General features: G+C 40.4%; 1 protein-coding gene across 1 annotated transcript; it reads right to left on the bottom strand.

Moving 5' to 3' along the window:
- Positions 1–4,647: 4,647 nt before the first annotated feature.
- Positions 4,648–75,520, bottom strand: ENTREP1 (endosomal transmembrane epsin interactor 1). Its single transcript, XM_075210961.1, has 11 exons — positions 74,800–75,520; positions 60,010–60,066; positions 53,371–53,481; positions 42,012–42,140; positions 28,625–28,732; positions 22,145–22,278; positions 19,987–20,116; positions 19,475–19,547; positions 13,977–14,114; positions 7,299–7,588; positions 4,648–5,309 (listed from the first exon to the last, which is right to left on the bottom strand). The coding sequence occupies exons 1-11, from the start codon at positions 75,166–75,168 to the stop codon at positions 5,109–5,111; spliced, it is 1,740 nt and encodes a 579-aa protein (XP_075067062.1). The 5' UTR covers positions 75,169–75,520; the 3' UTR covers positions 4,648–5,108.
- Between the last annotated feature and the right edge of the window lie 47,496 nt (positions 75,521–123,016).

The raw sequence follows: 123,016 nt of genomic DNA, 5'->3' as shown, positions 1-123,016 counted from the left end.
CTGATTGGTTGCTATAGGCAACATCCCCACATTTCAAACCCGCCGGAAAACTTTCAGCTTGATACATTTACCCCCTGATGTTCCATAGTGCTCAGGAGAAGGGAAGAGAGGAAAGTGGAGATATGTGGATAAGGTTGCTGGGATTGCAAAGGTATGGGATGAAGAGAGGAGCATGAGCAAAAAGGAATTGTACGGGGTCCAGTTATTATTGGTGTAATTCTTTCTTTGCACTAGTATTTCATGCTGGTAACCCAGGATAACCTGTTACATGGATGATAACCTATTATGAATTGCTGCGTTCAGCACCTGGAGGTTTGTTAGAATTTAATCATCAGCCGAGATTTTCTTAATTACTTTTCTGAATAGTCCACATTTACATTTTTTGCCCATTCACTAGATTAAATAAAGGAGTGAATACGGATGCAGATATTATATATTATTATTATATTATATGCAACTTTTGTTCTAGTCCTTGCAACACATGAACTATTCTATAACTGAATTCTAATGTTGGCAAAAAAACCATTACATATTTCCGAAACATTAACTTATCATGAATCATTTATATATGGCATGTATGGAAGTATATTATGGGAGGGATGCTCAGAACATTCTTCTTTTTCATTATTACTAAGATGCCTCTTTTGTTCAGTTGCTTTTTGTATATGCTCATTAAAACTACTGAGCTTTACTCAATAGTGAAAAAAAATATACATAATTGCAGGTAATAAATAATAGTACGTAAATCATCCATGCATGGTAACACTGAGTTGAATTCTGAATGTCAATGCATTAATATTTAATGGTGTATATATTTTTAGCAGTCATGTTGTGATGTGTTCTCATCGCCAGAGAAATTTCAATGGTTTTCAGAAACAAAAGTTCTCTATGTGGAGGGCTCTCCTGTTTTCTCATTATAATTATTACTCATAAAATATATTTACATATCACAAACATTTTACAGCACAGTTTAATTTCATACTGATTGCAGTAGGGGCCAATTTAGAGCTCTACCCAGAGTACAGAAAATGAATGGTTTGTGAAGTCAATGAGCACAGTTGTCTAATTCACAGGTAATCTACTTTAGTTTGTGAAAATGAAGGCTATTTGATAGGTAGATGTAAAAGTCAATAACCTACTATATACAAATTTGTACCTGTTAATGAAAAGAAGGAAGGGACAAACTGCGGAAAAAAAAGAAAATAGCCCAGTGCCCAGATGTAGAGGTGATCAGTCAACTTTCTTGTATCATACATACAAATATATGCCAATAAAACACATTTCACCTGCCTGTGAATAGTTGCTGAGCGATCACAATACTCATTCCTATAATAAAATGTCAAGTATAACATATTATCTAGAATCTATTCAAGGTGCATAAATGGCCTTATGTATTATGTACAATGTTGAAATGGCCTTTTTATAGAGAACGTTAAAGTTTAAACATGTGATACATGGCATTCACTATACAGCGCTGCAGATGCTTATCTTGTGCTGTTGCAGGTCTCAGAAGAATGACCTTTATGTGTGTCTGAATATGAAAGATTTAAATGCTCTGACTTGGCTTTTAGCAGAAAAAGATCAATATGTAGTGCACAGTTGCTCTAGACACAGCTGAATGAACAGCAGTCAGATACTATTACTGAGCAGAGCTGCTGACATTGATCACCCTATACGACTGCTTTTATATATATATATATATATATATATATATATATATATATGTATATGTATATGTATATAATAATATATATTGACAACTGAACCCAGGCACCTCTCTATGAGCAGTCATATAAGGTGATCCCTTTCAACAGCTCTGCTAGTGATTAAGATATAAATTAAACTGTTTTGCATACCGGTGCACATAAAATGTATTATATTTTGCAGACTTTTTTCTAAAAAAAATAAATATATATTTATATTTTTTTTGAAAACACTAACTTAGCTTTGGATTGTATGAAAGTATTTGATACTGTTCCACATAACAAATTGGTACACATGATGAATTTAGGGAAAAAATGTAGTTACAGATTAAGTTACATGTTGAGAAATCTGTTATACAAGGAGACAGTAAATAGATGAACAGCACCCAGTTTTAGGAAGCGGGTGCAGTCTAATAATCTGAGGAGTAATGGATACACATGAGGCAAACATATTTTTCGAACTATTTCATTGGGTTGATTGTTAATGTTGCATTTTGGGTAGTTTTGGGAACATATCTATAAAAAAAAGACATGGAAGAACTTGAGAGGATTCATGAGCACCTTATGGGGTATATTTATCAAACGGCTAAACAAAAGGGTCAACAGAAAACAAAAGAATAAGGAAATATGCCCAGATTTATAATGATAGGAAAAACATAAGGTTAGGGTGGGTAGGGAGTGGATGGGGGGTTAAGGTACAGCATTAGTGGAAGGAGGAGGGCAGTATCTTTTGACAGCTCATCTCAATGTAACTAGAGAGTAGTCATTAAGTGGTGGGTATGTAGGGAAGTAGGGACCACATAGCTAAAAAGGGACATTAGTGGGTGATTTCTCACAATGCATGGGCCAGTGATCAAGAGGCAGAATTGAAGGATTGAGAACTGCTCTCAGCGAACAGCCATAGAGTCAATACCTGATTGAACACATAACTTTTATATTGCAAGTAGTAAATTATCTCCTCCATGGCTGCTATATGTCAGATTTGTTTCTTAAGTGTCGAAAAGGACAACAGGAGTGAACTTTTCCGTTTTCTGCTGCTAAAATATATGCAGATAGTTTTCTAGAGAATTTGCTGACATTTTTGGAGGATAAAATAGGAAAAAAATCCAAGGGTCTCTTGCCACTGGACCTCAAAAAGTTTGTTTAGAAGTTTGTGTACTTTCTTTATCACAGAAAGGAGTTCTTACAGGACATGGCCACCAAATACGAAGCGTGTTGTTTCTGTGGCTTCAAGTTCTCCAACAAACAGGTAGAGTGGATGGAAACATACTGTTGAGCCTCGTTGACAATCAGCAATAGACTTTATAAGAGGTTTCCTTGATCTTATCTTGGAGATAGAGCTTTTAGCGACTCCCAATCTAATGTCCTCCCAGCCATCCTCACATGATGGGGAGACAAGCTCCCTCTCCAATTCTGCTTCATGATAGGCTAGTGTCAAGAACAATACTATAAATTTAGGAATTCAAACTTCTGCTTGTTGCGCGATGGCTCAAATGGGGTCAGATCACAAGGATTGTGGGCCGGGAATAAGGACTGCAGGAAATGGTGAATTTGGAAAAATTCAAATGGACTCAGTATCTATCAGTGATGGGATATTTGAGTTGTGTTAACCGCCAAAAAAGGTTATCCTGCATCAACTACAATAAAAAAAAAAAAGAAGAGAGAATGATATTACTTTACAAAAAAGATATTTACATTTTAAAAAATATTTTCTTAAAAATTCTCTTCAGTAAAACAGTGCTTTTTTTGTTTGTTATTTTAAATTACTTTAGTATTTTGAATAGGAAAAATATATAAATATATATATATTTTTAAGTAAAATAATCCAAAACATTGTATTATAACATTTTCCCATGTAAGATAAGAACTCCCCCAGCAGCCATCTGTGTGGTGGAAATTCCTTCCTCAAAGTGGCGGAACAGTGGGGATTGGTTCAGGATATAGATTGCTTCTGATCATTCAAGGAATGGGAGTTTTTTTTCTGTTGCATTAAGAATCTTGCATTCCGGGCAGTGGATTAACAGGTTTTTGTATAGCACAGTGTTTAAAAAAAATATTTAATCATTCACATCAATCTCTGTCCCAGTGGAGCTTATAATCTATATTCCTTAACACACAGACACATACAGACACACATAGGTTAATTTCAGATAGAGAGGGAGTAGGGGAGCGCGGGCGCCAGAGAAAAAAAGGCTGAAGGAGCGATAAGAGAGCTTTTATATCTATTTTGTATCAGGTTTAGAATATCTGTACTTTGTTAGATGCAACATTACAACATTCTATTCTCTTTCTTACATTTTTAGTTGAGTGCACTGTTTGTTTTTGTTTTTTTGAGATGTTGAAGCTGACAACTACCTCCATGTTGGCTTTTGTTTTGCCTTCCTCTGATTCAACATAATTATTAGTTAGAAAATGTGGAACTCAATTGACTTCATCTATTTTTCAGTCTCCCTAATTATGTAATTATCTCAATCAAGGAGATATTTACTCATGCCATTATCATAGATAGAGGCACTTAATAGTGTATTCACTGGGTCCTGGGAAAAGATCAAACGTGAACTTGTCTCACTGCACTTGATGTATAAACAATTCTGATCAAACCCACATCTGTTCATTGTTTATAACATCGTATCCTCCTTTTATGCCCACAGCCTAGACTAGACAATCAGAAATTACCCAGAGACTTCCAGCATAGTAAGGAGTTCTTCACTTTTATGATGGTTAAGCCGTGGAATCAAACTACAGGGATAAATAAAATCAAGATATAATGGCAACTTGGAAATAAACAATAAAATCAATTGTAAAGAGTAAGAGCTGCTTCAACTAATCATAGAAATGTATTAAAATAATCGATCACCTTATTTGATGAATGTTGTAATTATGTTTTGATAGTCAGTGTGAATTATAGGATCTCTGGGAAAGATACATATTAATAGAAACAACATTGTCCATTTATTAAGTTTATTACAACTCCATGTGTTTAAAGTACATCAGCTTATTACATGGGCTGCATATTTAGCATAATATTTTTCCACCAGGAAAACACTTCAGGTGTGTACTCACAGTATTTTAAACCCCTGAGGCTCTTCTAATCTCTATCACTTTTTCCATATGGAGAACAATGATTTTATAGATAATACATTACACGTCAGTTCACTTTATCAATCATAAAGTCCACTCTTCCACAAAAACATAAATTAGTTCCACAAATTCTAATAACACGAATTTTGTGCAGATTGATCTTTGGTAATAGACAGAAAACACTGTCAATATTTTGTAAGGTCTTGAGCTATTTAAAATCAGTACATAATTTTGTAAGCTCATAAAACAGTCGCTTGCCCTGTCTTTTGAAGGTCATGTATATTCACTTGTCTATCCAGTGGCTGTTTGTCTTTTATGACTCTTTTACAATATAGTTTCGAGCACAACTCCAATGAGACTGTGAGGTCTTTCTCTGGCAGTCCTCTGGCTGCTCATGTTTCCTTCCCTCTGTGTTTGTGCAAAAGTGCTTAAATCCCCACAGCTGTCCAAATGGAGCACGCCTGGGTATCTCCTTCTCGGAAGTCTTCTAGTTGTTGATGTGGTTTGCTGGTTTGGATCCATCACCTTTATAATTGTGGATAAACAACAGGTACAGTCTCAGATTAAACAAGTGTGGTATATACATACATACACACATATATATATATATATATATATGTGTGTGTATATAATACACTATGTACAAACACACATTATGAAAAGTAGGCAATAAACATGCATTGATGGTAACAGTCCTGTGGCAAAGGACTGCTGCTTTTCTATCTTGTCTTTGAGAACTCTAGTGCAGAACACACAACTAAACACAGGTATCACCAGCTTGGTTGTGGTGTCTACATGCAGCAGAGAAGATAGGTGAATAAGATTATTTACATGGTACATGAAAACATTCAACTAGTTGACAGGATAGTATGTAAGATCCAGTACCGGAGAACTGATACATAGTACTGCATCCAGTGGTTAAGTATGGCTGAATATTAAAAGAATTATGCTGGATACTACAACATACTCTAATATATCCTGGAAGGACTCTACTACACTGCTTGTTCCTAGAGTTACTAATTAGGTTCCATCACTGATACCTTTTTTACAGTACAAACAAGCTAGTCTAATAATCTTTATAGTCATAATCCATTAATTCCCTTAATTAAGAAAGTTAACTGCTTACCTGCCTCTGAAACCTATCGAGTTCTTATATGTCCTTATTGCAGACATTTTGATCAAAACATGTAATCTTTTTATGTTTATATGATTGTGTATGTGAGAACATGGCTGCTGTGAGCAGTGTAATTATGTGAGGTAGGGAAGAATGTGATGTCAAACGCACCTCAATATGAAGCAAAGTTCATATATTGAAACCTACTAATGTTACCCGGCAACGTCCATCTTCCCTAATTTGCTTGACTAAGCCTTATTTCCTGGTAACACTGTTTCTATGTTCACCCCCTCTCCAGTTTCAAGTTTAAATTATCCAACATCCATCTGACCATACAACCCGGGTACAGCTGCACCCTCCTTGTTGAGGTGTAACCCGTCCCTACTGCAGAACCTGTAGCCAATGGAGATCAGGAAAGTTCTCAAAAACCCAAAGCCTTCCTTACAACACCAACTTATCACCCACTTATCAATCTGCCAAAACTGCTGCTGCCTTACAGGTGTATTATGTGGCACAAGTAGAATTTAAGAGAGAAAGTATCCTGGAGGTCCTTGTTTTACTTTTATAGCATGCATTTTCTACCTCTATCCTTGTCAATGGTACCAATGTGTGGGACATGCTCAGCCAATCTGAACAATCTATCTGCAAAATGCCAAACCCAAGTACTGGGGAGACAACAAAATGGAAGTCATCATTCATTCTGCCTGCCCTCCTAATAATTCAGTCCCCTATAACTAAAATAATAATAATAGACCCCTATCACCAGCAACTGTCTGACCTTCACTGGTTCCTTACTGGAACAGTCACTTACTGGAACAATCATGCCCACGACTGCTACTTCTGAAGCAACAATATCAGCATATCTGGGGGGTATGCAAGATCAGAACTAGTCTTCATGACACTCTTCCGTCTACTCTTTCTTCTAACCATGATAAAGTGCTCTCCCATGTCTCCACCACATTCTACTCTGTTCCTAAGTGAGCAGCACACTCCTTAATATGTTCTAAATATAGCTCAGTGCTGCCAATTGTACATTTAGATCCAGAATCTGGGCTTTTAAATTAGAATTCAATTTAAACACCTCCTGCACAGCAATGTTCACCCTCAAATGGTTCCATAAGTGCATACATAGCACAAGATGCACACTGGTTGGCATTGCCAATCATGGAATATATATCTACTTAAGCTGACTATATGATGATACTAATTATTATCATTGTTTATCATATTACAGAGAGCGTAAGGACCATTGATTTTTTTTCTATCCTACCTTGATTTATAGTTTGCTATATTAAACTGTTAAATGATTTGTGCAGACCTGGATACAACTTAGCCTCTTGTTGTCATATAGTCATTTGTTTTTCTCAAACAATATAGAGTTTTACATATATTTGACCAACCTGATCAAGAAAGTTGGCACTTAAAATGGCTTCATCCATGTGTTCTTCATCTGATTTTAATACGGTTTTGATGCTTTCCACCAGTTCACGAACATCTGCTGACATATGAGAAGATGGCTCCTCTAGGAACCTTGTCACCAGGAGTTTAGTATCCATGTAGGATTTGTAATCAACTAGAGATCTAGGTCTTGACCGGATAGCTTTTGCTCTTAAAGCACGTCTTAAGGTTACCGTTGCCAATGGTGGCCTTAGTTCAGTCTGAGTAGCAGCTTCACAGCTTGGCACCGCACCTAAACACAGACATGTAGAGAATAGATAAGCTCTTATCACATTTAGGTAGTATTTACAATTTAATATTCGGTATAGGGAGCCTGAGTGAACAAATAGCACTTTTTTTTTAATAAAAAATAAATCACCAACTGGCCCTGTGTAAAAAAGTAATTATCCCTTTACATTTAATAACTGATTGTGCCATCTTTAATTGCAATTACTGCAAGCACATGCTTTCCTAATTCAATATGAGTCTTTCACATTGTTGTGCAGAACTGATTAAATTCAGAAACAGATGACAGGATATTCTCCTTTTAGAATTTTTGTGATACACGGCAGAAATCATTGTTCAGTTATGGCAAGTTGTCCAGGTCCAGAGGCAGGAAAGTATTTGTTATTACTGTGTAATACTGTTTGCTTTACGTCACATGAAGTGATGAACGCCATCTAAAAAATTCCAAATTGTACTCATCTGTCTGTAGAGCATTATGCCAAAAATCTTGTTGATCAACCATGTGCTTCATGACAAATGAGAGATGAGTATTTATGTTCTTCTTCATTAGCAGTGCTTTCTGCCTTCTTACTATGACTGTAGAGCCATGAACACTGACTTTATCTGAGGCAAAAGAAGCCTATAATTTTTAGATGATGTTTGTGGATCCTTTGAGACTTCCTGGCTGCCCACTCCTGGGGATTTGAATACTATAGCTTTCACTGTGGATCAACAGATCTCTATACATCCATGGTGAGTATAATTCTATTTTTTTTAATATGAAATCATTAAACATAACCCTTAACTATATTATTAGTGTTCAGTGTACTTTTCCTTTAGGCCAGAGAACACTATTGGGCATAAATATACGTTATATATGTTATATGCAGTAGGCTTGCCTCACCCCTTTCTTCATTTGATCTCCCCCAGCCATCTGGTCTCCAGGAATGCTTCAGAGTGACTGGATACTTTGAAATAATGGTCACCCCACAGTCCACTGCTGCTGCATAAGTTATTTAGAATACATAACATGATCACCTATGAACTTTCTGATTGGATGTCTGTCTGTATTTCATTTAGGCTGGTTTATTCATTCCTTGCCTGTTCCAGGTTGTGTTCTTGTATGACTTTTACATGTAGTGACCCAGCTTAACATTGAATTTGCTCTGACCTCAGTTGTCCTGACCTTTTGATTGGATTTCTGGCTACTAAAGTTTGCAACCTGCCTCTCTACAGTTGTCAGATGCCTGTCCTGAGCATTGCCTGTATACATTACCTGTACTTGCTACTAGCTTGCCTGCTCACCCTCTCTCCTAGTTTGCCAAGCCATTTGTTTAAGTTTTACCTTGTTTTCTCTCTGACTTTCTGTCTGGGTACCCTGTGTGCAGTTATCCCTTAGCACCTAGTATTCTATTGACCTGGTCCTGTGACATTCTCTGCCCCTGGCCTTGTCCACATATACTGTCTAGTGCAGACATACAGCCTATGGATAAACATCTAACACTACATGCAGAAGTCCTGGAAGCAACAAAATACCAATGAGTGTTACCAGGGAAAATGTGCTGCTATAGGTGAAGCAGACAAGTAGCCTGTTTTTTTGCTATTTCTCCTAGGGTTCCTGTGTTTCAGCATCACAGAGTGACAGAATCTGTGGCTTTTGGATGCAAAAGAATGTGACTTTTACGTACTTCTGTTAAATCCTTTTCTCTGATTCAGTTGAGGGACAATGGTGATAGGGTATAGAGGGTACAGGCAGGAGTTTGGCCCTTTTCTTGACTAAGTCTGAAACTCATCCCTTACTATATCCCCTCCTTGCAATGAGAGAATAGAGTAACGGAACGAAGAGAGAGAGAGAAACAACTTTCCCCAAAAATAAACTTAAAAAAAACAACAAGAGTGTAAAGGGTGGGCGTGCAGTGCTCCCCAACAGATTCAGAAAAAGGGATTTAACAGAAGTAGTAAAAGTCCTGTTTTCTCTTCATCCTATGGGAGACAGATTTCTCAGGAGTTACAGTGTGCACCAAAACATCAAAAACGTTCATATTTTACGCAAAAATATTGAACTAGACATCTTAGTAAACATAAAAACTAAGTACCAGGTCACTGCCCGACACAGCTGCTCATCTGAGGCTCCATACCGTGCTGCCAAGATAGTGCTCAAAGATCTGTAAGAGTATGCTTCTAAATTGTGAGGAACAGGTCTTCCCATCCCAATGAAAGCATGTTAGATCATCAAAGTAATCCATTTATCAATTGCTTGCCTAAAGGCAGACCAGAGAGAAAAATAAGCCTGTGCTCGGTATATACCATATTATATATAGAACCAGCTGCATGGCAATATAAATGCCCATGTATATATAAAAAACAAAAAGAAAGTTGTTGTTAGCGCTTATCTTTAACACTGCATATCTGTGTGTATCTAACAAAATGAAAACATGAAGTATTAGCTAATATTTTGACCAAAATATTTAAGCCTACATCCCAGTATGAAGGGCACCTCATTGTATGCAGGTCCTACACTGATCTAAATACTTTAAACACCATTAAAATCAGATGCGCTCACCTCAGAGGTATAGGGGCTTATATCTAGTAAGTGATGGCTTGAGAGCCACACCTAAAGAAGCCTTAAACAGGCTTGATGGACAACTACCAAGACAACATAACGCAATATTTTGAGACAAAACCAAAGAAAAAATAAGCCTGTGCTCGGTATATACCATATTATATATGGTACCAGCTGCATGGCAATAAGCCTGTGCTCGGTAGACACTGCAGATACGCAGTGTTAAGGATAAGCACTGACAACAACTGTTTTTTGTTAAAGGCAGACCAACCTCTCTTGTGGGCATCAAAGGAGAACCCAGAGATTTTCAATTTCCATAAACTCAAGAGTCATTTAAACATAAATCCTCAGAGTCTTCACCACGTCCAAGGAGTGAAGAAATCCCTCTTCCTTTGATGATTGATCTGAGCGCAATTCCAGAATCAAAATGTCCTGATTTACATGAAACCCAGAAACAACATTAGACTGAAAGGACAGTTCTATTCTCCTGGGAAAATGTTTTATCTACAGATCTGTACTGTCATCAAGATTAAGTTGAACTCTAAAGGAGCTATAGGAGGAATGTGCAAGAAAGTCTGCATAGATCTCAGAGATTCCATCTTGATGTTGTCCATTCAAATTTGTGTGTTAAGAGTCTTGAGTTTCAAACTGGGCCAACAGGATCCATCTGGCCCTAGGACTAATCAGAGGTTCAAATAGAACCACATTCACTTTTGGACTGCTCGCACTGGGATGACCATCCCTGTCATAATTAATATCCAAATAGCTTTCTGTAAAGCCCTGTGTCTTATTAGGTCACCAGAAAGACCATGGCTGGGGGCTTGGAAGCCAGCCACCTGGCTGCCCAAGTCTGCTTTTTCCTCTGTTGTCCTCCAGAGGGGCAGAGGACTGACCTCTTTAGGTCTGTCTTCTTGCTTTACCTGCAGTGGTAAAGACAGAAACCTGGGACCTCACGCCTATATAAATCGACTGGCAGAAAATAACTTTTAGCTCCAATCAGACCAGCATCCATAGCTGCATTCCCCAAACATCAGGGTGTCTTCTGAATGTGTTCAACTAAGGTTAGTGACTCTGACCTGGGTCCACCAAATTACAAACCTTTCAAAAGCTGCTCGAGCCTTTACCACCACTTTGTTAAAGCATGTTGAGGAAGAATCAGTCCAAAGAAACCACAGCAGCAACATATATCAACCATCCGGAGGGCTGCCTCATTTGAAATAGGAATAGTAGTGTCCTTGGACAATTGACCTATGGGAGCATTCACCTTGGGTGGGAATTTCCATTTATCTGTGATCCCACTAGAAACAGAATGAAGAGTCTGAAATTTTCGTGATAGCTGAAACCTGTGTTCACTAGTAAGTCCCCTAAATGATGGAAATAAGGGAAGGAAATAAGCTGTTTATTCTTTATTTTAAACAGCGTATTGTCTGGCCATGCCAACTCCTCATTGGCTTGAATATTTAGTTCTTGCTGCACCATGCTAAATCCAAAACCTGTTCCCTTGTGGAATCCTCGACCAAGTAGGAGGAGTCCTCATTGTGCAAGTCTACTGAGGACATCTGCACTCATAAGACTTAACTACTGCAGAATTCTGATGTTTTAGAGTCAAAGCTGGGGAGGTGAACTGTAGAATACTCTCTAAAGAGGAGGAAACTTTAACAAGCTTCTGGACTGACTTCTCTAGACTTTGGGTTCCAACCGGCTCATTGGCTGAAGTTGTCACAGGGCAAGGAGATCGCTGAGGTTGCAGTAGAGGTGGTTAAAGGGAGGTTCTCTTCACCTATGCCATGGAAATGTGTGGTGAGTTTGCACAACTTGGCTCTCAGTCTTGCTCGCAGTGCAAAAAAGTTTTAGCATCTGATAACCCTGAGGTAATTTAGTTATATTTTGAGCATTTATAAAATGTCTGGTTTCAATTTCCTTTATCAGACCCAGCAGATAAAGATGAGATACAAATGACAGCTGTAGTATACAAACAGTAAGGAAAGTGATTCCTCCAAAGACAATTAAAACCCAACCAGAGTGTATAGGCAGAACCCACACAGAAATATCTCTCTTACTCGAATACTTCCCTCAAGAGAGATATAGAGAAGAACCAGGAAATGCAGATGCCGGTGTCTGACAGTTTTGGTGAACTTTCTCTGTGAGGGAGGAGGTACTAAGTTGTCTGGGGCTTAAACTGATAAACCTGTAGGTAAATTTAGCTACATTTTGAGCACTTATAAAATGAAACAGATCCTCTTCTTCAGATTTAACTCTGGATTACTACCTTTATTAGACAATCTCCCTCATTCTAATACTTTCTTTAGGAGAAATACAGAGGAGGAGCTGTAGGTGCCTGTGTCTGACCGTTCTGGTGGGCATTTCTCTGTAAGGAAAGACTGCCAAGGATGAGGAGCTAGGCTGTCTGGGGTTTAGTCTGATAATGCTGAGGTCATTTTGATTTCTATTTGAGCACTTATAAAATGGAACAAACATAACAGATAAAGATGCGATAAAAATAACAGCTGCAGTTAACAAACACAAATGAAAATAAATCCTGCAAAGACAGATACAACTGCAGCCAGAATGTGAAGGCATATTTCCCTCAGAGGAGATATTGAGGAGGAACTGGAGCTGGTGTCCGTGTTTTACACATCCTCCTCAGAGCCCAGTACCAAACATGGCTGTGGTGAAACAACATATTAATATCACGCTAACCAGCCTGTCCCTCGTTTCTCACAAAATGTGAATTATAGCATGTACTTTTATAGCCCTTGCCTTTGTTCCCCAGCTCCTAGAATACCACTGCAGTGTCTAATTACATGTGGATAAGGGAACATTGTAGGTCATTGTTAATATGTATATTGTTTATTGTATCTTACTGATATTGCATGGAAGCTGTTAGTCATTGTCCTTAAAGTGAAGCTAGGTGGGTTATAGGTAAGGATCAGATTGCAGGATACAGGTGAGGGGGAAGGCCAATTAGTATCCATTGTTCTTAACATGACTAGTTCAGACATTTTGTCTAGAGCCCAGCAGGGGACCTTCTGTGGAAGTACAGCTCATCTCCACTCCCCCTCCAACCCCCGATACAGAACCCACCAATGGTAAGAAGGATAGATCCAGGGGTTTGTTTAGGGAGGGGACCAGCCAGAGTGAAGTGGGTAGAGTTGGACCAGAAAACCCGGTATATTCACAATGGCCACCATCCAGAGGACCGAATCCTGAGTGGTTGCTGTACACTGGAGCCCCCATTCGATCCACCTAACACTGGATGATCTGTACTTTCATGCAGGTACTGGTTGTATGGGGCTGACGGCAACTGTGGGTTCCTCTCATGTGAGCTTCTCATCATGAGGCTGTGGGCTTCCAGTCAGGGAAGTTCAGTTACCTAAAATGCCTCTGGTGTGCACTCCGGCATCCGGTGGTACAGATGCAGTGCGGTGTCTCATGGTCATCAGTACCTGCATTGCAGCGCTTGGGACCCCGCAGAGGCAGTCCCTTATGGACAACAGGGTTGGCAGGAAATGGTACCCAAAAGGTTACCTCTTCTGCTCACTCTTCTATTAACATTAGGCTGTCTGAATGATGCTGGAAGCGCTGGCGACGGAGAGGTTAAATTAAGTAAATAAAATCTTTCACTGCCACAGGCAACCCTGATGACAAATAAGGCTGGTGTTTCAGAAAATTTAAAGTGCCAAACTCTTGCCTGGACCCGCTAAACCCCAATCGTCGGTGTCCCCCAAATGATGTAAGAGAAATCACTAAATCCATTTATTGTCATTGCAACTGTAATCAGTTTTGTTTGTTAAATCACTACTGGAAGCTTTTTCCTGTTTATTCTGAAAGACATACACAAATTTGACATTACCTCTTTGAGGAAAATCATGGATGATTGGATCACTGTGTGATCTCTTCCGTGACTTAGTGACTTGGTCACTTCCTGTGTCCTGCTGTGCAATGGGTCCAGATTCAGGCATGATTTCTGTATTAGAACAGCAGGCAGCTTCTACAGATAAGAACAACAGTTTAGTTTAGGCCTTTTTTTAAGACACATACACTGGAGATATCCAGTACAGAATTAGCTATTTATACAAATTTCTTTTGTTGCTTTTGTCATCTATTTTATGCATTCACTACAATCCTATGCCATATTTTAAATAATTGAAATTCACAGTCTACTTACAGTTAGTACTGAAAAAAATAGATTGCTGATTATAATCATTAGGATTATTATGATTAAAACTTACTGCCTAAAGTGTAAACATGTAGCTGTTGCAATTTCAAAGGGATGCGGTGTATCTTAAAAGCATCTTGGAAGTGCTATGCGTTTTGTTGTATACAGGGAGCATTACTCAATTGGAAATGTCTCTCAAGTTGACACAATGAAGCACATTTACAAAGTGCACCCAATGCGCATAACAAAACACCTTGGATTTTCACCTAGATCGTCTGCCTAGTGCACTTAAAGGTGCACGCCTACTCTCAGCTCTTGGGAGAAATCTTTGCAAACGAGAAATGCGGGGAAGTAGAAAACCTCAAGAGGTGTCGATCAAGAACCAATCTCCTACAACCACTGCTTTCATTAAATGAAATATTTGTTTTTCTCCTAGAATACTGCTTTAGTTTGCCCCATTTGCACCTTAAATAAATCATAATTGAAGGCACATTGAGACTGGCATATTAAATGCAGTGGTGGACCCAGGAGGGGGTGGGGCATCGGGGCAATTTTCCACCCTATTCTTGTCTCTGTCGGCTGAGAGGAGGAAAGAGATCCTGCCAGGCCGCTCTGATTGTGTTTTAAACACAACCAGAGCGGCCGGCAGCAACGACTGCCTGGTCTCTGCCGACAGGGACATGTATAAATTGTGGAGCTACAGGCAGCCGCATACAGAAAAAGGGAAAGGGGCACTAAATCCCTTACCCCCAAGAAAAAAAACTTGGTCCACCCCTAATTACATGTGGCATGTTTGTGTGTCTGAAACTTTTAAACAGTGGTGTAAGTGTGCCTAGGAATCCTCAATGTGCAACTAGAAGGTGAAAAAATACATTTCATTAAAAGCTTAGAATGAGACCCAATCTCCGTCAACTCTCCGTGAGCTGGGAGAAAATTCAAGTCCTTTTGTGTAGTGGAAAAATGGCAGTGTGCAAAGCAAGTAACACCCCTAAAAATATAACCTCTCATTAATCTCTCAGTGCAAAATGCAATCTATCTTGGTTGGTACCCATACTCCATGCTTTGCAAGGAATGCTCTTACCCCCCCTCCTCCCATTAGGTGCTGAAAACTTCCACTGTTCCACAATTTCCGCCATCTTGCTCCTCAAACCCACGTGGTTTGCTGGAAGTCTGGGTACATCTGTGCAAATCAGGGGCACAGTGCCGCCAAAGAAGAAATTGCGCTGTGAATTGGCCAGAACTGACAGTGATGTGCAATCCCAATAGCAACTATAGCATGTAACATCACGTAGACGAAAACATTTTTCTTAACATAAAGTTCAGTTTTCTTTACATTTTATGGAAAAAAACATTACCCTTGACTTTGATTTCAAGGATTTGTCAGCAATAATATGATACAAAAAGGATCCATACAGGCAGCAATCCTAAATCGATAACACAATGTATAAAGAGGTAATTTGATGTAGTCTCTTTCTACAACAATTGACTTTATGCCATTCATTTAAAGGCACAATATAAAAACAATGGTACTAGTATATCAGTTACTCTAAACTATTGCTGATTCTTTATGATTCTTTTTACGTGCTTAAAAACGATAACGTATTTTGTCATGTAGGATTATTAGAGGAGCAGACAGCAAACTGCAGTTTGTGGATTCCAAGAGATGGGGCTAATTGGTAAGTGTGTGTGGCTTTCAGCAAATTAGGGTGTGGTTTGGCAGATGAGAATGGGTTTTAGGGAGTGTTTTGGCAGATCAGGGCTGCTCATTTCCTCCACTGCAGTCTTTTTAAGCTTTGCTGCAACAGCGCTTTATTACTCCAACTGCCTGATGTCACCAGGTGCAGTCACTTGTCTTGTGCTATTCCTCTCCTGCATATTTTCCTTGCACTTTTATTCACTTACAATGATTCCTTATATTACAGCTATTCACTACCAGCTCCCTACCACACTATAAATCAGTTTCCTCTATGTACACTTACATTGCAGTACATCTCCTGCTCACTTGTCTACTGGCTAGCATTTCATGTGGTCCTTTTCTCTCATTACACTCATCTTATTATATCCCCCTGTTCAGTGTAGCTAGTTCATTCAGTTTTCTTCTGATTCACCTAGACTTGTATTAGTTCCTTTCTTTAATTTCCAAGTCCTCCCATGGTTCCATTATCCTTTGCAGTCTTACCATAGCAAGCCTCATACTGTGTATGTATTTTTTCCTTTATGTAGAACAGCTAACAGACTTCCTAATCCGGTACCCAGACCATGCAAATAGGAGTGTTTAAGTTGTTTGCTTACTGCAGAAAGAAGGGTCACATCACCTATTCCTGTTCCAAACAGTTGAGGAACCACAGGGCCTAGATGAGTTGAAGGAAGCTCAAGTCCACAGGTATTTCCTTTGAAAGTTAATATTCCTTTATTGGCAATTAAAATGGTGTTTGTTTATGTCAAGTTAATAATTTAGCCATTTATAGTGGTGCCACAGGGAATTATTTAGACCTTACTGTAATTGCCATCTATTTATATTCTCGTATCTGTGTTAGATGGTAGTCCTTTGTCTGGGGGAATTATTAATTATAAGACTTCTAATGTGACATTAAGGGAGGTATTCAATTGACGGCGTGATCGCAGAAAATCGAGCGCTCGAAAAATATTACCTTTTATATGGTAATTACTTGCTGAATTTCAGCTCGCAGCTCCCTGAGCGTTTTCTGCGATCACACCGTCAATTGAATACCCCCCAAATTGTGGGTGGTCCCCATAACAAAGCTTATCTGTTCCAATACAGTCTCCTTCCTTTCCAATAGTTCAGGGTTATCCATGTCTGGCTTTGCATAACCCTAGTGTTGATTGGAATTTGGGGGAGATTGTTTGTTGGAGTAAGAATTTTTGAGAGCAATGTTTGTCCTTACAAGTCCATTCTGCCAATTGATGATGTTTTGTGGCTGCTAGACTACCCTCTCAAAGGAAATTTAATTATGCTACTGAGCTAATTCCCAGTTCAAAACTTCCTAACTCTCTCAGTCCCTTATTTTAAATCCATAGAAGGGTATATTTAGGCAAATTTGGACTTAGCTTTAATAGAGCCCCCCATATAGCCTGAAGATGCTGGGTTCTTTTTTGTGTAAAAGAAAGATGGGAGGAAGGGGGGGGTCTACACCCATTTATTGACTAGAGGCATAAACAAATTTATGATTAACAAGAAACACCCTTTCCCTTTAATTTCAGAATTGTTTGATCAAATTAAGGGAACTACAGTCTTTAGAGGGGTGCATATACATTTGAATCAGGGGAGGAATGGAAAACAGCATTGACACTCATAATAAGCATTAAGAGCATTTAGTTATGCCTCTTGGGCTATGTAATGCTTCTCAGCTTTTCAAGATTTTTTTTCAGGAACTTCCTAGGAAAATGTTTGGTTGCGTATCTTGATGATATTCTTATTTTTTCTCCTTCCCTTAGTGAAAATTGTTATCATACTAAGATTGTTATGGTTAAATTAAGAGAGAATCAGAAAAATGTGAAAATGAATAAAAGATGTCTCTCTGACTCCAAGCTATCCTTGATTATTGAGTTAGACGTTTTGGCAGTTGGTGCCGGAGCTGCTCTTTCTCAAAGCTAAAATAAATTACATACGTTAGCTTTCTTGTCTAGCAAAATTCTCTTTGGCAGATTTTAATTGTTGGACTCATGAAATATTGGGCATAACGCACACTGGGCTCTTTTTTAGCCAAGCTTTGAATTCGCCATTACGTACAGACTAAGGAATACTAAGGCTGATTCCTTATCCTAAGATATTTACTGGACTACGTTGACCACGTTGAAGTCCCTGAAAAAATACCCATTATTCCACAGACACAGATTTGGGCAGCCCTCGTCTAGGATCTTTCTGTCCAGATTCTATGAGCCTCAGGGCAAGTTCATGAAGACACAACCTCCCATCTTCTTTTAGTTCAAGAGAATAAGATTGTCTGGCCACCCTGACATTTTTAAAACTATTAGATTATTTTCTTGAGTTGTATATTGGCCTTCTTTTAAAAAGGATGTTAAGGATTTTGTTTCTGCCTGTGTGGTTTGTGCCAGGAGTAAAAACCTGATAATGCTTCCATTGGGTCAATTGATGCTCTTTCCAGTACTTAATAGAGAGTGAACACATTTATCCATCGAATTTATTGTGGAATTACCTCCTTCTAGGAAGTTTTAATAAAATATGGAAATCCGTTTTCAGTACAGTAAACTTAGTTATTTTGTGCCTCTTACCTGATTACCTCCTGCTAAAACTCAGACGTCACTTTTTGATAGGCACGTAGTTAGGCTACAAGGTATTCTGGGGATTATCATTTTATTCAAATTTAGGAATCAATTTATTATTTTCTTCTGCATTTCACTCACAGATCAATGGTCAAACTGAGTGCAGCAACCAAATTTTAGAACAATATATGAGGTGATATCGTTCTAATTTGCCGGTTAACTGGTTTGAATTTTTTGGTTGCAGTTCTCTTGTAATAATTCTTTCCAAGTTTTTACTGGGATTTTACAATTCTACTGTGATTTTCACCAAAAGTCATTCTTCTTTTCTGCTCTGTAACCTTCTGATGTTCCTGAGGTTAAACTGGCTACTCAACTGTTAACATTAGTATGGATATAGGTTCAGGTCATACACATTCTGTATCTCAGTTTAAGCAATTCTCTTATAATTGTCACAGACAATTTAAATTTAAGGTTGGAAAAGTCCAGACTTTCCACAAGAAATATTAGGTTACATTAACCATTGAGCAAATTAGAGTCAACAAACACAGGGTCTTAACTTGTTATTAGGAAGACATATTGAGTATCCTTTCAGTTAGACTTATCATTACCCATTAGATTTTCCAACACATTTCTCTGTCTAAACCAGTTACCGGCTCTGAAAGGTCCTCTAAGCCATCCTCAGTCGTTGTTGATGGACAACCTGGATACAAAGATGAAAATATACTAGATTCTAAATGGCTTAGTGGTCACCAAGACAATTGTGCTTGAAGTTTCCTTCCACTGACAGAACATGTTGAAGTCTTTGAAATATTCCTATCTGACTGACATGAATTATGTTTAAAGCCTGTGAAATTAAATAAACCTTGGATTACATTAACCTTTGTTATACTACAGTAGACCATATAATCTGTAATGTAAGGTTGAATTGCCCTTATTCCATTAGTTACCTTGAGTGACCCGCTCACTGGGTAGTTTTGGTGTGGTGTTTGCTACAAGGTCTGTGATTTCCAGAGCGGTTTCCTATGAAATGTAATGAAAAAATTACAATTTGTTTAACAATGCAACACAAACATAGGTGATAGGACATTATACTGAATTTGCTGCAATTACTGAAGCAATATGTTCACCAGTTCAGGCAAGTAAGTATACTGATAATAAGCGAGCAGAAGAAGATACGTTATAAGCACCTCTAATGAAGCTTTCCAGTATAGAATATAATAACATTCTGCTTTATAGCTGGTCCATATACAGTGGCCAGGACAGGGGCAAAATATTTTTACTTGTGCTGTCCAAGTATTTATGAAGCCTGTATAAATGTAACAGCTTGCTCATGTGTCAAATTCACAGTCTAAACAGATAATGATGTCCACAAAATAGGCCACAGTTTGCATAAAAGGGCAATAGATGATAAAACATGTGCAAAACAATAGTAAATATGGTTAAATTAGCGTACAGGTACCTCCAGCAAATGACTTAGGCCAACCACAGACTCATATGGTGGAGGAGGCTCCATAGGGTAAAATACTTCAATCCCTTTGAACCTGGATCCATAGATGTGTGGAAGAGGAATTACCTCATTACCAGCCATTCTGACAGAGAAGACAAGCATGGTGAGCTTACTGTTAGGTTGGTATATTGACTATCACATTATCAATGAATTGATGATGGGTTTTGTTTCCAATAAAGCATAGAGACTAAATCTATATAAATTAATATTTTGCTACACTTGCTAATTTTATATTTTGTAAATATCTTTATGTGCCCAACAGAAGTCATAAAGTGTGAGGGCTAAAATTCCATAGCAATATGGAAAAGAATGCCCAACATACATAATTTCCCTTTTCGACCTCATCTCTATTGGGGCATATCGGGTATTTTTTGGTAGCATACTGGAATGAATATATATATTTTCCTTAAGTACTTCATATTGTGAAAAAAAGCACAAGGTAAGAGAAAAAGCACTCTTTCCAGCTCATTGCTACTTTTGAGAGAGTTGTGCTCAGCTTCATTCTGTGTCACAGTCATATGTTTTTGTGTGAGAGATGTGAGACTCATTCAACTGTGGGTTCTAGAAATCTTTTTGATTTATTGCTGTGATGCCATGTGAATGTTCCTCTGTGAACTTCCCCACAGGGTGGCAGTGTTCCATTGTTGTTTATAGTGAGACTTCATATTATCTCTGCCTATTAATTAATGTGGCAGCTCCTGTACGCTAATATCAGTAAATGCAAATATGCAGACAAGCATCATTTATAAATACAGTATATTTTCATAAAGGAACTATTTGTTTTTACTACTTTGGTTACTGCTTCATCCAAGCAACCATCTGTTGGCTCCAAAAAGAGTTTCTTTGATTCCAAAATCTAGTGCTTTAGTATATATAGTAATTTGTACACTAAAAGCTGATGTGCTCTTGTATCTCCTAATATGATCATTGGTTATACCAATCGTTATTGACCCTCTTTCAACTATTCAAAATGCTGGATCTGGGAGGGACAATCTCTACAGATGGCAACATACTAACCATAAAAAGCATCAGAGCATAACATTAAATACAGTGCTCCTTCTTGTACCCCCTCTTTTATAATGCTACATTTATTATAATAACTTTGACTGTGTCTAAGCTGGCGGTATAAAGCTAACACATCTTTTTTCTAATGTCATTTTTTTACTTTTCAAGGTATTTACATTTTATGCATTTAAAAATATATTTTAGTGGTATTTTTAGGTGTGAACAAAGGCTCTGTAGCTAAGTGATAGAAAACTGAAAAGCAAATGCACTCTTCGCCAATGGAAGCAATTAAAAATAATTAAATGTTCAAACTACACAAACATCTGCTCCAGTCTTAATAGGAAAGAAAATTGAACTTTCACTACATCAATCCTCTTATATTGCTTTTCTGGCCAAATGAGTCTCTATTCTAATCAGTCTTTACAACTAGACTTGTAAGTACTTACTAAAGAAAAACAAGGACATATTGACAACAAATCACACAATGTTTGTTTTGTAAAAAGTCACTAATAACTAATCTAACCTTATAAAATCTTTTCTATGAATGTATTAGCATTGTACATCAAAGATGCATGAAGGGCAAGACCACATAAACCGTCATCTTTACTCAACATTCCTTTCACTCTAATCGGCAGACCTGTAGGCGTTCCATGCCAGGGACGCATACTGTTCAGGAGAATTAACCTATGCAACTCTTGTTATCCCAAACTTGGAGACTGGGACAAATTCAAATTTAAACAGCACTGTGTCAGTTTCTCGCACAGGTGATGGTTAGTCAAGGGTATGGCTTTGGTTAGTCAACACCTGTATTGAAGACTGACTCTGCATTGCTTGAGATCTCTGCTTCTCCTAGCTGGTAGCATCGGGAAATCAAATATTACTGCACTTGCGGGATTGAGTTTTTCCAAATTGCAGTGTCCCTACAGCTAACACAGCTTAATGAACAAACTAAGTTGCTTAGAGTTTTACAAAATGTTTGTATTTAAACTAAGTCATGCAGAGACATGATCTCTACTGAAAAAGTATAGTCTAATTAAAATAAAAAACATTACAATGAGATTAAGTTACTGTGTAACATTAGATGTACAAGTTGGATATCAATTACCTCTGATTCATTCTGGGAGTGCTAGAATAGAATGTTGAAAAATATGAAGGGGGAGGAGCAGGTGGAACAAAATCTTCGGGGTCTGGTTCCCGATCTTGTTCTTCTGCTTCCTCTGCAGACACTTGGGACTCATCCTACCGAGGAAGAATAGGAAGTTAAACAAAATACAGAGTAAATCTTTCAATTGAAGCTGGAATGCAGAAGAACTTTTTATAGATCTCTTTATTTAATGAAAACATAACAATAATAGTAGCAATTTGTATATTTGATGTCACCTGTCAGCTAGTTTCCAAATGGAAGTCCCCTTCCCACCCCCCTCACTTGCCAATCTATTCTTAGCATACCCAGGCACATATGTCAGATGGAATACATCACCTGTCTTCTGCAAAATCTGGGAAGACTGGACCATACACTTCAACTGAGGTTACACTTTTCCCGTTAAGCAAAATGTGTTCTTTTAGGGCACAACTAACTTTTCAATAAACACATTTTAGACCAAAAAATAATTACATTTTGTGTAATATGAAAAGGCAACATAGCCAAATATAGAAATAAACAATCCCGCACCTTAACAGAGTGTGATATATGAAATAATATGTATTTTTGTTAACTAGCTTAGTGCAGGATATGTTGTTCTTTATTCCTTACCATATTAGTTTAGGTACCCGTTCATGTGCAGATATGGCTGCTTAATCTGAACACAGAACACTCAGCTCTGTGTTCAGTTTGGCCATACAGATGTGGCTAAATCAAACAGATCCAGCTGGGCAGTTTATTTGCCAAATGAAGCGAACCCAAGGGCCACAACTAAAGTAGTTGGATGATGACAGCACACACAGGGATACATTATTCCCTATATAAACAGACACATAATAAGATATTAAAAAGATAGAAAGAATACTCAAGAGATTGAGGTTATAACAAATTTAGGGCTTTCCTATATTTGCATACATTTCTGCCTAGTCCCCGTTACACAGCCATATATTCCATGAGGCGTACATTATTTATTCACTTGGGTAGTGCTACAGATAAAAATACAGTAAGCAGTTCTGGTACCTGTCTATCAAGCAATTAAATGGTGTGAGCCTGAAGAGTTCTGGTCTGGTTTCATAATTTCATTTAAATATTTTCTTATGTGTATCTGATAAATCCTAGTCCTATCATGACAAGTAGTATTTTACATCCCCCGCAAACACCATCATCTTGGCTTGCAAATCCATATGCTTCCCCATGAAAAGGTTAGATTTGTGCAAAAAATACACGTGACTTCAGAAAATAGCCTAGTGATGCAAGTTTGCATTTTAATGAATCAAGAAATTATTAATCTTTTGAAAGATGGTATATATATATATATATATATATATATATATATATATATATATATATATATATATATATATATATGCAGTGCCGTAACTAGACACTTTAGTGCCCTGGGCGAGACAGGACACCGGCGCCCCCCATCTAAGTGGGAGTGACATTTGCCAAGTGGGTGTGGCCAACCTAATATGGGGGTGTGGCTACTGAAAAAATTCTGTTACACATATTTGCAAATGCATGATAAGCCGGATGCATGAATATATATATATATATATATATATATATATATATATATATATATATATATATATATATTTATATAGAGAGAGAGATCTATAACTCTATCTATATTTCTGATGCATTTGGATTATCATAAATTTGCAAATATGTGTATTATAAAATAGAAATTAATATTAAATTTATAGTTGAGAAATAGAGAGAGATTAAGTAAAATAAGGTGCTGGTGAGTTCAGTGGGAGTAGAGGTGGGTGGAAGTGGTGTATAAGTGGGCTGAAATAGGAGTTTGGGTATGGAGGAAGTAGGTGGAAGGGATGAGTGAGAATGGTAGTGGAATGGAATAGAATTGAGAATTATGCTCTTATAAGAGCAGTTTGTTGTAAAAATTACTTTTCTCTAGCAGTGGTCATCAGCGGTGATCGGCGCTGTAGCTGCGGCTGAGCGGCTTCCTGCTTTGGCATTTGGAACACAAGTTTGTGTTCCAAATGCCAAACTTCCTGTCAATGGAACGCATATGCGTTCCACTGACAGGAAGTTCGGAATTTGGAATGCAAACTTGCGTTCCAAATGCCAAAGCAGGAAGCCGCTCAGCCGCAGCTACAGCGCCGATGCCGGGAATAGGTTGTTTCTCGTCAGGCAGGCAGAGGCAGATGGATGTAAGAGCGCTGTGTGCAGTGATTGAGCCTGGGCACAGAGGCAGGTAGCGGGCGGCTAATGCGCCCCCTTGGGCTTGCGCCCGGGGCGACGGCACCGCCCGCACCTGCCTAGTTACGGCTCTGTATATATATATTACTTAGAACAGGAGCTTTTATTTTTCCTAAGTGAAATAGTGAAATCAAATTTGGGAGGTTAGGGGAAGGTTAGCTACGTCTGTTATGGTGAAAATAACACATGGCAGCCCTTTGAGTCAATGCTTTAGCCATTGACTCAAACACACACCGATGCTGGGCCAAAATTAACACCCACTGACTGTTTCATTGGTAGTAGTTCCTAGTAATGTAGGATATAAAAAAAAATCTTAGCATTCAAAGCACAAAATCTTCCATGGCATCTACTATTCATGATAGTGACACTGAACTAATTGAATGTATTGTGAGGAAAGGATACCTTTTGGTTTCACAAACATCCTACACCCCGCTGCAAAGAACCAAAACCAGGCCCAGAATTATCAAGGACTGACAAAGGTAAAAGAAGTGAGGGAGACGTCATGGTTTTGTTGATGTGCCAACATTGCACATCTCAGTGAAACTGATTTTTACCTTCTGTAGGGATCAAGCTAATTGATACTAAGCGCATACCCTTGACAAAGTCCGCTAGCCGGATGAAACGTGTTGGAGCTTAATCCTTACAGCCACCGTAGCCGTGCGTTCCACTGTGTTCCACTGTGGCTCATACTCTTCCTGCGCTCATATGTGGCAATACTGAAAACAACTACGAGTCGAAAAATACTGTACGCGCATCAGCGTTCTCATCTGGACAATGACTAAACATCTCAGTAGGCACATATAGGGTAAGAAAGCCCCGTTTTATTCCTGAAATTGTTTTTTAAGTTGTTTCCAGCAACGCAAGTTTGCAAAAAGAGCTATAATCATTATATGTGTCCTGACTTTTATATTTTCACACAACTCAATACTTCATATCTTATACAAAATTATTTTCATGAGATTAGCATTGCGCCATTTATTTATTTCTAGATATTTGTTTATAAAAGGAGCAGCATTCTGATTTTTAGTTAGCGTGCCTTACCCTCTTTTTTCAATTCTAAGCGCATATTTAGTTGGGACCAGGATCCCCCGGAATTTATATATGAATTAGCTGGGATAGGAAATAGTAGCCAGTAGAGATGCAATATAATTCTTTCTATAATTGTAGGTCAGTTCATCTGGCCCAGGACCTCTTACATTTTTTGCATCTCTAATTAGCATTTTAGACTGCGTATGTTTTTATAATGTGGGCAACTCCACTCCTCACTACCTTTTATAGGTGCAGTATGCCTAGCCTATGTCTGTTTGTTGCCAGATTTTGAATCCTGTCTCTTGGTTATCCTGATCTCTGTTTGTTTATGGCTATATTGATTTCCACTTTCCATGACCATTTGCTTGGACATTGACTATTCTCTGGATTGAGACCTGCCCAAACATTTTGCCTGGACGGTGACTGTTATGTAGATTGCCACCTGCCCTGGCCATTTGCCTAGATGCTGACTATTCTCTAGATCACTACCTGCCCTAAACTCTCCCGGCACACAGATTCTCATCCTTGTGGTCTGAGGTTTCTCTATAGATTCACCTCCTTTTGTATCAATTGCTATCTTCCTATTTGTCACAATACTCTCATTTCATATACGTTTTTGCTAAATTCTCCTCAATATTTCTCTTCCTTGCCTCTCACATGTCCTCCCACTTCTCTCTTGTTCTTCTCCACTCAAGTGCCTCAACTCTCATGCTCCCTGTCACCTGATCCTTATCTTTTCTTCCTTTCTATTCATACTCCTTCCTGCTCTTTATCTCAACATATTCCTCGTGTACAATCATTTCTATGACAATACTATTTTTCTATAGTAGTGTTAACATTATATAAACAATTTCAGTAACACTGGTAACATAAATAAACATTCTCATTAACATGGGTTACATATATTATAAATATTTAACACACTCTCCTCTTCCCCATTGTCAGCCAATGAGGAAGGGGGTGGTTAATTAAAATCCCTGGGGTGGCTGGCTGGTGCTGCATGTGGAATGATGCAGGGGAAATAAAACCACTAAAAGTCTCATGTCACTCGATATGTGTTTTAGGTGCCCCATGAAATGCTTAATATGCTTAGTGATAGCACCAGGCTGAATATTCTTTGTTCTGTTTGTTTCCACTTTTACTAATTCTTTGGCTGCATGACTTCTTGGCTTCGTGTATAACAGGTTACCTCATGAGAATCCAGTCAGAGTTGGGATACAGTTTTAGCTGTATGGGACACAGTAAATGACATCAAAGAGAAACTCTGGTGCATGGGGCCTTCAAATAATCTCTTTGCCTTGGCAACTCATCAAACTGTAATAGAGTAAATTTTCAAACTTGCCCCCAGCATACAAAACCTCTGTAGCCCATATCTTGATGGGATTTAGTACAATTTTGACTTATGACTTGAAACCATTCCTGTGGTATCAATACTAGCATTTGGTATCCTGGGACACCTCACATGCAGACCCTGGTTTCCATTCAGCCTGGGTACTCATTAAGATAAGTTTTGAGTTGAAAGAACCATTTCTGTGAAAGGCTGATAACCTATGACAGTACTGTGAATTACACTTTTGTGCAGGCTTTAAAAAAGATGGTTATCAACAAGGTAGAACAGATGTACAATTTGAGATTTAGCTTTTTTCCCACTTAGTTCAGTGCCTATTACCAACATTAAACATGATTCTAAGGAAGTTATAAACTTATTATAGTTACACCTGCAAAATTAACTATCCCATTTAATTCACATGACTATTTTATTTTTCCAAAGAAAACCTTAGTTTGAAAGTAAACCTGAAGTTGAAAGATGTTACTCCTGGAAAAACAGGATAGTTTATAAAGGAAAATAGTGCTTTTTAGTATATAGAAAAGACACATGAAGACGAAAATGATTTCTAATACACAAACACACACATACGCCATTAAAACCACCTGTCTAATATTGTGTAGCTCCTCCTCGTGTTGCGAAAACAGCTCTGACCCATTGAGGCATGGACTCTACAAGACCTCTTAAGGTGTTGTGGTATCTGGCATCAAGATGTTAGCAGCAGATCCTTTACATCCTGGAAGTTGCGAGATGGGGCATCCATGGCTCAGACTTGTTTTTTGAGCACATCCACATCAACACCTTAAACTCTTTGTCATGTTCTTCAAATAATTCCTGAATAATTTTTGCAGTGTGACAGTTGCATTATCCTGCTGAAAGAGGTCACTGCCATCAGGGAATAGTGTTGCCTTGAAGGGGACTATTTGGTCAGAAACAATGTTTGGGTAAGTGGTATGTATCAAAGTAACATCCAGACGAATGCCAGGACCCAAGGTTTCTCAGCAGAACGTTGCCCAGAGCATCACACTGCCTCCACTGGCTTGCCTTCTTCCCATAGTGTATCCTGGTGCCATGTCTTCCCCAGGTAAATGAAGCACACGCCCGTCCACAACATGTAACGTGATTCATCAGACCAGGCCACCTTCTTCTATTGCTCCAAGGTCGACTTCTGGCACTCACGGACCCATTGTAGACACTTTCGGCGGTGGACAGGGGGCAGTGTGTGCACTCTGAGTAGTCTGCGGCTATGCAGCAAGCTACAATTTACTGTGTGTTTTGATACCTTTCTATAATAGTCAGCATTAAATTTTTCAGCAATTTGTGCCACAGTAGCTCTTCTGTGGGATTTGACCAAGCGGTCTAACATTTGCTCCTACGCACATCAATGAACCTTGGGCGCCCATGACCCTGTCACCGCTTTACCGGTTGTGCTTCCTTGCACCACTTTTGGTAGGTAGTCACTGCATATAGGAAACACCCCAGAAGACCTGCCATTTTGGAAAATCTTTGATCCAGTCATATAGCCATCACAATTTGGCTCTTGTCAAAGTTGCTCAGACCCTGCCCATTTTTCCTGCTTACAACACATAAACTTCAAAGAACTGACTGCTCCCTTGCTGCAGAATATTTCCCACCCCTTGACAGGTGCCATTGTAATGAGATAATCAATGTTATTATATATACACACACACACACACACACACACACACACACACACACACACACACACACACACACACACACACACACACACACACACACACACACACACACACAGACAGAATGTACAGTCAATGCCCCTTAGGGACTAACATAATAAAGAATTGCAATATGTTAGCTTAGTAAACTTTCTACTCACTTACTGTGCAGGGTCTTCTAGTGGTCAGGAGCTGTAGATATCGCAAAGCAGCTGCTACCAGACACACGGTTGTTGTCAAAGCATTCAGGGCACATAGGGCGAAGAACACTTTCTACAGGCAAAATAAAAATCAATTGATGTAAATTTTTATCTATATTGTATTATATTATATTGTATTATATTAGCACTTAAGTTTAAATTAATTGTAATGTCACAAGTTTGAAGAAAAAAAATAGGCTTATTTTGTCTATTTTCTTTATTGATATGAAATCTTTCTTGATTTTGATCCATATTGATCATTTTGACTATGTTTATCAAATAATAATCCATTTTATTATGAAAAAAAAAAGATTAGCCATTTTCTAGTCTTCTCTAACAACATATTTTTCTAAGAGAGTTTTATTTGTTACACTCTCACACGAGAGCCCATGATCCAGCCTTTAAGTAGCAATATAGTCCAATAAAGACTCCATTGAAAAAGATGAAGAGAAAAGATAGCGTGTTCCATGTTAATTGAAGGTGTGTTCCTTTTTAGTTTTGCTTATTTCATTTTTGGTATACTATATTAACTATGTAAAATAGTTTTGTGACAAATGTTTGGTGGTTAAAAGACGATAGAGTTAACATTTAGATATTACTAAAAGATTTCACGTGTAAAATATCTAAGGTGATATATTATTTACAGAAAATGTAACGCATCAGACTCACTCCGGAAATCTTCCAGAATAAAGTGCTAAGCAAAAATTAATTCTCCTGGTTTCTTGTGCAGAAATGCGCAGGTTAATGAAATACTACACAGCTGAATAGTCGATCAAACTTTATCCAGTAATGAATTAAATATATTAAACATGACTTAGCTTTAAAATAAAAAATATTGTAAAAAAGGATCACTAACAGTCCACAAAAAGTGCAGACCCACAATGCCTTTTTATGCGAAAATGTCTGCCTATTATTCCATTTACTGTATTGCAATGAACTCGCCTGATTCATGGTTTTTGGGTACACACCCATAAAGTACGGTATGTGTCTAGGTTAACAGATAAACTTTAAAAGGGATAGAAACAGTGAAGAGTCACAATAACTTCCAACCTACCTTCCCTTTAGGACCAACCTCTGCATTAATTTGAACTTTTATGTTTCTCTTTAAAACTACTGCCTGTTTTAGCCTCATTTTTATTTTTAACTAATCGTGAGCGACAGGAGACATTAGCACTGTTCTTACTACGTCTCAATTTTGTTTGTTTGAAAATCTCTATTACTTGTAGAAATGTGCTTTCTGCAGTGTAAATGGAAGGCAATTGCGACCTTAGCTAGAGCAAAAAGATTTGAAACCTATCTGGTTGCGGATCTCCCCAACAGCAGGCCAACTCCTAAACCAAATATGCACGTCTTGGGATACAATAGTGGGATATCGATACCAGTGTACTGTATACAGGGCCGCCTTCTGAAAAAAATCACCAGGATGCAATCGCAGGGGTGGAGGAATCATTCCCCCTGCGATCATGTGATCTGTGACAGGCAGAGCACATGATCGCAGGGGGAATGATTCCTCCACCCCTGCGATCGCATTCTGGTGCCTGGCTGTCACGGTGATAGCCAGGCTGAAGACAGAGTAGCGGAGATTAGCGGAGATCAGCGGCGGGCCCCCAGGTAAGTATATGTTCCGCTCTTGTACCGGGCCCCCTGGTGAGCCCGGGCCCGGTACAACAGTACCCCCCTGATGGCGGCCCTGACTGTATACACTCCACCGTCTGAGACCAAAAGTCTCCTACCACAGGACAGCCCGAGATCAGGTGCCAGAAAGAGGTGGAGGAATCTCCGCATTTTGGACAGTTACAGTCGGATCAGGCACACCCATCTGGAACAGCCTGTAGGGAGATTAATAAACTATGTGCAGAATATACAGCTGCACCTGCTTATACCTGGTACAAGAGGTGGCCTCACGGGCACTATCAAGCACGCATTTCCAGTCCTCATCCGTCAATGGTCTAGTCTAGTTCACAACCCTGCCGCAGTCTAGCCAAATCATCGGAAGTGAGTATGGAAAGTACAGTGGCATATAACATTGAGATGTATTTTGTGGAACCCACTCTTTTAAGAAGTACAAGGGTCCGGCCCAAAAGAGATATGGGTGCTTCCAAATTATGCCACTAAGGTGTGACTGCGTTGTAAGTATGTAATAATAATAATAATATTTGCTAAGTGAAAATCTACCTGTAGCTGTGCAAAAGATTTGAGGGTACCACTGGAATATAATTACCCAGGAGAGGTAATACTTGCCACCCGCCACCTAGAACATTGGTGTAATTTGTAAAGCTCAGCGAGTGTGTTATTAGCCCATATTGGAGTATCCACATCTAGCCCCATGGATTGCAGCACCTCCTTACAATGTTCCAGATCATTAAAGCCTGTTTGAGCAGCGGCAGGGTTTGTTCTAGTGACTCTAGTGCCCAATAAAGCCTGTATGGGTGGTCTATCAATCCCTGTACATCCCTTCAGGAAACTAATGAGGTCAGCCATTGGGGGTCCCCAATCCACTCCAGGAGATGAGCCAGTTGTGCAGCAAAATAGTAGGGCAGGGCCAGGCCACTCCACACTCGTGGACGACACAAGGAGGTCAACGTAATACATGCCTGCTTCTCCCATTCTACTGAGTCAAATGCTTTAGCTGCATCTAGGGATACAATCACTGCCCTATTCCCGTGACCACCAGGCATCTGTAAATGGGTGTAAAGGCGCCGAAGGTTGATGGCTGTAGACTTTCCCGGGATAAACCTCGTCTGGTCTGGAGGTGAGCAATAACATTGTTTAGTCTCATTGCAAGTATTAAAATTTTAATGTCTGTTGTCAGCAGGGAAATGGGTCTAATCTATACGATTCAGGCAGCAGCGGGTCCTTGCCTGGTTTAGGGATGACCACTATTACTGCCTCAGACATGGATGGCGGGAGAGTCGCTGCCTCACAGAATTAGTTATAATGGTTCAATAAAGTAGGGATAAAGACGGTGCCAAATTTTTTATATAGCTTCATGGGCAGCTCATTCACACCCGGAGCCTTGTTACATTTAAAGGAAACTATAGCCGCTTCAATTTCTTCTGCAGCAATGGGGGCCTCAAGGGAATCCACAGCCTCCATTGAGAGCCTGGGGAGACTCACTCAGGACAAATAATCATTCAATTGGAATGTGAAATAGTCCGCCCTGGAGGTGTACGAATCCTCGTAGTAGGCTCTAAATACTATTGCAATTTTCTCGGTCTCAAAATGGATAGTAGCTGACCAGCCAGATATGGAAGCTATAGCCTTGGTTTGCAGTTCCATCCTGGCCAAATATGCCATGAGCGCAAAAGCGCCGTGGAGTGGCGGGTGGCTTTAACATACATTTGAAACTGTATGCAACGAAGACTTCTGCATTTTTATTTACAGTAGAAATGGCAGGTCTTTTTCTGGCTATAGCAGTGTGCTGGGGGATCTTTCTGTGTGTTTGTTCCGTTTAGGATAACCCCACCTATTCAAGCACCTGCTATGAGCCTATAAATTGATTGAGCAACTTCCACTTCTCTACAAATATGCCATGAGGCTTCCACTCTTGTCGCCCTGTGCATACATAGTGTGTTTAGAGCAGAGAAGCCTACGGGAATATTTATCTAGCAAATAGTCAGCCCAATTTTTCTGCGCATGAAACCAAGTCAGCCGATCAGCTGGGAGCCCTGTTGATAAATATACCTACTCCAAATTCTGACAGACCTGATCTAATCTAATTTTTCACCCATCTTAAATTTTTATAGAAAGTGAAACGGTTAGCCCCAATCCGGGCTTCTAGTTGAACTGCACATGCATGTATCAGCAAGTTATGTACATGCAGCTAAGCATAAACAGGGTAGAAAACTTATCAGATGTTTGTAGGACATTTAGCACATCCGCAGCCTACCATTGACGGGAAGATCAGAGGGAAGGTGCACTCTTTTGGGGTTATCCAACCATTATTTTCATCCATTTTTTACACTTGCCTGGTTAGGAGAAAGCCAGCACATGGTCACTGCCTCTCTGGCCAATACCAACGATTCATGTAATGTTTTATGCTCATGGTGAGGAAGGCTTTACTCCAATCAACTTCCATTCCTCCATTTCCAGAGAAACAGAGATGGGAGATACAGTAATGTTTGAATATAACTTCAAATTAAAGAAGTCATCATGGGTTACATTTAATACTTCAATGCAATTTTAACTATGCCAGCTTTAATACTTTAAACCATAAACCAGTTTTCTTTTGGATAAATAATAAAGGAAAAATGTCAGAAACAAGGTTTCATGGGTATTTAGAATTCTTTAATATGTAAACGTTTCCTCCTGGTGAAGCGACATATGGTCAGATATATTAAAAGATGGGTTAACATTAGAGATGTTCACTAACCCCCGTGTTTTGGTTTTGAATCTATTTTTTTGAAAAATTGCTAAAATATGCTAAAATCACATAATTTGGCTCTTTTTTTTCCCTACATGAACCTCAATAACACTAATTTCCAGTCATTTCCAGTCAATTTTGAACACCTCACAGGTCACAATAATATTTTCACTATCGGCCAAAGACTTCAGCGAGCTGGCTGGATACTAAGCGACAGAGCAATGGCACAAACACACGGCAGTTCATAGCACATGTAGGAAACATTGCCACACAGCTGTGGCAGAAAAAAAGAGTGGTGCAAGATGGAATTGTCCTTCGGACCTCCCACTGACCCTTATGTTGGATGTTAAAAAGGACATGCACAGTTTAACAAACCAAGCACTTCAGCGACAAGGAGTGCCAGACTTGTGGCTGAAGTGCTTGGTTTGTTTGGGCCCCCACAACATAAGCTAACAATGGGCTTAAGGCAGCTAAGCTAACAGGGCTGTTAATAAACTCTACAACGGCAAGTCATGCACCAGTGAAAGCAGTTCTTGTCAGTGATAAGAAGAAGGCCATTGTCATGCATGGGCATAAGACCAAACAATGCACCTCTTATGTGTCAAATTATTTTTAGCCAAATCCTGACAACAGTTGTCTAGCCATTTGTAGCTTTTGGAAAGCCACAGTCAGTAGAGGTAGGGACCACCTAGGAACCTTATCCATGTTACGCCTTCTCATACCAAGCTCTTGGGAAAATCAGAAAATCAGAAACTTATGCTAAAAACATAACAAGAAGCAGTCCAGCATCAAGTACTGCACTAACTATGCAAAACTTAAACAGCATAACATATTCAAACAAGCAATGGATGTGAGGGGACGGTAGGTGAGAGGGGGCAATGGATGTGAGGGGACGGTAGGTGAGAGGGGTAGGGTAGGAAGATCACAAGTCCGAAGCTTTATTGAGACAGACATAAATATAGGGACGGGTGCATAAATTAATGCAAGACATTCAACAAAACTTCAAACAGTGATGGGGAAATGGTTGGGAGGGGGTAAGGGAGGGAGATACCCAAGCCCAAGGCTTAATTCAATAAACAGATACATAGGGGGGGAGAAGGAGAAGAGGGAGACAACAATCAATCATCTTCCTCTTCCTCAGGACTGTCAAGGGTGTTCTAGTCTCTAAGCAGGCTGTGGAGCAGCCCGTGACAGTCCAAGATGGTCATCTTCTCACTTTTCATGATGAGGCGGTTCCTGGCAAGCCAAATAGCGTCATTAAAGCAGTTCATAAGGCGCCAGGGCTTCTGGATTGCCCCAATAGTTTGGGTCCCAGGAAATAATTCATAAAATACTGAATGGTATGAAAGGCAAGTGCCTGTGCAGTCCCCAAAAATATGATGTGCTGTTTCCCTTCTGGTGATACAGAAGGGGCAGTGGACATATCTGCACTGGTTCCGGGAGTGCATGAATGTCCTGAGAGGCAGCCCCCCCTGGATAGCCATCCATGCAATGTCTTTATGTCTATTAGTCAGCCTCTAGACTAATTGCTCAGTGCCATTGCTAACATAGAAACAGGGATAGCAGACAGTGTTCTTGTCATTCTCCAGTCTCCAGTGACACTGCTCTGTGCCACTGCTCATACAGAAACAGGAGGGATGGCAGTGTCCTTGTCACTCTCCAGTGCCATTGCTCAGTGCTATTGCTAACACAGAAACAGGGGTGGCAGTGGTCTTGTCACTTTCCAGTCTCCAGTCACATTGCTCTGCGCTACTGCTTATACAGAAAGTAAACAGTAGGGGTGGAAGTGTTCTTGTTACTCTCCAGTCACAGTGCCATTGCTCTCACAGAAACAAATTGGGTAGCAGTGTTCTTGTCAGTCTCCAGTGCCTTAACTCAGTGTCATCAATACGGCAACCAGCTGCTGGCACCACTCATGATGATACTAGTCTTTCTACGTCATCTACTAAAGCATATGCTGAAGAGCATAGTGGGTTTAAGTCAGGGAAACTGAAATCCAAAAAACAAGCTTTTACATTAGAGGTGTAGACTATAGTCTACACCTCACTGTAGCACCAAAGGATTATCTCACACATTTACCCTACATTTCATTCAAGTACATGTTACTGTCTCACTTTTCCTATTGACATGTTATCTCATCCTGCTGACTTTTTTTCACATTATTCTTTTATGTATTTTGCCACTTTTCTTTTTCCTTCATGCTACCGCTTGGGAAGATCCAACAGACCGACAACAGGCAAACAAGATCAACACTCACAAAAAACAAGAGCTTCACAGCAACAAAGAGCTAAGTACTCTTTGAAAGGAGTCTTGTTTTGCTATGTAAAGAAATGTCTTTAGTAGGAGCATAGATACTTCCTCACAAGTATAGGTTCCTCACACCACATCATATATACTCATATATATGGTGTATTTTACTTGAGCATTCTAGCGATTGTTTTTTTTTTCAACTGGTTATGAAGACCTCGTGGGTAACGTGGGAGCTGCCATATTGGTTCGCGTGCCAAAACTTTCTAGTTTTCCCAAGTTGTCTGTCTGCCTTTTTGATGGTGCCATGGGTCTCAAGTCGAACACCCTAAATATATAACATTGTGCCTAATTTTAATGCAAATTTGTTTAACAGTATTTACTGCCAGGATAATTTAAGAGAGGTGCTCTTGTAGCACATGTCTGCTGTATGTGCAGCCAGGTCATGCCGCTTAATGTATATGTTTAATAATAACCTATACACTTATTATTTGGAATAATAGATTTTTAGAATGACAAACACAGAGCACTAACATTGCATGAAGCTTTAACATTCAAATGTGATTATTAAAATTTTAGTTATTTTACTAACAAGATATTGAAGGGCTGCAATGCATTATTTAAAACATATCTTTTACTTTTAATTTAAATGATAATCATCAATAGTTATCAGTGGTATAAATTATATACAACTTAAATTGCTGGCTTCTGCACCCTTGAATTTCTAAATATAGTTAAAGCATGATGTGTACCGAGCCAATGACGAATTCCAGGAGCTTTCCTGGAGATTCCAGCGGCCCTGGCCAGGGTGAGGGATTGTCGTATACTGGGGTCATGCTGGTCGGGCAGAAAGTATGAATATCTATTACCCGCTCAGCAATAATAAATTTAATATGGCAGCACTGTCAATAGGATTTCAGAAAATATTATATAATGTATGTTAAGTGTATTTAAATGAGGTTTGCAAAAAGGTACTAATTTTTTTAAATGCTTTAAATTCTGCAGAGACACTGGGGTATATTTAATAAACTGCGGGTACGAAAAAGTGGAGGTGTTGTCTATAGCAACCAATCGGATTCTAGCTTTTCATTTATTTAGTACATTCTACAAAATGACAGCTAGAATCTGATTGGTTGCTATAGGCAACATCGCCACTTTTTCAAACCCGCAGTTTAGTAAATCTAGCCCACTGTATTATTTTGTATTTTGGGGTGGGTTGATACACTTATTAAATATAAAGACCAACAAGGATGTGCCTAATATCATAGCTAGTGCTAAGTTTGGAGCTTGGAGGAGCTTCAAATTTTCCCAGGTCAATTTTAAACAAACCAGGACTTAGATGCAAGTTATAAAAACATGTCTATACTAAAACTATTGGTTCAATAGAAACAATACAGCAACTAATGGCCCAATACACCACTGCCAGGCCTATTTGAAAGAAATAGAAAAAATATGTTAAGGGCATAATTTCTCAATTTCTTTTATACAGTGGCATTCACAGAGTTATGATCCTGATAAGATAAGAACAAACAGATGAATGGAATGTGGAAACACATCTAGAAACAAACTTCTCTGCAAATGATGCATATTAATGCCTTTTTAGGACAGGACACACTGTTAAATCATAGTGCATTTACAGTAAGGCAAATGTTTGTACAACAGAAAACTTAAGAACAAAGAATATACTGCCTTGGCTTACAGGATATTTCTAGACTTTGAAGTGTGCATTGTCAGCACTGCCTATTGGTAAATTAAGAAGCTTTCTAAGCTCCAGGAACAATACAGCACAAATCAGTGTCTTTGTCTAATTAACAGGAAGGTCAATCTGCCCCCGAGTGCTAAGAAGGTAGCCGAGGTCCTGGCCAGAAATCATGAAACAATTACACCAGGAGAATAACCTGTGGGAAATAAAGTTCAGTAAAGTTTCTTTAGTACAAAACAGTGATGTACATAAGAATAAAGGCAAAGCACTAGTTCTTTATTTATAATCAATGGTACCCTTTTCTAGGCTTCATACTTTGTGCAGAAAGGCCAAAAATTCATTAAAAACAGAGTAGCTTGCAAGAACTATTAATAAAAATAAAAAATGCCGTAAAAATTGTCTTATTTTTTATCCAGGTCACTCTAATGTTGCAAATCGAGTATGCTGACAAAATGTAACATTAATCAAGAATTGTAGCTACACTATTTTAATACATTCGTTTCAAATTTAAAGGACCACTGTAACCGGATGTGCTTGCTTTGCCACCTGGTCTGTAGGGGGAGAAGAATGTAGGGATGTTACACAGTTTATCTGGTTGCTTTCTGACCATTAGTATCTGACTATTACCGACCACTTCTCCTAGTGTCACCTGCCACCAGACATTCACCGACTTGCGAATGCTAACTGCGCAATCGTTGTAGGAGAATTCGGCTGCCACCACTTGGCTCCTTCAACACCGGCTAGAACTGCTTACTTCTGGGTAGCTGGTATAGCTGCTGCATGGCGCCTTTGCTGTGTACTGTCTGGTACCTCCTGACCGCTTACTATAGGTTAGGACTGCTGGGTAGTGGGCAGAGCGTTAATACAGAGACACTAGGTTAAACACAAGACAGCTGGGGAACGGATTAGAGGGAAAGTTCTTATCTGTTAGTCACAGGATACAGCAGGCAATAGGCGTCAGGCAGAATCTGCAAGCAGTGATAGTTATGGGCTCAAGGGGTCCTCACAAGGACCAGTACACACTAGTTGTAAGTACTAATGATAATCTAGAAGTACAGATGGTATACTATATTACATGGTTAAACAGAGCTCTTTATACACCATAAGAAAAAGTGGCCACACCTGTTAATTATTGAATTGAAGTGTTTCATTCCGACCCGTTGCCAGAGGTTTATAAAATCAAGCACCTAGCCATGCAGTCTTCATTTGCAAACATTTGTGACACAAAACAGGTCGTTCTGAAGAGCTCAGTGACTTCAAGCGTGGTACTGTGATAGGATACCACCTTTGCAATAAGAAATTGAAACTTCATCCCTGCTGGATATTCCTTGGTCAATTGTAAGTGATATTATTAGAAAGTGAAAGTGTTTAGGAACAACAACAACTCCGCTATGAAGCGGAAGACCACGTAAAATCACAGAGCGGAGTCAAAGACTGCTAAGGCGCATGGTGCGTAAGTCGCCAACGCTCTGCTGATTCCATAGCTGAAGAGTTCTGGCAATAATGTAAGCACAAAAACTGTGCAGTGAGAGTTTAATGGAATAGGTTGTCATAGGCGAGCAGCTGCATGTAAGCCTTAGATCACCAAGACCAATGCCAAGAGTCAGATGGAGTGGTGTGAAGCACACCGAGACTGGCCTGTGGAGCATTGGAAACATGTTTTGTGGAGTGACGAATCATGCATCTCTGTTTGGCAGTTAAATGGGCGAGTCTGGGTGCCAGGAGAATGTTACCTGCCTGAATGCATTATGCCAACTGTGAAATTTAGTGGAAGACGTATAATGGTATGGGACTGTTTCAGGGTTTGGGCTAGGCCTCTTATCTCCAGTGAAGGGCAATCTTAATGCTTCAGCATTAAGGCCCTTTTCTATTCCAACATGACTGTACCTCAGTGCACAAAGCAAGGACTACAAAGACATGGTTTGATAAGTTCAGTGTGGACGAACTTGACTGGCCCTCACAAAGTGCTGACCTTAACCCCATCAAACACCTTTTGGATGAACTGGAATGAAAATTGTGAGCCAGGCCTTCTGGTCCAACATCAGTGCCTGACCTCATAAAAGTTCTACAGAATGAATGGGCACAAATTCCCACTGAAACACTACAACATCTTGTGGAAAGCCTTCCAAAAAGAGTGGAAGCTGTTATTGCTTCAAAAGGGGGACCAAATCCATATTAAAGTATATGTATTTGAATACAATATCATTACAGTCCCTGTTGGCGAAAGGGTCAAGTGTCTGAATACTTTTGTCCATATAGTCTATACAGTTTCTGACACATGTTGGCAGGGGGTAAATCGGCCCCCTCTCCTAACAGGCACCACAAAAGCGGAGATATTACATTCAATGATTAGCATAAGGATGTAATATGTTCTCTAAACATGGATTTAAATGAAATTTAAACTTAACAAAATTTACATCAATCTGTGATTTACTAAATTACTTGTTGTTAGGTTTCCAATCTCTCTAAGGCCCAGGATGAAAGTGTAACGACCCCTTCCTGTGCATTCAGACTAATAGATGTCTTGGTCACTCACAAATGAAAAGGCTTAATTAGATTTCCTTTCTTCCTTTCTTACAAAACCACATTTCCTCCAACATACGCCTACTCCATCACAAATCAATACATTTCTTTTAGAAAAATAAGTATATTTGCAATGATATACATCAGCTCACTACACCACTAATTGAAATAAATTCATACAATAAGTTCTTTATAAGTGATTCAGCCACAAGCACTAACATCTTAAATTTGAAGTATGAAGTAAGAAGAAAAATCTCATGTTCCTCTGCAGTTCTGTTAAAAAGTAAAGTTTATCACCTTACTCCATTACAGAGAGCTGAAGCCACATTCCAAAGTAAGTTAAAACTACATATTATACAGGACAAAATGCTGATATTTCAGCAATAAAGCTGTTTTTACAACAATGTCCATGTTCCTTACACAGTACATTTTAGTACAGATAGTTTGCAATCTTTTCACTTACACTGGTGGCTCAGGCAACTCCCTACTCTCTACAAAGTTTGGTTGCCCACAGGCATTTATACTGTGTCTGACTTGCATTTTTACCACAAAATGTGTAAACACTTGTACCCAATCTATGGGTATATATCCATTTGGACTCATACTTCTGTGCACTGCAGAGCATTTTTTTGATTGCTGCTTGTTCCATTTCAGTGTGATCAAAGCATGTCACAGCGGCTAAAATGGCCATTCTCAATTGGAGCTCATTGTACATTATATACCCACTAGGAATTAAGACAAGCAATTTAAACAGTGTTGTGCTGTATTTTTCATATTCATCACAATTTAAATGTTTGATCAATTAGGGAGTCCCAAACATTTCCCCAAACCACCAGCCAATCACATTGTGGCTAGTGTGGAAAACCAGTTGTAATTAACGCAGCAATTTTTGACACTCCCGGTCAATAGTCTTCTCTCATTCTGCAGCGGGTCCAAGCAGAGCATTCTGCTGTCTCTTGTTTTTATTTCCAGTGCATTACAAGAAGATGATTTTCCTGTGGATTAAATAACTAACCAGTGGGTAACCAACCACAGATGGCAACATGCTTTATGTATACATTTTAAGGATAAACATCCATTGATAACATATAGTGGCTTCCTTACATGCTCTTTAAATGAAAAAAAAAAGACATTAAGATAGAATTTTCCTGTAGTTAGTGCCAGGAAAACCTCAAGAGAAGATGAGTGGCTTGCCTCAGAAGGCATTGTTGCAAAGGTGGCATAAAAGTGGCAGGATCCAGCAGTAAGAACAAACAGAGCTAGTCTGTCTAAAATGAAAGAGTTAGACTCTAAGTTTTGCAGACATCCACATCAGACATCCATATCCTGGCTGTCCATATTCATATCCTCATCCCCAGTGAATTGCCATGTCTGGCAGTCAAACAGGGATGATAAAATGCATAAGAACAATGCCTCAAGTAGGGAATTCTGTAGAGCAGCCTTTGCCTGTAGCATTGCATGGTTATGTCCTACATAGAGTGTAACACCCTCAGTTTGATTTCAGATGCTTTATTTAGCTTAGTAGTCACATATGTTGCAGCTAGAAAGTAAGAGATATCCATAGTATAAGCCCAAATTGAAAATAAACAGATTTCTCTGAAATATTCAGCACTCATTCATTACCATGGCTTTGTGTACTGCAGTGACATTACCTAATATATTTTCTGCATTTACCTTAAATTGCATATTGCACTGCTGGTTACTATGGTAAGAGTATTTCAGCGCATTCATTCTATACTGCAAACTTGCACTAAAACCACAGCCAGTTCGTGCAGGTTAGGCAATGAAAGTAAATGTTCGATTGGTTGCTATGATTCTTTACTCAGGGTTAGTAAATTACCCCCAGTAAATGACTCAGAGGGGAGTAAAATATTTTTATATTAAACAAATGTATCGGCTATCAACATAGTATAATGTTTTTATCCCATATTATGGGGCTGATGTAGAGCGAGTACTACATCAGTTTGTGTAGCGTAGCTTGCGTGAAATTGTTCTGCCCATGTCCAGAAAAATGGCCTCACACATAAGCAGCTATGCAAGTTTGTGAGATTCTGGCACTTAAACCTACGTGTTTGGAGAAGCGGGACAGAGGAGGGAAAGGGTGCTCTAACTTAAGCCAAGTACAGTAAGGGGCATGTGCCTATATTATGCTTTGTATGCATGTTTAAGCAAATTTATTTATTTTTAATGTAGTTGTATTAGAGAAGTTTTTGAAATGTTATTGATGCCTAATAGCAATACTATTTTGCGAACTAAACAAATGATTACAAACATTGACGCAAGTGTATTGACGAATGCCTGTAATAAACCAGGTGCATATACAACGGATGCAACCTGCACGTATCGTGCGTTAACTGCAACTTTCCACATGTCAGCAATTGTGTCATTTTTAGTGAATGCAATCTGTGCCTCTGATTTGGGGTGCAATTGCAGCAAGCTCTGCATCAGACTAATAACATACAGTAGACTTCGATGCAATATAACTGTGCATTGATTATACTTGTCCACCAGTGGTACCTTGAGTAAGAGATGAACTGCAGTACAGGAATGGATCATGAACAACTTCAAAACATTTTCTTTCTCCAGACACTTGTTAGCCTGAGACTCTTCACAGCACACGCAGATTTTGCCTTCTGCCATGTCTACCTGTAATAACACAATTGTGATTAGAAATATTTAATCAGTGCCACTTTATCGAAACATGTGCAGGATTCACGCACTGCAAAAGAATGATGGACAAGTGTACTTACCAAGTTCTTGTTGATCAAGGACATGAAGAATGTTATGAATTCAGCTCTGAATTAGTCATTTTACATTAAAGATCAGAAACAAACATAGTCGTACCTATTATACATGTCTGTTTCAGCCAGAATGAGCACTGGATACATTACTGCAACACATGTCGCATGGTTAGCAACATCTGAGATATATTTCCAGGGACAACTTGCATGTAGGCAAGTAGATGTATGAATTTTCATTACTGATAACACAACATATGTTACATTTTCTCACAATTACATGACCATTGGACAGGATCATTACACATTTCTATTGGTTTTAAATACATTCAGTATATCTTAATTTATGACACACAAAGAATAAAAGAAAAACATAATGAAAATGACATGCAGATTAAGAGATACTGTAAAGTATTAATAATCAGCAACATTTTAGTGACAAATCTTAAAAAAATTGTAATGTCCTAGTGACAAAGGGACAATATCAATATATAATGTGTGCAACCTGTGGTTTGGGACCTGATAATCTGTTTTTGGTCTCCCTAGTTACAAAGTCTTTTTTGTGTAGATGTAAAAGTAGTTTGCACTCATGCACCTAACTCACACTCAAGAAGGAACGTCTCCAAATCCACCCAACTACTAATGCTGTCTTTGCCTAAACCTCCCAAAAAATTGGGTACATTTGTGCACAAGTAGGCATGTGCAGTCACGAAAGAGAATTTGCGTGGGGTGTTTGCACTTTGTATCTCACCCCAAAGAACAGGGAGAAGCAAACAGCTCTGTGTTATTCTCTGTCCTGTCAGCACTGACTGAATTTGAAATCTCCCAACATGCAAACTTAAGCAGTGGATGGTGCAGGGCTGGGAGGGTGTACTCCTGGCAAATAGTCCTAGAAAACAACGGGCACACAAAATTATCTTGGTGGTTAAAACTCTTCAGGACTGACTGGAGCATAACCCACATAAAATCACTGAGAAGTTCCAATGTTTCTACAGTAATCTCTACAACTTCTACGAATTGTCGGAACTTCCTCTAACCTTAATGAGCAATACTGATGGTTACATCATTAGATGTAATCTCCCTAAACTACCCCATCGGGGATAGAGCCAATTAATGCAATGATCACAGAAGAAGAAACCCTGACAACAACTTGTTGATGAAAATCACCACTGCTCCTTGCCCAGACAGATTCTCTGCTCTCTATAACAAAAACATTTAGTGACATTCTAACACCAAAACTCACAGCTCTTTTCAACTGAATTTGGGATGTAGCATCTTTTGCAGTAGCCACAATTGAAGCTACAATTTCAGTTATGCATGAGGAGCGCAAGGATCCCATGTACTACATCCAACTGTGTCCTATAAACCTTTGCTGAAATGCTGGCCAACAGGCTTAATGCATGGCTCACCAAACTAGTCCATCCTGATCACATAAAATGTGTTCCTAAAAGACAGGCAATGGATAACACCAGGAAAGAAATGTACCTAGTCTACCATATTAATATCTCCAAGATACCTGCCTTATTAATGGCATTAAATGACAAAAAGGCATCTAATGCCATTTTCATCCCACAGTGGTACAATGGCCCTGGGTCGATATTGAATTGGTGGTGCGTTCGTCATCATCTGCCTTTGCTATATTGTGGCTCTCCAAAGCTGGAGACTGTCAGTAGTTCAGTACCACCCTATGAATAACTTATACTTTTTAATGTGGGTACAATAAACTTCTCTCTAGTGCCTCCCAAGTCTCATCTCATATAATTTTGGCACAATATGGATGTCCCTCGATCTTCACTATATCTGGGTTCTCGAGTTAAAGTCAATAATAGATTCCAGAATGATTTGATCCAGACAGGAATATTTCCAATATTTCAAACTTGCAGGCCAATAATATTCTTATAATAGCCTTTTGCCGGTACCTAAATTATTATTTTTTTACTTCTACTCTATGGACATGTTAATAGCTACAACCTTAACCCCTTTTGAACGGCAATGCCTAAACAATAATTTCTCTAGAGGCTTGATATCTTTACTTTATCAGTCAATGCATCTCTTCAACACAGTACAAAAAGACTCTTATGTGTCTAAATGAGAGGAAAAGCTGGGTGAGATACTAGACTCAGATGAGAGGTCAGATACCTTGGCTGGAGAAGTGAAAGTTTCTGATAAAGAGTAGACCCCCTCTTCATTAGAATTCTATTTAGCAAAACCAGTTTGTTTGGCTTTGCTTGACAGTGGTCAAGTTAATTAAGAAACCAACGGCACCAATACAGGGACCGCCCACCTTTGGGTGTGAATGGAGAAACACATGTTCCTTGATTCGCAGTTACTTGCAGGACACAAAGCGGGAGAGATCTGTTGTTGGACGCTCTATGGATAAGTATGGATTATATATAGAAGCTGCAGTGTAAGGCAACAGAGATGAATGCTTTGGGTGGTACCAGGGTAAGATAACATAAATATGTGAAGTTTAAATAGTATAAATGGAGATTGAATGGAATTGTCTTTGAGAACAGATAGAATGGAGTTTGTGTAATGGAAAAGGCTGTTTGTTGTCCATAGGTAAATAACGTCTTTAATATGAAGGGAAGTCACTGCATAGGCAGCGGGCTAGAAAATTGTATGTGAGAAGACCCTTGGTACCGCTCCCTTGAAAAGACTCCCATAATGTGAGGAGGAGTTGCTGCCAATGCAGGGGCTAGATAGAGCTGAATGAGAAGACCCTGTGTAGCCCACTTGAAAAGGCCCCTATAATGTGAGGGGGAGGGGGGGTTACTGCAATCAGGCAGTCAGGTACTCTGGAGGAAAGGAGTCCCCACAGTGAGATGAAGTTTGACTCATTCTAATTTGACAATTATTGGGTGATACAATACATTAAGGCATCTGCAACCCACAAATACGTCTTTGAGAGCTGTCTAGCGTCTAACGCATTAGGAATTTTGAGTAGGCAAAGCACATTTTTCGGCTAGGAAGGCCAATTTTACCTATTTTGGCTGGGTGGAATCAGGCCTACAAGAAGAATTTGCCAATTCCTTATACGATTATAGAGTAGACTTCATTCCCATGCAACAGACAGTGAAGATATTAACACAGGTCGTTGATACATTCAAAAAATATCACAACTTTACAGGGAAAATATTGACTTTCTTAAATATTTTAAGAAACTCACAGTTTGGGGGTATGTGTGACCCATTCACGTAAGTTCTGCTAAAATTTATAGCAATCACCATTAGACAGGGAGAGCGTGCTGCCAGGCTGCTCTGATTGTGTTTAAACACAATCAGAGCAGCCGGGCAACACACTGTCCCTGCCGAACAGACCTGCACATAGTGTGCAGCCGCCGGCAGCCTTAACAATTAAAAAGGGGGCGGGGACTAAATCCCCCCCCCCCCTAATTCGCCCCCTTACAATACATTATTAGATCCGCCCCTGGTAAACATAGATAATTTGGGAAAGTATACTATTTGGTACATGCAGTTTATTGCTGGATAGATCTAATGGACAACATGGCTCCTGTATGAGCCATGTGAGAGACATGTGTTAGGCTTTGTACTAAAGCCAGAGACACATGGTCTGTTCTCCCTTTGGGTCTTCATGATCACACACACATGGCCTATCCTCCATTTTGTCATAGTCACACACACACACGATCTGTCCACCATTTTGTCATAGTCTCACATATACGGCTATCCTCCATCTTGTAAATCTATCTTTGTCTACTCACACACACACATAATGTCTTACAATCTGTCTTCTTTCTTTGTCTTCCCTAACACATCAAATATTCTTCACACACATGCACTGTATTTCAATACAGTCTGTCTTACACACACGTTGTCTTACAATCTTATTACACACATATACATACATACATATATATATATATATATATACATATATATATATATGTATATATATATCATATTTGCTTAGTAACATGGAAAAGAGGTACATTTACACATGTATAAGAAAGCTAAAGCAGGCAGTGCATTGTATTTCATGCAAAATGTATTATGCATTCCACACTGTTATTATATGTGTAAATACCATTACTGATATTATCTATTGTTAATAAGAATACATATTACTTTTAATGAGACTTTGTGGAAATTCTTTCTTGATATAATATGATATAGTAATCATTCTTATCTGTATTAATCTATTTTAATCAAAGTAAATAGAGCAGACATTGAAACAGAATTATCTTTCTAGGAACTGGGTTCAAATTGGAGTCAACCTTATGTGATAATGAAGGTAATTTATTAAATGGTTATTATAATATTAGTATTAATAGTATATTTGCCACATCATTGGACCTTCATGCTTTCAGATTAGCACAGTAAGTAGCACCCAAAATAGCTAACCTTTTACAGTTTCTATTAACGTGTACATTTAAATACATTTCTTCAGCATGTGTTTAGTGTAGCTGCATGTCTTGTACCTGCCTCATGGAAGCCTCCAACCCCGTCTGTCCTTAGGAAAAGAGTTTGGAACATTTATGATATTGAGCTTATGACCAGTATACTGAATAACTCCTCCATATCCTTTTACAAAACTTAAGCCCAGTTCAATCATCTCCTCCATCTCTAGAACAGTGTTGACTTGATTACCTAGATGTGGTCTCAAAATTACTCTTAAACATATCAGTTGCCTAAGTTAATTCTTTTGAATCATCTGCACAGTTTATTTACTGTGATTTGTTTGTATTTACTGCATATATTTAATAAACAACAAAAAAACTTTTTATTTTCAATGGGCAGCTCATACCAGAGCTTAGTAGAACAGAAAGCAATATACACATATGCCAAACAGACTTATTATATCCACATTTTCCTGAATATGAGAGTGAAATGAGCTTTAATATGTGGACTAAGAACACAAGACGGCAGTACTTGGGCATAACTATGCACGCAGAGGGTAGCACACATGGATATAGCATACATACAGTCATGGGCGGATGTAGACAATTGCTCTACCCGGGGCGATTTTAAGGGGGGGGGGCATTTTGGCCCCGCCGCCTTTCTGATTTCTAAGGCTGCCAGCGGCTGCACAGTATGTGCAGGTCCGCTCGGCAGTGTGCTGCCCCGCTGCTCTGATTGTGTTTAAAACACAATCAGAGCAGCCGGGCAGCACACTGTCACTGCTGAACGGACCTGCACAGTGTGCAGCTGTCGGCATCAAGCCCCTGCTAGGGGGGCGATTGCCCTGATCGCCCCCCCCCCCCCTCCCCTCCTGGATCCGCCACTGCATACAGTAGTTTACAACATTTGAAAATGATTTACTTGGTGGTGGGACGGTGTTGGTGCATCTGAAATTGTGAAGATCCATGTTTATGCACTGTATGCAGAACACACTCTACATTTTAATTTGTAACATTTTGCAGCTACCATTTTATTCAGAGATCTATTAAGTTTAGTTTGTGTTGCCATATAGTCTACAAGCTTTATGTTGATAAGGATTTTAGTATTGGAGAGATAATGGGTCTGATTCATTAAGGAAAGTAAAGCAAAACAAATGAGTAACTTTGGACCTTGGCAAAACCATGTTGCATTGGAGGGGGGAGGTAAATTTAAAATGTGAGGACAGATTTAAAATTGGGGTAGAACATGTCCTAGATCAACTTTTAATGTCAGTGTAAAAATAAAGCTATAAAGTATTTGCGTCCTACATGAAAAAACAGCCAGTATTTTCCTTCTGTGCAAAATAATAAACTCATTTGCACCCCTTGCATTGCAACATGGTTTTGCCAAGGTACAAAGTTACTCATTTTCTTGCTTTACTTCCCTTCATGAATCAGGCCCAATGTGTTAATTTACATAACCTACAGTTCCTGCAATCATGGTGACATTACAAGTAAACCAGCTAATGGACAGATAAAATCAGTTTGGCCCAATTGAAAGGAAATACACAACATACAACGTTTTTCACTGGATCTTGATAAGTTTATACATCAGCTTCCTGTGAAGAAACATTACGAGTGTATGGGTACGGAAACATCACATTGTTCACATTGTTAATTGCTAAATTGGACTGCTGTCTCAAATGACAGATATTCTTTCACAATATAGTTTTCTGCTATGCAGTTTCCTTTCTAGAAAGAACCTGTCATGTTTTTGATATGCACAGCAATTTAATCTGCTCACTAAACTATTATTATTTTTGTTCCTTTTAGTGCCTAATTACCGCCTGTAATTATTAAAGTATTAGCCATTCCTTCATACCCCCATCTAACAGTGCTCTAATAATCTGACAGTTATGCAAAGGCAGTGTTTGTTCAGCAACTGTGCTTGCAATGGCGTCAATTATGATTGACAGTGATGCTTTTGTTCTGTCTCAAGAACAGCAGCAATTATGGGATGTCAGTGGCCAAGAGGAGCTGGCAGCGCTGGGTGGGCTATAAGATCTTCTTATTTATTGCTTGTCCCGCTATTAGATATGCAAAATGTCTCTGTAATTCAGACATAATAAATCATTACAAGCCAGGGAGACATTAAGTGAGTGGTCCTCTTTAAGACACAGTCTCTATAGGAGTGCATATAAAAGCTGTCTGCCCTTGCAATGTTTATTCCAGATTTCCAGGAATACTGTTTCACTTGCTGAGGAACATAATATGTTCACTGCCTCAGCCGCATAATTTACCTGGCAGATATCTGGTTTTAAATTCCTAGCATCAATAACTTTCGCTGCTATCTAAAAGTGACATTTGAGGCAAGGTACTTATCTTGCAAGTACATGACACACATAATACATGAGTGGTGTGTATACATGAAAAATATACAAGTGATGTCAATATAAGTATAAACCCCTGTAAATAAAATATCTGCATAAATGGATTGCTCTGGTGAGTTCACTTCAGTGTTCCGTTGCACAAGGAATAATACCCTGCCCTATTGGAAATTATTATGGATAACGCAAGTCACTTCTACTTTACATGACCTGACATTTATAAGGTTACATAATTCCTTGGTGACTTATAACAGCCTAGTAATTTACTATAGGAGGATAAATTGTCCTATATATAAACATATGTGAAATGAAATATATCCTTATTTTGTCAATCTCTGACATATATAGTCTTCAAATAAGGTATAGTAGTACAGTATATTATATTTCACTATGATGGCCATTTTACAACATACCGCATCAATGCCAAAGTGACAAGCATAACTATATTATTCATTTATTTATACACTATACTACACTTACCTATCATCAAATTTTATGATGTATATGTGCTTGAAAAATACACTTTTTAAAAATTTTTCAAATATATTAGTAGCTGTGCTGAATTAAGAAAATGCTTAAAATGTCACAGTATTGCTATACGGGACAGGTATAAGCTATTATAGGTTATTAACTAAAAATGCATATTCAACTGGGCATTTCCTTCAAATGTCACCGAAAAGGACAAATAATAATTAATTTTCCCTTAAAAAAAAGTACAGGAGTGGGTGCACCATATTTGTGCATGAGCTAACAATCATTCAGCTCTTGCAAGAAGGATAGCCTGCAGAGCATGTACATATAGCACTATCAAGCATCTGTTGTAAGGATTGTGGATACAGTCTTTGGGCCATACTTTAAAACGCATGCAAATCGGCTCTGCATACTCCTGAATCCAACAAGGACGGATTTGAAGATATGTGCGCTGATGAATTCGGATGTAGGTCTGATCTGCTCTACTACATAAGACACTGCAGGATACGTCCAATGCCTAAGGACGTATACTGCAAAAGAATACACAGATAAAAAAAACTATTGAATTAATGTCACCGGTTAATAAAATAAGCATTAACGACAAAACAGTTAAAAACATAACAAAACAAAAAATTATATATTTCCCCCCCCCCACAAAATACATTTATTAGGATGATCCTAATGTCTATAGAACATAAAATACATTTTTACATGTGCTCCTGATTGCAAACACATGTTATAGCATGCATATGAGACTGTCATCACTAGTACTCAGCGCTCAGACTAGCCCTGTAGCTGGAGCAAGATATACGGCAGAAAAACAGGTAACTTGGAGATGCCCAAAGCTTGATTCGGACATGGCTGCATGCGCTCGAGTTTGGCACGCCCTTACAGTACATTGACTACAGGCGAATGCCCCTTCCCCGCCCCGTTCTCTCCTAGAAATCGTAGGCTGCATTAAGTGTCCTTTGCATATGTAGATGCATTGAACGTTGCTGCGTTTATTTGCTTATGGCCCGTTCTAGGCATGCGCACAATGATTTAGCGCGCACAACACTGGCAGATAAGTGCCTAGATGAATCAGGCCCTTCATGCCTAACCACACCCCACTACTACTAAAGTATAAGTGGGTGGGCTTTCTGTACAGTGATCTGCCGCAACGTCCTCATTTTGGGGATTGCTGGTTTGCACCAAATAGTAAATCTGTATCTCAACAGCCTCTGAAAAACAGTTGCAGTATGTATTTTTTTCTGGAATAAATACTTAAGAATGTTTTTTTTTTTTTTTTTTTTTATTATAATAACAGTTTTTATTAGAAGTTTTCCAATTACGGAATAAAATAATAAGGACAATATCCAATCAAGAAGTAATCACTGACAAAGATGTGTTACATAGGATTGAGCCGTATCTTAATTACAATCAACAAATGTCGGTAATTGATCATTTTATAACTTTTATATCTTGTTATCTTAAGAACAATAAAGATCAATTTGAAAAGTTAAACGTTGTAACTCTTGAATTTACCAGTAGGTAAGAGTGAGATTAATATCAGTAAGATTATAATGGTAATTCACATAAAATAATTGGACGTGTTCATTCATATAAGATAACATACATAACACAAAATAATACTGGCATTAACAACAGCAACAGGCAGGCGACCGTAGACAATCTCTGAGTATATAACACAGCGGGCGGAAGTGAACCCATGACCCCAACCCCTCCACATGGTATGGAACTGAAGTTCAAATGCAAATAAGGGTGAGCCTGAGGAACGGGAGGGCAGAAGACTGCTCCTCTACACAAGATCCCATACAGAACAACTCCAGATACCTCACATCCATGTAAATTACTCCCCAAAGCACAGTGTAGAGACCATGTTGTGTCTTCGAACATGTTTAAAATTCCTTCTTGGGCATTAGGAGGGAGGGAGTCAATAAAAGGACTCAATTTCTTGTAGAATCATTCCACCCCTTTCTCAATATCTGGCAAGGTGGCTCTTCTATCTAAATGCAATGTATTAAAGAGTCCATTTTTCACTTCTGATAAAGATGGGGGGGATTTTTTAATCCAATGTCAAAAAATTACTAGTTTAGCTATTGTGATGGTGACCGTAATAAATGGTTTAACATCCTGTGATTCTCATAAGATGTACCCAATTTTCAAATTGACATAAGAAAATGGCCTTTCTATCACCTGGAAGAGGAGTACCCAAGATAGAAGATAAAAAGCTTAGTATTTTATTCCAGAATTTCTGGATTTTTCTGCATTGCCAGATGTTATGGTAAAAAGATGCATAAATATGTTTGCATTTGGGACAGAACCCCGATTCTTCCGGAACATAAAATCTCCTTTGATTTTGTGATATACAGGTACGGTTAAGAAATGTTACGTGGGTCTCTTGTAGTCTTGTAGAATGAAGCCATTTCAGAATTTTTTCGTTAAGTTTGAGTAGATCTATATCAGGAGATTCCTTCAGCCAGGATCTATGCCTCATATTCCAAATGTTTGGTATATCTGACGATAATAGATCCTGATAGAGGAATCTAATTCGGAATTTCTGTCTCTTGGAGAAATGTAAAAGGTCTTCTAGGGAGCTGGCTGCGGGGAGAGACAGTTTGTTATCTGTATGTGTCATGATGTAATGGCGTAACTGCAAATACATAAAAAAATGGGAATTGAGCAGGATAAATTTTTCCTTAAGCTGCTGGAAAGGGAATAGGATGCCTCCAGGGTCAAATACATCTTTTATTGAGGTGATACCTTTTGTTCTCCAAGTGGAGAATTCAGTATTTTCTAGCCCTGGAGGGAACGCAGGGTTGCCCCAAATAGTAATGTAGTGTGTAGTAATTCGAGGGTGTTTCAAGCGTTTTGTGATTATATTCAATGCCTTGTAGATATCTCCAAATAAGATGTTTCGCATTATTTCTTCTGGTACTCATTTTTTAGGTAGGTGGAGGAGTGCCGCCAGTGAATATGGGTGCACTAATTCTTCTTCTAGAGGTAGATTAATAAAGTATTTTTGCCTCAATAACCATCCTATGGCATAACGGAAAAGAGCGGAGAGCATGAATGCCATCACACACGGGAAACCAATCCCACCTCTTTGTTTATTTTGTTTAAGCTTAACATTGTGAATTCTGGGTCGCTTGCCTCCCCAAAGGAAGGAAGTAAAGAGTTTGGTGCGTCTGTGTATATCAGTTTTTGTAAGACAGAGAGGGAGCATCTGCATCGGGTATGACAATTTGGGGAAAACGACAGACTTAATCACAGCATTTCTGCCAAGTAGGGACAAAGGAAGGGTTTTCCAATTAACTAGCATAAATTATATTTTCTTAATAATGGGAGAATAGTTGAATTTATAAAGGTCACTCAGAGATGATGGAATGTAAATCCCCAGGTATTTAAATTTTTGTGTTACTAGACGGAAATTTGAAATAGCTCTAATTTGGTCAGGATTCATTGCAATGTTCGAAATAGGGAGTATTTCAGAAAGTTAATTTTATAACCTGCAAAGGATCCAAAGTTTTCTATTGTCTCTACTATTGTGGGGATAGATTTTTCTGGGCGTGTAACCATTAATAACATATCGTTAGCAAACATCGCTAATTTGCATAATTCTGAGCAAATTTGTATACCTGAATAATTAGGGTCTTCCCTGAGGGTTATAGCCAATGGCTCTAACGCAATTGCAAAGAGAAGAATGTTTTTTAAACACTAATGGATTGTGTGCTGCAAGCTTTACATACAGATGTTTGTTTACACAACCATATTGCAAAGTTTATTACTTTATGAGAAGAGAAGAATCTGTGGTGAACTTTCTACAAATATGAAGAAAATAAAGCATACATTCTGCACATTATGAGCTACAGTCATACATACAGCATAAATGCTTACAATCATATCACTATTAAAGTTTTATAAAGCAATTGTTTACTTACCAACTGACAACTGGGAACACTGGATACAAACTGAGCTCCTTGACAACCTAAGATGAAACCAGCCAGGTTCAGCAAGACACAGACCACTGACAACATGACAAATAGGTTTACCTTGAATAAAGAGAAACACAGAAAATGTTAATGATCTTACACATCTTTATTTGAATCACACAGAATTGAATTCCAAGGCCACAATCTATAGTTTATGGAAATATAATGTAGTGAAAAGCTTTTATTTTACTTAATTTCATAGATGCCTACTGTCACAGAATGTCTAGGAGGCATTTCTTGTGCATAGGACGCTTATCTGCCTGTAAGGTTAGTGTGTGTCATCCAGCTATGCTCACCTCACTAAAGAGTCAACCGAGTGACTGTGACATCCCAGCCCTATCACTGTGTATAAATCAACCAATCGAAACAGGGCATTTCGGAAAATGAAGTCTGTGGGCAGCACAGTGGCCTAGTGGTTAGCACGTCTGTCTCACAGCACTGGGGTCATGAGTTCGATTCCCGACCATGGCTTTATCTGTGTGGAGTTTGTATGTTCTCCCTGTGTTTGCGTGGGTTTCCTCCGGGTGCTCCGGTTTCCTCCCACACTCCAAAAACATACTGGTAGGGTAATTGGCTGCAATCAAAAAAATTGACCCTAGTCTCTCCCTCTCTGTCTGTGTGTGAATGTGTGTCTATAGTAGGGAATTTAGACTGTAAGCTCCAATGGGGCAGGGACTGATGTGAATGAGTTCTCTGTACAGCGCTGCGGAATTAGTGGCGCTATATAAATAAATGATGATGATGATGATGATGATGACTGCCTCCCTGTCTGTCACTGTGTGCCTATTTTGTTCGTGTGGTAGTGCAGTTTTTAGCTTCTTCACCTATACAAGTGAACACTAAGAAAAGGACATCACAAGAAACAAATTGTAGTTTACACATATTGTTAAAGGGTATCTCCAGCTTATAGCAATTTTTAGTACAAACCCTTCTTCTTATAGAAAGTTGTGTAATGATTGCAAACTATTGACATTTACTATTCCAAATAGCTGCCAATGATAAGGATGTCAGCTAACACTGGGAAGGGCAGAATCTCCATCTCAACCATTGGATGGTTTTGTAGGCTCACGTCTTCATCTGGCTGTCTTTGTCTAAGTAGAGTTTTATATATGACAGTACATAACAATAATTGTGCATATAAGATGCCTAAGGTGTCCAGTGTTGGCTGACATCAAGATCAGTGCAGGATATCTGTAACAGTATGAACACGGATCTAAGACTATTTAAATGAAAATTGTTATTGGCCGGAGTAACACATGTACGTTATTACCAGGAATACACATAGTTGTAGTGCAAAATGCCTTTATCTCCCCCAGCAAAGACACGGTAATGGGCTAGATTATAGCCCAACTAACCTTTAATTTTACGTATGGGTAATTTATGCTATGTTTAAAGAAAAAATTAGCTTTCAAGTGATTTATTGATGACATGTATTGCAATAAGAGAGTGAGCTTTAGTCTAGGGCTTGTGGCCTCTGGGTCAAAACCAAGAAGGGTTACCCATGGCACTTATTACAGGTTGCTATAATATAATTTTTTCTGAAAATATAATTCCAACTAATACATTATAATGAATACATTTATATTATTTGGTATAAGTACAACATATCCCAGCAGCAGTATTTATATAAAACTAATACATAGTACTTGGAGATGACTCCCAACTATCCCGATTTAGACAGAATAGTTCTGATTCCCAGAACCTAAGAGGCAGGGCTTATAGGCAAGTGGGTGGGGCCTTGTCAAAAATAGGCATGGCCATGCAGATTAGGGCATGTTTTATGCAAAATGGGGTTATGGCTTGCTTATGTTGTCAAGATTTTGCCTAGTTAATGTTGGGAGGTAAGTAACAGTAAGCAAATAAATTTGCCTTTTAAAGAAAATCTTAGCACAAAAAAATTGTTATTTTATGAATCCCCTTATCTGAGCTACCAAAAGCTACAGTAACAAACTTTCAGTGACCAGAATTGAATTTAAAAATGCACAGTTGATTTGTTGCGTTTTAAATACAACACTTAAATTAAATATTAACTTGAATAACTCTGTGACTACTTTGTCCAACCACAGCAGCATCATTCTTGGGATAGCACTGAACTTAAACACCCCGTGTGTAAATCTATTGGCACGCAAATCATGTATATTAAATATTATATTAAATCACATACATTAGTTCCAGCAAAGTTCAAAACAAATGGAACCGGTCTTTAAAACCTGGGACTGTCACAGGAAATCAGAAATAGTTGGCAGCTATCAGATTATAACTAATGCACAAAATCACTTAACCACGTAAAACAATGCAATATATAAATATTCTGCAAATAATTTAATAATCCTGCCACATTAAGCATGCTGACTTATTTATCTGGTTTTAACATCTGGTGATTTAGCAAGCTAAAGTATATGAGAGTACAGCTACAGCAGCCTTAACAAATTGGGTCATGCTAACGCAAGGTCACATACTGTACATAGTATGTGGACAGACACACATTGTACAGGAGGTTTTCAGGAAGACTATCAGCACTAAGAGGGAAGCCAGTTAAATTTCACATTATGCTCATGCAAAACTGCAATCACATAAAAATTCTCCAATGTGTATAATAGGAAACAGTGGGAGTTTTGAAATTTTGCTGGGAATATAAAATGGTACAACTATAATTAACTCCACATGCACAAACAGTGTTTGTTGTGTTCATTGAGTTGATATCGGAATATACAGAAGTGTATTTTGCCAAGGAACATAGGAAAAATTATACTCAACCAAAGCATGCTACTGTAGCACATTAATCTTCTTAATGACCAAGCATTACATCATTTTAATTTTATGGAGAGTAGAACCTGGATACAAAAATATTAAAAGTGTTTTTAACTAATTGGTGAGAACAAGGGATTGCACAGTTCATGTGGTCAGCGTTGTACTGACGTTTTCACAAAGAACATAGGCTGTTGTTATAAGTCCTCCTTATTTGTATAGCATTGCAGCCACAGCTTTAGCAGTAGCTGGCAATAGAGCCATATCTAACACATACACGTATATGAAAACATACTTCTTGATCTATGTCATTCTTCTCCATAAGTGAAAGAACAAAACACCAATTACTAGAATAAGAAAGACAGTATCACCCAATAAAAGTGTGTGTGTCATCCAATTAAAACCAATCAGGTGCAAGTGCAATTCTTAGATTATAATGTGTTTTTCAGAAACAACCATCATTTTAGTTCTTAAAGGAGAAAAAACTAATTTAAAATATACAAATATATCAATAATATGAAAAAATGAAAAGTATCTAACACTACTAAATTACTGTTTTGGGCCAGTCCAAAGTTTATAACCTCTGATGTTTGTTTTTCTGTATTGTGTACAGAGAATGCACAGTTCCACATATGCTACATAATAGTACAAACATATAATTTCAAGTCTCTATTTTTAACATTTGTACTGTACACCACTTGTTTGATGTTTTGTATGCATTGTTTTTATAATATATGGGTGGCCAGACCTGCCTTAAAGCAAGATGAGAAGAAGAAGAGGTTTGGGGCTGAGGCAGTGCACAGACTCAACTATAAAACCAGTGTATCTGCTTGTTCTTCTCTCAGGGTAATAGATGGCATGCTCTGCACAGTAGTGAAACACAGGATTAATCAATGAAGCTGAATCACTGATGACTAGAAGCTATAAACTCCCTTGCCTCTCATACACACTGGATAAAGCTGAATATAATATGAGGATGCTAGAAAACACTGACACAGACAGCAAAATAGGCAAAAGAATGAGTTCAGGTACGGAGGGAAAGGACTTAACAACATTCTTTTGTTAAGCATTTTTATATGTTGTCCGGCTCTTCAGAATATTTTACTGACAATTTTAGAAAAGAATACTTATAGTAAACAAAATTATTTACGTGTGTTTAGAAAGAACAATAGATAGATTGATAGATCGATCGATAGACTGAGGAGTTTAGTGGTTTTCAATGTGGCACTGACATAGGATGCCACCTTTTCAACAAGTCAATTTGTAAAATGTCTGCCCTGCTAGAGCTGCTCTGGTCAAAGGTTAGTTCTGTTATTATGAAGTGGAAATGTCTAGACTCAGCCACAAAGTGATAGGCCAAACAAGCTCACAGAACAGGATCACCGAGTGCTGAAGCGTGAAGCTCATAAAAATTGTCTGTCCTCATTTGTAACACTCATTACCAAGTCTCATATTGCCTCTGGAAGCAACATAGGTACAAAAACTGCTCATCGGGAGCTTCATGGATTGGGTTTCTTGGCCGAATATCCACAAACAAGCCTCAGATCACCATTCGCAAAGCCAAATGTTGACTGAAGTGATGTAAAGCACACCATATTTGGTCTCTGGAGCCGTGGAAATACATTCTCTGGTGTGACAAATCAAGGTTCACCATCTGGCAGTCTGACAGACAAATTCAGGTTTGACGGATGCCAGAAAAGTGCTTCCTACCTGAATGTGTACTGCCAACTGTAAATCTTGGTGGGGGAGTAATAATGGTCTGTGGCTGGTTTTCCTGGTTTCCTGGGCCCCTTAGTTCCAGTGAAGAGAATTCTTAATTCTACAGCATTCAATGACATTCTAGAGAATTGTGTGCTTTCAGTTTTGTGGCAATAGTTTAGGGAAGGCCCTTTCCTGTTTTGGCAAGACAAGCCTCCACACACAAAGTAAGGAATGCCAACTGGAAGCCAGGTCTTATTGCCCAACATCAGTGCCTGACCTCACTAATGCTCTTGCAGCTGCATGGATGCAAATCCCTGCAGTCTTGTTCCAAAATCTAGCGGAAAGCCTTCCCAGAAGAGGCTATTACAGCGGCAATGACGGGAACAACTCCATATTAATGCCCATGGTTTTGGAATGAGATCTTCAACAAGCACATAGAGAATGGCTGTAATGTTCGGGGGTCACATAGTTTTAGCCATGAAGTGTACCAAATTATAATCTGGAGTCATTCAATCCAATGCAGAGGTCAGTAACAGGCAAACAAATTAAGTATAAAGTTAAAATAAAAAAGAGTAGTCAAACGTCCAAACCAAGGTTCAAGCAAGGCAGCAAATAATCAATATGTAACAAGCAAAGTGCATCCAATAATACTAAAGCACCCAAGAACTACAATAAAAATGGTGATCATCCATATAAGGCCTAACCATATATAAGCACACTTGCATTTGAACATTACCACTCAATTCTGCTTTGCACTGTCACCAGCTTGCTCCAATAACACTAAGGGGCATATTCAATTCTTTAATTTCCCCGCCACGTTAAAACTATTACCGTTATTACGGTGATAGTAAGCTGGATTTCAGCTCGCAGCTCCCTGAGCCGCGAGCTGAAATCCAGCGAGACAACTACCGTAATAACGGTATTTATACGCACTATTACCGTAATAGCGGTAATAGTGCATGCGCCGCGAGATTTTTGGCTATTACGCCAAGAACTGAATATGCCCCTAAATGTGAGTAACTACACAGATGCATAGCATAGAGAGGAAAATAGCTGCAAACATATTTGTGCACATTTACCTAGATACAACAGGGGCACATTGAATCCTTATTATAGATATGTATGCAAGCAATCATAGGTGGAGCACTATTAATTGAAAATAATAGTACCTGGTGTTTGTCACTTGGTGCATAAAGCAATGTAAAATTGTAAACGTAACCCCTTTTCCTGTGGCTGGGCTCATTGCATTCTGACTTCAATATTAGTATTTTTGTGCAGTACAAACACAAATCATACTTTTTTTCAGAAGACATTTCAGTTATAGCAAATACCATTGCTTTCTTTATAACCCAAGACTAGAAAGCACAGTCGTTTCTGAAAGTGGCACAATAGCGGGACAAAATATATATTTCATTTATTTACTAACAAAAAGTTGGTCAAAAAGTTGAAAAGAAGGAACAGCATTTGTATCAACTGACTATGCATATTTCTACTGCTGGTATCTTCTACGTTATAATCATTCTTTGTGTGATTTTTATTTATTTTTCCACATGAGATGAGTGCATTGTGAGTGTTGCAGATACATAAAACACAAAAAATAAGAAGGCATATCATTTATGAAACAAGACAACCTACCACATCAAATGAGGGGTCACTTACTTTTCTAACCAAAAGCCTAGAATGCACAATAGTTTCCTGTAGGTGGTGTGCATTTTTCATTTATTTACTAAATTACAGTTTAAAAAGAGGAGTTGTAATAACATTCTGAAAAGCTGTTTGTGTCCCAACAACAATGGTTACTCATTTGTACCACCTGCATAAAGGTGTACCAGGAATACAGATATGCACCTAATTCTTGTATTTGCATCACAGTCTTTCTTTGTCTGGTGACCACAATCAATCAACAGACAATAAATAAATAGAGGCTTCCTTATTTGAATGAGGGGGCTCATTGGGTGGACTTTCACAGATGTATACAACAGTTTTCAATTAAATAATTATAATGAATTAATAATAATTAAAAATTGTTTTCTGAGTAAACATCAGTTCTGAGATTCAAAGGCCACACAAACTCCACTCGCTTCTGCCGCAGAGTGCACTTTACTAATTGTATAAATAAATGTGAGGTGTTTCACTTACTAGAAGAACCATGGGCTTCTTCCATGTGGTTAGTCCTATAATACCAGACAGAATTACCTGCAACACAGATAAGCTTAAAGTCAATCTCAATATTCAACACAACCATGTTCAACACTGTAAAAATAAACCAATCAATAATTAAATAAAGTGATGATGATGATACTACTACTACTTTTAATAATAGTTGAGGGAGAATGTATCTATTTACTATCTTTAGACAAGTTTTGTCCAGCAGCAAAATCTGTTTATTGTGTTTCCTTGATCTGTCAGTGTATCTACGATACGTAAGCAACCTGAAAGTTCCATTCATTCAAAGAGTCATCACTATAGTGATGGTGCCTGACTGGTCCAGTGTATGGATTATAACCCAATGTGCTGACACAAGAGGTGAGGGGAGCTCCATGAAGTCAGGTCAGGTAGGACTTAATAATGCGATTTGCATCATTATACTCCGCCCAATATGACACAATGACAATTTTGCGCCATCGTGCTCTGCTCACTGCTGTGTGATAACGCAAAATGCACCGTCATCCCATGGTGGCCGGAGCAGACAATACAAATTGCATTGTTACGCTGTGTTATGCCCACCATATCTCATTCTGGCTGGGCATCAGGGAGATAACCAGACCCTCTCAGGAGCACGGACACCACCCATTATTTTGAGAGTCCCACGGACATTCCAGGATTGTCGGCAAGTATGCTACATATGGGAACGATTTTACAATTTTCTTCATGCAATTTTACACTTGACTTTTCATTGCAGTTTTATGCTTAATAGTCACCACTTGCTACCAAGTTCATAATAACAGAATTGTTGAATCTGAACACATTTAGTTTTGCTGTAACAAACATTTTCTTTGTTTTGTTTTTTTAAATAAGTTAAAGTGTATGTGTATGCTTCACAGAGCAGTGAACTACCTACTAATTTCATGCATTTTGAGCTGTTATTTAGTTGGCAGAATATTATAATTATTATTATTATTATTATTATTATTAATAATAACATTTATATAAAGTCAGCATATTTTGTATCACTTCAAAATTGGGGACAAACACAATAATAAAACAAGATTGGGAACTGACAGACAGACAAAGCTGTAAGGGCCCTGCACTCAAACTTACAATCTAAAGGGAAATTGGAGTTTGATACATGAGGTTAAGTGCACACTGGGTATATACCACAAATGGCTTTGGCTTTGCACCTGTGTCAGCTCTGAGTGAAAATGCTTTGCCCCCTTTTGTAAAGCAAATAACATCCTTAAAAATGCATCTTGTCCACACATTTATCTAAATTTAACAATTTTTCTCTGCAAACTGTAATCTCATTTTTGTACTGCTCTGCAAAACTAAGCGTACTTACATGGGAGAGCACGCGCTTGGTCCACGCAACTCCTCCCATTGTCTGGCAGAACTTTTGTTCTCCTGCAAATGCCACTTTCTTCCTCTTAAATTTACATAAAACGTTATTGGAAATGTAAGTGCACCAGCAGAAATCAAGAATATTTTGCACTGTGACTTGGCCATTTAGAGCTCCATTGTTTCTTCCACTTGACAGGTAACTTGTCCCGATTTCTCAATAATTTGGACAAGATTACTGTAATTTTACACCCTTACTTTATAAGGATACAGTCATGAAGTGAAGTTTTTAATTTATTGACTTGCATATGCCCTCCTACAACATTTACTGCCTTTCTTTTCTTTCTAGCGTTCTATTATACCTTCTAGCAAGTGTTTACATCACCAGACAGTGACCCTCGCTGTGCCAACTCACCATTTGGCAGGAAATTTTTCTACAGAGTACATGCGGGGAACAGAGATAGTACAGTGTACATGCTGAGCAGTACTGTCCATTTTATCGCTAGTGGTCAGGTGGCAGAAGATAGGGACACATACAGATCTCAGCAGCACTCTGACACTCAACCCTTATTTCACAGCAACACTTTGGACCTCATTTAGAGTCGGACGCAAAGTCAGTTTTAGGCGCATCCAACAAAAAAATACTATCATACATGTGCAGCAAGCAACAAATCCGCCTGCATCTTGGACACTTGCGCTTAAAACAGACTTTGCGTCCGACTCTAAATGAGGTCCTTTAACTTTGGAGAAGAAAACAAGAGAACACTCATAACTTGACCACTGGTTCATATTATAATTTATACTATGTTTCAGTGCTCGAGGTGGGGCGGTATGTGCTGGTATGACATACAAGCATTTCCACCGCTCACCTTCTTTGAAGTAGCACATATGTTCTAAAGAGTATGCCAGCATAAGATTACAGACACTGCTGCCTTAGCAGCAGGTAAATGATCACATCCTTTGTGGTGGGAGGTCAGCAAGATGCATAAGGGGGCACAAACTGGAGGGTCCACATGCACACTGTGTATAGGCAGCCCATTTAATATATACAGGGAACGCAGGGCAGCCTATTACAGAGTGCAGCACAGTGCAGATGCATACCCCCTGACTCCTCCTCTACTCCTACCCCTCTTCCTCCATTGGCCAGGATAGCAGGGACTTAGGTGTCAGCAAGAACTGCTGTGTATGAGTCATGTCACTGTTCCTATCTCAAGTGGAACAGGTGTATTAAGCAGGTAAACTCCAGACTACGCTTGCTTTTAAAAAAGTACATTTTGCCACTAGTGCTGAATGTCTCCCATGCTGAGCAAAATATGGGTTCTCATAGTGAATTGCTGGGTATAAGAAAAACAAAGATTAATATTAAAAGATCAGCTCATTCAGGAGGCGTTTCTTGTGTGCATTTTCCTAAAGCAAAAAAGGGTTCCCCAATGCAATAGTACATCACAAAGCCATATCCCTGCATAAATCCACAATATCACTTATACCAAGCAGATTTGTATTTCTTTAATACTGACCAGCTCATCACTTTAAAGCTTAGGTAAAAACAAACATAAATCACTATCTGATCTCATACAAATCAGGTATTCAGAAAACTGACATCCTGGTAAAAGTGTCCATATCAGTACAAATGTTGATGTTTGATGTTATACTTGCCCTGAAGCCAAGAGACTACTATTGCTTCTGACATTTAAAACAGATGTCCAGCACCAGCCGTTCAGGTTTGAATACATGAGATCTGCTGTGCGTAGAAAAACATTGTAATAAGAGATGGATAGCATCAGTATTAACTTTACTTTCTGAAACTTTGAAACCTGCAGCCTATAATAAGGATGTAACCTGCAATATGTGCTGCAGGACATTACTCTGCCTCTAAAGGACTCAAAGAATCTTTTTTTATTTTATGCTTTTATAATACTTTTGCAAATGCCGACATTATGGAAGGAAATAAAATATAATTAATTTAGAATCTCAAATCTAGCTTGCGTTGCATCCTCAATGAAAAAAGGGACATGAACAGGTATAGATAAATAGGGTACGTAAGGGGGTGAGGCACAGAGGAGAGCAAGTAAAAAGGGAAATAGGAGGGTAATAGGGATGAAGATAGGGGCACATGGGAAGATAAGACAAAGGAAAAAGAGGGGAAAGGAGAAAGGATACATGGAAGATGTAAGGGAGAAGTGAAGAAATGCAGGGGAGACAATGTGACAAGTTGAAGGAATGCAATATATATGAAAGAAAGTACATAGCGATATGAGAGAGATTTAGGAATACTATGAGGGAGACATAAATGGACTCAGGGCAGATAGCCTTTCATCATTTAGAGTGTTTCATATTATAATATATGGTGTTAAAAAGCATCTAAAATTAATTTCATACTACCAAAAACCCTAAAGCTTCTGGGAGCTTACAGTTATGGTCAAAAATTTTGAGAATGACACAAATATTATTTTTCACAAAGTCTGCTGCCTCAGTTTTTATGATGGCAATTTGCATATACTCCAGAATGTCATGAAGAGTGAGCAGTTGAATTGCGATTAATTTCAAAGTCCCTCTTTGCCATGACAATGAACTTTAAACAACATTTCCATTACATTTCAGCCCTGTCACAAAAGGACCAGCTGACATCAGCTCAGTGATTCTCTCGTTAACACAGGTGAGAGTGTTGACAAGGACAAGGCTGGAGATCACGCTGTCATGTTGATTGAGTTAGAATAACAGACTGGAAGCTTTAAAATAAGGGTGGCGTTTGAAAAAATTTTTCTTCCTCTGTTAACGATGGTGTGATGATACCTGGATGTTAGGGTAGGAACCCAGAAGAAAGTCCTGGTATCAAGGGGTTCAGGATCACACAGGCAAAGAAAAGGTGTGGATACAACGGTATCTTTATTACAGCTAACTGCAAACAATAGCTTATATATATCAAACCATAATTCAAACAACACCCAGTGTTCACCACACTTCAACCATCCCCCAGTAACACCCCATTGTTCAATAACCCCAAATTGTTTATAACGAAAATAGGTTTTCTTTACCAGTCCAAGTTATAGGGGAAGGATGATGTCCGTGATTAATAGAATAAGCCAGGCAGAGCAAACAAGTCTGCAAGTCCAGGAAAATCTTGTAATCCAATAGTCACAATACTCCCAGGTAAAATCCTCAGCACACGGGCAGCAGCCGAAACTCCAACGCCAGTAGCTTCTAGAAGCAAAAATCCCACACACCCAGAAGTCTCTCCGGCAGGTCTTCTTAAAGGGACAACATTTCCCATGTGTGGAATCCCTCCCTGCAGGGTTATCCACAGGTCACAGATGCTGGGATTGGCTGGGAGGTATGAGTGGGATGGAGATGGGAGTGGAGAGCTGTCCTTCCCTCATGGCTTTCCCTCCTGCTGTTTTGGAGACTAGGAGTCTGACACAGTTCCAGGGGGAACAATAGCTGCTCCAACCAGTTGCTGATTGACTTATTCCTGGTTAAGTAAGAGAGCCTCCCTGTTTTAACCCCTTCCAGTCATTTGTGATGTCAGAGGAGCTCCAGCTACTCTCAGCTTCCTGTCTGTAAGAGGTAGGTGATGCCTTGGTCAGGAAACAGTACATCCACCATGTTGTAATCCGATATAATGTTCAGATGAATACATGTAACCCACCTGGCTTTATTTAAGAATAATATGGTTAACTTAAGTCCATCTCATAGGTTTTTATACACACTTAGATTATGTAACAAATGAGGTTAATAAATTAAAGCAACCCAATGTTCAACTAAGCACAAGCAACTTTCATTCTAAGTGTTTAAAATGACAGATGGGGAAAATGATGGCTGTCAGACCCACCGCGTCACACATGGTTATTTGCAAGGAAACACATGCAGTCATTATTGCTTTGCACAAAAAGGGCTTTACAGGCAGGGATATTGCTGCTAGTCAGATTGCACCTAAATCAACCATTTATCGCATCATCAAAAAGTTCAAGGAGAGAGGTTCAATACTTGTGAAGAAGGCCTCAGGGCACCCAAGAATGCCCAGCAAGCGCCAGGACTCTCTCCTACAGTTGATTCAGCTGCGGGATCGGGGCACCACAGTGTAAAGCTTGCTCAGGAATGGCAGCAGGCAGGTGTGAGTGCATCTGCACGCATATTGAGGCGAAGACTATGGAGGATGGCCTGGTGTCAAGAAGGCCATCAAAAGAGCCACTTCGCTGCAGGAAAAACTTCTGGGACAGACTGAAATTTGCAAAAGGCACAGGGATTTGACTACTGAGGACAGGGGTAAAGTCATTGTGACAGGATGGACTGCCTATGCCACCCTGTCTTTTGTTGCTGGGAACCGTCTGGGCTTACTTTGCCACCGTTCCCTTTTGTTATCCCAGATGCGCCCTCTTGCTGCAGTAGGAGGGGCTTATAATGCTGCCACCACTAAACTTCTTTATGGCGCTCAGAACCATGTTCCTTCTGGGTAACTGTCACTGCTAGTGTACCCCTGTGCTGGTACACTTGGGCTGGTAACTCCGGACCTCTTACTATGGATCCGGGTTGCTTTGGATGGATCCTCCCTGGCCTATCACACGGACCAGAGCTGCAGTTAGCAGGCATAGCGGTGGTACTGAAAAAGCTTGAGTCCAAACCTCAGAATCAGCCGGAGAACGGATTCGATTTTAGGGTCTAATCGGCAGGTCACAGGATTACAGCAATATTGAAGAAGTTGTCAAGTAGGTTTTTGAAGCAGAGTGATGTTTATTGCTCAAGTGTCCTGACAAGGACAGTCCCACTGTTTTAAGGTATCAGTGGTCAGGTCAGATGGAACATCAGAATGATACTTACATTCTCACACAGCTCATCTTTTATACAGTTCAGAAATACTCTATTTTTAGAATCAGGATGTATCCTGCTTCCCAAAACATAGATTTACATGCATTTCAAGGCTAACAAAATTTACACTTATCTATGAAATTCTAGAAACCTGTGATGTCCTACACCTGGTTTTCAAATGCAGAGAATTCAGGAGCCAGTCTTAATTAAAAGTTCCTGCCTTCAATGTTGGACTTTCACACATCAAAAGATTTAATTAACATGTGGCCTTTCATCAGACCATTCGGAATACATATTCACACAGAACAACAAAAAACAAAAACAAGCTAGTTTCCCACATCACAATACACCAAAGGCTTGGCAAACACAGGCTCATTGTATCAGATATATACATCAGAAATAGGCATATCCTATAACAAGGTTAAACAAGAGACAAATTTCTTCCCCCTGGTCTCAGAAATAACGATTTCCTATCTTACAATATACTCAATATCAAAAAATAAGTGCACATGCAATTACATCAATAAGTGCCCTGCGCTATTTGTTTTAAATAAATTTTTACCAAAAGTTATTTAATAGTCATCCAGTCACAGTCATTTTCTCAGATGAATCCCTTTTCAGATAATTTGGGGCATCTGGAAAAATGTTTGTCCGGAGAAGGAAAGGTGAGCGCTACCATCAGTTCTTTGTTATGCCAACATTAAAGCATTCTGAGACCATTCATGTGTGGGGTTGCTTCTCAGCCAAGGGAATGGGCTCACAAATGATACCAAAACAACTTCTCCCAACCATCCAAGAACAGTTTGGTGACAAACAATGCCTTATCCAGCATGATGGAGCACCTTGCCATAAGGCAAAAGTGATAACTAAGTGGCTCGGGGATCAAAACATCGACATTTTGGGACCATGGCCAGGAAACTCCCCAGACTTTAATCCCATTGAGAGCTTGTGGTCAATCCTCAAGAGGCAGGTGGACAAACAAAAACTCACAAATTCTGACAAACTCCAAGCATTGATTAAGGAAGAATGGGTGGCCATCAGTCAGTATGTGGCCCAGAAGTTGATTGACTGCATGTCAGGGCAAATTGCAGAGATCTTCAAAAAGAGGGGTCAACACTGCAAATATTGACTCTTTGCATAAACTTAATGTCATTGTCAATAAAAGCCTTTGACAGTTTTGAAATGCTTGTAATTCTACTTCAGTATATCATAGCAACATCTGACAAAATGGTCTAAAAACACTGAAGCAGCAAACTCTGTGAAAACCAATATTTGTGTCATTCTCAAAACTTTTGGCCATGACTGTATGCAGTCCCCTGTGCTTCTAAATTTCCAATTTGACCACTGCTGTTTTAAACACTATCAATACCATAATTGCCAGGATTATAAAGTGATTATCTTCATTTCTGTTATGTGCATGGAAGAAAATGAGAAAATTCTTTCTGTTTTTATGTTTTGTCAATGGATAAAGACCTTCTCTAATTTCCCTGCCATACATCGCCCCTCTAAACAAATGTCTGCTGAGAAAAGTAAAGTACTTCAACCAGCAGTATGTATGTCAGGTGGTACAGATAGAAGTTGGGGGGAGGAATTCTTAACACACACTTAAGGAAATAATCTTATCTGAAAAAGACAACAGCAAAGGTGTTTTTTTTAAATTGGCAGTTTAAGTGCTGTTTGGAGCAGTTATGTAAACCATGAGTAAAAAATAAAAAATGGGGTTAGTGTGTCTTTAAAATAATTTCCAGGGTTACTTTGCTGCTGATCTAAGCATTTAATGCACTAGTATTGTGTACCTGTGTGCACAACTTGATTATGATACAATAAAATGTATACATCTCAAAGAATTAGAATAGTGAAAATTTGCAGACCATGATGAATTGTACTGAGCTGTTGGTCATTTTAGAAAAATGAGACATTTCCATAGACAAAACATTTGCAATCTTTAAAACCATGGACAGTACCTGGAAACTAGGGACAGTTTACAACTATGCAATTCACTTTTAAAAACAAAACAAAAAGAATTGTATAAAGTTTCATATCCTAACAATCTACATTTGGAATAAACACAATAAAGTATATAAATATAATACAGTAGTAATACAAACTGAAATCATAATTTAAATATACCAAATTATAAAGAAATTCTAAGAAGCACGACTGGGAAATATTGATGTTACTAGAAATATCTTGAACAAATATTCAGCTATATAGCAAATATCCCTATGGCAAAAATGAATTAATTAAAAAAAATGAAATACAGGTATGGGATCAGTGGCTACCTAAAGTACATTGGTACAAGCTCTAGTCTGGGTCCCCTCATATCCCAGTACTGCCACTTCCACCACTCTTAATAACACTCACCATTAGCTGTCCAGATATCCTCTGGGAGCCTGCATTACCCTTTTCTGCATAGCAGACTTCCTGGTATAAGTACCCATAACTGTAATGACATGATCCAATGTACAAGGACAATTACATCCAGGATACAAGTTGGTTCTGGGCAGTTTGATTAATATTAAAAACACAAGAAAGGGGATGACATCTTACTGGGAAAAATGGTTAAATCTGGAATGAGACAGTTTTTAATTTTCAGTTCATTCCGTTAATAATTTAATCAAACTTATTGATTTATTTTGCAGGACATCTTACACATAGAAAACAAAAATAGATTCAAAACACTGGTGGTTCTGTTGCTGTGCATTGGAGGTTGCTCATTTGAAATAGATAGGGTTACATAGTTATTTAGGGTGAAAAGTAATATATATGAATATAGGTTAATTTTTCATCGTGAAAGTCCCAGTTGGTATAGAGGAGGACAAAAATAACCCTATAGAACAATATGTATTATTTCCTTGAAGAGGGGAAAAAATCTTTCTTGATTGCATATTACCTACCATTCAGAAAATTCCCAGGATCAATGTACTATATTGTGTAATGTCTATCAGTCTACCATGTCTGCCAATGCTAATTCTTGTGGCGTGTATCCCACAGTTCTAAACAAATACAATCTATTTTGCTCCACAAACCTACGCACCCTGGCGGAAGTCACGATACATTTGTGCAAGCTGAGGTGGACAGCAAGTCAAAACTGTATTTGTGCTGAGGAGCTGCTGTTTTGCTCTTCATAAATGATCTAGTAACTGAAATGAAGGGAACTACTAATTAAATTCAGTTAACAATAATAGCTGGGATTGATTGAGATCCCTCTTCTGAGACCCATGCTATTATCTGTATTTAGTAGGGTCCTGGCACTTATACATAGACACACACTCTCTTGATCAACTTGGAGCTGCTCAGCTCTCTCCAACACATCAGCTCTAAACCCTTTAGTTAAACCCGCTGTGACAAGTCTCTTCTACCACAGAGAGAACTGAGCAGCCCATGAGGTGATCGGCAGACCACCCAGCCATATAGATGTTATGGGACACTTCTAAATACAGAAAATAGTACAATTTCTTGGGTCTCTTAACCAAAATACTATTATTGGTAAGGGAATACATTTAATAAAATGAACTTCTCCCTTTTCAATAAGGTGTGCCCTTTTATCCCAGCAACTCATCCAAACACACAGAAAAAGAAAAAGGTGAGTCTATTTCAAATAAACAGCTTTCTATTGTTGGCTTAATTCCACTTATTCACAATTCAATTGTCCGGAAGGCTAGAAACCAGGAAGTGTGCAAGCCTTCTATGAATAGCTAAGAGTCTGCCCTGGCTATGGAGCTGGTATAGCCGGCTTCCCATTATAGAACAAATGTTTATATTTAATTGCTCAATATACTTAAGACGCTTCAGAATACACATGGATAGGGATGTATTGGGCAAGGGCAATAGGTGACAGAATAGAGCCAGAAGACAAAGGGGCTACAGTTAAGATAAATGGTGAAGGACAGTCAGTATTGCCAAAAGCTGTCTTACTACTTTCTGCACTGACTAGTTCATCTTTCATGTATCTACCTTCCACTGTTGTTCCAACTGTAGCACACCACCAATATCTGCACAGAAAGGCCAGTCACTAATGGCTGCTTTAATATTGGTGGCTGATAATGCTTCTGCCTCAGAGTAGCCACATACACTTTCCCAAAGAGCAGCAACAATTGTTATTCTACTCTCTTATGTATCAAGTGTTCCCCACACCTCTTAGGTTGTAACCTCATTTCAGCCGGGCCACTTTCACCTTCTCTTTCATGTCATTTATTCGTATCTTTATCTCCTCAATGTACAGAACTGTGTAATATGTTGGAACTTTTTATATATTATATATCACTATTATAATGTAAAAACAGACCCAACTTAGTCATCGCTGAAAGTTATTTCCAAGGCAATTCTCCAGCTCTATTAAGTTCACTCATTCATGTCACATTTAAGTCTTATCATGGTCTACATGTTCCAGCGGCCCTGGCTATAAAGGCATGCTGCTGATTGCAGCTCCACAAGCACAAGGAATGCTATGAATTGCAGTCTCACAGCAGCATGATGGCCATAGGCTGCTGCAGACCGCTACTTGCCTTTCACTGGCTGTGACAGGTGGACCACTCCTTACACCTCAACAGTGGTGACTGGTAGTGACAAGGAAGGGATAGTCAGCAGCAGTCTGGAGATAGGCAGAGAGGTATGCGACCTGTGACTTGTCAACTTCTGCCTGTATCTCACGGTTTGGAAGCAAAGGAAGGTGATTCTTCCTTCTCACTGCTATAATGGCTAAATAGTGCAGGTGCATTAAACAGAATTAACCCTCTTTAAAAAGCTTAAACTATTCAGCCCCGAGCATCAAGTATACTACAGCAGCTAGGAGAAAGAAACAAGAAAGAGGGACACTGGTCAATTAGGTAAAAGACGTTTTGGAGAGGAGGCAGTCAAAAGGTCACCGATTCAATAGAGTGTGGACAGTTGAGGGAGATGTGGCTTGGCAGAGCTGGACAGGAAGGCAGAAGAATGGCGCTCTGGGGTAAAGTGATAGGTAAACAGCTGTATGGGAACAGGTTAGGGAGAAGGGAGGGGACAGCAGGCACTGACTGCAACATAGGCACAAAGGGAGTAGAAGGATGGTGGAGAGAACAGATGTGTGGGTGTGTCTGGAGGTGAGTATATATGAAATAGTGCGTGTGTGCTGCTAACAGTTCTGTTTACCATATTGGTACACATATACAGTATGTCTGCAATATACCACTATGCATTAGCAGTCTAGCCAGTTTCTAGACTAGATTTCCAGAATATTACACCTGGCAAAAATGCATTTATACATTTTAGCAGTTTTGTCATAAAAAAATGTACAATAATATGTTTAGAATATTGTTATATTAGTTTACTAATTTAATGCAATGCAACTGAAATACAATTTATTGTCTGAAATAATAAAACAAGAATATAAAGCATTGGTTTTGTATATAACGTTTATTCAAGCAGATGAATATATAACCACACAAATATAAATATATTTATTAACAGGGCAGCAGTTCGTTCTTAATTATCTGAGGAGTGATGAGGCATCCAGGAGAGCCCCCTTTTTGTAAAGATTCAATCTGGAATTCTGAAACTGGTGTGGCCAAACTGTGTGCCTGGTCTGTCTTATGTTTTGTTTTTAAATAGCCATTAAAATATTTTATTTGAAAAAGCTTTAATCAAATACAATGCAGTTCCAAAATACCTGTATTTAATGTGTAGCCTAATCTTGTGACCAACTTACAATACAAAGAGAATTCTACTGACTGATATACAATACACAAAGCATTTTTGGGATCTCTACAGTATATAGAGAATGCATTCTACTGACCACTATAAAACACAGTGAGCAGTAATCAATACATAAAACACAGTTGATGAAGTGTAGTGGAAATGTACCACAAAACACTTTTTGCACCAGTGCACCTAAATGCACACCAGCACAGAGCTGGTACAAAATTCAAAGGTTCTTGGGAGTGAAAATTTTCACTTTTAAGAACACATGGATTTTGCAAGGTGTGCCCCTTAAAATGTGCCCTCACCACCCCCTTATCTTATGTCAATATTCTTGTTTCGAAAAATGAAATCTCATGTCGCACAGCTCTGTAAAACTAGCAGCTCCACTGGACCAACCTGCATACTAGTTGCCACCATACAATATCAACCCCGTTCTGAACACCATTATATTCAGGATCCCAAATCTCAGATGGCTACAAAGTGCTTTAAAATTCTGGTTAGTTAAACAATGCAGACTTTCAAACCCCTGATGACTTTACAATGACGGCTTTACAGTACACACCCCAAAACCTCTAATAGTGACATAACCAGTCTTTTGGCCTTTACTATGCAGATCCCAGTTTACAGAGTTGCTTTACAGTGCAGACTCAAAGTCGCTGGTGGCTTAGAATGCATCCACAGATCTCTGTAGATGCATTCAAATTGTAGACCACAGATCTCAGGTGGCTACCTTATGCAGACAACAAATTACTGGTGACAATATAATGCAGAAACCCAAATCTCTGATGACTATACTAGAATTGGGCAATTGAAAAAATACAAAAAGCCTCAAATTCAGACTAAATCTTGGAACAAAGATTTTGGTTAAAAAAATTTCACTTTAAAACTATCCTAAAGATAAAAAGAATTAAACACCAATATTTGTGTTTTTCTTTTTTTAAATAGTATCACCCTATTAGAGGCATCTGTCAATACTTATAACAATAAAACATACTGATATACTGGGTAATGTTAGTGACTTAAACCAGCTCTATCATTTCAGATATTTCAAACAAGGGGCTTGTCATGACCATAGATAATTTTGACAGAGGGGCCATCTAGATTGACAAACTGGATACAGTTAACAAAAAATGTTCAAAACACTATTGTCAGACCATTTACATGTATTGTACTAACGTTAAAAACCCTTGTAAATGTATGTATTTTAATGTCTGTAGGTATGAGGCCTTGAAAAGTAAAGTATTACCTTCCAGCTCTATTACAGACAGCTACAACTCTCCCCACATTGTAAGGACAGTGTCCTGGTGGGATTTAATTCAGGTCAAAAAGCTGAAACTAACTTGATATGAGCTCACTGGCCCTGTCTCTGTGTAAGAACTGACCAATCCAGCCTGCAAAGCAAGTCTGTCCAGCTGTCAGTCACTGTCTGTTTAGTTACAGAAGCCCCTCCTTCCTAACATGGCAACTCTCTGAAACGTGATAGAAAGCATGGTGGACATATTTAGTTATGTATATATACTAGGTATTTAATGTGTAATACGTAGCCTTTGATAGAGATATATATATATATAAATATATATATATATATATATATATATATATATATATATCTGTCAAATAATGGCTGTACTTCTCCCTTAAGTTGTTAGTATGATGACAACCTTTGTTTGAAATCCATAACTGTTGATGTAGAGCCTTTGCAGCATTTTGATACTACCGTTTAAACACAGTGTACATATGCACTTGTGTGGCAATCTTCTTACTCATCAAAATATGAAGAGAATTGCACTGACATTTCTAACACTTCATGAGGACTTGCACTGATTGCTCTCTATAGGGCACTTTATAGAATGTGTATATAACATATAAGTGACTATTTAAGAATGACCGCATTTTTAACACGATCCCTTTCAATTCTTATCCAAAGATAAGGATTGAAAGATTGTGTGCATTTATTAAAAAACTTACACAGTTGCAGCAGTCATGGAAGACTGCTGTTCTTGTGAAGACCCCTCTCCTATCTTTTCTATGGTCACTATCGCAAGGTGACCACCTTTGCGATAGTGACCGGAGGGGAGAGCAGTAAGATGCGGCGAGGGAGCCGAAGATCCCTCTACCACAATGCTCTCCCCACAGAGCAGACCAGAAAAATGACACATACGGAAATGTACGCCAACCTGAACTTGCGCACATTAATGTATGTGTAAATGCCTTTTCATTATACAGCAGTCCTCATAAAAATTTATGGGGACTGCTATGGATTTCGATTAAAAATGCAAAGCAGCAGATAGCGATGCCCTATTAATAAATGCTATTTCAGGGGATTTTTATGAAAAAAAAATGATTGTTAAATAGGCCCCTTAATATGAATACTGTAATTAGTATTTGTAGAGTATGTACACATAGTATTTGTAGAGTATGTACAAATAGTATATGAATATTTTGGTAACAAGACAAAGTTGGATCCCACCCCCATCCTACACTTAATTCATTCAGTGATAAGATGATACAAATAATTCTTTCACACACAATGAATATCATGGTAGTAGTTTGCAGCTATTAGAACATTATCGGATTATTGCATATTTTTATAGGACCTGTTTGCTACCTAGCTGCAGCTCAAATGTAACACTTCTGTTTCTCCATCTGTAATGCATAGGGGCACTCTAAATTGATTTATATTTACTATGTTTCATTAAAAACTGTATAGATATTACACTGCATATCACTATGTGCTGTAAGCCACACTCACTGTTTTTTGTTTTGAGCAGACTAATCAAATTGTAACTCCAGTTGAGTCAAAACAAGCTATACTGTAAAAAAACAAACAGTAAAGAACTTTCCTGAGACCCAGTAAAACAACGCATCCCGCACAACATCACAAAGCCCATAGGGATGCTATAGGAAGCCAGGGCATCATGTGAGCTCGTGCAGCAGGTGTTTTGTACTCACCGAAGATCCAGCCCAAAAGGGACATGAACTCCTGATCTGGGGTGTCTTGCTGAGTGACAGAGCTCCGAAACTGAGAGCGACGGTGCAACATCCTAGTATGAGCTGCAACAAGCCCAGCGAAAGCAGAGGTCTGCCTGGCATGGTTAGTCCGGATCCAGCCCGGCGCCTGCTAGAAATAGGAGGTGGAGGGGGGCACAGACCTAGTGAGGCTGAGCATCGAGGGGGCTGCAGTACCCCACGGCTCCTGCGTGGCCGGTGCATAGAAGGATCCCCGCCTGGAGAAGAAGTGGGTGCTGCGTTGCCCAGGGAAGATGAAAGCCCGGCCATGGGACAGCATGAGCCAGGAAGCAGCACTGGGAGAGACATCATTCGGGAGGGGAGGGTAGCTAGCAATAGCAGTGGAAAGGGGAGGACACTGTAAAGGAGAAACCTGATCAGATAGAAAACACCCAGTCCAATACCTTCTCACACTGATATGGCAAAGTCATTGCATGACACTGATTCATCTCCGCCGTGTAAGAGTTTATATACTTGACCCTAGAATCTTGATCCCAGGAGACGGCTCCCTTTCCTCAGTCTCTTTTATCTCTTTCCATGCCTTATATCCTGTAATGTTTATCCTTTTCCATGTTTTTTCTTCCTTTCTCTGCCACCCCCTTCGCTGTCTCGAGTGTTGTTGCTAGAGGACTATCCGACATAGAAGTTTTAAAATAACTCCAGTGAGTAGCAGGAGGGGAGCGGTGGTTCAATTTCACATTTTTTGGCCCAGGCTCAAAGAGGGTGTGTATACAAAAGGAACAGTTCCCATTATACTCATTTAGGGGCATATTTAATGAAGCACAATAGTGCTTTTAACGGGTAATTAGGGTCCCACAGTGTCCTCCGCAAATTTATTAAGGGGGCATCGCAGCAGATATCATGGATATCTGCTGCTTTGCATTCCTCTTCGTTTTTGGGAGCAGTCACCATTCAACAGAATGGTGACTGCTCCTGGCCGCAATCTAACAAGTCCCGAAAAAACATTTTTTTCGGGAACTTGTCATGTTAATGTATGCCAGCTGCAGCTGGCGTACATCATCCGAATTGAGGAAATCTAATGCTGTCAGCTCTGCTCCGGAGAGCAGAGCTGTACAGTGCATGTGTGGAGGGATCACATGATCCCTCCCTGTCACTCAGCGCTCTTTCTCTGCAACTATCGTTGCAGAGACAGAGAGGGGATCTGTGTGCGCATGTCCAGTTCTTGGAACTGGACATGCGCACTTGAAGAGTGAAGAGAAGACCCGAAGACAGCGCTTCCGAAGAGGGGGGTAAGTATGTTTTTTTTTATCACTGAAACAGCAGTTTTTCGGAACTGCTGTTTCTCTGCACGGCTGTACATAAATGTGAGAAGTAGTTCAATCCTTATCATTGCGATAAGGATTGAAAACTACTTTTTACTTTATGTGAATAATGATAAATGTGCCCCTTAAAGTCCAATAATATACCTTGTGCTTTCAAGATCTGCTATAAATGCTATTTAATTTTACGATTTCCCAAACTGCAAGATTAATAGTTATCTATTTACCTGATAAATGCAACTTACGATGTCAACTCATAATTATATTTTAGACGTGCAGATGATGCAGTTTTGGACATAAGGGTCTGATTGGTTGCTATAGCCAACATCTCCACTTTTTCAAACCCGCAGTTTAGTAAATCTGGCCCTTAGTCATATCAAGTAACCTGCATTATCTGTACTGTTTTCTGAATTATTTACATTTCTGTATCTGTTTATATATAGGGACACTTTTATCAACAACCGCATAAAATGAAAAATAGTTTTCAATCCTTATCGCATAAGGATTGAACTATTTCTCGTATTTATGAAAAAACTCCAGCAGGGACAGCAGTCACAATAAACTGATGTCCTGTGAAGTGTAACACTTACCTTTTCACTGGCTGGTCACTGCGAACAAACTCGCGATGCCGGCATCTTCGTTGTAGTCCTACTGCGCATGCTGGCATGCCCACAAAGAATATACTAACAAGGAACTATTATCATGTGACAGGGAGGGATCACACGATCCCTCCACACATGCGCTGTGCAGCTCTGCTCTTCGGAGCAGAGCTGAGAGCTAGGAAAGTTTTCAATTACGTTAATGGCGTACATTAACATAACAAGTGTCGAAAATTACTAATTTTTGGAACTTGTTAGATTGCGTTAGGGAGCAGTCACCATACTATGTGATGGTAACTTCTCAGAAAAACCATATAGAATGCAAAGCAGCAAATATCCACGATATCTGCTGCGATGCAACAACAATAAATTTGAAGGATACTCCAAATGGCGCCTAAATGACGGTAAGTGTGCTTTAATAAGATTACACCTGTTGATAATTAGGCCCCATAGAGAGAGAGAGAGAGAGAGCGTACATCAGGCCTAGCAAATATGTATACTTGTGCCCCACGATAGCGAAGAGATGGTGTAGAGATTAAAGATTACAGATTAAATTAAAACAGCTGTTGCTTTACGCTTTAAAAATGAAAATGTATTATGAATGGAAATGCATCATTCTAAATGGCAATGTAAGTTTAGTTGTGTAAAAAAAAAACAACGTGAACATATACTTACTACACTCAGCCTTCGCTTGCCTGTCCTGGTTTCACCTCTACAGGCGTAAGAAGATACAAGTCAAAGATACGCAAAAAAGTATATATTTGAACATATGTGTACACATTTTTAGTGCGCATGCGTAAGTAAGGAAATGCATATTTTATGCAATAAAAAAACTTCAAATCTGTAAAAGGGCAGTGCAGAGTGTGGGTTGAGCAAACCACACACTGAGCAAAGTACAGTAAACATTAAAGGAATGGTGCACTTTTGAGAGCATTTTTGCTTTAAAAATAAATATAATAAAGCTATAGGGTCTATTTTGATAATAAACCCCCTACCATCTTTACACCATTCATGGGATACTCACTCTAGCTCAGAATATTTAATAACTAGCTGAATCTGATAAAAATAAAACTCTTCTCTACTTTGTCTTCAGATACCTAAAGACAAAAATGTCCACAAAGTTGAACCATTCCTTTAAAATAATTTATTCCAATGTATATGATTCATAAGAAAGAATTTGTAAAAATAAACACTGAACTAAAGACTTCATTTTGCAAAATCACATTAGTATGGTTTGACTAATGCTAAACCTAACAGTCGTTTATCGTGTGATTGGCACGATCATTGGGTAAAAAACATGTAGTGTGTACTCATGTTAAATCCAGTGCAATATGCATTTTGTCAAGTGTCAAATTGTCCAAAGGACATGTTCATTTTGCCTAACGACAACGCACACAGTCTATAGCACTTTAAGAACTACAATGGTAACATAAAACTTTTTTAATGAGGAGCAGCATTGCAAACACCGAGCTTAGGGTGATTTAACAAAGTAAAGCTGGTGCAGCAAAACACTGACACAAAAACAAGTGTCATTGTTTGTTTTGCAATGGAGAAAAATAGGCTGTTTTATTTTGTGTTAGCTGCACTTATCTCATGTGTTTGCTACGTACATTTGTAATCCATTTTCAGCAACAAAGATATCCATATGAGTTATGATTGAATCAACAAATGCAATGAAGTCCTTAAAGTGGACTTGAAGAAGTGACAAGTTTATATTTGCAGTGACTGCCTAAACACATTTACCGTACCGCAGCATGTTTTGCAATAAGCAAACAGTGCATTTCTGTTCTTAATATGTCTTTTGACATTGACCTTCAGTAAGTTAGTGATATAAGCCTAGTATGCTGGGAAATAGGTCACAGTTAAAGGCATACTTATGAAATGCAATGACATGTAAAACGAAATACTGTATCATGTACCATTAATGTCATTTGCAGCAGACTTGTGATTTGTGGCAGGACGTACTGTGAAAATATGTCTAGTTTGAAATTCTATTTTTTAATAGATGTCATCAGTCCGTGTTACATTTACATGGCACTTTTGCACCAAGGCACCATATTAGATGCCCCAATTTCTCATAATCATACAGGGTTTCTTTTTAAACAGCCACATGGAATTCTGCGTGTCAGGATTCATTTTCTAAGCTGGGCACCAGGGTTGCATTTGGCAGGAAACAGAGGCTCCTTCATCCAGCTTTGTTAAAGAGTCAGATGAAAGCACGTCTCTGGCCTATCAGTTTAATAATTAAACTTGGATGTGTTTATGCACATAATTCCTAAGCCAAGAGACAGGACATTCTTTGGCGTGACATCATCATACTGTTTTAACCCTGAAAATTAATATGATATTCTATAAACAAGCCTATTTTTGGTGTCTTTAATAAATAGGAAGTCAAATGAGTAAATAGATGTTTCTTCTGCATTGCTCTGCTTAATATGACATGCTTCAAGACAAGTAGTAGATTGTCAATTTATGTATGTAGAATCTTGGTTTCAAGTGTTTATTTGCAGAAGTTTGGAAACAATTTATAAATAAAAACACACATTTGTAAAACGACTTCCTCTCTGCTGTTCCTTGCATTTTTTCTAGACAGCTGATAGAGGTGACAATAATTAAATTTAAGGAAGTATATGTTTCTTAATATTTATCATAGAGCATATCTATCTCCATATCGCCGGTTTCAGATAGGACTATCAGAGTCTCATTATTGTCCGAAGTGTGGGTCTCCAAGGGCGAACTTGACACATTGCTTTTGGGAATGTCCCCTAATTAAACGATTTTGGACTCAGATTTGGAGATTCTCTAATACACACCTGGTAAATTACGTACCCCTGTCTCCGGAATGGGCGATATTTGGAATACTCCCAGGTAGCTGCAAAATTAGTAAAGGATGTGGAAAACTATTATTGGCAATCTTGGCTGCGGCCAGAAAGAGCATACTCAAGTCTGGGTCCAGAATTCCCCTCCTATGTTTTCCCTTTTCAAAGAAAAACTATCATATATTTCGAATGGACTGGATAGAGACATCTTTGCAGAAAGAGATTAGAGTAAAACAATTCTTTGACACATGGGAAAGTTTCATGGCTCTTTTACCCCACATTATACAAATACAACTTTGGAACAGTTTCCATAATACTGAATGGTTCGAGCTAAGAATGGTCTCTGCAGATCCCCCAATTAATCTATCACCACCTTCTAATAGGTCATGTTTAGAGTGGCATTTTTTGGAAAAAATGCACATAGAATGTTGATTATTCATTTGATTGTAAAATAATTGCGAAAATATGTATGTATTTTATAATGCATTCAAGTGTATATGTCATATTTTATACCTCAATAAAAAATTGAAATTCATTTTTTTTTTAAGGAAGTATGTGTTGAAACTTGAAAGTGGCAAATGTTGAATCTGTAAATCCTATTTATTGTGAAGTCATAGAAACCTGATACCAGTAATCTTTGATTGTAGTTTGTGGTCCTCAATATAAGAATAACTATTTTTTTTCTGGTTCAGGTGCTTTTCCACAGGTATGGGTACACCTGTAGGACTATAAGTGGTCATTGGTTTCACCATTAGAGGGCTAGATAGTTCAATGTCACTAGATATAAGGGTAAATGAGCAAGGACAAAGGCTACCACATTCTTGACATGAAACTAGGGTACACTGGATCTCACAATTCCCAGAGTAAGGGTGGCGCTAGGATGTGGACTCTCTGTGCCTCTGATGATTTCCACTGGCTCCTTAGGGGCGTGGAGTCTAATGGCCTCCTCAGTCTACACCAGAGGTGCCCACAATGATACTCACTAGGAGGCTGCAGATATCAATAAAACATGATAACTGGTTGAGAGGAAAGCAGAAATACATGAATATTCTGAAAATCAGGGGTAGGCAGCAGAAAAGTTAAGCCAAAACAGGTTATAGTCATTATCCGGGAAGACAGGTCAGGTGATGCTTGTTCAAATTCACAGCCAGGAAAGGCCTGAGAAAAACTGAAGGGGATGTGTAGTCTAACCACAAGTTCGATTTCAGAAGAAAACATAAGGTGGAAGTTAATCAATCAGGTACTGTGAAACATTAAGGTAAAGAGAACAAAGATACACAACAGATTCTGTGGCTGAACTGAATGATTATTGCCTATGAGCTAAGAGTCTATGACTAAGATCAATTAGCTACAAAGGACAAATCAGTGGGGCTCAGCACTTTTCATTATAAGCTGAATATATCTACGTCCACTTCTGAAAGAAGGAATGCATATAATCAAGATTCTTGTAATCTCCACACCCTCATAAATCTCATCACTGCTAGCATCTGTTTCAGTCCTTTATATTAAGTGTTATCCAGGACAGTGGGTATTGGCTTGGTAGGATTTTGTGTTGGTCTGGAAGTGGGCATGGTTCTACTGTTAGCAGCTCTGTCATCGGGGGGTACAGGCAGTACAGCTGTGAAGGGCCCGGACCGACCCCTCCATCTGTCTTGGCCCCCTGGTCTGTCCGGGCCCCCTAGCCCAGCTGCCTGTCTTCTGTCTGGCATCACGGCGGCTCCCAGACACTGATAGGCTGGGCGACGCGATGACATCATCATGGAGGCAAGATTGCAGAGGCAAGGTAAGTGAACTAGAGCAATTATATGAGAAGGGGGACCTAGAGCATGTATTGTTATGAGGGAGGAGGGTAGGTTTGTACTTTTATAAGGGTGGGGGTCAGGCATATACTGTTATGAGGGAGGGGGGAAGCATTCCACCACAATTTTTTGAAAGGTGGTTGTTATTGTTCCAGGATCATTACAAAACCATAAAATTTAAACTTTCATTCAACTTTTATTTCACTTGTATGAACGTATATATGTTCCTCATAGTCTCAATTTAGATCAACATTAATGTGCAACACCTCTAGGACATAATCAAGTGAATGAGGCTAATCTGGCAAATTCATCTTTGCTAATGTACATAAGAACCACTTATTTTCATGTGAGGACACAGAGGTATTTAAGAATTAAATTCCTGCTCGGACACATTTTAGGGGTGCAGACCTAGCGTTCCTCCACCGCACCTCTCCGTCCGTCCGGGCCCCCTGGTAGGCATGTACTTTTAGGAGTGAGAGGGGGGTTAGGCATGTAGTGTTATGAGGGAGGTGGGAAGCATGTACTCTGATAAGGGAGGGGAGGCCTATATTTTTTATGGGGGGAGCATTTACTGTAATGAGGGGGGACATGTACTGTGATGAGGCGTGGGCGGGGAGCAGAGCATGTACTGTGATGAGGAAAGGGGGACATATACTGTGATGAGGGGAGGGGGACATGTTCTGTGATGAGTAGAGGGCGGGGAGCAGAGCATGTACTGTGATGAGGAAAGGGGGACATGTACTGTGATGAGGGGAGGGGGACATGTTCTGTGATGAGTAGAGGGCGGGGAGCAGAGCATGTACTGTGATGAGGAAAGGGGGACATGTACTGTGATGAGGGGAGGGGGACATGTTCTGTGATGAGTAGAGGGCGGGGAGCAGAGCATGTACTGTGATGAGGGAAGGGGGACATGTACTGTGATCATGGGAGGGGGACATGTTCTGTGAAGAGGCGTGGGCGGGGAGCAGAGCATGTACTGTGATGAGGGGAGGGGGACATGTATTGTGATGAGGAGAGGGGGACATGTTCTGTGATGAGTAGAGAGGGGGGAGCAGAGCATGTACTGTGATGAGGCGTGGGCGGGGAGCAGAGCATATACTGTGATGAGGAAAGGGGGACATGTACTGTGATGAGGGGAGGGGGACATGTTCTGTGATGAGTAGAGGGCGGGGAGCAGAGCATGTACTGTGATGAGGGAAGGGGGACATGTACTGTGATCAGGGGAGGGGGACATGTTCTGTGAAGAGGCGTGGGCGGGGAGCAGAGCATGTACTGTGATGAGGGGAGGGGGACATGTATTGTGATGAGGAGAGGGGGACATGTTCTGTGATGAGTAGAGGGGGGGGAGCAGAGCATATACTGTGATGAGGAAAGGGGGACATGTACTGTGATGAGGGGAGGGGGACATGTTCTGTGATGAGTAGAGGGCGGGGAGCAGAGCATGTACTGTGATGAGGGAAGGGGGACATGTACTGTGATCAGGGGAGGGGGACATGTTCTGTGAAGAGGCGTGGGCGGGGAGCAGAGCATGTACTGTGATGAGGGGAGGGGGACATGTATTGTGATGAGGAGAGGGGGACATGTTCTGTGATGAGTAGAGGGGGGGGAGCAGAGCATGTACTGTGATGAGGAAAGGGGGACATGTACTGTGATGAGGGGAGGGGGGTATGTACTGTGATGATGGGGAGAGTGCAGCATATACAGCGAAGATCGAGGGGAGGCATGTATAGTGAAGAGGGAGGGGGGCATGTTCGGTGAGGGAGGGTGGGCATATACGGCGATGAGGGAGGTGGGTGGGGCTCTGCCAGATTATTTAGTACTGAGCCCCATAGTTTCTGATGGCAGCCCTGACAATGTCTAAAACGTTTTTGCAGCACTGTCAAGGAGAACTACATTTAAAAAACTTAGTTACATTTATTAGAGATTTTGACTACATTATTAGTGAAAGGTACCTCAATGCCCAGGTACCAGTCCATGCATTCATTTAGGAGTAGCAGCTCCTGCTTGGTGAACTTTGCTGTATATATGCTTGTAAGCTTGCGGGCAGGGCCTTCTCACCTCTTTGTCTGTTTTACCCAGTTTGTTTATTAGTTTATTGTGTTTGTCCCCATTGTAAAGTGCTACGATTTTCTCTTTTATAAAGGAAGGTAAGTTATTGCCGATCCTTTTGAAATAGAGAGAGATGTATACCATGGATTGCAAACTGGTTACCTTGTGTTTTTTTTTTCCAATGAGATGTGTGTTGCTGAAATAAGAACTTTTAGCTTATTATTTTTTGTTTATAGTAGCTGTAATAGAATTTAAAAGTAGTAGTTTAAAGTGTTACATTTTTCTGTCTGCTACTTTGCTAAACAGTACATCATATGTATTTCTGTTATTGGAATGTAGGCAATATAAAAAAAATGTGCCTGATTTCAGGGGAGCCTGCTTTGTGAACTGCTTATCTGAGAATGTGTGTGTGTTAATGAGTGTTGAGAAGTTAAGAGATAAAATAAAGAGTTAATAAATCTACATAGTCACTGAATACAGTGTTGAGATTGAGGCTATCTCTCAGACGTGAGGCTTAATGGACTTTCTGGATATTGGGACTGCGGGACCACTATCGATTAAATGTGCACTGCGGGACGCATTAAAAATAAAATAAAGATGAAATATGAGAAAGATTGTCCATGGGTTTAGATAGAAAAATAAGTTTCATTTTGTAAAACTGCGGGGTTACAAACGTGTGTTTTTTTTTTAAATGTGATTTGTGTAAGGCTGTGTGAAAATGACTAATTATTGTGATAAGCAGTTTACAAATGCAGGGTCCTTTGATAAAAATATTTTGGATAATGTGCAAACAGAAATTGAAAAATCAGAAAACTAAATTATTAATGACTTACTGTTTGGCTTTGTGGAAAGTGGAAGCGGAACATTGGAAGCCATTAGAAACTTTAAGCAGTGTTTTACAGTCACCTGAATCTGATCTAGGTGACTCTGAAACAGTTATTTCTGAAAAGACACAGGATAACAATAAAAAGTAATTTAATAGGGAGTGGCTGTACTACCAGAAGTAACCAATAGATGGCGCAGGGGCTGCATCAGAAATACTTAACTGTAACTTTAGAGAAAGAAAAAAAAAATACAAAAAAAAGCCATATTTGTTAGGTCGTCAGAAATTTATTATGGCTTTTCGAAATTTCATTGCCTGTGAGAGACATTGTTCAATTTTTTGATAATTCTAAATTCTGTGCAAGAATGAAGTTTTTGATCATACTAAAATTACTAATATTTAATATCATTGTGTTGCTAATTATGTATTTTCTCCTGTGAGTTGATTAATATAAACTTTTCATGATTAAGCTAAAGAATAGTAAATCTTTTAAGGATTATTATGCATAAGATGTGGCTAAAATGTCACATTAGATGGGTATATGTATTTATATATATATATATATATATATATATATATATATGTATATGTGGACATAGCAGAGCATAGATAAATGGCTGTTAAAATTTGGAGCTGAAGTTTTAGCAGAAACTTTGAGAAGCATTCTTCAAATTGCAACCCTAGAGTATAGGAGTAACAGTTGATCATTAATTATGATATATTATTAGTAAGAAACAGGAAGATTTGAAATATACATTATTGACTGTTCAATTAAAATCTTTTAGACAAAGAGAATTAATAGCCCAAATAATTTAAAACTATTCAATGTGATTGTGAACCACACCTAAAAATGTCTGGTAACTATTTTACATGCTGACAAGAATTATTTCTATCATTGTTTTTTTTGTTCCGATGGAGAACCAGACCCATCCCCCACACTTTTTACTCCTAGTGAAAAAAAATTCTTTGTGCTCAGCACAAGAGAAGGGGGGCCATGGGATCCGAAGAGAAAAAATACATGTGTAGATTTCTGAGAGAAAAAAAAAGCAGATGTTAAACTATTATCATCATCATTTATTTATATAGTACCAACATATTCCGTAGCGCTTTACAATTGGGGACAAACATAGTAAACTAATAAACAAACTGGGTAAAACAGACAAAGAGGTGAGAAGGCCCTGCTCGCAAGCTTACAATCTATGTGAATTATTTTATTGTTTGATTTTCCTGAGACTTTTATATTATACTGTGATTTTGTATTTATCTTATATGTTAAAAACTTACTTTTGTTTTTTTTTTTTAGTCTTTGTAGACACTATTGTTAGCTGTTAATATTCCTATATCAACATAGCTACATGGTTTCCAGAAATAAACTGCAGTTTTGCCAGTTCAGGTTAAGTATTTGGGCTATTGCTTGACCCAAGGACTGACACATCTTTCCTCAGAAAGTGTGCGAGTTATTTTGCATCTGCACTAGTCACTAAATAAAATCATAAGTGCACATCTTTTTAGGGATGTGTAGTTGGAATTTACATGGAAACTATCAAAGACCTATTGATTATTATAGAGACGAATTTAAACATAGATGCTCAATCATTGTCAATCTGATTAAAAGTAGTGACAGACTGTAGCATTATTCATACATAAAGTAAAATATCTAGTACTTAGTCAGAAAATATTTTTTTTTCATTCCGTATCCTGTTTTGCTCTTGATGAATTTTGCACAAACATGACAAGTCTTTGCTGCCAGATTCGTAAATTGTAAATGAGATCTTATGGCTTTTGTTTATCTAACTATTTGTTGGTGTAATATCTTAAATACCGTTATGTTCTTAATTAGTGTGCATAGGAATGCACAGAGTGTGGATGAAAGTACTGATAAGTATATGAGATTTTTGATAAATTAATGCCTAATTATGACTGTATGGAACTTTTGGACTAGAACCTTTACTGCTAGATCTGACATTGAGGATACACACTTACTGGGAGTAGGTATAATTTTTTATTCAGATGGTAGTTATCATAGATAAAATGAGATTGGAAAGTTATGTATAAGATATAATATACCGTATTTGCCGGCGTATAAGATGACTGGGCGTATAAGACGACCCCCAACATTTCCACTCAAAATATAGAGTTTGTTATATACTCGCCGTATAAGGCTACCCCCTCTTCCGCACACCATCCACACACCAAATAAAACGTAAAAGAACATCAGATTTGATTTCAACATGTTAATTTATATTCGAATGCCTATGACATGCAGGAAAACTGTCACAAGGCTGTATGTTATCAAACATGTACAGTAAACATTAAACAGTGCAAGTTTATTAAACGTAATTCACTAGTCAATGATAGAAGGAAGAGAACAAATAGAGGGAGAGAGCAAGTGCACACTTACCCCTTGGCATAATCTTTAATGCTTTTTCATTTGATTTCCAGTCCCGAACCATCTTTTCTGTTACTCCATATTGTCTTGCAGCAGCACAATTATTATGTTCCATGGCAAAGTTTACAACTTTAAGTTTAAAACTTGCATCATATTTCTTTCTTTTTGCTGGTGCCATGATAGGGTTGATAGGGGTTTGACTGCTGTACAATGGTGCAGTACTGTGGTTGGCTGTTGGCTGTATACAAAGCCTGATTGGATTGGTCCCAGCTCCCTGTCTGCCCTCCCTGTCAGCAGAACAGGCCGGTCACGCCAAAAAGGCTGGTACCCCTGTATCGCTGCTGATGCTCGCCACAGCCATGCTGATGACCCGCCGCGGCCGCACTGGATACCGCGTGATACTAGACCCGGTGTATAAGACGACCCCCCCACTTGGAGGCATGTTTTTCAGGGCAAAAAAAGTAGTCTTATACGCCAGCAAATAGGGTAAGTAGCACTCACAACAGTGTGTGAGTTGGTGCAAGGCAAAAGTATTAAACATCTACACAGATAGTAGATATGTATTTGGTGCATTGTGGTGGTTTAGAGATTGTCTAACTGCAGTAGATATTTCAATAGCATATTTTCAACATGTGAAGAAGATGCTAGATGCTATTCAGATGTCATTGCAGGTAGTTATTGAGTGTTAAGATCACACAGGTAATACTGATCAATTGCATTAGGTAATAAAAGGACAGATGAAGTTACAATAGGTGTAGTAAGAAGTCCATTACTAATTAACATTTCTTCACAGGACTTGAATTTATTGTTGTTTCAGTTAATTACTGATCAGAAATTAATCAGAATGTAAAAGTTTTGTTATTCACAGGAATTGGCCCTCTGGAAGTTGAAGGGGTGTGTACAAGATACCAATGGTACATGGAAAGATGGTAAAGATAGATCAGTGGCCCCAAAAGCTTACCTACCAGCACTGGCAGAAGCAGCCTATGGTCTGACTCATTTAGATAAGTATGGTATGTGTGGACTTGAGGCCTACTGGTGTGCACCTGGCTTCTCTTCTCATGCAGGTAAAAAGACTGGTTCATGCTTTATTTGCCTGAGGGAAGAATCCAGGTAAAGCCATATCTGTAGAACCATCACATACCCCTCCTACAGAGATTTATTACAGGTAATATAAATTGCCTTCATCCAAATAAAAAAATGTTGTAATCTACTGTATGTACTAATGTTTGTAGATATGTTTTCTAAGTGGGATAGAAGTGCAATTTCACTGCAAGTTGCACTGCAGTATTAACGGTATAGAAATTGGTATATGAATTTGTGTATAGATATGGTATATCACCAATGATTGAGAATGACAGAGGAACACATTTCAATGTGTAATTTTATTTTTGTTTTTTAATGTATTTTACTAAAGAATAAAAAATAAGTTACTGAAACGATTTAATGGTATATAAAATACACTGAGTAAAGGGATGAAGAATACAGGGATGATTTGATTAGAGGTTTTATCTCTAATATTTTATACTATCAGAACCACTCCCAGACTTCCATTCAATTTTCTCAGTTACGAAAGCAACAAGAGACTTTGAAACTGATTGTACTACAGATGCCTATTGAGAACTGTCAGTATATACAACCAGGACAATGTTATGGTCAGAAATGTTTAATGTTCTAGTTATTTGACAGATTGATGGGAATAACCACAGCATTGAAAGTTGCTGAAACAAGATACTTGGATTCACATATCCCACTGCAAGAAGGTAGTCGATCCGACAGTGACCTGAAGAGACGCAGAGACTGATAAAACTTTGGAACCAGATATTACAAATTTATTTCAGGACTCTGACAATGATGTGGTTCGGGAAGAAGAATCTGACCAAGAAGCCAAAGGATAATATCCTTATTACTATTGCCATCGCTATAGGCATGATCTGTTTTCTGATTTTTATACCTTATATTATTTATTTTTTTGGACATTTGGTTATGAGGACCTGATGGTAAGATTCGCTAGTGGTTTTGAGGAAATGGGGGCATATAGTTGTAAAAATAAAGAATCAGAACTGTCTTCATCATTCATTCTACTCATAACTAATAACACATACAATAATGACACATATAAGATAGAATTAAAAGATAAGTAATTTGAAATGAACCTGAAGACTGTAATGAGAGACTGTCAACTGAAATATGTATATGTTAATATTGTAATAACCTCCTGAAAATGTGTTCAATGGTATGATAGGACTAGCAATTAAACTAATTGTTGGATATGTACACATACACTACATGGACACCAATATGTTGAATTGTTGCCAATACCTTTAAATCTTACAGAGTTGCTTAATTTGCCAGAGGAAAGACCAGTTGCTGGGAAATTATTTAAAATTGTTGCCACATGTATTGACTGAAAGTGTTATATGTATAAATTTTACTAATAGACCTATAGATGAGAAAAATGAACATCTAGGTAAAATTGGGAAAAGTCCTGCATTTAAAAATAAATCTAAAATTTAGATATGTTGGATCAAAGAGATCTTTGGGAACAGTAGCATGAAAATAAAATATTATAATGTTACAAGATGGTGATTGTAAAGAGCAGTTAGAGAAAAACAAGCGCGGAAAGTTTATATATATTGTATACATAGATATATTACATGTAGTAATACCATGTATTTTATTAGATGATATATTACAAATGTGGAAGTAAGGCATATAAGTGTATACCATTGAATTAAGGTAGAATATGTTATCTAGGTTAGGTGATTCCAGTTGTTAATGTATTTACACAAAATGATTTAAAGGAAATTGTATCGAAAAAGTATTTAATAGATATTTGACTATAAAAAGAAAGGAAAGAAGTGATGAAAAGAGTGAACAATAACCAGTATCACAACTTATTAGTGAATCAACTGGTGTACAAGTATGGATTACATTAAAAGTTATAGGCACTGCACATAGAAATATGAATTTGTTTTTGTATCCAAGTTTTAGCTACATTGATTGATAAAATATCAAATGTGTATGATGAAACCTTTTGTTATGTTGCAAAAGAACGTCAAGTTTTTAAAATATAGTTAATAGAACATAGATTGATCTTGAATTATTTTACTGCACAAACAAGAGGTTATTGTGTAACATTACAGATGAAGTAATAAAAGTAAAGAGAGATTTTGCAAATAAATATATAACATGACATTATCTGCAGTAGATACAAGGTTTTTGCTATTAGATTGAAAAAAAAACAATATATAATAATAATTTTTCAGGTTTTTTGTACATGGTTTCAATTGTTGATGCATTCATTAGGAAAAAAAATGTTTATGTTAGGAATATTGTTAGTTATTTATTTTGTATTAAAATGTATACCAGTACTGATGAAATTTTGTAAGAAAACATTGAGTAGAGAAATTAAGAGTGAATAATATAGGGGAAGAAATTATAGAACTGTATGAACTGTATGAACAAATTAAACCTCGTAATCATAAAATTGTGTGATAGTTTGGAGAACTATCAAATGTGGGACTGTCAAAGATATTTTATATTGGATGAAGACAATTTATTAATATGAAAATGTTTATATTGTTTTATCCTATTTTAGTATATCATTAATAATTTATGTGGTATTGTTATGTCAATTGGAGCCTTACGTGTGAGCTGGAGAGAAGGAACGAGAATAAAGAAGTTATTCAAGGGACAGATGTTTCTAATCACAGATGTTGGAACAAAGAGTTGCAAGAATTTCTTCAGAGTCTCCATTGCATCCTGTAGAGTCTGGATCAGGATACGCCTATATACCTTCTCAGCCAATTGTAATATGATATTTGTAAATTGTAGTGCAACCTACTTTGAAACAAAACCTACGTGTCTGGTCTGTTGGGGACCAGAGAGTTTTCAATTATGAAAACGAGCTGATAATGTTATCACAGCGCTTGCTAATTCTTTTGTAAATAAACAATGATATAATCTTATTCTTAAAGTTTCTTTTGCTGAAGGAATTATTTTATTACTTTATTAATATATATATATATATATATATATATATATATATATATATATATACACACAAAATTTGTAGGCAGCCACAATTCTCATTGGTTAATCAGGCTTCTCAAATAGGACATACAAATGATTTTCATTTATAGTAGCAACACCTCAGTGTCTTACTAAACCGGCACATTGTTAACAAATAAATAAATAAATAAAACCTGTAATATGCAAATTCAGGCTCTATGTCACATGAGTAAATCTTCTGTAATTTGGCTGCTGCTGTTAAAATGTCTGTATCACTCATTGTTGGGAATTCGACCAGGAAACCAAATAGTGAGTGAACATTTTTGTTTACTTCAATATGATGTGCAAGAGCTGAACATAAGTTATCTATGATGGGTAGATATGTTTCCACCTTAAACTTCTCTCTTCCTCGCAAAATAAAATAATCAGCATTACCAACATTGATTCCTTTTCTTTTCGATTGTTATCGTTTCTCTTCATTAAGTATTGTGCATTTCCAACTTTATCTTGTGCTTTACTTTCAAATACTTTGTCATCAAAAAATCTAGTAGAGATTTAAGAAGTTTAATAGCTGTTTGAAGGTCCAGTGTTTCAGCTTGAAGTGACTTGCTGACTTGATTGAACCTCTCAAGTATGACAGCCCAGAAGTCTGCCAAGAGAACTGTTTCCAATTTTGCCAGCTGCTTGAGAATAATATTTACCTCATAACATGTGTCAGTTTTCTGATTACAATCTTCTGAGATTAACCGCAAAGCCTCTTGAAAAGAGCTGTAGCCTTTAGACAGATCCTTTACAGCATCATCCCTTGCAGACCATCTAGTATTGGATGTCCTTTTAGCTATTAATGTAGACTAACTTCCATATTCATCCTTGATGCACTGAAGCATTACTGACCAACATTGAGTGCAACCAGAAAAGAAATTGTAAATTTTGTGTATCAGATTATAAAAGATATTACAATGCAGCTTTCCACAGCCCATACACCTACTAAGTTGAGGGAGTGGGCAGCACATGGAATGTAATGCGCAAGAGGACTGATAGTTGTAATATGTGCTTGTAGCCCTTTGTAGCATCCTGACATGTTCGATGCGTTGTCATAGGACTGTCCTCTTAGATTTACTACATCAATACCAATTTGGTCAAAGTATTTCAAGATAATGTTGGCAAGAGCTTCTCCAGTGTGACGTACCATGATGGGAATGAAAGTAAAAAAAAGTTCAACAACCTTATAATCTGATTTTTTAACATACCGAACAACTACAGTCAGCTGATCAGTATGAGAATTGTTAGGTGTTGAATCAACACTTAGGGAAAAGTATTTGGCTTCCTTGATTTCTTCTACAATGGTTTTCATTACTTTGGTTCCCATAATCTCTATGATTTCCTCACATATTGTTGAAGATAAATATGAAGCTTTTCCTCGTCCTTGATTACCATATTTTGCTATGTGTGAACTAAGAAAAGGCTCATATTCAGCAAGTAATTCAAAAATGTCAAGGAAGTTGTCGTTGTGTTGAGAATTGAGGAGTTCTGTATCGCAATGAATGAGGGATGAGAGAAATTTGATAGTATAAATTACTCTTCGCAGTACTTTCGCCCAATATTCCTTTTCCTTTCTGAATTCAATTTCCATTATTGAATCAATTCATCCAAGATATTTAACCATAGAAATCCATCATCATATAGATTCTATGTCCATTACTTTTTTCATGTTCTGAAATGTGTTTAGAGGTATGTTTCCAATATGAAAATCCACCATGAGAAAACTGTGATTTCGCTGCATGAATACCATCAAAGAGAACGCAAGCAAAACAATACACATTCCCTGTTGAGGGAGAATACACTACCCATTCCCTTTTAATTGATTCACCAGTTATGTGTTTTCGGGAATATCAAAGCACGTGAACATTTTCTTCTCTGATCAGAGTATTCTCTTTTGGATAGCGAAAAGTCTTTATCATTGTGCTGGCATTCCACGGGACCTTGCTTGCACCAAAGTCACAAACCTCATGTGTTATATTGGCATTCTTCCGCAAACCAATGTCATTTTGATACTCTAATGCAAGGTTATCTTTCCTCAGATGAAAAAATCTCAGATTCAATCCCTATGACAACCTCATTTATTGTGTTTGCATCATTTGATGCACTTGTTGTTGGCTGTGGCTGCTGTTCTGCTGTTGTTGTTGGCTCTGGCTATATATATAATAATTTTGGACATTGTGCAGTTTTCACACGCTGCTCATTCGGACTTCCATAGACAAAGACTGAGACATTCACCTGTGCCTCATTAGCAGGCCTCAAACCTCTAAGTCTTGATCTGCGCATGTGCAAACTGATTACTTATCTACTTCTAGCAAAATTCTTATTGGTTCCTGGTTCGGGCTCCAAACTTGAAAAGGCACTTCCTCCCTTTCCTCTGGGCCTGTTTATCAAGTTACCTGTCTGATTAGGTTCCTACCTATTCTGTGAGCTCCCACCGGGATCGTCAGTGCCTCTGCTGTGTTGCTACTCCAAGGGCTATATCGTTCAAGCTGCACCTACCTCCGCTGTGTGCTACTCCATGGGCTATACCGCTCAAGTTGCACCTACCTCCGCTGTGTGCTACTCCACGGGCTATACCGCTCAAGCTGCACCTACCTCAGCTGTGAACTACTCCATGGGCTATACCGCTCAAGCTGCACCTACCTCCGCTGTGTGCTACTCCATGGGCTATACCGCTCAAGCTGCACCTGCCTCTGCTGTGTGCTACTCCACGGACTATACCACTCAAGCTACACCTACCTCCGCTGTGTGCTACTCCACGGGCTATACCGCTCAAGCTGCACCTGCCTCCGCTGTGTGCTACTCCACGGGCTATACCGCTCAAGCTGTACCTGCCTCCGCTGTGTGCTACTCCACGGGCTATACCGCTCAAGCTGCACCTGCCTCCTCTGTGTCGCTGATCCATGGACTGGACTGCTTAAACCGCACCTGTCTCCGTCAAGCTGCTGTCCCACTGCCTACACTACTCAAGCTGCACCTGCCTCTGTTGTATTCCTGTTCCACAGGCTGGATCGCTTATACTACCCTTGTCTTCATGGTAGTGCTGTTACACGGGCCGTGCTGCTTATCGGACATCTGAACCTTTCAAGTCACCCATCAGAGTTGTCCTGTTCAAGCTTCATCTACTCCGCATTTGCCTCTGTGGCTCAGTGGCATCACAGGTCGTATCATCAAGCTGCTTGTTGTTATCTTCTCTGGCTGAACTGTTCCTGTGTCAACTAAAGCATATTAAGGCATTGTATGGTATCTTATTCCTGCCGCATCTGTTGTGACTATATTGCTGCCTGGATTGTTACTCTCTCCTCCGATGTGCGCTGCCCTATTGTGATACCATATACTTGCTGCCTCATCTTCTCCACCTTATTGCTGGACTGTTCATTCTATGCCATATTTAATTACATTCTGATTGTACTCATTGCATACGATATTGCCGGTGGCACTGCTCACCTTGTACTACGCTCCTAGTGTCTATATATATATATATATATATATTGAGACTTTCCTGTTATTCTCCAGTCATCATTAAATCGCTGATTGTTCTTTTATCCTGCATCTGTTATCTATTTACCCTCCGGGCACTACTACCACTTGCCAGTGTGTTTACAATACTATCACTCCCCGAGGACCCGTTCCAATAACATCTATAAACCCGTTCCAATAACATCCAAAACTGAGCTCATAGTTTTTCCTCCCTCTCATACCTCATCCGCTTCTTACCTCTCCATCACTGTCGACAACACCTCTATATCCCCTGTCCCCCAACTTCGCTGCCTTGGTGTCATCCTCGACTCCTCTCTCTCCTTTGGCCCCACATCCTCTCTATTGCTAAATCCTGCCGCTTCCAGCTGCGTAACATCGCTCACATTCGGCCCTTGCTCTCTCAAAATGCCACAAATGCCTTATCCACTCTATGATCATCTCCCGCCTGGACTACTGCAACCTCCTCCTCATTGGCCTCCCCCACTCTCATCTCGCTCCCCTTCGATCTGTTCTTAATGCTGCTGCTAGGCTTATTTTCCTTTCTAGCCGCTCCTCTTCTGTATCCCCCCTCTACCTAGCCCTTCACTGGCTCCCATTCCCCTTCAGAATCCTCTTTAAGCTCCTCACACTCACCTACAAGGCCCTCACCAACTCCACTGCACCCTACATCTCCACCCTCCTCTCTATTCATGCTCCATCCTGCCCTCTCCGTTCTGCCTCTGACCGTCGCCTCTCTTCCCCCCTTATAACCTCCTCCCATAAGCATATCCAAGACTTCGTCCGCGCTGCCCCCCTCCACTGGAACAAGCTCCATCCCTCCATCAGAACTTCCCCTAATCTGTCCAGTTTCAAACGGGCCCTAAAAACTCACCTTTTTCTTAAAGCCTTTCTGTCTCCCACTTAACTTCCTACCTTATCTTCTGCCTCTGTCCCCCTACTCTCCCTCTCTCCCCTGCGTCTCTCTGTCTGTCCACCCCTCCCCTTTGATTGTACGCTCCTCTGAGCAGGGCCATCTCTCCTCCTGTTTCCACCACTTCTAACTCTGCTCTCCAGCTACTTAGCCCTCCCACTCGAGGGTCCTCCACCCCACGTCCACTCTCGCTCCCACATCCACCTGGAGGGTCTCCCTGTCTTCCGTGCCCTCCTTCTTGGGCCCCGTCATTTGCGGATCCTCCCTCCCCCTTCCCCGCCCTCTCTAGCTGTGCATTGAGCTTATTGAGTTACTGTGCTTACAGTTTACTGTACTGTACTGTCTCCCATTGTATTGTAATTTGTTTGTCCCTGTACGGCGCTACGGACACCTTGTGGCGCCTTATAAATAAAAATTATTAATAATAATAATAATAATAATAATAATCTATTGAACGGATCCAGAGTCCAGAATACCGAACCGTGACAGCAGTTCTTCATTCTTCCGTATCTTCTCCTGTTGCCTTTTTCTTTTGCTTGCTCCTCTCTCAAACCTCATCTTCTCCGACATAATTAATCTGAAAGGGTGAAACAATTGCAAAATATTAATCCACCAGACTCCCTACTCCTGTAGACAAATCATCAGATGTCCCCCCCACAGCCACATCATCTCCCTGGTCATGAACCCCCCCTTCAGGTCCAATGTATCACCCCAGCAGCCACCTCATCTACCCACTAACATATTTGAAGACATTGTACCAGTAGCGCTATATACTTTTTATTCATTATGTACTGGCTAGAAGAAAAGAACACTTTCATCCAGATGGTAATTAATTTTCTTGGATTAGGATACCCTTAGCATTATAAAACAAGCCAAAAATAAATTAGTTTAAGACAAATTGTACTGTAAGAAACAACATCATGTACATTAGTATATATTATATTTCACTTTTAACTTTCCTATTAAGTAATATGGAAGCTTTCACGCATCATAATAAACACAAATATGCAGATAAATACGGTTCTTTAGGAGAAAATAAGGGGACATAAATGTTGCTAAAACCAAGGTTATTCTTCCCAAAGCTGTCCTGTCAATCATACAGCTTGAGGGTATGACATAGCATCAATTTCCAAAGCCAGGCCAAAAGAACTGGAAAATGGCAGAAAGGGCAGACAGACACGATGTCCTGGATTTGGTTTCAGTCAGTACAGAAAGAGGACATAAACCTAGGTAAAGATCATTTCATTTGGATTAATAGCTTCATATCATTATTATAATCTAATGTAAGTATACCTCTCATTAAGTGAGTCTGCAAATTGTAATCTACCCTGGTATTTAGGCATTTTGATTATCCAAGAAAAGCAAATTTTTTTTTAGCTTGCTCAAATGAAACAGGAAGGGATGTATGCGGTTTAAGTCTTACATATTGTTATGACAACCAGTGCGGCATAAACTTATAGAACAGGTAGCTGAGGTCTTCACCTTTAGCAGCCGCCTTTCCCGTAGAGACTGGTTATGCTCACAGGTACTCAGATGCCCCCCAGGTGTTAAACTCAAAGTAGTATAAGTTTATACTCACACGGCTGCGCACAGGTACAGGAGGTAACACACGGAATGGGCAGGCCAGTGATCTGCAGACTGGACGGAGCACCGGAGACGTCAGGTACTAGCAGGGTCGGGGTCACAGGCAACGGTTCAGAATCCAGGGACAGGCAATGGATCAGGATCACAGGCAAAGTTGCCGAGTCCGGGTAAAAGCAATAAACCAAGGTCACAGGCTATGGTTCAGAGTCCGGGTACAGGGAATAGGTCAAAGTCAGAGGCAATGGTTCAGAATCCGGGGACAGGCAAGGTCATACACAGGTAATCAATCCAAGGTTAAACACCAAACAATAGTTAGGAAGCTGGCAGCAGTACTGGAAACAAGACGCTATAACCGACAGGGAGGCTAAGCCCTCCCTGCCTTTTATATTGTAGCCAACCAATCAGGGCATTGCCCTGAAACAACACACAGGTTTATGTAAATTAATGATAAGGACCTAATTAGCCTGCAGGCTATACTGCACGCGCACTATATAAAAAAATAAAAAAAAATAATAAAAAAACCCAGGACCTGCCAAGTAGGAGGTCCGATACGCAATGAACGTAATTCATTGCACTATGTCTGTTTACAGTATTAGGTCATTTTCCCACGCTAGTGGGAAAATCACCTAATACTATAAATAAAACTACTGCAATGAACTACGTTCATTGCGTAGCGGAGCTTCTACTAGCTAGAAGCGCCAATACGCAATGAGCTTAGCTCATTGCGGGTGTTCTATTTATAGTATTAGGTGATTTCCCCACTAGCGTGGGAAAATGACCTAATACTGTAAATAGACATAGCACAATGAACTACGTTCATTGCGTATCGGGCCTCCTACTTGGTAGGAGGTGTTTGCGGCGGTGCTGGCTTTTTTTTATTTTTCTTCAAGCAACATAAAGAATCGTGGATCTTACAAATATGGCCCCCCCTGCGTGAAGAACAGAAGACTTCAAGCAACAATGGGCCCCCCTGGGCAGAAGATGTAAACAGATTGCAAGCAGGACTATTGGAAGTACAAATATGTTTGGGACAGGGGCAAGCCAGACTTGTGGAATTACAAATTGATTTTGGACTTTGTCAAGCATGGATATTTGGAATTACAAATTTATTTTGGACTTGGTTTACAGCCATTTTTGGAGTGAAAGTTGCGGACAAGAGAAAACTTCATTGGTGAGTATAGGGTGTTTATTATTTTTAATAAAATATGTGGTGTAAATGAGGGTGTTTACTCTCATTATTGTGGGTTTATTATTTTTATTAAATGTATGTGGTGTTAACAAGGGAGTGGTGGTTTATTTAACATTTTGTTTTGTGGAACTACAGGTCCCAGCCAGCCCTAGGTGTCAGGGCATGTTGGCACTTGTGGTTCTCCAAGTGCCAACATGCCTTGGCTGCCATGGGTATGCTGGTGCTTGTAATTATAAAAGTAGCAGCATGCCCATACTATTAAGGGCTACCTGGCTGGCTGGGACATGTAGTTCCACAAAACAAAATGGCGTCAGTTTGTTTCCCCCCCCTATTTTTCACTGTTATTACCCTACTACCCACAGCCCTTGGGGGTAGGAAGAGCCCTAGTGCTATCAGCACTGGGCTGGGTGTCCCTGGGGGGGGGGAAGGGTTCAGCGGACCCCACTCCCTAGGGAATCCAGCCCAGCGCTGAACAGTCTGGGGTTGGTTAGTCGTTATGGCGTGTCCCCCCTGCTATAGTGCCTTCAACTCCGGCTGGTTTGCTTATTGCTGGTTCCATGAAAATCAGGGGGACCCCACGCAAAATTTTTCCCCAATTTTCTCGGAATCAGCAGTAGTCAGGCAGCACTAGGGTTAAACATGAATAGAGGGGGGACTCCACGCTTTTTTTTTTCACTTTGATCTATTCTTTACAGTTTTTACAGCTGCCGAAGCTCCGGCAGCTGTATGACAGGCAGTGTAACAGTGATGGGTTTATTCAACACTCTGCTAGCAAGCAGCGTGTTGTATCTGGCGTGTTTTAAAGCAAACTCTCCTGAGTTTGCTTAATCGCAGCTTCATACATTTGAGACTTGTATAGCTGCAGTGGCAAACAGTCGGGAGTTTGATCTCTAGCGATTTTGCAAATAGCGATTTTGACAGAAGCACAACTCGATTTTACATGAAATCTCAGCTTCATACATCTGCGAGTTTCAACTCTCCCGAGAAAATCACTGGATTTGCAAAATCGGACCTTGATACATTTACCCCCAGGTCATCTTCGTTGGAGAAATTTATAGTTTACCTGATATGGCTCCATTTTGATATTTTGCAAAGTATGCACTTATGAAAGTGTAGGTTATTTATTATGTTTACATAGTGTTGATGTTGAGGTGTCACACGGCGGTCCTTCGGCTTCTATAACCGATGTCCGACACACTCACCTGCCTCCCGCTAATTCCATGCTTCGGCTGCTGGCGTCTTGTTTCCGGCTCTGCGTATGCACGGACTCTATCTTTTATGTCCTTTGCATGCTCCCTATTGGATTCCCAGTCTTTCTCCAAAGTTTAAAAGGCACTTCCCCATTTACCTCAGTGCCTGTTGATCGTGTTACCTGCCTGGTATTAGACGTTCCGTCTTTCTCCCTGCGTGTTCCATTTGGTCATCAGAGCTCAATATCTCCGCTGTGCCGCTGGCTTCAGAGCTCACGCTTCATATCTCCGCTGTGCCGCTGGCTTCCGAGTTCCCGCTCCATCTCTCTCAGCTATACCGCTGGCCACAAGAGCTCATGCTCAATCTCTCTCAGCTATACCGCTGGCCATAAGAGCTTACGTTCCATCTCTCTCCGCTGTGCCGCTGGATATAAGAGCTTATGCTCCATTCCCTCTCAGCTATACCGCTGAACACAAGAGCTTATGCCCCATCTCTCTCAGCTATACCGCTGGCCACAAGAGCTTACGCTCCATCTCATCCTACGGTACTGCTGTCCTACAGAGCTTATGCTCCACCATTCCATAGCACTAATTCTCCACAAGAGCTTACGCTCAACCATTCAGCTACACTATTGTCTACCGAGCTTGTGCTCCATCTTCTCTGTTGTACCCTGTTCATCTCATTCCGCTCATTCCCCTAAAGGGTCTCGCCTGACACTCCTGGTAAATGCTGCGACCTGCAGGCGGACGCAGCTAATACCAAACCGCCTTGCGGCGGTCCCTGGTGAACACCGTCCGTTCGTTAGACTCTGCGCCTTGTTAGGAGTAGTGCCAAGTTGGGCAAATCAAAGAATCCAATCCACCAAACCGTGACAGTATCAACAGGCCATGACGGATTCTACTGGGGAACCATCTGCTAAAGATATGCTTCAGTACCTACTCAATCGAGTGGAACAACAGGGTGGCATTTAGCGGCAACTTCTTCAATGTTTTCAAATGCTGGCTTCTAGAATGGATTCTATTCAGGTTGCTGCCTCTACTGCTCCTCCCGGCACCGGAATCTCCCACTCCCGAGGTACCAGTTACCTCCACCTCTACTCTTTGGATTCCTCCCCCTTCCAAGTTTGACGGGGACACTAAGATCTGTAGGGGCTTCCTCAACCAGTGTTCGATTCAATTTGAACTACAACCACAAAATTTTCCTACTCAAAGAGCCAAGGTGACCTATTTAATCTTGTTACTTTCGGGTCAAGCCCTGGCCTGGGCCTCTCCCCTCTGGGAGCGTGATAATCCACTTCTCTCTGACAGCACTGCCTTTATTGCGAAAAATTTTCGATAAGCCCAGTTGAGTTAACTCTGCAGCATCCAGTATTCTCAGACTCCGCCAGGGTTCACGATCAGTGACTCAGTATGTCATCAGCTTCCGCCCTCTATCATCTGAGTTGCATTGGAACAACGACGCCTTGGTGGCTACATTTTGGCAGGGATTATCCGATAAAATCAAGGATGCTCTGGCCTCCCAGGAACTACCAACTACCTTAGATGCCCTTATCTCTCTATGTAATCGTGTGGATCATCATTTTTGCGAAAAGGCTGCTGAGAGGAATAATTCCCGATGTTCCATGCCTAGGCCAACACCACGTTTCTTTTCCCCAGGTTCTGAGGATGAACCAATGCAACTGGGATGGTCTTGCTTGACTCCAGAGGAGCGCGACCGTAGATTTAAGAACAAGCTGTGTATCTGCTGTGCCGGCCCTGGCCACACGCTTAATAATTGTCCTAAGAAGTTGTGGAAAACCAAGCCCTAATCTGTTCTGGAGAGGTCTGTTTGGGTAACATTAAATCCTCTCCTCTGTCCAACCTACCTAAGATTTGTTCTTTTCCTATCACATTCTAGGGTCCATTAGGTCCTATCCATTCCCACGCCTTGTTGGATTCTGGAGCAGCTGGGAATTTTATTTCACTCTCCCTCGTGTCTCAAGGTTCTTTGCCTACACATCCTTTGGAATCTCCTGTCTCCATCACTGCTATTGATGGTTCCCGCATCTCTAACAGACTAATCAAGTGCAGAACTAAGCCTATCATCCTTCAGGTGGGAGCATTACACAGGGAGATAATCTCCTTCCATGTCTTACCGTCCTTTACCAGCCCTGTTATCCTGGGGTTGCCATGGCTCCAACGGCATTCGCCTCAAATGGACTGGACCACCTCCCAAGTTTTATCCTGCAGCCCAACTTGTTTTTGGGATTGTCTATCTCAAGTTCGACCCTTGCCTCTACTAGCATCTCTTCTGAGACCAAGTGTAAACTCCTCCTGGAACAATACTCTTCATCTGAACATCTCCCTCCTTATCAGCCCTGGGACTGTCCCATTGACCTCCAACTCGTTCAGATTCCTCCTCGACGACGTGTATATCCTCTATCCCTGCCAGAGAACCTAGCTATGTCCGATTGTGTACAAGAAAATCTTCAACGTGGGTTCATTAGACCCTCCTCTTCTACTACCGGAGCTGGATTCTTTTTCGTTAAAAAGAAGGACAGTTTGCTACGACCGTGTATTGACTAAAGGGGTCTCAATGCAATAACGATAAAGAACAGATATCCTATCCCACTCATTACGGAACTTTTTGACCGGAACAAGGGAGCCAAAATATTTTCTAAATTAGATCTCAGAGGAGCCTATAATCTCATCAGAATCAGACCTGGCGAAGAATGGAAGACGGCCTTTAACACCCGTGACGGCCACTATGAATACCTGGTGATGCCCTTTGGTCTGTGTAACACTCCGGCAGTCTTTCAGAGTTTCATTAATGATATTTTCAGGGACCTCCTCTATGAGTATGTTGTAGTCTATCTGGACGATATCTTGATTTTTTTCCCAGAATATTCAGTCTCATCGTGCCCATGTGCCAGAAGTCCTTTCACGACTCCACAAGAAGCAGCTTTTTTGTAAACTTGAAAAGTGTCTCTTTGAACAACCTCAAAGTCATTTCTAAGCTATATAGTCTCTGGCACGGGGTTAGAGATGGACCCAGAAAAGGTGCGAGCAATAATTGAGTGGCCTCTTCCTCTCAGTTTGAAACCGTGCAGCGTTTCCTGGGATTCTCAAATTACTATCGACACTTCTAAGGCGGGGAATTCAAACAGGGACTTCCTATTTAAACAGCGCTCTGACACTCTGGGAGTGTCAGAGCAACTTACCTGTTTCTGGCTCCTGATTCCTGTGTTCTCCTTGTTCCTGCTTCCTGTGTGTTTGACCTCCTGTGTACCGACCCGACTTGCTGACCCTTCTGGGTTCCGTTTCTCCCGTGTACCGACCTGGCTTGCTGACCTTCCTGATTGCCTGTGCTCCTGACCCGGATTGTCTCACGCTCCTCTCTCTACACGTTCATCTGCCATTCCTGTGTACCAATCCGCCTAGCTGACTACGCATCTGTTCTGGTGACCCGTGTACCCACCCGGTTTGATTGACTCCGAGATTGCCTCCTGATTCTGTCTGTATTGCCTGTCTGTGTACCAACCCGGCCTGTCCGACTACTCTCACCTGCTCCTATTCCGCTATACTACATCTTGGGGCAAACCAGAGGACCGCGACCTGCAACTCCTGGCAGCAAAGCCCATCCCGCCTTGCGGCGGTTCTTGGTGAATATCGGGAAGATCGTTAGACTCCGCACCTGTTAGGATCTTACCTGTTACCCGCTCCACTGTGCTGTCGGGTCTGCACTTCCAGATTCTTGCAGCAGGGGTCATGTGAATCTGGGCGGGGAATTGAAAAACTACTTATTCCTGCTCTGACACGCTATCTGTGTCAGAGCAATGTGTTTCCTGTTCCTGGCTACCTTTCCCTGTGTACCTGACTCCTGTGATCCTGCTCCCTGTGTACTCCTATATATCCTCAAACTCTTGTGTACCAACCTGGCTGTGACCTGACTATTCTTTGGCTTTATCCCTGGCACCGAGAATTGGACTGACCATCCCGTGTACCGACTCGGCTGTGTTCTTGACAACTCTCTGGATTTCCCTCTGGCACCGTATATCTGATGACCTCCTGTGTACCGACCCGGCTGTGTTTCTACTCTGGATTCATCTCCTGCTACGCATACAACTGATACCGTGCATCAAGCCGGCTTCCGCTTCAGACCTCCAGACCCTGGAATTCACGGTTAGTGCCTGTATTTGCATCACCTTGTCATATTGCCTGTTTGACTATCCATCACTTAGAGCCTTCTCCCTTACGTCAGTAGGCTAACCTGGGGGCCGCGACCTGCGGTTCTTCGGCAGTAAAATCCATCGTGAGGTTGGATGATATGATAGTAGGTATTGATCATCTGAATGAAAATCAACCTGGCCTGCTGATGTCAAAGGGGAAAACCCCCCATGAAAACCGCGGCATCCCTCCGGATAAGAAACTACACCATAAATACAATAATCCATAAAGAAAGGGAATTAAATCAACGACTGTAATTCAAAATCTACATTCAAACCATATGGATCTAATGTTCTAAGGGTAAAAATGGATCTAGCCTCCTCTTTATTGATCTGTCTGACATGGTCCCCTCCTCTCCAATTTTTGGAGACCTTCTTAATGGCAATGAAGCTAAAGTTGTCTATTTTGCTCTTATGCACTTCTCTAAAATGTTTAGACAAATTATGCTGTTCGAACCCTTTCTGTACATTCCTCAGGTGTTCACCAATACGGATCTTCAGTTTGCGAATAGTACGTCCCACATACTGTTTATGGCAAGGACATTCAATGAGATATATCACATTCTCTGTATTGCAGGTTAAAAAATCTCTGATCTTATATGTGATGCCTTTATGTGTAGAGCTGTATTCTGTAATAGGCTTGGTGCTAGAGCAATGTAGGATCCTGCAATTGTGGCAAGTCTCACAATAGTAGAATCCTGGTTTTTGACTCTGAAGGGACAGCCAGTCATCAGGCCTTGCCTGACTCTAGTGAAATGGCCTAGAGGGATGTTATCTATCCATTTCGGATGGCGATGGCTATCCGCCAGAATGTAACTGTTCACGTCCACACTCTTCCTAAAGGTTTTTGTGGCTATAGTTTGGTTGGAAATAAACATTTCCAAATCTAAAAATTTTACACGTACTTGACTAAAATTGGAAATGAAAGATAGACCATCCGTGTTGTTGTTCATATAGTATATAAATTCCTGCAGAGTGCCCTCACTCCCCTCCCAGATGAAGAGAATGTCATCAATGTATCTCTTCCATAGCACTAGGTTTGCCCCCCAGTCATGACCAGACCAGATGTTTCTGTCTTCCCAGTAGCTCATAAAGAGATTAGCATAACGGGGGGCAAACCTAGTGCCCATGGCTGTACCACACTCTTGTAGATAGAATTGGTCGTTGTACCAGAAATAATTATGTGTAAGAATGTACTGGATATTGGAAATTAAAAAGCCTCACCCAGTTATCCCAGTCATTTATTATTAACCAAAGATCCACAAGAATCTCACTCAACCACCTGGTAGACCTATTATTTCAGGGATCAATTCTATCACTTCGAATTTATCGCATTACATTGATTTTTTTCTACAACCGTATGTGAAACAGCAGAAATCCCATTTGCAAGACACAACACATGTACTGCAATTATTACGGAATATTGATTGGAAAGATGACTACTGGCTAGTCACATGTGACATCACATCATTATACACTGTCATCAACCATCAGTTGGGCTTAGAGAGTATCAAGTACATCCTGGAACGTGACAGTCAACTCTCACCAGAACAGATTGCCTTTTTAATTTCCAATATCCAGTACATTCTTACACATAATTATTTCTGGTACAATGACCAATTCTATCTACCAGAGTTTTGTACAGCCATGGGCACTAGGTTTGCCCCCCGTTATGCTAATCTCTTTATGAGCTACTGGGAAGACAGAAACATCTGGTCTAGTCATGACTTGGGGGGCAAACCTAGTGCTATGGAAGAGATACATTGATGACATTCTCTTCATCTGGGAAGGGAGTGAGGGCACTCTGCAGGAATTTTTATACTATATGAACAACAACACGGATGGTCTTATTTTCACTTCCAATTTTAGTCAAGTACGTGTAGAATTTTTAGATTTGGAAATTTTTATTTCCAACCAAACTATAGCCACAAAAACCTTTTTGGAAGAGTGTGGACGTGAACAGTTACATTCTGGCGGATAGCCATCACCATCCGAACTGGATAGATAAAATCCCTCTAGGCCAGTTCACTAGAGTCAGGCGTAACTGCTCTTCTTTAAATGATTACAGAGAACAAGGTAACATTATAAGGCAACAATTCATTGATAAACACTACAATCCAACAATTGTGGAAAGGGATTTCAAAATGATTGAAGGTGTTGATAGAGAGGACCTTTTGACATATAAATCCGGATCAACTGATAAGGGCAAACATAAGAAGACTTATTTTATTACTGAGTATTCAGAAGGATCCATTCAATTACGCAAAATAATTAAGAAACATTGGCATTTGTTAAAGAAAGACAATACACTCAAAGATTATTTGCATGATAATCCTGACATCGTTTTTAGAAAGGCACCAGACTTTAAAAAGAAATTGGTTTCCAATCATATTAGGAACAAACCAAGGCCTGATGACTGGCTGTCCCTTCAGAGTCAAAAACCAGGATTCTACTATTGTGGGACCTGCCACAATTGCAGGATCCTACATTGCTCTAGCACCAAGCCTATTACAGAATACAGCTCTACACATACAGGCATCACATATAAGATCAGAGATTTTTTAACCTGCAATACAAAGAATGTGATATATCTCATTGAATGTCCTTGCCATAAACAGTATGTGGGACGTACTATTCGCAAACTGAAGATCCGTATTGGTTAACACTTGAGTATAGTACAGAAAGGGTTCGAACAGCATAATTTGTCTAAGCATTTTAGAGAAGTGCATAAGAGCAAAATAGACAACTTTAGCTTCATTGCCATTAAGAAGGTCTCCAAAAATTGGAGAGGAGGGGACCATGTCAGACAGATCAATAAAGAGGAGGCTAGATCCATTTTTACCCTTAGAACATTAGATCCATATGGTTTGAATATAGATTTTGAATTACAGTCGTTGATTTAATTCCCTTTCTTTATGGATTATTGTATTTATGGTGTAGTTTCTTATCCGGAGGGATGCCGCGGTTTTCATGGGGGGTTTTCCCCTTTGACATCAGCAGGCCAGGTTGATTTTCATTCGGATGATCAATACCTACTATCATATCATCCAACCTCACGCCCAATACCGTCAGATCTTGGTAGCTAAATGGGGTGAGCCAGACCAGTACCAGGATGGGAGACCACCTGAGAACATCTGGTGCAGTAGGTTTTTTTTTCCTCTTGAGTGTTTCCTGATTCCTGCTCTTGGTGGTAAGACCCCCTTCCCCCTTTTTCTTCCCTCTCCTCTTCCCCCCTTCCTTTCCCTCCCTTTCCCCCATTTCCCCCCCCCTCCCCGTTCCGGGCGCCCCGCCGGGTAAGTACACTTCCACGTGTCTCATTCTTGTACATCGCACTGAATGACATGTTGTCACGGGCACTAGGAGTCTTTACCCAGGGATCACCAGGTGATAGGCCTACCAGAGCAGTATAGGTGGTAATATGGTACTCTGGTAGCAGGGTGATCACGGAACAGGAAATAGCAGATGATGAGATGCTCAGGAAAGTCTATGACTAGCAGCACTGGCAATATGATGGTAATAATACACGAGGAACTGTATGGACAAAGGACACGTGAGGGTAGTCAGTGGTCTGCGGTAGCAAGTTGTACCACTGCTATAGTGAGGAGGAATGTCCAACAGAAATGAGGAGGTGATGAGAGTCAGCGGTCTGCGGATAGCAAGTTGTACCGCTGTCAGAGTGAAGGAATGGAATCCAAGTGGAGGTATCCGGGGAGTCAGTGGTCTGCGTTAGCAAGTTGTACCACTGCTATGTGAGAGGATACTGGAACAGGTGAAACTGGAAACAGGGATCAGTGGTCTGCCACTAGCAAGTTGTACCACTGAATATATATGTGAGGAGGTGCACGGGGAGAGACTGCAACACAAGATATACACGGACACCTTAACTTTGATCCACAGTAATCTGCACAATATATATGTAGATATGACTGAACAGCACGGCCAATATAGAAAGTCTCTTGAAGTAATCCAGCACGAGATAACACAGTCAATGATGGCAATAGACTCAGCGGATAGAAAACTCAAGAGGAGAACCAACACAGTCCAGCAAGGTATGCAATACACAGCACAGTCAATGAGAAGTATGCATACCGTGGTTCAGAAGCAGGCAGTCAGACAGGAGTGCAGAGATACCTGAACGGCAGTAGGCCGGCAGGATGCAAAGTCCCTGGATGGGTGAAGCGGTAGTCTAGTAGGTGCAGCGCACAGATAGGTAGACCAGCAGGGAACACAGGAAAGCGTGGAGAGCGGATCAGCAGTAGATGGATGAGTAGCGCTGAGGAGTAGCAGCAGCGGGTCTCTGCGGAAACACGGAGGTAGCCAATAGCAACCAGCAGGTGCAGTAACGATGGAACACGGGAGAGCAGAGTTGAACTGGAACTGTTGATCACGGAGAGTAGCGGATAGCAATAGTGGCTGCAGTCTCAAGGAAACACGGGAGAGTTGACAAGAACTGAAGACTGAAGCGCACAGAGGCAGCGGATAGGAATCAGCCAAACAGTCACGATGAAACACAGACGGGTTGCAGGTTGAAGACTGTAGTGCACGGAGGCAGCGGATAGGAATCAGCTAACAGTCACGATGATGAAACACAGACGAGTTGCAGGTTGAAGACTGTAGTGCACGGAGGCAGCGGATAGGAATCAGCTAACAGTCACGATGATGAAACACAGACGAGTTGCAGGTTGAAGACTGTAGTGCACGGAGGCAGCGGATAGGAATCAGCTAACAGTCACGATGATGAACAGGTGAGTGGATGTGGATGGAAGACTGTAGTGCACGGAGGCAGCGGATAGGCATCAGCTAACAGTCCCAATAATACATGGTAGAGTTGAAGTGGTTAGAAGACTGTAGTGCACGGAGGCAGCGGATAGGAATCAGCTCACAGTCACGATGATACACAGAAGGGTAGCTGTGGTATGGGAACCACAGTAGTAGAAGTGGTTTGGAAACCACAGAGGTAGAAGTGGTTTGGAAACCACAGGAATCAGCTGGGCTGAATTAAACGAGGAAACACAGGAACACCTTCAGAGACTCATGGGGAATGAGACTCCAAGATCAGGCAATGTGGTGATGACCACAGGTGCTTAATATAGGGAGTGTTGCCTGATCTGCCAATTAAGTTAAAGGAACATACACTGAAGGTTTAGAAAGGGCTGCGCATGCGCAGTCCCTCAGGATGGAGGACGGCCACGGTTCCTAAATGTCCGGGAAGAAGCACTCACAGTCTGGTGAGTGACACATGTATTCTTTGAGATACTGGCTATTACTATATAGTCACACTATAATTGCTACGCTTTATGGTATCCATTAGACAGTTATGTCTATCTTGCATTTGCAAGACAGTCTGTACTAATTAGGCGTTATAATTTACTGTCTGTTGTCATATGCATTATACTTTATGTACCTTTATTTTATTTTGGCCATTTCTATTTCGACACAGCCTCTTTTATCCATCTTGACATTGGTTGCTCATTTGGATGAGTTTGATCTGTACAGTCTATATAATTATGCCTATTATGCATTTACGATGATATCTGAAATGTACACAACTGTGTCCATTTTGCAAGATAGTTTGTTGTAATAATAACCAATTATGATTTATCATAAAGTATGTGTACCCTCATATGCACTATATATTATGCACTCTTTATGATTTTTATTTTTCTGTAACTCATTATTGCTCTCTATATATCTTAAGATATCCTTTCTATTCTACTCTGATATTAGTTGCTCATTTAGAAGAGTTTGGTTTGTGTAATTTATACTAGCTGTCTACCCACGTTATCCTATAAGGATTTTTTCTGGTTCATGCTATCACTCTAGGCCGGCGGTTCCCAAACTGTGCGCCACGGCTCCCAGGGGTGCCACGGCGCTGTCACTGGGGTGCCGCGGGCCAGACATAAAAAAAAACAAAACACAGAAACTTACCAATCCGTTGGGCGCTGGGACCCAGCAGCCTCCTCTCTCCCGCATCTGTCACTGAATATCGACGTCAGTAACAAGCTGCAGGAGAGAGGAGGCTGCTGGGTCCCGGCGCCCGACGGATTAGTAAATTTCTGTGTTTTTTTTTTTTTATGGCTGGCGCCTGGTGCAGGGCAGAGTGAGAGGGATCGTCGCAGAGGAGGGGGACAGAGGTTGGTGACAGCGGGACAGAGGTTGGTGACAGCGGGACAGAGGAGGAGAGCAGAGGATGGTGACAGCGGGACAGAGGTTGGTGACAGAGGTTGGTGACAACGGAACAGAGGTTGGTGACAGAGAATGGTGACAGCGGAATAGAGGTTGGTGACAGGATGGTGACAGCAGGACAGAGGAGGAGAGCAGAGGATGGTGACAGCAGGACAGAGGTTGGTGACAGAGGATGGGGACAGAGGTTGGTGACAGAGGTTGGTGACAGAGGATGGTGACAGTGGGGCAGAGGAGAAGAGCAGAGGATGGTGACAGCGGGACAGAGGTTGGTGACAGAGGATGGTGACAGCGGGACAGAGGAGGTGAGCAGAGGATGGTGACAGTGGGACAGAGGAGGGGGACAGAGGATGGTGACAGCGGGAAAGAGGATGGTGACAGCGGGACAGAGGAGGGGGACAGAGGATGGTGACAGCGGGACAGAGGAGGGGGACAGAGGATGGTGACAGCGGGACAGAGGAGGAGAGCAGAGGATGGTGACAGCGGGACAGAGCAGGGGGACAGAGAGCAGAGGATAGTGACAGCAGGGCAGAGGAGGGGGACAGAGAGCAGAGGATGGGGACAGCGGGGCAGAAAAGGGGGACAGAGAGCAGAGGATGGGCACAGTGGGACAGAGGAGGGGCACAGCGGGCAGAGGAGGGGGACACAGCGTGAGAGGGGCAGTGGAGGGGACACAGCGTGAGAGGGCAGAGGAGGGGACAGCGTGTGAGAGGGCAGAGGAGGGGGACATTGTGAGAGAGGGCAGAGGAGGGGGGACAGCGTGGCAGAGAGGGGCAGTGTGAGAGAGGGCAGTGTGTCTGGATGCAGAGGGGGCAGTGTGTCTGGATGCAGAGGTGGCAGAGTGCCTGAGGGCAGAGTGTCTGGATGCAGAGGGGGCATTTTTGCATACAACTAAATAAGTATTTCTGTCCTGACCTAAATACTTATTACAATTTTTTGACCCAACTACTTCTAAAACAGGACAGAACAGGATTATTTTGGATGGGTGCCTTGAAAAAATTTGGAGACTCTAAGGGTGCCGCGAACTGCAAAAGTTTGGGAACCACTGCTCTAGGCTATTGTTCATCATTACATTGTTTACATATTGTTTATATAGGAAAGGTATTACACCTTGAAGGGAGGTTACTATACATTGAAGTTTCAGGGTTGGTTGCAAGATGTATTTTAAATTCTTTTAACAAATCCAACAAATCAAATGAACCAACCCTTTTCCCATTCATATCCACTTCATTTGTTGCTTGATTGTATTATATCTTATTTGTGAATTTGTTTATTTCATGTGTGAACTATTTTCCTTTATCACTGTTTCTCTTATTGGTATTATTGTTTTCTTTTACCTTGTATTTTTATCTGGTACATGATTAATTGGTGGTGTATCAGTGTATCCAATCAATTTCATATTTCCATTAATGGCATTAAGAACTCCTCTATATAACACCACAACACTCCCTGCTCAATTACCCTTGAAGAAGTCTCAGTTCGAGATGAAACGCGTTGGTTCACTATTTTGATCCATTCTGGCATCTGTAGACAGGAAGTGACTCTGCGTTCCACTTTGGAACGCATCGCAACTGCGGATCCTCACACACACGCTCCAATCGTTGTTACCACCCTGCCCGCTCTGGAGTTCCATTCTGAAGGAGATCAACGGACCCTGACTCCCCTCCATCCAGCTGCCTTCTCACGCCAGTTTACTATCTTTAGCGTGAGTTCGGTGGTGACACCTTGGACATTTTTTTATCTGATTTAGTGGTGCAATTAGCATTTCAGTGTCCTCTATTGCCATTTGTGTATGGTCTGTTGTTGCTGTGGCTTTTATTGGTTTTATTAAACTGTTTTTACTTACTCATACCGCTCACCTTAGTTTCACTGTTTAGATCTACAAATCACTTGACTGCTTTGTTTTTGTTCCATTTATATTATACGCTATTTTTAACTCATACCCCTTCCCTCCCTCCCCCGTTTCTTCCCCTTCATTCCCCTTTTTTACCCCCCCCCCTTTTTTTTTCTTTGAGGTTATCCTGGCTAATGTGGACACATCTAGGTCTTCTGGATTAACCCCCAATTGATAAACACTCCATCGCTATTGTTCTCCAGTCCCACGAGTGCTTTGCAGAGACTTGACATTTATGTGACTCACTAGACCAAGGATTATCAATTTCATGTAGATTGTGATTAGTCACTCCTATTATTACAATATACATTGATACACCACCTTAAGTCATTACATGACTAACCGTTATCCAGCATATGTTTGTATTTTTTAATAGATCAAAGAATCCAATCCACCAAACCGTTTTGGAAGTCAAGATTCAAAGTACCTACAAAGTACCTACTCTTTATGAGAATCATATCTGTAAATAGTAAAGACACTCAAAAGAAAGACTTAATTTATTCATATCTTAAGTTAATAAAGATTTATTTAGGGACACTACTGTCTTCTACAGAAAAGAAATGTACAAGTCATCTAAAATGTAAGCATAGAAGTCACATTTTACTAAATTTATTCATTTGAAAATCATAAAGCCAAGATTCGTAAGAACCTGCAAAGAACGGCTCATTCAGTTTGAGCGAATGAGACTTTTTGAAACATTAACTAAGAATCATCCCACTAATAAATAGGGATTTTATTTTGGACAATTTTATGAGAGCAATTTTGTAAAATTGGCGAAATCTAACTTAAAATGGCTAGCTTGACTGAATCAACTAAAAACAATAAGAAAAAATTACAAGAAGTCATGGGCTTGTCCAGGATTTGAACCCAGGACTTCTTGCACCCTAAATTGGAATCATACCCCTAGACCAACAAGCTAGTCAAAAACAAAATTATAATTGCTTTTTTCGAAATTTTAAAAGCAAAAAGAAGTAATTATTTTAAAACTTTATGTCACGGGCACTAGGAGTTGCTACCCGAGTTTCACCAGATGGAACTCTGCTGGAGAGGCGGGGATATGGCACGCACCTCAAAGCAGGCAGGTGAATGATTGGAGCGACACAACAGCAGTAGAGTAGAGATAGTCTGAGGAAGTCAACGAATTGGAGCTGTAAACTGGAGACTGAAGATAATGTAGACACGAGGAGTGGACGTGGATCGGTGATGGTAAGTAGAGGAGGAGTCAGTGGTCTGCGTACAGCAAGTTGTACCACTGTTGTGATGGGAAGAATAGAATTGGTGCAGGTAGGTAGCAGGGTAGTCGGTGGTCTGCATGCAGCAAGTTGTACCACCACTATGGTGAGGAGTCGGGTCCAGGTGTAGGTAGGTAATAGGAGAGTCAGTGGTCTGCGAGTAGCAAGTTGTACCACCGCTGTGATACGAGGACTTGTCCAGGTGCGGTTAGGTAGCAGGGAAGTCAGTGGTCTGCGTGCAGCAAGTTGTACCACTGCTGTGTGAAGGAGTGAGGACTTGTCCAGATGCAGGAGAGTGAAGTTGAAAGGCAAACTGTGGCTATATGGGAACAGCGCGAGTAGAGCAATGTCTTGAGAGGCAGGGATGGAAGGCACAATGAATAGTCTGTATATAGTAGTTGCCTTGCAGTGAGGAGAAGCTGATCACAGCAGATATGCACAATGACGCCAAGTAGTAGGAGAGGAGATATCGAGCTTGAGTGAAAGCTTGTCCTAAATGAAGCAATGCGGTAACACATTCTATATGGGTACCTGTACCCTGTGCAACAAACAACAATGGATGCAACTGGTATGTGAGCAAAATAGGCAATAGTCAATAGTCAGTAGAGCATACCCAGTTGTGTAAATCCGGAATCAGCTGAGAAGTGAAGCGTTGTAGCGGTATGGGAACCGCCGCTGAATTGAGCAGGGGAGCAGCGTGGAAGCTGTAACACGATCAGCAGAGTGCCAGCGTTGGAGCAGTAAGAGAACCGCTGCTAAGTGGAGCCGGGAGCAGCGTGGAAGCTGTGACACGATCAGCGGGGTGATAGCGTTGTAGCGGTATGGGAACAGCCGCTGAGTTGAGCAGGGGAGCAGCCTGGAAGCTGTAGTATGAGAAAGCTGGAAACAGTTTGGAAACTGTACAAACGAGTAAAGCTGGAAGCAGTTTTGGATCTGCACACACCTATAGAAGTTCACTGGGAATGGGACTTCAAGATCAGGCCCCTACCTAGGGTTGCAGGTGCCTCAAATAGGGTGAGGTGATTGATCTGTCAATCACCTCCGTGGCCAGGTGAAGTTAATAGCGGGTCCTGCGCATGCGCAGATGGCAGGATAGCGAGCGGCCACGATTCCACACAGGTGTAGGTAGAAAAGATGGAGGACCTCGCACCAGTGTAGAGGCACTCACGGTCCGGTGAGTGACAGTACCCCCCCTTTTAAAGGTGGGCACAGAACACTTGGAACTGGGTTTGCTCGGAAATTTTAGATAGAATTTTTTAAGCAGGGCTGGAGCGTTGAGGTCATCAGCACGAATCCAGGAGCGTTCTTCTGGACCAAAGCCCTTCCAATGAACGAGGAATCGGAGAGTTCCTCGCGAAATTTTAGCATCCAGGATCTGAGAGATCTCGAACTCCTCTTCTTGGTGAATCTGTACTGGTTTAGGTACAGAAGGAGGAGCAGAAAAGCGATTGATCACAAGAGGTTTGAGCAGAGAGACATGGAAGGCATTGGAGATCCGGAGGTTCTTTGGTAATAGTAGCTTGAAGCATACTGGATTTATGACTTGAGTGATCTTGTAAAGCCCGATGAAGCGGGGCGCAAACTTCATGGACGGAACCTTCAAGCGGATATTTTTAGTAGAAAGCCATACACGGTCATCAAGCTTGAGTGGTGGAATGGCTCGCCTCTTTTTATCTGCAAAGAATTTGTATCTGGCTGATGCTTTCCTCAGGGATGATCTCACCTGAGTCCAGATGGTTTTAAAGTTTTGACAGAGTCTCTCCACCGCAGGGACTTGGGTGGGAGGGAGGGCAGGAAACTCTGGGAGAGACGGATGGTGACCGTAAACCACGAAAAAAGGAGTTTTTGTTGAAGACTCATGGTACATGTTATTGTGGGCAAACTCAGCCCACGGGAGTAATTCTACCCAATTATCTTGATTGGCTGAGGAAAAGATTCTTATGAAGGTCTCGAGATCTTGATTGACCCTTTCGGTCTGGCCGTTTGATTGGGGATGGTAAGACGATGATAGAGATAGTCGGATACCCAAGGTCTTGCAAAGGGCTCACCAGAATCTGGAGACGAACTGTACCCCTCTATCGGACACAATCTCGGACGGACAGTTGTGAATCCGAAAGATTTCCTTAATAAAATGGTCAGCCAAGGTAGAAGAAGACGGTAATCCGGTAAGAGGGACGAAGTGAACCATCTTGGAGAATCTATCCACCACTACCCAGATGGTATTACACCTCTTGCTAAGAGGAAGTTCGGTGACAAAGTCCATGCTTATATGGGTCCAAGGTTTAGTAGGGATAGGTAGTGGTTGGAGCAATCCCGCTGGTGTTCTGCGGGAAGACTTAAATTGAGAGCAGATCTCGCAAGCGGCCACGAACTCTCTGACATCCTTTCTGATAGAAGGCCACCAATAACTCCGGGAAAGGATCTCAAAAGTCTTTTGTTCACCAGAATGTCCAGAGAAACGTAGAGAATGGTACCATGCCAATATTCTCTTGCGTAGAGATGGCGGAACAAGAGTTCTCCCAAACGGTAGCACATTGGTGGATGAAGTGGCCAAAGTCACACATTTGGGATCCAGTATAGGGTGATCGGAAGAATCCAAGATGTCAGAAGGAGGAGCAAATGCCCGGGATAAAGCATCTGCTTTCCTGTTCTTTGCAGCAGGTATGAACGTTATAATGAGTTCGAAGTGAGAAAAGAAAAGTGACCACCTCGCCTGTCGAGGGTTTAGACATTGGGCTGTCTGTAAATAGAGGAGATTTTTGTGGTCGGTGAAGATGGTTACAGGATAATGAGCCCCCTCCAGTAAATATCTCCACTCCTCCAATGCGACTTTTATTGCCAACAGTTCTTTGTCACCGATGGTGTAGTTCTTCTCCGCGGGTAGCAGGCCCAGGGAGTAGAAGGCACAAGGATGGAACTTCTGTTGTTCTGATCTTTGGGAGAGAATAGCTTCTAGTCCGACAATGGAGGTAGAAAAGATGGAGGACCTCGCACCAGTGTAGAGGCACTCACGGTCCGGTGAGTGACACTTTAATTCTGACAAAGAGGAACTTGTAGAGTAGAGAAAATATTTCCTCAAAGTAGATATTTTACAAAGTAAACTCCTTTCAACAATGCAATTTCAATATACAGTATATGATGCCTACAGTGTTTGGGTTTTCTGGTGATTAATCTGAGAATCTATGACACTCTATGTGAGAAATACGTTTTTTTTTCATCAATAGTTTTTATTAGAGATTTTGCAAAGGTATATGGAGGATACAGAAAACAAAAAGAAGATCAGGAAGGTCATAACAAGGGAAGTACAGGGGGGACCCCCACACGGGTGGTGGGGGCCGTCACTCAGATATTACCAACATTTTAACATCAGTAAAACAAATACATTCCAACTGTGTTAAGGCAACATTAAGTCTTTTCAATTGTATAAGTAACCCAGAAACTGATCAGAGTGTAACTAGGGCACAATTTGGTGTGGTGCGAGTGTCAAACTGGAGGGGTCTAATAAGAGCTGCTGGGGAGATAGAGGGGGAAGAAGAAGTAGAGCCTCTAGATGCACCAGGCCTTCCGTGATATTTTCAGCCATCTAAGCTGATAGGTGCTGATGACGATGAGGAGTAGGGCATGTCTATTATTTCCATATTAAAGTTAAACTGGATCTTGGAGATGATTCGGGTCATACTAGAGGTGTGTAGTTGATTTCGAAATCTGAGCTATCGCGGCTCTACCTGCAATGAGCATATGTCCCAGTATATATCGGTCATTCTTAGGGATATAAGGTGGGTATATGTGTAGGAGGACCCGAGGGGACCGGAAGGTTCAATACTGTGGAAATCAAGGCAAAGACCTCACACCAAAACGTCTGTATCACCGGGCAAGTCCAGAAAACATGAAAAATGTTAGCTATATGGTTGCACTGCTTTCAACAATATTTCGATTGTGAAGACCATATTATGGGTAAACGATCCGGGGTGAGGTATAGCCAGTTGAGGAGCTTAACCTGCATTTCTGTGTGGTTTATATATTTAGACATATGATGGGAGGTTATATATATATTTTCCCATTGTTGTGGTGTGATTGTGGTACCAAGGTCTGCCTTCCAATGTAATTGAACTGGTGCTTTAAAAGAGGGTATCAAGGAGTGAAGGTATTGGTACCAAAATGTTATCCTGCCTCTATTAGAGCCCTTTGAAAGTCTATCTAAAACTGATGTAGGCATGGAGGAGAGAGAATGAGGGGTCTTAGAGACGGTAGAAACCCAATGCCAGATTTGCATATACTTGTTCAGTTCTGAACGAGAAAAGTGGTAGCCTTCCTGGAGTAAGGAAAAGGGGAGGAAAAGACTTTGGGAAAACAGAGATTATCTGCTAAACCCATGTCTATCCTAGTGTAGGTATTATGCACCATGGAGTGGTAGGTATATTCTCGTGCCCCTGCAGACTGGGCTCTCTATATATCGTATAAGTCGTGTTCCGCCAGTATTTTGCGAAAAGTTGTGGAAGGACCTAGGTAGGGTATGACTAAAAGGCCCTTGCAAACTTAAATATCTCTTCACAGAGCATTTTGAGAAAAGGTACTTGACAGGAATTAGGGGCACAGAGTGAGACCGTGGTAACTGATTTGTCTTCTAACAGTCCTACCAGAATTATATATCTACCCGATTTATCCTCTATTTAGATTTGCAGGGTAAAATTAGTACGGGCACTAAACAAAATGGCCACACCATTCCTTTTAAAAGGGCAGTTAGCAAAATAGCCTACGGGGTACCTTGAATCTCTTAAATAGAGCGAGGCACATGCTGAAAAGTGTGTTTCTTGTAGGGCTACTACATCTGCCTTTCTCTTGTGAAATGTGAAACGTGCCAATCAACGTTTATTGGGAGAGTTAAGTCCCTTAACATTCAAGGAATAAAACCTGACCATAGACCAAAGGATCAGGAGGAAGGAGATTCGTAGTAAAAGCATACTGAAGTCGAACCAAAATGCCTGAGTGATCAGGGGGGAGGGGGAGATGTTTGGGAAAAGGGAAGCGGGGAGAAAGAACTGAACTGACCTGAGGAACTGGGTCAGAGTATTTGCTACAGAGGAAAGTGTGTGCCAATCTGGGTAACATGTGGGAGGGCGGCAGGACAGGGCCCCACCCATGAAGCACCCACGCAAAGAACCGTGGGAGAGGTCAACTCTCCGTGGACAGGTGGATTGTATCTAGATAAACAGAAAAGTGACTACAAACGTTTAGTCCTTCTGTTGTTAGGAAAACTGAAAGAACAAAACCTAGGTTATATGGCAATATCGTAAACAGGATTGCATCAGACATAAGCATTAGAGTATATTATACTCAGCCAGTCAGAGACTGAAGCTATAGGGATGTCAGAAGGCGGCATGAGCTTCATTCCTTGGTGGCACAAGTCCAATCTGTTTGAAGTGGAGGCTTACATACAGCAGGACCAGGGGGCAGAGGTATTTGCCATTCATCCAGGAGTTTGAGGCCTGCTTCAAGAGATGAGATGATATAGGTGGAATCTGTGTATCGAACCAACAACAACCGGAAAGCCCCATCTGTATGATATGTTGTTTGCTCATAGGGCTGTCGTGACCGGGTGTAAGGTCCGTCGCTTGTTGCTTGTAGTGAGAAATAGGTTCTGAAATAGTTGAAGATCTCCAATCGTAGCCTCATTCTCTGTGGCTCGCACTGCTCTAAGCATGGCTTCCTTAATATGGAAGAAGTAAACTTGAAGAAGAGGGTCTCTTGGGGTGTCTCCTGGTTCAAAGCGAAGGAAAGGAAGGTGGTGAATTTGGTCGATAAGGAGATCCACAGTAGGTAACAATTTCTGGAACAATGAACGAGCATAGTCATGTAGGTCAGCATTTGAGACAGATCCGGAATACCTCTGATCTTTATGTTGTTTCTGCGATAACGGTCCTCCAAATCAGCGACTTTATCTTTCAGAAAAGTAACCTCATTCCCGAGGGCATTTCCTGAGAAAAAAAAGGTCAATATGTGAGGTGACCAGCTCCTCTAACTTGGTTTCTAGATGATCCATACGGCCTTCGAGGTCGTCAATGTCGGTTCTCAGACCGCCAAGTTTTGCTCTTAGTTCTGTAGTCAAATCAGACCGTAGGTGTAACGATCTGCTTACAGCTTGCTGCTTGTATTGGCAGCTCCTGTCTCCTGGAGTTTTGGACTGTATTATTGTGTTTCATTTTATGTGTTAGCAGCAGTACCTCTGATAACCAGAGGTGCTGCAATTGTGCCTGCTTTTGTGTTTTAGGAGTTAACCTTTCCGTTCACTCATTATCCCATGCACCTGGGTGTGTTCCATTTAAACCTGTCTCTCCCAGCAGTCATTGCTGGTTATTCTTGTCATATCCTGATGGTATACTCTGTGGTCACTTCCTCCTGGATTCATGCTGCCTGGAATCTTTTCTCACCTCCCATTTACCTGCAACTGCTGTACATCTGGTAATTTCTGCAATTTCATTATTTGATCACCTGTTCATACTCTCCAGCAATAAACATTGTTGTTTTTTCACCTTATCCATGGCTCCTTAGCTGTATTTATACATTGATCCATGACAGTAGGGCCTTCAGCAGCTGATGAAGTATGCGAGTTGTTAAGGGAATGGTCCCCTTCTGCTGTGAGACTAAGATCTGTAAGTGGAGTACTCCTAGCAAGGGCAGTTGGGTCCAGAGAATGGACCGGGGAGGAGTTGGCTTTTGAGGAGGAGGGTGAGCTTGTTACAGGCTTGACTTGCGGCTGAAATCTGATAAGGGGCTCCAGGAATGCAGGTTTGTTCTTTTTAGGAGGCATGGTAATCTAGGCAGATGAATTGGTCTGATATGTTATAAGAATCGACTCCAACTGGTAAGCGGTTAGATAGGGCGCAATATGGGTGTGGTACCTTGTATATTAACTCAAAAGGCTTCCATTGTTTTGTGTTACACCCATGAGGGTGTGGATTGCCGTAACATGATGCATGTTCCTGAAAATCTATTTGAGAATCAAGCAATTCAATCCCTGAGATGGCCACTAGGTGGCAGCTGTGTTGTAGAAGAAATATTTCTGTGTTGCAGACTCCAAAGCTGACATAGAGCTGATATGAATGCCACTTTTCTAATTAGCACCTCGATTTCCCCACCTCCAGCTGAATTAAGGGAAGCGTGCGCTATTCACTTGTCTGCAGGTTGGTACAGTGGATCTGCAGCCCCTGTTAGTATAGGATTCTTCTAGTGGAATACTTTTTTTTTTCTAGTTTTTTTCCTTTATCTTACCAGGAGTGGAGGGGGCAGAAATGGTAACTAGAGCCCCAGGCTACCACAAATTCAGGCAAATCAGAGCCAGAACGCCGACCGGAGTGCAGACCGAGAGGAGACTCCGAGCACGAGAGCCCACAGACGGAGAACGAAGAACCGGAAGTCTGGGTGCCGGGGACTCCCGGTTTTCGATGGCGGTAGAAGGAGCGCACCTTGTGGATCCCAGCCAGATGGGGAGAGGAGCCAAGTGCAACAAATGCCAGGTAAGAGTCCAGGGGGATCCGGCAGGCGTTCAGTTCTGCTCGGGGTGCTTGGCTGCGAGTCTGATCTCGCCCATTCGTGTCCCCAGGCGGCAAGATGGGATAATAAGATGCTCCGATCAAGGCAGTGTCACGCTGTAGGCCTATGAGGCTGAAGATAATATGACACTAACCGGTATTGGTGCCACTGGTCAAACAGGCGCGGAGTCTAACGTACCCCTGGTGTTCACCAGGGACCCCCGCAAGGAGGTTTGGACTTCGCAGCAGAGAGCATGCAGGTCGCGGTCCTATTAGCCAGTTACCAGTGTAGCGTAGAGAGGTCAGACGGTTCCGGGTCACAGCAGTCAGGAATATCAGGTACAAAAGGGTAATCCAGAGGAATAGTCGCCAAGCCGAAGTCACGATACAGAAGGGGTCACACAGAAGAGTAGAATGGTCGCCAAGCCGGGTTCACAACAGGTATTCAGGAATCAGAATACTCAGGAGTATGGAGGAATAGGGAAGCCAGGAACACTTGTGGTGAACCTGTTACTCTGGCACCCTAATGGCGCCAGAGGCAGGTTTAAATAGAATCCAGACTGAATTAATTGGTGGAGAGCAGAGGCGGCAGCGGGAACAGAAGCAGCGTCCCGTTGCCTAGCAACGGAACTGAGCCCAGGGCGCATGCGCCTGCTATCCGGAAGTCCAGCGGCAGCCGACGGGGAGATCAGACGTCCGTTCCCCGTCTTACAGGGAATCAGCAGGGACGGCGTCTGACAGTACCCCCTCCCCTCCTCCCTCTCAGAGAAGGATTCCCTTTCCTCAGAAATTTTTGCAAGGAGGCGAGGAGCATGAAGGTCGGCCTCCGAGACACACGATCTCTCCTCCAGACTGTAACCTCTCCAGTGTACAAGATACTGAGGTTTGTGCTGGAAGAAACGTCTCTTCAGAATTTTCTCGATCTCGAATTCATCCCCTAAAGATGTTTTAATAGGTGGAGGAGGAGCAGGTTCTCTGAAGAATTCGTTGAGAATCAGCGGTTTCAGCAATGATATATGAAATGTGTTATGGATTCTAAGAGACGGAGGTAATGCAAGTTTGAAGGAAACAGGATTGATGACTTGTGATATGGCAAAGGGACCAATAAACTTAGGAGCCAATTTCATGGATGGAACTTGAAGTCGAAGGTTGCGTGTAGACAACCAAACACGGTCTCCTACCCTTAGTACTGGAGCAACTCTTCTATGAAGATCAGGCGCTTTCTTCTGTCTCTGTACAGAAGTAGACAGTGCTTCTTTGGTTTGAGACCAGATTTGAGAGAAGTCATGGATGAGAGTATCAGCTGCTGGTACTAGAGAGGAGGAAGCTTCGGACAAGAGAGGAGGAGTGGGATGTCTGCTGTAGATAATAAAAAATGGAGAACGCCCAGAGGAGGAATGTAGAAGATTGTTGTGGGCGAATTCGGCCCAATACAGAAGATCATTCCATGTCGTTTGATGATCAGAAGCAAAACACCGTAGAAAACACTCCAAGTCTTGATTCACTCGTTCTGTCTGTCCGTTAGTTTGGGGGGTGATATCCAGAAGAAAATTTGAGACTGACTCCAATCTTTTTACAAAAAGCTCTCCAGAACTTAGCGACAAATTGTACTCCCCTGTCAGAGATGATCTCTTGAGGGCATCCATGAAGACGGAAGATGTTCTTTAGAAACAAATCTGCGAGTTTAGGGGCTGAAGGGAGTCCTTTACAAGGAGTGAAGTGTGACATTTTTGAAAAGCGGTCTACCACGACCCAGATGGTATTGTAGCCATTGCTCAAAGGGAGATCGGTGATGCTAGTCCAGGGAGAATCCGGAATAGGCATAGGAAGGAGAAGACCAGGAGGACTTTGTCTTGGCACCTTGTGGCGTGCACAAACCGAACATGCAGATACGAATTTTTGAACATCTGAAGCCAGTTTAGGCCACCAATAATATCTGGAGAGGAATTCTTTGGTTCTATTGTAACCAGCATGGCCGGCAAATTTGGACTCGTGAGCCCAACATAGAAGTTTAGAGCGGAGATGAGGTTCCACGAATGAACGCCCTGGAGGGGGAGAGATTACTGAAGACTTGGTGATGGCCACTGTTTGTATTGGATTTAGAATCATTTTGTTGTCTAAACAAGTGAGGGTACCGTCATTATCAAAGGACCTGGAGAGAGCATCGGCCTTGGAATTTTTGGAACCGGGACGAAAGGTGAGAATGAGTTGGAACCTGGCAAAGAAAAGAGACCAGCGAGTTTGACAGGGGTTAAGACATTGTGCTTCCTGGAGATGAGTAAGATTTTTATGATCTGTCATGACCGTGACGGGATGTTGTCACGGAGGTGACTTTAGTACCTGCAAGTATTGGCTCAGCTATGCCAGGAGGCGCGGAGTCTAACACGCCGCCGGTATTCACCAGGGACCCCCGCAAGGGAGTTTGGACTTCGCGGCGAACGACGTGCAGGTCGCGGCCCTCCCAGGTAGCTACTTGCGAGGTAAGGGCAATCCGTGGAGGTACAGGCCGAGTCAGAACCGAGCGGGCAGGTAAGGTACAAAATCAGAAGGCAGAGGATAGTCAGCAGGCCGAGGTCAGAACCAAAGTATAATTGCGGGACACAGGGAGAATCCAAAGGCAAGGTCAGGAAGCCGGGTCAAACACAGGAATCAAAAGGAGACTACTCTAAGAATGTCTGAAACGCTGGAGGCTAGGAAACTAGTTGCTCTGGCATTCTAGTGATGTCAGAGCAGGATATAAATAGCAGGAGCTAAATCCCCATTGGTGGGCAGTGATTCGGTGGCCAGCTGTCTGGCCGCCGACAGGAAATCCTAGCAGCGCGTCCCGTTGTTATGGCGACGGGCGTGCATGCGCACACCGCCGCCGGAAGGTGCGTCTCCGTTGCCTAGCAACGGGACGCTGCAGGAGAGTCAGACGTCCGTCCCTGCTTAGCGTGGAGGCGCGGGGACG

Source organism: Mixophyes fleayi, chromosome 1 (assembly GCF_038048845.1).
Source record: "Mixophyes fleayi isolate aMixFle1 chromosome 1, aMixFle1.hap1, whole genome shotgun sequence".
In the NCBI taxonomy this organism is placed as follows: Eukaryota; Metazoa; Chordata; class Amphibia; order Anura; family Limnodynastidae; genus Mixophyes; species Mixophyes fleayi.
Note: the sequence above shows the minus strand (reverse complement) of the source record. Positions and strands in the feature narration are given on the sequence as shown.

Coding starts and splice junctions, on each gene's coding strand:
- ENTREP1 (XM_075210961.1), bottom strand. CDS start 75,168: ATGATGTCTCTCCCAGTGCTGCTTCCTGGCTCATGCTGTCCCATGGCC. Junction 53,482..60,009: donor AGAAGCCCATGGTTCTTCTA/GTAAGTGAAACA, acceptor TCTTTATTCAAG/GTAAACCTATTTGTCATGTT. Junction 42,141..53,370: donor GTGTTCCCAGTTGTCAGTTG/GTAAGTAAACAA, acceptor GTGTTATTACAG/GTAGACATGGCAGAAGGCAA.